This window comes from Schistocerca gregaria, chromosome 3 (assembly GCF_023897955.1).
Source record: "Schistocerca gregaria isolate iqSchGreg1 chromosome 3, iqSchGreg1.2, whole genome shotgun sequence".
NCBI classification, from domain to species: domain Eukaryota; kingdom Metazoa; phylum Arthropoda; class Insecta; order Orthoptera; family Acrididae; genus Schistocerca; species Schistocerca gregaria.
In genome coordinates, this window is record NC_064922.1 from 127,397,535 (window position 1) to 127,524,912 (window position 127,378).

General features: G+C 41.6%; 1 protein-coding gene across 1 annotated transcript; it reads right to left on the reverse strand.

Moving 5' to 3' along the window:
- Positions 1–21,542: 21,542 nt before the first annotated feature.
- On the reverse strand, positions 21,543–65,837 carry LOC126355790 (uncharacterized). The gene is made up of 3 exons (XM_050006198.1): positions 65,628–65,837; positions 42,663–42,836; positions 21,543–22,877 (listed from the first exon to the last, which is right to left on the reverse strand). The coding sequence occupies exons 1-3, from the start codon at positions 65,710–65,712 to the stop codon at positions 22,675–22,677; spliced, it is 462 nt and encodes a 153-aa protein (XP_049862155.1). The 5' UTR covers positions 65,713–65,837; the 3' UTR covers positions 21,543–22,674.
- Positions 65,838–127,378: the final 61,541 nt, after the last annotated feature.

A 127,378-nucleotide genomic window follows, 5' to 3' on the forward strand; every position in this document is an offset into this window, starting at 1 on the left:
ATCCAGACTGAAATTCTGATCAGATCTTTTAGATAGGAACAAATTGGCCACCCACCGTGCAGTCCAGACATGGCACAGAGTGATTTTCACTTGTTCTGGTACCTAAATGAGTTTCTCGGCAGCAAGTGCTTCACGATGGATGACATGTGAAAGACGCACTTAAAGACTGTTTATCCACACAGGTGGCAGATGTCAGACTTATGGATACAAAAGCTTATAGAATGTTATGACAAATGTTTTAAAAAAATGGAACATATGTAGAAAAATTGAGAAACATGTAAGGAAACAGTTTTTCGAAAAAATCTGTAATGGTTTATGTTTATAACAAATCAGACCTTAATTTGTGAATAACCCTTGTACTACAGGAAAAAGTTACCCTTTGTGCATGGAAACTTCAGGTGAAACCATCTTTCTTCTGAAAAACTTGATGCATGTACAAAACACAACACATCCACAAAACTCAATAGACATCCCCAGCAGTTGAGGAATGTCCTGGATATGGACATGTCAATATAGTGCCACTCCTGAGTAACCTTCAGGTAACAGTAACTTCTCCCATGGCAGTAACTACACCACACTGTCACTGTCAACACAGGTCAGCTGCATGGGGAACTGAAAATGACAGTAAATCTGGCTGCAGAGTAGGCGGGTGTAAGTTCTGTTTGGGCAAGCAGATCAACACCAGCTGTGCTAAGCTGCTGTCTTGTTATCACCACAGCTTCTGGCCTCTTATGTACGCCATCACTCCGATGGACTCTGACAGATATGTAGTCTAGCCCTGCTGTAATGCTGTGGGACTTCGACTCCATCAGCAGTGCTCCATTACAGGTGATAGGACTTGGAAATGTTTCCTCTGGATATGTGTGTTGCTGTGGGCTATGCGGGATGGAGCACTCTGAACATTCTCACATTATTGTCACTGACTGGGGCCTGTTGAACTTCTGTAACTTCGAATGTTGGTTTAATTTCTCCCAGATGCAAGCTTCTGGTGATGTAAGTTCCATTAATGTTTGATGGCTAGTAAATACTGTAACTGTGAAAGAGTTATTTTTGGCTATCTGTATACAGCAACATTATTTGGCCCTGACTGTTCTCTTCTAGACAAAACACCTTAATGCTTGCATCATTTTGCTCTATTTTAATTGTCAGTATCAAATATGTTGCAAATCACTGCTCACTATGCCAGTGCCAATTCTCACTCTTGATGCCCTGCAGGTCACGACCATGCCTTTGGCCAGGAAGAAGTACCTATTTCCTGTTAGTTGGTGAATATGTTCTAATAATTGACTCATTCCCTGTACTTCTGGTTGTACTTGCCTCTGAAGCTGCCAAACATCTGATACTGTGCAAAATAGCATGTGAATAAGAAAGGGCGACTGACTGGAATGAACATCATCTTGTACAAACCCTCAGTTCAGATGTTACATTACCATATATAACTGACTGACTCTTCCCCACTCGAGGAATTGTTTTTCTTTCTACAGTTTTGACTCTCATTGTGTAGTAACCTCTCCTACTATGCAGCATCATATCTTAACCTGTCTTAGACCATGGTCATTGGGGAGTTAGTGGGCTCAAAATATTGACTCACCATGTCTACTGACAACTTATTCACTTAGTGGTGCACAGTGCTACACAGTCACACTCTTCAACCAGGTTATGCCAGAAAAGTCTGTATTATGTTAGCCCCTTCTGAATCATGCATGAAAATTGTTGCTGCAATGTCTCATTTTTCTTGTATATGCAGGATAGCCACTACAACTTTGTATGCAACGTTCATGGCTCTTTCGCAAATTTTTACTATCAAAATGCAAGATACCTCTGCAGTTAGCAATAAAGCTGGTTACTTTATTTGTAGACAGTACTGATGATACTGTATGCTTACTGTGGTAGACACAATGCACAATGATCTGGTGTCTGGATAAATAACTTCTTGTCATGAGCTGCCATCGATCTGGTTGTTGTAACAAATGTACCACTTTATTTTCTTTTCATTGTCACTCACAGCTGTAGTGCTCATCGTCTATAACAAAAATATTAATTTAGGTGGCTAACTATTTAATGTGTTGCTCATTGTGCAATTGTCCAAAACACTAAAGAATTGCCATATAATACTATTTATCGGAGGCAGCCAGTTGCACTGTTCCTGAACTTCCACGTCACATTGGGTGGTTGTAATCAATCTGACGGTATTCAGAGTGCTGCAGTGCTGCCTATATACATCGCAGGACGCTGAACCTTCATTGATGTGTATATTAATCAGTGTGCTCATGGGCTATAAAAAAATAATAGTTCCTCTTTCTGCCCCAGGTGAAAACATGATGATGTAAGCAGTCACAATGTCCTGTGGGTGCAGGAAATGGGGAGGAATGATCGAGGATGGTGGTTCTGGCATGTTTATTAGGATATGGTCGTAAGTTTCAGCACATGTTCAATACAGTCTCCCAACTCATGCATTCATATTACGATATTGTCGACAGTTTTGCTGGTGGCATATCCATTGTAGTCACAGTGATATGTTCTCTTACACCACCCTTCAGATTAGAAAGAGTCCAGATACATCCCTAATAGACACGATCTTCCAGATACCCCCACAACCTGGAGTCACTTGAATTTACGTCAGGGTATTTCCAGATCTTGAAATCATCTAGAGATGATGTGGGCATTGCCAAAGGTTCCTTGAAGCAAATATTTCAACTGGAAAGCAATATGTGGTGTCACCCATCTTGCATGGAAAGGTGCGAGGTAGTGTGGACACAATTGCACTTTTGTAAAGCTGGAATTGCATGTCACATAAAGAGGTCCTTACAGTGTGCAGATGTTACTGTACACCTGACAGGCCTGCGAGGTATCATTTTCTCGAAGAAAGATGGACTGATGGTGAAGGAGCATGTGAAACCTCACCACATAGTCACATGAGCTGAGTGCAGTGGATGTTTGAGCACAATGTGTGGCAGTGTGCAACAGTTCTCTGCATTCACAGTACCATGTAGAGTAAAATGTGCCTCATTCATCCAAAGGATATTCACCAGCAACATGTCATCCATTTCCATGCAGTGCAAAAAATGAAGGCAAAGTCATGGTATTGAAGGATATCTTGGGGCTTCATTTGGTGGACATTCTCAATCTTGTACAGATGTTGTTGTTGTTGTTGCTGCGGTTTTCAGTCCTAAGACTGGTTTGATGCAGCTCTCCATGCTACTCTATCCTGTGCAAGCTTCTTCATCTCCCAGTACCTACTGCAACCTACATCCTTCTGAATCTGCTCAGTGTAGTCATCTCTTGGTCCCCCTCTACGATTTTTACCCTCCACGCTGCCTTCCAGTTCTAAATTTGTGATCCCTTGATGCCTCAAAACATGTCCTACCAACTGGTCCCTTCTTTTTGTCAAGTTGTGCCACAATCTCCTCTTCTCCCCAATTCTATTCAATACCTCCTCGTTAGTTACGTGATCTACCCATCTAATCTTAAGCATTCTTTTGTAGCACCACATTTCGAAAGCTTCTATTCTCTTCCTGTCTAAACTATTTATCGTTTATGTTTCACTTCCATACATAGCTACACTCCATACAAATACTTTCAGAAACGACTTCCTGACACTTAAATCTATACTCGATGTTAACAAATTTCTCTTCTTCAGAAACACTTCCCTTGCCATTGCCAGTCTACATTTTATATCCTCTCTACTTCAAACATCATCAGTTATTTTACTCCCTAAATAGCAAAACTCCGTTACTACTTTAAGTGTCTCATTTCCTAATCTAATTCCCTCAGCATCACCCGATTTAATTTGACTACATTCCATTATCATTGTTTTGCTTTGGTTGATGTTCATTTTATACCCTCCTTTCAAGACACTGTCCATTCCGTTCAACTGCTCTTACAAGTCCTTTGCTGTCTCCGACAGAATTACAATGTCATCGGCGAACCCCAAAGTTTTTATTTCTTCTCCATGAATTTTAATACCTACACCGAATTTTTCTTTTGTTTCCTTTACTGCTTGTTCAATACACAGATTGAATAACATCAGGGAGAGGCTACAACCCTGTCTCACTCCCTTCCCAACCACTGCTTCCCTTTCATGCCCCTCGACTCTTATGACTGCCATCTGGTTTCTGTACAAATTGTAAATAGCCTTTTGCTCCCTGTATTTTACCCATACCACCTTCAGAATGTGAAAGAGAGTATTCCAGTCAACATTGTCAAAAGCTTTCTCTAAGTCTACAAATGCTAGAAACGTAGGTTTACCTTTCCTTAATCTAGCTTCTAAGATAAGTCGTAAGGTCAGTATTGCCTCACAGGTTCCAACATTTCTACGGAATCCAAACTGATCCTCCCCGAGGTCTGCATCTACCAGTTTTTCCATTCGTCTGTAAAGAATCCGCGTTAATATTTCTCAGCTGTGACTTATTAAACTGATAGTTCAGTAATTTTCACATATGTCAACACCTGCTTTCTTTGGTATTGGAATTATTATATTCTTCTTGAAATCTGTGGGTATTTTGCCTGTCTGATATATCGTGCTCACCAGATGGTAGAGTTTTGTCAGGACTGGCTCTCCCAAGGCCGTCAGTAGTCCTAATGGAATGTTGTCTACTCCCAGGGCCTTGTTTTGACTTGGGTCTTTCAGTACTCTGTCAAACTCTTCACGCAGTATAATATCTCCCATTTCATCTTCATCTACATCCTCTTCCATTTCCATAATATTGTCCTCAAGTACATCGCCCTTGTATAAACCCTCTATAAAGCTTTTGACAATGTTGACTGAAATACTTTCTTTCAAATTCTGAGGGTGTTAGGGGTAAAATACAGGGAGCGAATGGCTGTATACAATTTGTACAGAAACCAGATGGCAGTTATAATAGTCGAGGGGCATGAAACGGAAGCAGTGGTTGGGAAAGAAGTGAGACAGGGTTGTGGCCTACCCCCAATGTTATTCATTCAGTATATTGAGCAAGCAGTAAAGGAAACAAAAGAAAAATTCAGAGTGGGAATTAAAATCCATGGAGAATTGTAATTCTGTCAGAGACAGCCAAGGACTGGAAGAGCCACTGAACGGAATGGACAGTGTCTTGAAAGGAGCATATAAGATGAACGTCAACAAAAGCAAAATGAGGATAATGGAATGTTGTTGAATTAAATTGGGAATTAGATTAGGAAATGAGAAGCTTAAAGTGGTAAAGGAGCTTTGTTGTTTGGGGAGTAAAATAACTGATGATGGTCGAAGTAGAGAGGATATAAAATGTAGACTGGCAATGGCAAGGAAAGTGTTTCTGAAGAAGAGAAATATGCTAACATCAAGTATATGTTTAAGTGTCAGGAAGTCATTTATGAAAGTATTTGTATGGAGTGTAGCCATGTATGGAAGCGAAACATGAACAATAAATAGTTTAGACAGGATGAGAATAGAAGCTTTTGAAATGTGGTGCTGCAGAAGAATGCTTAAGATTAGATGGGTAGATCACATAACTAATGAGGAGGTATTGAATAGAATTTTTCAAGAGATGAGAAATTTGTGGCATAAATTGACTAGAAGAAAGGATCAGTTGGTAGGGCATATTCTGAGGCATCAAGGGACCACCAATTCAGTATAGGAGGGCAGTGTGGAGGGTAAAAATTGTAGAGGGAGACCAATAGATGAATACACTAAGCAGATTCAGAAGGATGTAGGTTGCAGTAGGTACTGGGAGATGAAGAAGCTTGCACAGGATAGAGTAACATGGAGAGCTGCATAAAGTCTCAGGACTGAAGACCATAACTTCATGAGGTCAACATACCGCTCTCCCAGTTGTCGGCTTTGTTGACCTTGGAGCAGCAACTTCTTAATCACATACCTCTTCAGTTATCATGTTGTTCTGCCACTGCACCAACATCCAGTGCCAATGGTCACATGCCCTTTTCAGTTGTACTTGCCCATGTTGTGATGTTAACATTGGAAATGGGGCTGTCGCTTGCAGAGGCCCATCATTAGGAGTGTTCAGTGCACTGCGTGTTCAGACACACTTGTACTCTGCCTTGCATTCAAGTCTGATGTTAGTTCTGCCACAGTTCACAACCTGTCCTATTTTACCAGTCTGCCCAGCCTAAGATGTCCGACATCTGTAATGAGGGGTGGTCATCTGACCTCATAATATCTGGACATGGTTTCACCTTGGTTTTTCCACATGTTGTAGACACCACAGCACTCCCAAACATCCGACATGTGTTGGAACATCCAGATGAGCTGTTCACACTCTTAGCAGGGGGTCAATTCATTTCCAAACTTGATCTTTCCAAAGTATATTACCAGTTATCCTCGTATGAAGAATCCAAATGTATCACGGTTCTTAATACGCCTTTCAGCTTATATCAATACCAGTTGTCAATGTGTGGTTTGGCAAGTGCCCCCACAGTTTTTCAGTGTTATCTTTAACAGATCACGTCACTATTCCTCACTGTTTCAACTACCCAAATGACATTGTTGTTACTGGACATACTACTAATGACCACATGCACAATATTCAGTCCCTGTTCCAGAAACTCCGGGCTGTAGGTCTGCTTTGCAGAAGTCTAAATTTTTTCACCCATCTCTTGAGTATCACCATACCACATCATAACACCCAACCCCTGGCGAGTCTCATCATGGCCATTACAGACCTGCCGAATCACTTGTCATTGCAAGACTGCAGGCTTTCTTGGGTAAAATTGCCTATTACTAACGAATCATGCCTGGAGCATACAACATCACACACCCTCTCTACCTCCTTCTCCGCAAGGGTGCTTTCTTCATCTGGTCTCCAGTGTGCAACCAACCCTTCTCCATACTGATGGGCTGCCTAAGGTCAGCACTATGTGCAGCAACTTTTGATCCTAATAAACCATTGGTTTTCATTATGAACCCCTTGCAATATAGTGTGAGGGCAGTACTCACCCATCAGAATGCAAATGGTTCAAATAGCTCTGAGCACTATGGGACTTAACTTCTGAGGTCATCAGTCCCCTAGAATGTAGAACTAATTAAATCTAACTAGACTAAGGACATCACACACATCAATGCCCAAGGCACGTTTCGAACCTGTGACCGTAGAGGTCGTGCGGTTCCAGACTGTAGTGCCTAGAACCGCTCGGCCATCGCGGCCAGCCATCAGAATGCAGATGGCTTGCAGCAGCCACTGGCATTTGCATCCAAAACTCTCAGTGCAGCACAAGTCTATTACTCTCAAGTCATAAAGAAGGCTGTGGTGATTGTTTAAGCAGTCACCAAATTTCACATCTTCTTTTATTGCACCAAATTCCACATCATTACAGACCACAAGCAATTAGTTTTGTTATTTAGTCTATCCACTCAGGTCCCTGATAAGGCAGTCCACAGGTTGCAGCGGTGAGCCTTATTTCTCCCCAAACACCACCACCATGCCAATCGGACTCTTATCCCAGCTGCCCGTTAGCCCAGACCCTGAGTTTGATTAAGATAAGCTGACGTGTTTTTATTTAGATATCGTCTTACACCAAGCAGTACATGGGTTTGCAATCACTACTACCTGGGTTGTGAAGGGCACATGCCTCATATAGTAGGGTCAGTCATCTCATCCTCCAGACCATGCTTCTGATCTGCTTCATAACCACTTTGTCTTGTGCTATCATCACTCAATCTTGATGCAGTCCTCCTCCTCTCCACACATGATACAACTCCCAGGGTGGTTATTCCTGGGAGTCTGCGGCAGTGTGTCCTACAGCTGTTACGTCAGGACTATGGGGGTGTTTCCAGTACCAAAGCCTTGGCTTGCAGACATTTGTACTGCCCAGCATTGATCGGGCCATGGAGCATTTGATTCCTGTGTGTCCCCAATACCCTAGACAACAGGTAGCCCCCAAGGCTTCATTCTCCCCACTACCTCCATCAACCGCATCATGGGAATGCATCCATGTGGATTTTGTGTGTCTGTTTCTGAATTTGTTTGGCTGATTGTCATTGATGCATATCTCCTAAATGGTCTGGTGCTCCATGGCCATGGCCTGCGGCAGAGTCACCTCCACCTTCCACACCTACACTGGACATCGCCAAGCATCCTGGCTTGGACTGCCCGTCACCAGTCCTGTGATCTCATACTCCAGGAGAAGGGGGGGGGGGCAGGTGAGGGGGCATTAGTTTCTGGCAACTGGGAGTTGAACTTCCCTCCTGCCTCTGGGGCCTCCACAGACATGCACGCCATCTCCACATTGTGACCATATACACCAGGCCTCAGAAATTTGTGATGCTTCGATGCCAAGTAGCGAAGGGGTGTCATGACCCACATAGATTCCACACCCATTATCTGGGAACACAGTTGTATGATGCAACACAGAAGTTTGAAGATGCTAGCACCTCCAGAGGCCACCACTCACAGATGCGCACGCAGCCTTTTCACAGTGCACCCTACCAGCAAGCTTACAGAGCTGGGTCTGGTGAGCCTCACTCTTAGATACATGTTGACATTCCATCAATATTTATCAGACTAGTAGTGCAGCCACTCTCTGACAAGTTTCCTGTTATAGAATTAATTCAGAGGTAATGAAGTGTTGTTTGTCTCTGTTATTATATGTGTGTTCTTGTGGTCAGAAGAGATATATGGTATTGTATCCCTGACAGATGTCTGTACTTTACAAAATTCTTCTCAAGAAGGTTGGTTTCAAGTGTAATGTAAAGAAAGTTCACCCACACAATAATTCGTAATCTCAGGAATGGAATGTCTAGGCATCTTCAGAGCAGATAATGTTTCTTCTATAAAAATTCCCACACTGTTTGCTAACTCTTGCATGTACCTAGCCAGGACAAAAAGTTGTTCAAGAAGATGAACTGTTCACCTGTATTTGAATTATTAAGATGACCCTGTACTTTATCACTCTTTGACAGGCCACTGTGAGAAGTCTGTACATTTACAAGGGTTGTTTGAAAAGTTCTCGGAACAGAATAGAAAAAAATTACTAGAGTCACTGAAACTCTTTTTATTTTTGAATTTAGTCTCCTTGTAGATTAATGCACTTGGTGCAACAATGTTCCAGTGCCTTGATCCCATCTCAAAAATAAGTTTCCTCCAGGCCTGCAAAATAGTTGTAAACTCTGGCTGTGAATTCTTCGTTTGAAGTGAATCTTCATCCACCAAAAAAATTTTCAGTTTTGTGGAGAGATGGAAGTCTGACAGAGCCATATCAGGTGAATAAGGTGGGTGTGGCAACAATTCATACCTTAGCTCATGTAATTTTCCCATGGCAATGACACATCAAGAGTCATGGCACCCATCTTGCAGATAATTTTCTCATTTCTAATTCTTCAGTTAAAATGTGATATACCCTTTCAGATGACATCTGGCAAGTGTGAGCAGTTTCATGCACCTTCAATTGGTTATCATCCATGACCATCTTGTGCACTTTTGCAATGATTTCTGGAGTAGTGACATCTTGGTCGAGTGCTGTGCAGCTCATCATCCAAGCTCTCCTGACCTAAGTTTAAATTCATTTGTCCACGTGGCAACAGTTGAATATGAAGGAGCAGAGTCCCCATTGTATTCTGGAAATTGTCATGAATGTCCTTTGCTTCCATACCTTTCTTTACAAAGTACTTAATCACTGCTCAAATCTAGATTTTTTTTTTTTTTTTTTTTTTTTTCATCTTTGCAAATCATTATGTGAGAACAACAGAGCCACATCACTGCCACAGCTCTCTTCCAAGAGCACTGATGTGACATTCGCTTACAGTCAATAGTCCAGTGAATATAACGTGAACGACTCATTGTGCTAGTGCTGATTTCTTGTCATGATTTCGAGAACTTTTCAAAGCATCCTTGTAAAACTTTTCACCACAAAGAAGTAATTCTGGTAAAATCTATCACACTTGCATGTACATTCAAGTTATTAGATGGACCTAATGTGGTTAATGCTTCCACAGTGCAGTAATTGAAAATCTGCGTTACTGATTTCACTTTTTTTTTTTTTTTTTTTTTTTTTTTTTTTTTTTTTTTTTTTTTTTTTTTTTTTGAAAAGAACAGAATACATTCAGTAGCAACTCATGACCATATTTTAATAATTTACCAGATTGCAGATAATCCAACCTATTGGTAACTGGCACTGTAGCTCACCATGTTCTCTTGGGTGTAGCCATTCCCTGTAATAGGAACACTGAGTGGAGTTCCCTTGGTAAAATTTGAAAGCTGTCATGTGGCATCCACACAGAATCACTGATGACAAACAGTGAAGAGTTGGTACCACTGACTTCAGTGCAGAAGGACCTGGATTTGATTACCGGTACTTCCTCAAATTTTCTTGGCATGAGTTAGTCTGGCACTGGATTCACCCTGCCCTTTTAAGGCCAGATGAGGAGCTGCCTGAGTAACAAAGCAGCGACATTATCAGGAATCATCTGCTGACAATAACAGCTGGCAACATGCTGATCACATGCACCACAATCACAGATCACTCCTCAAACTGCCTTGTAGGCAGCAGTCAGAGCAAACCTAAGGCCTAATTTGTGATTGGTGTTTATGTTTATCCGATTCTAAATTATACAGTTTCTTACATCAGAAAATTAAACTTCCAAAATCAGATCTGATCTCCCATTAAATGGAAGAAACTTGGAAGTGTACCCATCAGTTTTCTGACTAAGCCAGTTATTTCGGAGACACTTTAATAAGTGCAAAGGATCAGTTACAAAAATGATGTGCCCTTTCCAGTCTGCAGTATGTGGATGTTCAGTACTCATCTTAGGTTTGTTTGAAAAATATTGTCTACTGCCTTCCTGTATACATAATTATCATCACTTAGTGCTCCAAGCACTTTGAACATTATGATCTCAAAACTAGGAACTACATTTTTCAAAATGGTGTGTAACAGTTAACAGTTATAGTGTGAACAGGCAAAAAGGTATACATCTTTGAATAGAGGTGATATGCTACTTGTCATATGTGTTTGTGGTAGTAGCTAACCACTGGTAATCAAAAATGTTTCCAGCAATATTCCTGCCTTTATAATCATGATACTGTTTAGTATTGATCCTGGGACTGAAACAGAGGAATCTTACTCTTAAAGTGAAATACAAGTTTTTCTAATTCAAGATCAGCATTAAGTACAGAACAAAAGTCTCCTTATTGTGCTCTGGTAGGGAATTAAGTTTTCATCATGAAACTATAGCAACTAGAGAAATCATTTGCCTGGGAGAACAACAACAAACCCTCTGAGTTGCAGTGTACAGCACCACAAGAAGACGGATATCTCACCATCAGTGCTCGCAGATGGCCAAGGAGTACTGCAGGTAGCCTCACTTGGGACCTTCCCGCAGCCACTGGAACAGTTGTCTCCAGACACACAGTCTACAGACAATTAAACAGACATGGTTTATTCGCCTGGAGACCTGCAAGGTGCGTTCCACTGACCCCTGGTCACAGGAGAGCCCTTAAAGCCTGGTGACAAGAACACAGTACATGGCCATTGGAACAGTAGTCCCAGGTTATGTTCATGGACGAGTCCAGGTATAGTCTGAACAGTGTTTCTCGGCGGGTTTTCATCTGATGTGAACCAGGAACTAGATACCAACCACTTAATGTCCTTGAAAGGGACCTGTATGGAGGTCATGGTTTGATAGTGTGGGGTGAGATTATGATTGGTGCACGTACACCCCTGCATGTCTTTGACGGAGGAACTGTAACAGGTTGGGTGTATTGGGACGTCATTTTGCACCATTATGTCCACCTTTTCAGGGGTGCAGGGGTCCCACCTTCCTCCTGATGGATAATAAGGCATGGCCCCACCAAGCTGCCAACGTGGAGGAGAACCTCGAAGCAGAAGATATCAGGCGAATGGAGTGGCCTGCCTGTTCTCCAGACCTAAACCTCATTGAGCACATCTGGGATGCTCTCGATTGGCATATCACTGCACATCTTCAAACCCCTAGGGCACTTCAGGAGCTCCGACAGGCACTGGTGCAAGAATAGGAGGCTATAACCCAGCAGCTGCTCAACCACCTGATCCAGAGTATGCCAACCCATTGTGTGGCCCGTGTATGTGTGCATGGTGATCATATGCCATATTGATGCCAGGGTACATGCACACAAAACAGTGGTGTTTTGTAGCATGTGTGTTTTGGGACGTTTTTCTCAACTTATCACCAATATCGTGGCCTTACGGATCAGTGTGGTGTGTGTTCCCTATGTGCCTATGCTATTAGCACAAGTTTTGTGTAGTGCCACATTGTGGGGCACCACATTTTGCAATTATCCTTAATTTATGAGCATGAGTGTAGTTCAGGGCTACCTTAAGGATCGGAGAGTCTATACTGTACACGCACAAGTGTGTCGACAATATGTTGTGCCAAAAATGAGTTGTGACTTAAGATTTACTTGGAGGTGCAGGCTATGGTGGTGGATGATAGGGTGGATCTAGTGTCCTCATGGAGTCACATGAAGGAAGTTTCTCAGTGTTTGCTGCTGTTTCTGAACTGGCATGAGTCTCAGCTGGGATAAAGGTGCCTGAGCCTATCAATAGATATCATGTGAAGAGCAACTGATATCAATGTCAAATGCTTTATTGTGGCGTGCCAATACTCTGTGTGGTCCATCATATGGTAGTTGGAGAGGTTTTCAGATGGCACTGTGTCAGATGAAAACCTGTTTGCATGACTGTAAGTTGCAAAAAATGAATGGTCGCTGGGTAGAATATTCTTTCAAAATGGTAGGATGGAGCTTGTGAATGAAGATCTTGCACAAAATCTGAGGCTTCAGTAATACAGTCTGATGTGTCAGCAAAGAATTCTTCTGGTGATTGAAGTGTTTATCCATGCACTAATTCAGCCATTGTTGCATTGAGCTCTTATGTGGAGCTGTCCAGAAGCATAATAAGACAATACGGAGGCTGTCAGTCCATTGCTTTGAGGGATAATATGGAGGCTGTCAGTCAGATGGAGCCATTCCATGAGATTATCTGTGGCAGGGTGGTAAGCACAGGTTCAAACACAGTTTGAACCAAGCAGTGCTGAAAGTGTTTTAGAGAGATATTGCTCAAATTGTTTACTATCATTGGTAGTGATGTAAAGAGGAATGCCGAAGTGCGATATCTATTCACAAATGGTTGTGGCTGCCATTGGGTCTTTCATGGGATGGATTTCATGCCAATGAGAGAAGCAAACACATTCAGGCAGTATCTGACAACACTAAAGATCCAATGATTTTGATATGGGTAAGGTAAGCTCATAGCATTGACTCAGTGGGATGAAAGTACAGAGCAGAGCCATAATATGACAAATTATTGTGTTGTGCTGACAAGTGTTGCACTGGTAAACAATTGCCTTGCATTCTTTCTTGATGTTTGTCATATACTTGAAGATTTTTACTCTTCTCACAGACCATTAGCCTTCTTCACAAATCATATCTTAGCCCTTACTCCTGCACGAGAGAGGTTGTTTAGAGAGAAAATCGATCTTTTGAGAAAATCTGACATAAAGAACGGTCGCACTTGTGATGTTTATAGATCACAGTATACCTCATTGTTGAAATACATGTACATCACAGCTGTAGGCCTGATAATGTTTCAAAGCAAGACTTCAGTATGCTGTCTCCTTTCTGTGAACTATGAACAAGTTGAATATCCATACAACACAGAGATGCCTTGCCTAGCTTCTGATGGAAAGTGAAAACAAGTGTCTTATGGCTTGAGAGGAGTGTAAAAACCTTGAAGTACATGCCTAAACATTTTTACTGGTGCTTATTCCACATAGAGTTCATGGTTGTACACTGACCAGTTTGCTTGTGAACATGATAATTTTTTGCTGAAGAAAGCTATGTGTCATCAGTCATGTTGCACCCTGTTGTAACACAGCTGTAATTGCAGCTGATGACACATACTCCATAACTGTGAGAGGTGCATCAGTAAGAGTATGAAATAACTGTGCATCCTCTGCAGTAGTATTTTTGGCTAAGGCTTCTTTTCATCAGTCCACTATAGTGTGTCTCCAGGTTTAGGTGACCTTTTAGCATTTCACTGAGAGGCGCTGTCAAAAATGCTCTGCACGCAATAAAAGTTTGTCAAGCACATGAAACTGTGCAATCTTTGTATTTTAGTGGGCTGGGAAAACAAAAATAGTTTCCACTCTGTTTTTGGGTGGCAGGTTTCCTTGCACATTATGAGGTACATTAAGAATTTTACCTCCATTGCTCTGAATACACATATTTAATCAATAAATCATTTTTCTTGTAGACTAATGAACATTTGCTGTACATGTGCTAGCTACTGTGTCTTGCTGTACAACATTACAAGTAGATGTAACAAATAAGTCTCTTGTTACTTTACTCATGAAGTGGTGGAAAGTCAGAGTGCGACTGCACAGTCCGAATGGCATTCACACAAATTCATAGAGTCCAAATGGAATGCAAAGAGTTGTTTTGAGTATATCTTCTGTTGCAGTTGATGTATGATAAAAAGTCCAGATGAGGTAATCGAGAAAACAATCCTACCATGAATGTGCATAGCAAAGTCTTCAAAATGTGGCATGAGATAATGATCAGGTATCATTATGGTGCTAAGATGACAATCGTTGCTATGAGGGTGCCACCTGCTACTCTTTGAGGGACAATATGGAGTGGAGAGACCCAGGCAGTATCTGAAGTGGAGACAGATCCCTTTTGCTAACATGAAGGAGAACTCTTGCTTTGTGGTTTTTAATTTTTCTGGATGGAGTCGACAAGGCCATTTGTGTACTATCAGGGTGACAGCTGTAAAGCTCCTCCTACTTTGTTACTTATTAATTTTGCAGCAATTGGATTCAAGATTTAGGGTATCACAAAGGTCATTGCTAAATATACCTGATCATGTCACTAATACGAACACATGCAATTTTTTAAATTTAAACAAATGAGGGAATGTCACTTTGGTGTAATAACAGTACAAATCAAATAACTTCATTTTATTGTCCTTCAGGTATGTAACACATTTCCCTAACAATGCCTTGGCTCATCCACTCTTGTATCAGCTGTTAAACTCATTTCATGTTCTTGCTGAAGTAACTGTTTCTACATCACATTTATACATTAGTCAATCAGGTAGTCAGTGTTTATGGAAGCTGTTGTAATTTTAAAATTTACAACCTGTATTGAAACATGGATGAGGATAGGTGGATGAATTATAACACACACACATTATCACTGTTAATATATGTACTGCAGATAAACACACACAGTGTAGCACATTCATCATATTATTGCAGTTACACAGAAATGTTTTTTGACACAAACTACTCAGCTGTCACATAGAGCACTTAAAGAAAATAGAAACTGAACCTAAGTCTCCTGGTTTCTGAGTGCTCTGAAATCAATGTTGAATTCAAATGATGGTCATCACATTAACTAAACTGACTGAATTGTAACACTCCTCTTCAGTGGACATCATAAGAGAATAACTTAATAGCCTCACACTGCTAAATTCCGGTACTGAACAGAAGAACAAATGTGACAAAGCTTAACTGTCAGATAATTAATAGGAAATAATCCTTATTTTAATGATGGCATGTCTCTGAACCTCTCAGAATTAATACTGCTGAGACGTTTAGTTAAAATGTCCACTGCATTGTAAGAAAACCATCCAAGACAGCCTGCCTGACTTTATGATAGCACCCTGAAATGTTTGGTCCTTTCTGATACACTCTTTTCCTTAGTAATCTCAGTGGCACCTGTGTTATCATCATGGACCTGCAGGGTCAGTCTAACAAATTCAGAACACTTCATCTCATATAGAAAATCTAAAATCATTCCACCTCCTTACATGTCTCAAACGTGACAATGTATTCAGCTTCTACTGTGGAGGTTGCTACAGTGGATCACTTATTACTCTCCCAGCTGATTGCTGCTCCAGCTAACATAATTGTGTACCCTGTTACAGATTTAGCATCAGCTAGGTCATTTGCCCAGACAGCATCATTGCATTGCACTAGTATCAGAACAATTGGCTCTGAAACATAAACTCAAACCTTTACTTTTCTGCAGGCAATGGAATGCCCTTTTTACTCTCCCCCAATGAGAAACACATGGTTTAGAACTGAATTGGACCAACCTTCCTGCAATAAAGGCAATATTATGTTGAGTACGCATGGAGACATACAGCAAACAACCCATTGCCATCTGGTATAAATTGGTGAATTGGTTTGTCATTCTTGTCTATACCAAAACAGTTGTCATTACAGGTGTAGCTATGCACTTGAAGGCATGTATTTTAAATTCTCTTAGTATCTGCTGAAAGTAGCTGGTTTGTTTTAGTTTCATATGTCCTTAAGGCTATTCAGTCCCAGAATAAACAACATGTCATCCATTTCTCTCTTGTTAATGTGAGATTTCAAAACATTCTTGAATATTACAATTAAAATGTCTCTGAGCACTATGAGACTTAACATCTGAGATCATCAGTCCCCTAGACTTAGAACTACTTAAACCTAACTAACCTAAAGACAGCACACACATCCATGTCCGAGGCAGGATTCGAACCTGCGACCACAGCAGCAGCGCGGTTCCGGACTGAAGCGCCTAGAACCGCACAGCCACAACAGCGGTCAATATCATCTCTTCCTCACCTATTACAGCAATACTGTCAACATGAACCCCAGTGGCCAAATTATTAGAGAAGAACACACAAGGATACTTTCCACACTGTTTCAAACTTAACTTTTATCATTAGAGAGCAGAAAAAATCATTCCAATCCTTACCTGCCCGCTGAAGCCCATACAGACTTTTTGAAGGAACACATTTTATTCCCTGCACTAAACAATTTTGTTTGCTTCATGAAAATAGTGCCTTCAGATAAGCATTTCTACATCAATGTGTTTGATTTTCTACCCCTACATCATCTCACCACTGTACTTTCCCAGCAATCTACTCCAAATATCTGGCTACGACACATAGATACTAACCTTGCTTTAAATTTAGTAATATCAGATTCTCTTTCACTTTGATGTAAATATCCACTTACTTCCTACATTTTGGCTACTCATCTTTCAGCTCCTTGGCTGAACACCATTCATCCCTGTGAAGCCCTCTCTAGTGACATTGAATCAGACAGATTAACTTAATACATGGTAGCTAAAAAAACATACAAAGAAACAGAAATCACACTTTTCCAGTTTCACCAGACATGCAGATTGTCATGACCCTACTTCATTATTTACACTGGAAATTTCACTTTCTAGCACTGTAACACACTACTCACATACATATCATTATCTTCACTGCTAATAACTACAGCATTTTCTGTATTGTATCTGCCTTCCTCTCCATCCCCATTTTGGACCCCATCTCTTTGGGAAAGTTGTTGAATGAACTGCATTGTCTGCTACTGGCTCTGCATTCCTCAGTGATGTGTTGTTGAGATAGATCTGAGAAGCTCAACAGCACCATGCTGGTGTCATCTGCTCTCTCCTCATTGCTGTGTGAATCAGCTGTTTTTGTCTACTTCATGTTTACTTCCCCTGGGAGACAGTTTCTGTTTACTGTAGCTTAAGAGGAAATACTCTCTCATCAAAGATGACATTTCTTCTCGAAAGGATTTTTCTGTGTTCAAGGCTCCACATATGATATAATTTTGATCCTGGTTCCATTCTAAGATAAACATATTCTTATGTTCATTCCCTGAGTTTGTCACTTGTCAACATGCTTCTCTAGGATCTGCAGCCAAACATTCTGAGCATTTTCAAATCTTATTTAACAAGTTCTTTCTGCTTCCAGACTTCATATGGGATGTTTCCTCCAAGGGATGATATTGGGCATTTCTTTTTTTTATGTGTGTAGCAGGCCAACATCAGAGCTGCCCCAAAAAGATGTTAGCAAAACCTCCTTGGAATAGTAGACACCTCACAATGAATGTAAATGTTTGATCAGGTGCTTGAATTTTTCACTGGATGGAGGAGAGTAAACTGTGCTTTTCCAGTGTAATATGCACTCTTCTACAAACAACTCTTCAAATTTGCTGAGGATGTACCCAGCCCATTGTACAATGGAAACTTTGCAGTTTCCTCCCTGTCTCACACTCTACACATTCTACACATTCTTTAAATTCTACGAATGACTCAAACACATCACTTTTCTACTTCAGCACTATCACTACCATACGAAATACCTTGAGGATTATCCAGGTACCATGCTATATAAAAGATACCAACAATTTCCTCCACCTACTCTCCACAGTTCCTGTCCCTTTACCACACTGAACCCTACTTGTAACTGTTGATGCAACCTTTCTTTACACTAACATCCCTAATACCCATAGCCTTACAGCTACTGAACACTACCTTTCCTAAGCCCAACAGATTCCATACCAACAACTCCTTCCTAGTCACCATGACCAACTATATCCTCACTCACAATTACTTCTCCTTTGAAGGCATTACCTACAAACAAATCTGGGTTAGGTTATGGGCACCTGCATGACATCATCCTATGCCAACGTATTCATGGGCCATCTACAGGAATCCTCCCTAAACACCCAGAATCTTAAATCCCTCACCTGGTAAAAAACATTGATGACATCTTTACAATCTGGATCAAGGGTGAGGACACCCTACCCACCTCCCTCCAGGACTTCAACAGCTTCTCCTACATTCTTTTCACCTGGTCCTACTCGACCCAACAAGCCACCTTCCTAGATCTCGACCTCCACTTAAGAGATGGCTACATCAGCATATGTGTCCATATCAAACCTACTAATCACCAGCAGTACCTCCACTTCAACGGCTGCAACCCATTCCATACCAAGAAATCCCTTCCACACAGCCTAGCCACCCGTGGTCATCGCATCTGCTGTGATGAGCAGTCTCTCTCAAAATGTACCGAGGGTCTCGCTGAGGCCTTTACAGATCATAATTATTCTCTCAACCTTGTACAAAAACAAATGTCCTGTGTCTTATCTTTCCAGTCATGCACCACCTTCCAAAGTCTCACCATCTGGCCACAGAGGAGCATTCCCCTCCTAGCTCAGGACTGGAGCAACTGAATTAGATTCTCCACCAGGGTTTTGACTACCTCTCCTCGTGCCCCAAAATGAGAAATGTCCCACCCACTATCCTTCCAACCCCTCCCACAGTGGTATTCTGCCGTCCACCAAACCTACACAATATTCTCGTCCACCCCTACACAACCCTGCTCCCAATGCCTTCCCCCATGACCCATATCGCTGTAATAGACCTAGATTCAAGACCTGTCCTGTACATCCTCCCACCACCACCTACTCCAGTCTTGTCACAGACATCACCTATCCCATCAAAGACAGAGCTACCTGTGAAACCAGTCACGTGATCTATAAGCTAAGCTGCAACCACTGTGCTGCATTATATGTGGGTATGACAAACAACAAGCTGTCTGTCCACATGAATGGCCACCAAGAGATTGTGACCAAGAAACAAGTGGACTGGCCTGTTGCTGAGCACCCACACAACGTGATATTCTTCATTTCAAAGACCACTCCACAGGCTGTGCCATATTGATCCTTCCCACCAACTCTCCCTGTAGTAAGTTCCCATAACGCTCCTGACCTCAACCTTCATTAGTCATTGTCCTTACCCATCTAGCCCCTTCATTGCTCTCATTCCAGCACCACACAGCCCTGTATTCCACCAACAAACCCAGTCTTTTTACTTCTCTCGTTCTTGCTACCGTCGCTCCCCCCCCCCCCCCCCCCCTCCACGCCTCCAAATCCCTCCCGCCCTTCGTCTAACCTCCCGACTGCACCTAGCTGCCCTACCCTCTCCCCACATCGTCCCAGCATGCTCTCTAGTGGCACATCACCATCCCCCACCCTTACATTGCTATCCCTCCTCCTGCCCACTGTAGCCTCCTCCTTACCCCCATCCAGTTGCCTCTCCAACCATGCATTCCTGCTGCTGCTCGTAGTGTGGCATCAGCTGCTAGAGCCTGAGATCATGTTGTGTGTGTGAGTTGTGTTTTCATGAGAGTGAGTGAGTGAGTGAGTGAGTGAGTGTGTGTGTGTGTGTGTGTGTGTGTGTGTGTGTGTGTGTGTCATCCGTTTTCAACAAAGGTCTCCTTTTCATAATACTATATAAAGATTTTACACTGGGTTCCCTCGCAGCTCCCTTCTAACAAAAAAAAATGGTTCAAATGGCTCTGAGCACTATGGGACTTAACATCTATTGTCATCAGTCCCCTAGAACACACTTAAACCTAACTAACCTAAGGACATCACACAACACCCAGCCATCACGAGGCAGAGAAAATCCAGGCTTCTAACACTTGGGCCTTAAACCAGTCCTGCCTATGATGACAGGGTTCACACTTCATTATTTATTTCAACTTGATGGCCTGTCATAATTAACTGTCAACCTAAGGGAAAAAGTTATATGTACAATATACCTATGCTCTGTGTTTATCATTTTTACAGTTTGTGTGTAGTTATTTGAGATAGATTGGGAAATTTGCGAAAATAAGTGTGGCACTTTGACTATAAAGCGGATCTGAGCTCACTAGTGTAGAGGCCTATGGTCGTTACTCTGACCTGTGGATTCCATCAAACATGGCTCACCTCAATGTCCCATAAGCTAACACACTAAGTAGTAAATATCAATTAAAATTAATTTTTGAAAATACAGTGTAATCGGATAGATAAACAAGTCTTTTCATCAAGCAGCTGCCGAAGAAATTCTATGTAAAGGTTAAAGAAATGTGCAAGCTTTCGGAACAAGCGGTGCCGTTTTCTGGCAGAAAGGTTGAAATGGAATGAAGTGGAAGGAAGAAGGATGAAGGAAAAGGACTGTCCAGATTTAAGAGATGGAGAGAATTTGGAAAAATCATTCAAAACCCTGGGTCAGAGGAGACTTACCAGATAGGATGAGAAGGAAAGACTGATTGTTGGGGACTGTACCAAATGAGATTTCAAACCCTGAGAGCTAAGTATTAAGTTATATGAGTAGCCCTTTGGATCTTCTGTATCTCCTCAATTAATCCAACCTGGTTAGGATTCCAGACTGATCAACAATAGCAAGATTCAGTCAAGCAAGGATTTTATATGCTACCTCCTTGCTGGGTGAGCTATATTTCCGTAGGATCCTTCTAACAAACCTCTGTCCCACATACCTTTCGCTACAACTTATTTTATTTTGTTATTCCACCACAAAGTGCTCTAAGTTTGTGTTCGTAGACATTTTATGGCTGAGACTTATTCAATGAGTGAGTGTCTCTCTTATGTTCTCCCAGTGTATTTGCAGCTTGTAGCATTCTAAGGTCTTCGCCTGGGTCACACGTAGTTCCTCCACGATATTTTGGCAAACAGGCTCATTGCCATCTTCATGTGGTCCCAGGTGACTTGACCGAAATTGACACCCAAGTATTCTATGAGTGTCAATCATGTTATAGAATTATAATGGTCTGTGTACAGTAATTTTGAGTGCATTGTTACAAATAAAAAAACAAAGACTTAAGCTAGCATATCGAGGGGGCACTATAGTTTCACCTGTTACAAAATGTTGATCACACTGGTTGAAGATATTCTTCAGTATATAATAATTCATAATCTTTCTTCTTAAGACATCAAATTTCAAAAGACACCAAGGTTAATTTGCATTTACATTCCTTTAATGAATACATATCACATTTTATCAAACATACAAAATTATACATTCATTTTGATATTCAAAATATACATCACATTATTTCAACACTTGGTGGGCTCACTCAAATAAATATCAAGAATTTATGCACAACACTTACTCGGCCTTGTTACACAAAGAACTAAGAATAATGGAATGTGGGGGAATGTCATGGGCAATAGTGTGACACTGGTAAACTACCTTTATTATACAACAGTTCTGATTTTCTATTAGGTTTGTATTCTTTGTTTCTTCAATGACTAGGCTTACTTCTTGTTAAAATCTCATCTTGGTTTAGTGAACTCTTCAAAAGCATTAAAAAGTAATGTGTAAAAACCACAGAGAATGATATTATATGGTAAATCAAAAGGAGACATCACAACTTCACAAGAACAGAAAAAGCATACAGTAACTTTTACTAGTGATAATCAGAGATTTTCATTATTGAGTGACTGGTTAAGACATCTGTTTATAACAAAATGAGAAATAATGTTGATTTGTTGAAGTATAAAGCAGATCTTTGTGCACCTCTTGATAATTAATAAGTCAACTGACAGTTATACATTTGTTCGTCCATTGCAAAATAATATTTTACATTTGATATTTCTCTAATATAATGAATGAAAGAAGAATGTGCATTAGAAAACTGATTAATGTTAATTAACTCACAATTAAAATTTATTAATAGTAATTGAAGTAGCAGTCTCTTTACATGTCACAATTAACCATTTTCAATAGAAAACATCTTAACAAAAACTTCAATACGTGTCAACAGAACCAAGATAACTGATTAAGACTGCATGACTTGGAAGTATATGATCTAAGATATTACTAGAAAAATATCAAAGTCAAGCTGCATGTAGGAACGAGCACAAATCATGGTAACAACATAGGTCTACTCTAATTTATAAGTAAACTGTTGATCATAATTAAGAAAATTTTAAAGAGAGAGATACGAGCCACTTGGTTTCAAAAATCCAATAAAACATTTAGTGATATAATAACATTTCTTGAGTTTAGAGTGATGAAGAAACTTGAGTATTCATCTTCAGCAGCACCAGCAGCAAATAATCCAGACTCAAAAGGAGATGATTGATCAGTTTACAAGCCAGTGCCTGATAAAACTGACAAATAGTACCAAAATAAAAGACTGATGTAGATTTGTTGATGAGTTGCACAGGTCACCTTGACAAAAGCACATGAAAACTTTCCTGTAGTTCCACACTGTGTAGGCACAGCGTTCTTCAGAATCAGATGGCCCTCTTTGCAGACACATTCTCTGAGTTGCTATCCCATAATCTGAAATGTAGTAAATTATTATGAATCATTAGTGTCAGTCCTATTATATATAGATTCTGTCTGGAAAACACATTTGGTGTAATGTTATCATTTGTTTAAAAAATATGCCTTTATAGTTAAGCTCCACCAAGTCAGCTAAATATTTTGTTTTTTTACATTGTATTCCAAGCCCATAAGATTGTATACACGTGTGAGGTACCCCTCAACTCAGATACTAAACTCTATATATTCAGAAGAAATTAAAACAGGAGTACAGTGTATGAAATTATTTTCATTGACAAAGATAATAATAATGCATCACTGATCAAATGATGGACTACAGTTTCAATGTTACAATATGTATGTGATATACTCTTGTACTATAGAGGACATTCAGTATCTACTTCAGAATATGTGATGATATTTAATTTCAACTACCAAGGATCATAAAAATAGATTGAGTTTTATGACAAAAATCAGCTAAGTATTTCACAATACATATTTAAAATGTATGTATTTTGTTATACTGCAGAAGGATCTGATGTTGGACATTCCTCTTCCTTATTGTTGAGATCTATTGCAGAAAACTGTTGAGTGTTCTTTTGACACATGCTTACAACTTCTTTTGTTCTGTATAGCTTCCTCTTGTTTCAAAAATGATGCTATAATGATACTGTCATGTCTGGAGTTCTTCAAAGTGCAGGTTGTCAGGGATAATAGCTACCTAAGTTTAAGCCCAAACTGAGTGAGTGTTGGCAGTATCTGTATCTACATCTACATCTACTGGCTACAGGTGATCGCTTCACAGTTCAATGATAGAAAAGATGAGCTTAAATAAAATCTATTTTGATAGTGTATGGTGTACCATAGCACCGTGCAAGTCCTGTTCTGATTTTACACACACACAGGTGTCTCTCCTGAGAATTATCAGATACATTTTCTCTGGTGTTTCAGCTGATATTTGCAATTTCATTTTTGCATCCTGTAGCTGGAGCCAGCCAAAATAAATACTACTCATCATATCTTTCATGATGTGGCCAGAATTGGTGGAAAGTATTTCCTTTTACAAACATAATGATTTTTAAGTGGAAATTTATGTGCCCATTTGACAGTGTGGTGCCAAATTAGTTTATTGCAATATTTGCTTTATTGATGTGTATTAAGGAGGACAGTAAAACAAAAAGAATACCCAGTGTGACAGAGCTGCCCTGGCCTGCGTTGACTGCTACTGCCACGCAGAAGTGCTGCTAAGTTGCTGTTGGAGAACATTCTTTGAGTTTTACTGTTCCTGTTAATATGTATTGATAAAATGAATAATACATTAGACTAATATTGGACTACTCTATCGAATAGACATACAAAATTCTGATTTGAAAATCACTGGGAGACAAATCACCACTTTCCATTGACACTGGGTGTCGTACGAAAGGTGTGATGAGCAGGATTTGTTTGGACCTACTCAGCTACATGTTGCAAAATCAAAATTGCAAATATTAGCTGAAACATCAGAGAAAAAATGACTGATGACCCATACAAGAAACACCCGGTATATAGGGTGTTCCAGAAATGTTGCAACAAACAATGGGTTTGATAATGACTGGGTCCACAGCCTTAGTGAAATTTTTAAATGAAAATATTCTGCTATAGGTTGTCAAAGCATTATTTATTGTGATTGCAATTTTGAAACAAGGTCATTTTCAAACATATTACTGAGGAGGTTACAACATCTGACAATGCTTGAAAATGATCATGTGTCAAAATTGTAATTGCAATAAATAACAATTTAACAGCCTAAAGTGGAATGATTTCATTTTAAAACTTTGTTATTCAGTGATCACGACTGATTGCCGCAAATGCCAGAGGAGAACATGCATCTAGCTGCTGCATAGACAGGCCTTGTCTTCTACCAATGCAATACTGTTGTCTTTGTGGATGAAGACTGTCTGAGATACGTGTTTCCATCTGCAGTTTATTTTTCTCCTGTACACTTAAAGCATTAGAGATTTAGAGGGTTTCAGGAGAAAAATAAACAGCAGATGAAAAACTGTGTCTGAAACCATCATCCACTTAGGCAACAGAGCTCCGTAACATCATTGGATGATGTTTCCAGATACGGGTTCCATTCCTTGATTTGTTGCTTAAGACACCTTATACAGCCCCCTGAAGTATATTGCAACATTTCTAGGTGCGTGTGTGTGTGTGTGTGTTCCAGAAATGTTGAATATACAGCAAACCTACCTTCCACCAAATGATGGTGTTTTAACCATAAAAACATGTGAAGTTAAATCTTTGTGACTGTTGCAGAATTATATGTTTTTTTTTTTTTTTTTTTTGTCATTTCAATCAATAGTTGCACCCCTCACAATGCCCATAATTGATGAGACTGTTATAGGAATGTAAATGAGAAGACATGAAAATTTATACCTCAGTGAGATTGGATGCAGTCAAACTCTGTCATCAGGTATCAGACACCTTTAGCCTATTAGAAAGGAAAGGTGGATTCAATGCAAATAAGCCAAACAAACAGAATACAGCTGAGCTGCTGATTATGGGTTTAAGGAGACCAAACATCTAAGGTCATCAGCCCCTTTTCACCCCCTCCCCCCCTCCCTCCAGGACTGAATCAGTGTACTGTGTCTAGAGTAAATTTCACATGTAAGTGTGAAAAATGTTTTTAAATTGTGCATAGAGTATATCTGAGGCAGTACAGGGGTACCAGCCTGGTATTCACATAGTGGTATTTAGGAAACAGCATAAAAAATCACACCCTTGATGGCAGACTCACTGACCACCATTGTCAATCCGCCAGGTGGTTTCATACCATTCCCGCTGCACCTCCATGTCCTAGAAGTGGGTGCTTTAACACGCACAGCTATCCAGACAGGTACAAATAGTATACAAGGCTCAAATATTTGAAACCTACTGATAATTACTGCATGGCATGTCATTTATTACAAGTCTGCAGCAAAGCTCATGGGGGTCTCCCAATAAAAATCTGAATTGCTTCCATCAAATGATTGTTGGTGCTAAGCCAATGGCACAGGCATCAAAGGATTGCAAAGTTGGGAGAGAGAGAGGGGGGGGGGGAAGAAGAAGAAGAAGAAGAAGAAGAAGAAGAAGAAGAAAAAAATCTAAGAAAGAAATGTGTGAGAGCTGACGTCACCCACTACTTATGTTCCTATCTTCTGCCTATGAGAAGCAGCCGTTCCCTAGGCCCACGAGTATAAATGCCAGTTCTACTGCAGCCGTTCACCCAAGTAGCATAATAGAGAAATGACTGCTACTGAACAGACATTATCACTAATACATTTTATGCACTAGCAGTACATTTCATTCACACATCTGCCACCAATGCAGTTTGCTCACATTTAACACTGGAGCTACTTCACTATGGTATCGTAGGATCTCAAATGGCAGTAAGCTTGTGGTGAAGTAAATATACTATCTGTCTGAAGACATGATTCTTGCCGATTTTTGATGAGATGCAAAGTGTGGTTAAAATCTGAAAGTGATAACGGTGAGATTTTTTGGGGAAAATTTGAGTGTCTATTGAAAGATTAGGCAAAAGAGGTATTGGGAATGGCATATTTGTCACAGTAGACAAGAAACTCAAATCCACCGAGGCAGAAATTGAGGCTGCATCTGAGACTGTTTGGGCAAGATTCAATGTCAGCAGTCTACAGAAACAGAGATTACTGCAGAATAGGTATAAAACAAAATATAGGGTTATTGGTAGAGAGATGCTGAATGAAACACTTTTGGCTGTCAAGAGAGCAATGTGTGTTGCCTTCAATGACTACCATAGCAGAATATTGTCAAACGGTTTTTCACAAAACCCAAAGAAATTCTGGTCATATTTAGAGGCTGTTAGTGGTATCAAAGTTAGTGTCCAGCCTCTAGCAAAAGAGAAAACCCAGGGGAATTGTCACATTTTAATCCTCATAGCACTGAAAAAATGAATGAAATCAATATTAGTGTCGGCAGTGCTGAGAAACAGCTGAAATCATTAAAACTTAACAACACTCTAGGGCTCAATGGAATATGTATGTTACTGAATTTGTGGTTGAGTTAGCTCCTCTTCAAACTATGATTAGATTACATTAGATTAGATTAGATTAGTTTTTCATTCCATAGATCCATGTTGAAGAGGTCCTCGTGGATGTGGAACATGTCACTTTTTTTATAAGCTGAAATAACAATACTAATAGTATGAATGTATACAATACATCACTTGTTTCTATTAAAAAAATTCGTCAATAGGGTAGAAGGAGTTGGCCACTAGTAAGCCTTTCAGGCTCCTTTTAAACTGATCTTTATTTGTAACTAAATTTTTAATATTTGCTGGAATGGCTGCTTCTCATAGGCAGAAGATAGGAACATAAGTAGTGGGAGACGTCAGCTCTCACACATTTCTGTCTTAGGTTTCTTTTTTCTCTCTCTCTCTCTCTCTCTCTCTCTCTCTCTCTCTCTCTCTCTCTCTCCCAACTTTGCAATCCTTTGATGCCTGTGCCATTGGCTTAGCACCAACAATCATTTGATGGAAGCAGTTCAGATTTTTATTGGGAGACCCCCATGAGCTTTGCTGCAGACTTGTAATAAATGACATGCCATGCAGTAATTATCAGTAGGTTTCAAATATTTGAGCCTTGTATACTATTTGTACCTGTCTGGATAGCTGTGCGTGTTAAAGCACCCACTTCTAGGACATGGAGGTGCAGCGGGAACGGTATGAAACCACCTGGCGGATTGACAATGGTGGTCAGTGAGTCTGCCATCAAGGGTGTGATTTTTTATGCTGTTTCCTAAATACCACTATGTGAATACCAGGCTGGTACCCCTGTACTGCCTCAGATATACTCTATGCACAATTTAAAAACATTTTTCACACTTACCTGTGAAATTTACTCTAGACACAGTACACTGATTCAGTCCTGGAGGGAGGGGGGGAGGGGGTGAAAAGGGGCTGATGACCTTAGATGTTTGGTCTCCTTAAACCCATAATCAGCAGCTCAGCTGTATTCTGTTTGTTTGGCTTATTTGCATTGAATCCACCTTTCCTTTCTAATAGGCTAAAGGTGTCTGATACCTGATGACAGAGTTTGACTGCATCCAATCTCACTGAGGTATAAATTTTCATGTCTTCTCATTTACATTCCTATAACAGTCTCATCAATTATGGGCATTGTGAGGGGTGCAACTATTGATTGAAATGACAAAAAAAAAAAAAAAAAAAAAAAAAAAAACATATAATTCTGCAACAGTCACAAAGATTTAACTTCACATGTTTTTATGGTTAAAACACTGTCATTTGGTGGAAGGTAGGTTTGCTGTATATTCAACATTTCTGGAACACACACACACACACAAGCACACACACACACACACACATCTAGAAATGTTGCAATATACTTCAGGGGGCTGTATAAGATGTCTTAAGCAACAAATCAAGGATAGGAACCCGTATCTGGAAACATCATCCAATGATGTTACAGAGCTCAGGACGGGGAAGAGGATAAGTGTCAATGAGGCTCTGAGTGTTGACAGTGGCTTTAAAATCACCACACAATCGCAGACTCCCATTTGGTTTAGAAACCGCCACGATCGGCGATGCCCATTCGCTGGAGGTAACAGGAAGGAGAATCCCTGAAGCTGTTAACCTGTCTATCTCAGCCTTGACAGGTGCACGCAACGCCACCGGAATAGGGCGTGCTTGGAAAAACTTAGGGCAAGCCGTAGGTTTAAGAGTAATGTGGGCTTCAAAATCCTTGGCACAACCCATACCAGTAGAGAACACAGGTGAAAATTCAGAACACAATGCATCCAGCTGTTGATACAGAATATCCTCAGATATGAGGTGCACATCATCATCAATGGAGAACCGAAACAACTGGAAAGCATCATAGCCGAACAGGTTTTTAGTGCCCGCATGATCCACCACATAAAACGTGAGGGGCTGAACAACAGACTTGTAGGCAGTGGAAGCATCAAACTGACCCATGATAGGAATTTTCTGTTTATTATAAGTCCTCAGATTTTGCGTAACTGGAGACAGAGGAGGGGAACCCAACTCCAAATACGTGTGAGAATTAATGAGAGTTACTGCAGAGCCAGTGTCCACTTGCATGCGGATGTCTTTATCCAGAACACGAACAGTACCAAACAACCTATTTGTTTGAGAAAGCACACAGTGAACATCCATATCCGATGCCTCGTCCTCGTTGACAGGAACTTTAGGGGACTGACACACAGAAGCAATGTGGCCTTTTTTCCTACATGAATTACACGTGGCCCAACGTTTTGGACATGTGGCCCTGTCATGCTGTACGAAACAACGGGGGCAAGAAGGAAGTGCGGAACGAACCGGCTTCTGTGGTTGCTGGTTTCGCTGCGAGCGTTGCGGCCCAATGCGACGTTGTTTACGCGAGTGAACCGCCGTCACATCTTCGTTCTCCTGTGAAACAGGCAAATTGTCCATGTCGAGAGTTGACTGTACAGCACCTACATCACACCACGCGTCTATTTGCGCACCAGCAATGTGAGAACTTCAAAGGATTGAGCGATGCTTAGAACTTCCGACAATGACGGGTTTGGCAGTTGTAGGGCACGTTGCCAAACTTCTTTATCAGGAGCAAGCCGTAGAATAGCACCCCTAACCATTGAATCAGCATAAGACTCGTGATGAGTGTCCGTGACGAACTGACATTTCCTACTCAGACCGTGTAGTTCTGCTGCCCAAGCCCGGTAAGATTGATGGGGCTGTTTACGACACCGGTAGAACGCCACGCGGGCGGCAACGATGTGGGTGTTTTTTCAGTAATAGTTAGACAATAAGTCACACATTTCTTGGAAGGATAGAGAGGCAGGTTCCCACAGAGGGGCTAACTGAGATAGCAGCTGATAGATCCGTGGGGTAATCCAAGATAGAAATAACGACTTACACATAGGAGCGTCGACAACGCCGAAAGCCAAGAAGTTTGCCGCAAATGCTTCTCATAATCGTCCCAGTCTTCAGCGGCCTCGTCGTAAGGAGGGAATGGAGGCGGAGAAGAGGAAGACAGACGATGAGTAAGCGACGTCGACAACGCCTGAATCGCAGCCGTCAGCTGTGTTTGTTGAGCCTGAATAGTAGCCATCAGCTGTGTTTGTTGTTCAATGAGTGCTTACATAAGCTGTTCCATGTCTGCCCCGTCACGAACACGCAAATCCACAACGCAGTGAAAATATCCGACCTCGTCGCCAAAAGTGTTATAACCTTTAATCACCAATAATTGTGTGGATATTCAACACTCTCTCTTAGAAACAATAGCAGATTACATGATAACAACTCATGTATGTGGTATTTGACTGCCGTGCCGTGACATGCGGTCGGCGCCGTTCGTAGCTAGGTGGCGCTCCCGCGCTCAGCTGATTTGCGGAGCACCTCTATCGCCGTTTGCGCGTACTGTCATGGCGGCACTGTTAAATGTCGTGGCACTGTCACAACACATAATGAGGTACCTTGAACAGAATATTCTCCTCAATGTCAATCAGCATGGATTCTGAAAATATCAATCATGTGGTACCCAACTCACACTTTTCTCACATGATATACTGGAACCTTCGGACAACGACAGTCAGGAAGATAAAGTATTCCTTGATTTAAGAAAGAATTTAACTTAGTACCACACCTACATTTATTATCTATAGTATGATCATATAGGGTATGTAGCGAAATTTGTGACTGGATTGAGAACTTTTTGGTAGGGAGGACACAGCAAGTTATCTTAGATGGAGAGGCATTGTGACATGTAGAAGTAACTGAAGATGTGCCCCATGGAAGTGTGTTGGGACCCTTCCTGTTCATCTTCTACACTAATAACCTTGGAGACAATATTAAGAATAACTTCAGCCTTTCTGCAGATGATGCAGTTGTCCATACTGAAGTACTGTCTGAAAGAAGTTGCATAAATAATTAGTCACACCTTGATAAGATTTCAGAGTCGTGCAAAAATTGGCAACTAACTTTAAATACTTCAGATATTTAAAACTGTGCACTTCACAAGATGAAGAAACGTAGTACTCTATGGCTATAATATCAATGAGTCACTGTTGAAATCGACCAACTCATGCAATTACCTGGGCATAACACTTTGTAGGGATATGAAATGGAATGATCACATAGGCTCAGTAGTGGGTACATCAAGTGGTAGACTTCATTTTATTGGTAGAATACTTGGAAAGTACTATCAATCTACAAAGAAAATTACTTACAAATCACTCTTGCTCAAGTATTTGGGACCCATACCAAATAGGACTAAGAGGCGGTATTGAACGTATACAGAGAAGGGCAGCACAACAAAGATTTGTTTAATCCATGGGAGAGTGTCACAGTGATACTGAAGGAAGTGGACTGGCAGAACTTTGAAGATAGATGTAACCTATTCCAAGTAAATCTATTAACAAAGTTTCTATGAATATACTACAACCTCCTACCACTCACATATGGATCATGACAATAAGATAAAAATAATTACTGCACAACAGAGACATTCAAACAATTGTTCTTCCCATGCTCCATATGTGAATGGAATGAGAAGAAACTGCAATAACTGGTACAAAGGGGACATACTCTCTGTCATGCAATGCATGGTGCTTCGCACAGTATAGATGTATATGAAGATGTAGACAGTGGAGGAATCTAGGAAAACAGTGAAGGGGACATGTAATTTATTTGCCCTTCCAGAACTACTTTGTTGCTCCCAAGTTTTGGTAACAGTTAGACTGAACAGTAAGAAATACACATCGGGAAACAAATTCCATGAGATCTGCTTTTTACAGTAGGTGGGCATAATGATCACAGTAAGTTTAAGGTGTTCTTTGATCCACCCTTGTAATCTTCAGGATTCTTCTGTAGCACTAGGTCTCTCAAGCTTCTATTCCCTTCCTGTCACAACTGTTTATCATTCATGTTTCACTTTAGTAAAACTGTCTTTGGAAAAGAATTCCTAACACATACATTTATATTCGACATTAACAAATCTTTCTTTTTCAGAAACTGTTTTCTTACTATTGCCAGTCTTGATTATATACCCTCTCTACTTCAGCCACTATCAGTTATTTTGCTGCCCAAATAACAAAAGTCATAAGTTGCCTTTAGTGACCCATTTTCTATTGTAACTCTGTCTGCATCACCTGATGTAATTTGATTACATTTCATTAAGCTTGTTTTACATTTGTTAGTGTTCATCTTACAATTTCATATCAAGTCTGAACTTCCCACCCATTTGCCACCTCTGACAGAATTACAATGTCATCGGCAAACGTGAGAGTTCTTATATCTTCTTTTGAACTTGAACTGCCTTACGAAATATCTCATTAGCTTCCTCTAATTTTTGCTCAAAGTACAGATTAAATAATGCCAGGCTACAACCCAGTCTTATTACTTTCTCAAATACTGCTTCCCTTTCATGTCCATCAGCTCTTATAACTGCTGTCTGGTTTCTGTACAAATTGTAGATAGCTGTATACTCTCTATTTCATCCCTGCTACCTTCCAAATTTCACAGTGCATATTTCATTCAACACTGTCACACCTTTCTCTAAATCTACAAACACTATGAATGTAGTTTTCCTTTATTTACTTTTTCATTACTGTAGTGTTCATACATTTCATTGGAACCCAAACTGATATTCTCCGAGGTCAGATTTTACAAGTTTTTCCATTGTTCTGTAACTAATTAGAGTCAGAGTTTTGCAACCATGATTTATTAAACTAATAGTGTGGTGACATTTACAACTGTCAGCACCTACCTTCTTTGGGATAGGAATTGCTACATTCTTCTTGAAGCCGAGAGTACTTCGATTGTGTCACATACAGTGCAACCCCTACTATTAATCACCTTTGGGGCCAGGGTGTGGGTTGGAACACAAAAAAGGCCAGATTATCAGAAAGTACAGATTTATGTTAAAATAAACAATCTCTGAACTCAAAAATGATGACTGTACATGTGTGTACAGTAAAGACATTGCAATAAACCACACAAAAGCTGTTATAATTGCAAACTGAAAAAGAGCAATACTGTACACTATGTGTTTATTGCACAGTATTGTGCATATGGTAGATACACTGATAAGCCAAAACATTATGACCACTGCCCACTGCAACGTTGGATGCCATCTGGTGGCATTATGGGCACAGTAACAAAAGTATGTAAGTGGAGCAGACACAAACTGGGGATCACCCTAATGAAGATAAGGGCTACATATGGGGAAATCATGTGAGATAAGCAACTTTTACTAAGATTATTAATACGCAGAGCCTGTGAATGAGTATTTCTAAAACAGTAAAGCTGGTTGAATGTTCATTTGCTACTGTTATGAGCATCTTCATCTACATGGATACTCTGCAAACCACATTTGAGTGCCTGGCAGAGGGTTCATCGAACCACCTTCACAATTCTCTATTATTCCAATCTCGCATAATGTGTGGAAAGAATGAACATCTATATCTTTCTGTAAGAGTGATTTCCCTTATTTTATCATGGTGATTGTTTCTCCCTATGTAGGTCTGTCTCACAAAATGTTTTCGCATTCGTAAGGTGAAAGCTGGTGATTGGAATTTCGCAAGAAGATTCCGCTGCGACGAAAAACGCCTTTGTTTTAATTATGTCCACCCCAAATCTTGTATCATTTCAGTGACCCTCTCTCCCCTATTTTGCAATAATACAAAACATGCTGCCCTTCCTTGAACTTTTTTGATGTTCTCTGTCAATCTTATCTGGTAAGGATCCCACACCGTCAAGCAGTATTCTAAAAGAGGACTGACAAGTGTAGAGGAGGTAGTCTCCTTAGTAGAGCTGTTACATTTTCTAAGTGTCCTGCCAATAAAATGCAGTCTTTGTTTAGCCTTCCCCACAACATTTTCTACGTGTTCCTTTCAATTTAAGTTGTTCATAATTGTAATTCCTACATATTTAGTTGAATTTGAGGCCTTTAGATTTGACTGATTTATCGTGTAACCAAAGTTAACAGATTCCTTTTAACACTCATGTGGATGATCTCACACTTTTTTGTAATTTAGGGTCATTTGCCAATTTTTGCACCATACAGACATCTTTCTAAATCATTTTGTAATTGGTTTGATCTTCTGATGACTTTATTAGTCAATAAACGACAGCATCATCTGCAAACAACCTAAGACGGCTGCTCAGATTGTCCCCCTAATTGTTTAGATAGATAAGGAACGGCAAAGGACCTATAACACTACCTTGGGGAATGCCAGAAATCACTGCTGTTTTACTCAATGACTTTCCATCAGTTACTACAAACTGTGACCTCTCTGACAGAAAATCACAAATCCAGTCACATAACTAAGCAGATATTCCATAAGCAGGCAATTTCACCTTATGCCGCTTGTGTGGTACAGTGTCAAAAGCCTTCCAGAATTCCAGAAATTAGGAATCAATATGAAATCCCTTGTCTACAGCACTCAACACTTCATTCGAGTAAAGAGCTAGTTGTGTTTCACAAGAATGACATTTACTAAATCCATGTTGACTGTGTGTCAATAGACCATTTTCTTCGAGGTAATTCATAAAGTTCCAACAAAATATATGTTCCAAAATCCTGCTGCATATTGACATTAATGACATGAACCTGTAATTTAGTGGATTACTCTTACTACCTTTCTCGAATACTGGTGTGACCTGTGCAACTCTCCAGTCTTTGGGTAGGGATCTTTTGGTAAGTGAACGGTTGTATATGACTGTTAAGTATGGAGCTCTTGTATCAGCATACTCTGAAAGGAATCTAATTGGTATACAGTCTGAAACAGAAGACTTGCTTTCATTAAGTGATTTAAGTTGCTTCACTACTTTGAGAATGTTTACTTCTACATCACCAAGGATATTTACTTCTTCATTACTCATGTTGGCAGCTGTTCTCAAATCAGATTTTGGAATATTTACTTCGTCTTCTATTGTGAAGGGATTTCAGAAAGCTTTGTTTGGTACCTCTGCTTTGGCAGCACTGTCTTCAATAGTATCTCCATTGCTATCACACAGAGAAGGCATTGATTGTGTCTTGCCATTAGCATATTTCATGTATGACCAGAATCTCTTTGGATTTTCTGCCAGGTTTTGAGACAAAGTTTCATTGTGGAAACTATTATAAGCATCTCACATTGAAGTGCATGATAAATTTTGAGCTTCTGTAAAAGACTGCCAATCTTGGGGATTTTGTGTCCGTTTAAATTTGGCATGTTTGTTTCGTTATTTCTGCAACAGTATTGGTTGTAATATTCAGTCTCACTATGGCTACCCTGTGTTCACTAATCCCTGTATCAGTTTTGATGCTCGTTATTAACTCAGGATTATTTGTTGCTAAAAGAGCAAGTGTGTTTTCACAACCATTTACTATTCATGTGGGCTCATGAACTAAATGCTTGAAATAATTTTCAAGGAATGCATTTAGTACAATTTCAGATGATGTCTTATGCATACCTCCAGAATTAAAGATGTATTTTTGCCAACATATTGAGAGTAAATTAAAGTCACCACCAACTATAATCGTATGCACTGGGTACATGTTTGAAATCAAACTCAAGTTTTCTTTTAACCTTTCAGCAATTGTATCATCTGAATTGGGAGATCCAATTATTATTTTATTTTGGTTGCCAACAATGACCTCTGCCCATACTAACTCACAGGTACTACCAACTTCACTTTCACAAGACAGTAAACTACTTCTAACAGCAACAAACATTTCACTGCCAAACATGCTTGGCCTATCCTTTTGGAACACTGTTAGGTTCTTTGCAAAAATTTCAGCTGAGGTTATCTCTGGCTTTAGCCAGCTTTTAGAGCCTATAAAGATTTGAGCATCATTGCTTTCTATTAGCACTTGGCACTCTGGTACACTCCCAACACAGCTACGACAATTTGCAACTGTCATACTGATGATTCCTGTGTCTACATTCTTCCTGTGTTCGGCCTGCACCCTTTTTGTGTTTTCCTGAGACCCTCTAACCTAAAAAACTGCCCAGTCCATGCCACACAGCCCCTGCTACTCGTGTAGTCACCTCCTGTGTATAGTGGACTCCTGACCTATTCAGCAGAACCTGAAACCCAACCACCCTTTGGCACAAGTCAAGGAATCTGCAGCCTACACGGTCGCAGAGCCATCTGAGCCTCTGATATAGACCCTCTACGCGGCTCTGTACTAGAGGTCCGCAATCAGTTCTGTCGACTATTCTGCAAATGGTCAGCTTTGCTTTCATCTTGCACACAAGACTTGCAAGCGAGACTGGCATCCTTTACCCCTTCTGTTAGGTGCTCGAAACCGGAGAGAATCTCTTCTGATCCAAAGTGACACACTTCTGATCCAGAGTGACACACATCCTTGGTACCGATGTGAGCCACCACCTGCAGTTGGCTGCACCCTGTGCTCTTCACAGCATTTGGGAGGACCCGTTCCACGTCTGGAATGACTCCACCTGGTATGCACAAGGGGTGCACATTGACTTTTTTCCCCTTCTTGGCGGCCATATCCCTAAGCGGCCCGATAACACACCTAATGTTGGAGCTTCCACCTATCAATAATCTCACCCTCTGCGATTGTCCGGATCTTGCATGCTGACAGGTTTCCTCTGAAACAGGACAATGTCAGCACCTTGAACCTGTTTGTCAGACAAATGGAAAGAGTTAGAAGGACAGTGAAACCACCACTAGGAACTAAATGGTTTGATGTCCACAGCTATTCACAGAATGTGGGGTTTGAAGGCTTGTCTGCTCTGTGAAGTAGGATAGATGGTGATCTGTGGCATCAGCTGAAAGAGGACAATGCTGGTGCAAGCACAAGTGTTTCATAGCACACCGTTCATTGTATACTGTTGAACATCGAGCTCAACAGACCACCCAAATGTGTTCACAGGTTGAAACAATGATATCATCAACTACGTTTGCATTAGGCATGGGACCATCAGGATTCAACTGCTGATCAGTGGAAACATGTTGGCTCTTCAAGTGAATCACACTTTTGCTACAATAAGTCATTAGTTGTCTCCAAAACATGCTGTCATCAAGGTGAACGGCAGATTAAAAGGTGCAGCATGGCATGGACGCTGGTGGGAGTAGTATTATGTTATGGAAGACATTCTCCTGTGCTTGCTTGGGCATGTGGTAGTAATCAAAGATACACTGACAGCTGCAAACCATCTGGATCCCTTTATGCTTGATGTCTTCCCCAATGGCAATGTCATCTTTCAGTAGTATAATTATCTATGTCACCAAGCCAGAACTGTGTTACTCTGGTTTGAGGAGCATTATAGTGAACTCACATTGATGTCTCTGCACCCAAATTCACCTGATTTAAATCCTATGGAACCAATCTGTATCGCTATCGAGTGCCATCACTGCATACGCAAATCAGCAACCCATTATTTAAGCAAATTATCACCTGTGCATAGACATCTAATTCCAAATACCTCCACAAACCTATCAACAAACTGCTGGATCCCTGGTATGCGGAATCAGTGATGTATTTCACTCAAAATACGGAGAAACAAACTACTAAGCAGGTGGTCATAATGGTTTGGCTCGTCAGATTATGTACAAAACTGAAGATAGCCTATTCACTAGTAAAAAATTTGCTTAGGAAGAAAGTCAGTTACAGATATTCGTGTAGAAGATGAAATTCTAGACTTAGCTGCAATGTTCCTCCATTTCTTGATCCACAAAATGATGATAGGTGTTGTGGTTGAGTTCTGCTTGAAGTACTGAGGGCTAATATGGAAAGTGTTCTTGGCACTGGTGTGTGAAATCCAATCATGAAATTCAATGAAGATTAATGAAATTCACCATCATCACCATCCAAGTCCTCATTCACAGTTTCTTCGCCACCTTTTTCCAAAACAGTGGAAGTAATCTGTTTATCACTGAGCTCTTCACTGGTTTCACTGTTTTTGTCACATTGAGCAATCCACTCCTCAGCTTCACTAGCAGGGACATATGATTGTAAAGTTTGTATATCTTTAAAAATTTCCTGCATGTCATTGTTTCGCTCACCTTCAATCTAGTCACTTTCGGTCATTACTTCTGGCCACAGTTTACACCAAGATTTTCACAATATGTCAGGTCTCAGTTCTTCCCATGACTCAGCAATCATATATGTAGCATCTTTGTCATTGAAGGATTTCATAGCTACAAGTATATTATAACCTCCTTGAGACTTTTCTAAAACTGAGCTGATGTACTTTCTGCAATATTGCCTCTTTAGCCATTCTATCCCTCTCTGATACATTTGTTGGATAAGTGATGTAAAATCTGGTGGAAGGAAGATAGTGTGAACAGGAAGGTTTTTTTTAAGTCTTTTGCAACAGATAGAATGAACTGATCAAAAAACTGAGGTTTGAAAAGTTTCACTTCCGCCACAGATTTATTTGATGCAGTGAGAGTTTTTTGGCAGCATTTTATAGCTTGGTCTTGTTTTATCTATGTTATAGGCTTGGCAAGGTAACAGCTCATTTTCCTCAACAACTTCTTGATGCTTCACAGAAAGCTTCTTAGCCTCCTCAGAGTCAGCAGATAGTTTTTCACCAGAAACTGAAACAAACCAAAAGCCATGACGGGCTTTCCAGTGATGAATCCAGCATTCACTAGCTGAGAACTCAGTTCTGACTTCTAGCTTTTTGTGCAAAGATATTGCCATTTCTTTTATAATAGGCCAAGATATCAGGGTTCCTTTCCCTCTTTCTTGGTGGAGCAACATCCTCAATGTGTTGTCAAGCAGTTAAAGTATAGGCTTTCTCAATGTTCTGCAATGCTTAACCGGGTATTCACCAGCCATCATCACTGTACGTGATTCAACGTCTTTCCGATTTCTTTGACATTTCACTCCTGACATGTTGAAAAAACACACACAACTGTACAGTACACACACCGTAAAACATACACATACAGTACTGTACTGAACACAGAAGAACTGTGTCGTAAAACCACCAAGCATTAAGCACTAAAAACTTCACAGTGTAGTACAGTACAAAAAAACACACATGAATAGATCAACTGGAACGTCATGCAATCCAAGGGTGAACGAGAAGGATTCTATTGTATCCTGTATACACAGCGGAATAGTCCTCTCCCAAGGATTTCGGTATTGCTAAGGGAATGTCATCTACTCCAGGAGTCTTGTTTTAATTTATGTCTTTCAGTGTTCTGTCAGATTGCTGTAAACGTACCACAGCCTACATCTCATCTACGTCTGCTATCTCTTATCTTTCTATAATATTGTCAGCAAGTTTGTTTATCTTGTACAGAGCCACAGTATAAACCTTCTACCTTTCAGTCTTCTCATCTTTGCTTAGTATGGGATTGCCATCTGAGTTTATAATATTCATATAGCTGATTCTCTTTTCCCCCAAGCCCTCTTGAATTTTCCTACAGGTGGCATCTATCTTTCCCCTTGACAAGCCTGCCTCTACAGCCTTGCATTTCTGTCTAGTCATTCTTTCTTTGTTATTTTGCTCTTCCTGTCAATCTCATTTTTAATACTTCTGCTTGCATCATTTGGTGTATTTTTACATTTTCTCCTTTTGCCAGTATCTCATGTGTTTTCCAAGGATTTCTACTGTGCCTTCTCTTTTTGCCTATTTGATCATCTACTGTCTTCACTATTTCATACTTCACTTTGTCTTCTATTATATGCTACACTTTGTCTCCTATTATATTCCTTTGCCTTGTTCCAGTTAATCTCTGCTTAATTCTCTCTCTGAACCTCTCCACAAGCCCTGGTTCTTTTATTTTATCCATTTCCCACAAACTTAAGTTTATATTTTTCTGCAGTTTCTCCAGTTTTAATCTGCAGTTCAGTACCAATAAGTTTGGTCACACCCCATGTCTGCCCACAGAAATGTTTGCAGTTTAAAATCTGCTTTTGAAATCCCTGTTTAACCAATATGTAATCTACAGAAATCGTCCAATATCTCCAGAACTCTTCCTCATAAACTACCTTTTTTCATGATTCTTAACTCAAGCATTAGCAATGATTAAATTATATTCCATGCAAAATTCTGCCAGATGGGTTTCCCTTTTCTTCCTGTCTTCCAGTACCACCATTTGGGGTAATATTGTCCTGTTTTTATGTTTTTACAGAATCCATCTTGCATATATCAATTTATATTCATGGTGATATATATATAACAAAGATGATGTGACTTACCAAACAAAAGCGCTGGCAGGTCGATAGACACACGAACATACACACAAAATTCGAGCTTTCCCAACCGGCGGTTGCTTCGTCAGGAAAGAGGGAAGGAGAGCGAAAGACGAAAGGATGTGGGTTTTAAGGGAGCGGAAAGACTTACCTTAGGGGGGAAAAGGACAGGTATATACTCGCTCACACACACACACACACACACACACACACACACACACACACACATCTGCACATACACAGATACAAGCCATCCTGACATACGTTTTCCGTAATTTCCCTAAACTGCTTCAGGCAAATGCAAGGATGGTTCCTTCCAAAGGGCATAGCCAACCTCCTTTCCCATTCTTCAGTACCAATCTGATGGGACTGATGACCTCACTGTTTGGTCCCCTCTCACAAATCAACCAACCAACCAACAGATACTCTTCTGGCATGGTTGTACCTGCAGTATGGGAATCTGCATCACAGAGATATGGAAACCATCCCACCACACCAGGGTCCATTGTCTTTGGGGGTAGTTAATGGAGATGAAATGTGGCTTATAAACGTACCACCAAATGTCAAGTAAAAAATATTGACAGCATTTATCCAAAAATATCTGCAACTTTCAAAACAAAAGTATTATTTGTAAATTGATGATCATGTCTATGACTTTCATAACAAAAAAAATTGTTACTGATAGGCAAACAGAGAATTTCATTAGTAAAATGAGAGGCATATCACATGATATATCATATTGGTTGCATAACTTCATTTGACTTCAACTGATCCACCACACTATGCATTTGCAACTGTTTTGCACTTGTATAGTTATGCCCCTTGAAGTGGAAACTCTACAACTCAGTATCAAATATCTAGAAAATAGAGATCAGTTCTCAAATATAAAAGGGAAAGAATATCTGATTCCAAAGCAGCAGAGCAAATGCTAAATCGAGACTGTCAAAAGAGGCAATGAACTGGATGATATGATTAGCAACTACACAATAATGAATAAAAGTGTTGAAGAACTATCCTTCTGTTGTGTAAATCATTTAAATGAATTACCTAAATTGATTATGTTTGTATTCTATAAATAAGAAAAAGAGAATTTAAAAGTTTTGCATAGATAAACTGGAAACGTTTAATCCTTGTTTGATAAGTAGCCTTGTCACAGTTATGAAGCTGTTAGTAAAAGCTATGATGCTGTAGATGCATGTCTCCAAACAGAAGATCACATCAATTTTTCAATATTTTGGAAATAATGTTAACTGATAAGAGCAGCTACTGCTGTGTTCAGGTTAGCATCAAGAGAAGCAAAAGTTTGTTGCAGAACTTATACAACAATTGGCTAAAATCATTTACAGCCTGCATTTACCCTCAGCAACTAAGAATACTTTATACTGGAGTGACAAAAGTCATGGGATGATACCTCCTAACACTGTGTCCGGCATCCTTTTCCCCAGCACAGTGCAACAGCTCAATGTGGTATGGACACAACAAGTTGCTGGAAGTCCCCTGCAGAAATACTGAGCCATGCTGCCTCTATAGCCATCCATAATTGTGAAAGTGTTGCCAGTATAGGATTTTGTGCATTAGCAGACCTCTGAATTATGTCCCATAAAATTTCAATGGCTGGCCAAATCATTTGATCGAACCGTCCAGAATGTTCATAAAATGAATCATGAACAATTGTGACCTGGTGACATGGCACATTGTCATCCACAAAAATTTCATCGTTGTTTGGGAACATGAAGTCCATGTATGGCTGCAAATAGTCTTGAAGTCACTGAACTAAACCATTTCCTGTCAATGATCTGTTCAGTCCATTCCATGCAAACACAATCCACACCATTATGGAGCCACCATCAGCCTGCACAAGGTGTTGTCGATAACTTGGGTACAGGGCTTCGTGGGGCCTGCACCACATTTGAATATTACCATCAGTTCTTACCAAATGAAATTGGGACCCATCTGACCAGAACATCATTATACAGACACCTAGGGTCCAGCTGATATGGACGTGATGACATGCTACTATCAAAGGCACTCGCATCAGTTGCTATAGTCCATTAACACCCAATTTAACCACACTATCCAAATGGATACATTCATTGTACAGCCTACATTGATTTCTGTAGTTATTTCATACAGGACTGCTTGTCTACTAGCACTGACAACTCTATGCAAACATCACTGCTCTCATTCATTAGGTGAAGGCTGTCACCAACTGCATTGTCCATGGTGAGAGGTAATGCCTGAAACGTTTTATTCTCAGCACACTGTTGACACTGTGAATTGTAAGATATCGAATTCCCTTACGATTTCCAAAATGATGTCCCATGTGTCTAGCTCCAACAACCATTCTGCGTTCAAAGTTTGTTAATTCCTGTTGTGTGACGATAATCACATCCGAAACCCTTTCACAAGAACTGCATGACTGCAAATGACAAATCTTCCAGTACACTGCCCTTTCATACCTTCTGTACTTGATACTACCACCATCTGGATATGTGCCTATCAATGCCTCATGACTTTTGTCATCTCAGTGTGTACGTTCATGTTTTATATGTTATATAAAAGACATCATGTAAAGTGAAGCCTGAAATTAAAACATTATTTGATTACCGACAGTACTTACCGTCATCTTTGTATCCATTTCCTCCTTCCAGGAACTTCCCACACCAACCAGATGCACATGGTACCGCTTCTACACCACGTTCATTTTCCACCTGTGTGGCATTAAATTTGAATGGATCCTTACAAGAACCCAGTTCACCTCTCGAACGACACGCGAAGCATCTTCTGAGAAGACCTGTAGACCAGATATTAAAAATGGTTCACAAAGAAAATTATGTAACTTGACTCCTTCAGCAGAAGTTAATTTTGCTCACACACACACACACACACACACACACACACACACACAAGAGCTAAAAATTTAAAATTTATCGGTTAACATTATATCGCCTCATTCTTTTAGCAGAATTCCTAAAGAGTTACACGGTGTTGATCACGGTGTTTTCAGCATTGTGGCTAGGTTTGCTTCAGGTATAATCACTATAACTTCACAGTTTCACTCTGAAAATCACCGCTAAATAAATGAAGGAGAGCATCTGTTTCTTTGTAATTGCTTTCAGATATATTTGCTGCAATAACATGATTAAAAAAAACACTACCAGAGAAAAAAATTACAACCCCATCAGAAAACCAGCATATAGCAAGAAATAATTAACATAGTCTGACAAGAAAGGTGAAGCACCCAGAAAGGAAAGAGGAAATAAAATGAAACTTTACTGTTTGAAAGAGAATTTGATGTTATTTCAGTGATAACAATATTGAGTCAAATTTATAAAGAACTTTGCAGTTTTAGCCCCCTTAATATGATGCTGCATCCCTGGATGCATTCACTGACTTGGGTGGGAAGGGCGTCACAAAGCCATTGCATCCTCTCCAGCTGTTGTAATTGAGCCTCAATATCCTGGTTACTGTCACTGGGACAGGGTTGACATCTGAGCTGATGTCACAGATGTCCTATCAGAGACAGATGTTGTGATGTCACTGGTCACAGGGGTACCTCAACATCACACAGACTGTCCATGCTAGATATCCGTGACATACTGTTGTACCATCAAAGTTCACTTAATTACCACCACCCATGTGGCTCTCCACACTGTGATTCAAAAGTCACTATCAGTCTCGACAATGAGATCATCTGGGTAGGACAGAACTGCAGTCATCACTGAACACAATGAAATGCCATTCATTACATCTACATCTACATTTACACTCTGCAAGCCACACAACGATGTGTGGTGGAGGGCACTTTACGTGCCACTGTCATTACCTCCCTTTTCTGTTCCAGTCATGTATGGTTCGCGGGAAGAACAACTGTCTGAAAGCCTCCATGCGCACTCGAATCTCTCTAATTTTACCTTCGTGATCTCCTCGGGAGGTATAAGTAGGGGGAAGCAATATATTCGATACCTCATCCAGAAACGCACCCTCTCGAAACCTGGCGAGCAAGCTACACTGCGATGTAGAGTGCCTCTCTTGCAGAGTCTACCACTTGAGTTTGCTAAACATCTCCGTAATGCTATCACGGTTACCAAATAACCCTGTGACGAAATGCGCCACTCTTCTTTGGATCTTCTCTATCTCCTCCGTCAACCCGATCTGGTACGGATCCCACACTGATGAGCAGTACTCAAGTACAGGTCAAACGAGTGTTTTGTAAGCCACCTCCTTTGTTGATGGACTACATTTTCTAAGGACTCTCCCAATGAATCTCAACCTGGTACCCACCTTACCAACAATTAATTTTATATGATCATTCCACTTCAAATCATTCCGCACGCATACTCCCAGATATTTTACAGAAGTAACTGCTACCAGTGTTTGTTCCGCTATCATATAATCGTACAATAAAGAATCCTTCTTTCTATGTATTCGCAATACATTACATTTGTCTATGTTAAGGGTCAGTTGCCACTCCCTGCACCAAGTGCCTATCCGCTGCAGATCTTCCTGCATTTCGCTACAATTTTTTAATGCTGCAACTTCTCTGTATACTACAGCATCATCCGCGAAAAGCCGCATGGAACTTCCGACACTATCTACTAGGCCATTTATATATATTGTGAAAAGCAATGGTCCCATAACACTCCCTTGTGGCATGCCAGAGGTTACTTTAACGTCTGTAGACGTCTCTCAATTGATAACAACATGCTGTGTTCTGTTTGCTAAAAACTCTTCAATCCAGCCACACAGCTGGTCTGATATTCCGTAGGCTCTTACTTTGTTTATCAGGCGACAGTGTGGAACTGTATCAAACGCCTTCCGGAAGTCAAGGAAAATAGCATCTACCTGGGAGCCTGTATCTAATATTTTCTGGGCCCCATGAACAAATAAAGCAAGTTGGGTCTCACACGATCGCTGTTTCTGGAATCCATGTTGATTCCTGCACAGTATATTCTGGGTTTCCAAAAACGACTTGATACTCGAGCAAAAAAACATGTTCTAAAATTCTACAACAGATCGACGTCAGAGATATAGGTCTATAGTTTTGCGCATCTGCTCGACGACCCTTCTTGAAGACTGGCACTACCTGTGCTCTTTTCCAATCATTTGGAACCTTCCGTACTTGCGGTACATGGCTGTTAGAAGGGGGGCAAGTTCTTTTGCTTACTCTGTGTAGAATCAAATTGGTATCCCGTCAGGTCCAGTGGACTTTCCTGTCTTAGCTGTCCATATTTCATGGGTGTGGCACCACTCCAAGTGCAGCCAATTTTGCTGTGGTGTTAATGGAGGCTCAAGCATGGGACAGTAATTTCCTAGCCTGCTGTGGCTAGTTGCCTACTGATGGTATTGGGACTGACAGAATTTTGCAGGGAGTCCACTACTTGTCTTGGATGGCGGGCCCAGATGTGAACGGATTACAATTTGCTGGTGCGCAATAAGGGCAGTCCTCCAACATCTGCATCTACATCTATACTCTGCAAACCACCATGAGTTGCATGGCAGAGGGTACATCCCATTGTACCAGTTATTAGGGGGTCTTCCCATTCAATTCACTTATGGAGCACGAGGAGAATGATTGTTTGAATGCCTTTGTGCATTAAGTAATTATTCTGATCTTATCTTAATTATCCCTATGTGAGTAATACAGGATTTTGTATATCCAGAGAGTCATTGCTGAAAGCTGTTTCTTGAAATTTTGTTAGTAGACTTTCTCAGGATAGTTTACGTCTCTCTTCAAGATTCATTCATTTCAGTTCCTTCAGTATGTCTGTGACACTCACCCATGGATCACACAAACCTCTGATCATTTGTGCTGCCCTTATCTTTAAATGTTCAATATTCCCTATTAGTCCTATTTGGTAAGTGTCCCGCACTCTTGAGCAATATTCTAAAAATTATTGCCCAGGTGATTTGTAAACAACCTCCTTCTTAGACTGATTGTACTTTCCCACTATTCTACCAATAAATCAAAGTCTACCACCTCCTTCACCCACAATTAAGCCTATGTGATCATTCCATTTCATACAACTATAAAGTGTTACACCCAGGTATTTGTATAAATTGGTCGATTCCAACAGTGACTCATTGATATTATATTCATACGAAAGTACATTTTTTCATTTTGTGAAGAGCACAATTTTACATTTCTGAAAATTTAAAGGCAGTTTGCAATCTTTGCACCATGTGAAATCTCATCAAAAACTGACTAATATTTATGCAGCTTCTTTCAGATGTTACTTCACCATAAATAAATGCATTACCTGCAAAAAGTCTGAGGTTACTATTAATATTGTCTGCAAGGTCATTAATATACAACATGAACAGCAAGAGTCTCAGAACACTTCTACATCTGACAATGACACTCCATCCAGGATAGCATGTTGAGTCAGCCCTATGGAAAAGTCCTTAATCCAGTCACAAATTTAACTTCATATCCCGTATAGTGTACTTTTCACAATATGTATAGATGTGGCACTGAGTCTTTTTGAACATCAAGAAATACTGCATCTACCTGACTGCCTTGATCCACAGCTTTCAGCATATCATGTGAGAAAACTGTGAATTGGGTTCACATGATTGATGTTTTCGGAATCATGCTGATTGGCATTGAGGAAGTCATTCTGTTCAAGATACATTATCTTTCAGCTCAGAATATGTTCTAAGATTTTACAACAAGTTGGTATCAAAGATACTGGATGGTAGTTTTGTTAATGGGTGTGAGCTGTCCTTTTTTTCCAAGAGCTGGGCAAGGCTTTTGTTCAAGGGATCTATGATAGGTTATAGTTAGAAGAGGAGCAAACTCAGCCTCATATTCAGTACAGAATCTGACAGGTACTCCATCAGGCCCTGGAGATTTGTCCAGTGGTACAAAGAGTACACTGGAGCATTTCTCCTGAGTTTTCCCTTGTAATGGAGCATTTGAAAATGGAGTTAAACATTTTCTTCCTTGCTAGGGATTGGACACTAACTTTGGTGCCACTAACAGCCTTCACATATGACCAGAATTTCTTTTGGTTTTGTGAAATATCATTCAACAATATTCTGCTATGGTAGTCACTGAAGCCCTTTGTGGTGGTCAGACATTGTCAAAAATATGCCCACCTGCCCATTTCCCTACAACACCGGGCCACTGTCATATCTGGTTACTGCATGATTCAACCAGTCACCATAATGGAAAACCACACTGACACCCCTTTCAAACTCTGTTATGTGCTGATAATGTTGTCTCAGATGAGTACATGAACACTCTGTGTCCTTCATAGTGATCACACATCATCAGACTGTTCACACCCCGTATGAAGTCTACCAGGCCTGGTAGCAACACCAAACACGAACAATATTAATGCACTCTGATGGCCATTCTACTTGTCACAGAGAATTGTAACTCTAATTATTAACGTACATGCTCCTGGTGTGTATCGTATGACATCTAACCATGTCTTCCAGATACTTCCTCTTTTTTTGGCAGGCATTATATAATGCATATGACTTCTGGGAAAAATGGGAAATTAAAATTTCAGACTACACAAACTACACTCATGCTCATAAATTAAGGATAATGCTGATACACGATGAAACAACGTTCTGGTGAGCAGTTTGTGGGTTTAAATCACCTCGGGGTATGACCATGCAGTGTATTTGACCTGTGGTCGTCGCACAGTGGTGCTGGCAGCAGTCCACATACACAGGGGTGTGTTGGCGCATGTCAGAGTATGGTGCAGAGAGTAAATGTGCAGATGTTTTCAGACATGCTAATGGTGAGCATGTGTTAAAAATTGCTCAAAGAACACATATTGATGACGTTATGAGGGGTAGAATACTAGAGCAACTGGAGGCTGGTCAAACACAGCAGGTCGTAGCACGGGTCCTCCGTGTGCCATAAAGTGTGATCTCAAGATTATGGCAACGATTCCAGCAGACAGTATGGGATATCCACAGTGTACAACACCATAAGAAGACTGATATCTCACCATCAGTGCCCACAGATAGCCATGGAGTACAGCAGGTAGCCTTGCTCAAGACCTTCCCGCAGCCACTGGAACAGTTGTCTCCAGACACACAGTCTACAGACGACTGAACAGACATGGTTTATTCACCCAGAGACCTGCAAGGTGCATTCCCTGGTCACAGGAGAGCCCGTAAAGCCTGGTGTCAAGAACACAGTACATGGTAATCGGAACAGTGGTCCCAGGTTATGTTCACGGACAAGTCCAGGTATAGTCTGAACAGTGATTCTCACTAGGTTTTCATCTTGAGTGAACCAGGAACCAGATACCAATCACTTAATGTCCTTCAAAGAGACATGTATGGAGGTCGTGGTTTGATAGTGTGGGGTGGGATTATGGTTGGTGCACGTACACCCCTGCATGTCTGAGAGAGGAACTGTAACAGGTCAGGTGTATCAGGACGTCATTTTGTACCACTATGTCCACCTTTTCAGGGGTGCAGTGGGTCCCACCTTCCTACTGACAGATAACAACACATGGCCCCACTGAGCAACCATCGTGGAGGAGTACCTTGAAACAGAAGATATCAGGCGAATGGAGTGCCTGCCTGTTCTCCAGACCTAAACCCCATCGAGCAGGTCTGGGATGCTTTCGGTCAACGTATCACTGTACATCTTCAAACCTCTATGACACTTCAGGAGCTCCGACAGGCACTGGTGCAAGAATGGGAGGCTATAACCCAGCAGCTGCTCAACTACCTGATCCAGAGTATGCCAACTCATTGTGCACCCTGTGTACGTGTGTATGGTGATTATATCCTATATTGATGTCAGGGCACATGTGCAGGAAAAAAATAAGCTAACTAAACAAGTATTAGCATATGTGTTTCGGGATGGTTTTCTCAACTTATCACCAATACCGTGGGTCTGTGTCGTGTGTTCTCTATGTGCCTATGCTATTAGTGCCATTTTTGTGTAGTGCCACATTGTGTGGCACCATATTCTGCAATTACCCTTAATTTATGAGCATGAGTGTGTATGGTTTGACAATTCCCAAGAAACAGTCGGTAGATGGTGTTGGTAAGCAGCGAGTCACAATTGAACATCCTGAAAGGAAGTAACAGATATACATCAGTGTGATGTCTTTGGATAGAAGTTAGTTAAACATAAATATTAATTCAGGCCAGAGGCTGATGCAAAGAAAACGGATTATTTCCGTGACCAGAACATGGCAGAATGTGAAAATTTGGTCATATATTTGCAGCCAGATTCATATCATTGGCTTTGATAGTTTGTTATTTATGGTCAGCTCTTCATGAGACGCTAAGATAACACATGGTGGTGTTCTGCTCATTATGAGTGGATACAGGAGTGGTTTGGTAGTGTTCTGTTCATGGATGAAATGCAGTTTTGCCTGAAAACTGAGCCTGTCTGTGTCACACACCTCAGTCACACATTACAAACCTGTCAGTATTGTGGAACAGGGACAATATGGGAACAGTAGTGATGTCATCTAAATCAGCTTTATGTTAGCAGTATGTATCGGGCTGCTTTATTTGTAGAAGTGCTATGATGATGATGATCTATACACGTGAGAGCCTGTGATGGTATGAGCATTTTGTGATGAACAGAAAACATCTCTCCAACCCACAACACACCAACAGCAGAATACCACAAGGAACTGTTCTGGGTCCCATACTGTTTCTAATATATACAAACAATTTTCCTCGAAGTTTAAAGCACAGAAAAACACTACTATCTGGTGATGAAAGAAATATTCTGATCAGTAACAATTCACCAGGCATACTAATGGAAAAGATTGGAGAAATTCTAAGGAATGTGTGCAGGTGGACACAAAAAAATAAGCTAACTAAAAAAGTACTATTTTATATACAAACAGTGCCCAATAGTTTAAATCTAAGAGTGAATGATGAGGATGTAGAATGTATATCTAACACAAAACTTCTAGGACTGCATGTGACTCACAGCTGAAGTGTACTGAGCATATTACAACAATGGGAAAGGAAACCACAACAGCATGCTATGTATTCTGAATAATAATTTCAGCAACTAGCAGTTCATGAGCAAGAGCAACACACTTTGCATATGTCCATTCAAAAATTAGTTATTACATAACCTTGTGGGGAGGAATGGGCAGAATATTAGTGAATCTTCCAGTTTAAAAAAAATCTCTCTTTACAAATCATAACAAAAGTAGTAGAAGGCTTTGCTCATTGCCTGTTAAATAAAACTTTAAGAATCCTAATAGTTTCATGTTAGCAAATTAACTGTTGCAAACATGTGCCACAGTATAAAATAATAATTATATAAACTCTGTAAATACTTAACATTACTCAGGAAATACTGTATGTAGTAGGACAAATCAGAAAGTCTTTGGCCCTATTCATTAACCAAATTACAGCTGTAAACCTGCAGTTAACATATGCATTCCCAGAGGCTGATCTTTCTTGGACTGGAGTCACCCTATCTGCTGGTAGTCCCACAGCATAATGCTGCTTCCAGTTGTTGAAGATGTTGGTTGTGCTTCACAAACCCACGGTACACTCGCAGCAAAGTGTGAGTGATTTTCTATGGAACAAGGGACAAACACCCTTCGAAAACCACAGGGAAATGCACTGACTTTGGGCAGTGTGAGGTGGTAGTGTGTGAGTTCACAAAATACCATGAAGACTAGAGTGACAATGAGCATTCGTGTGTGACTGACTGATGACAACATTTCCCATATGAATGCAACAGTGAAAGTAGATCGGCATGTGTACCTGAAGGTTTCCTAGAAGGTTGGCATTTCATTTGGGAGTGTTTACAACATCGTTCCTGAGCCTTAGGGCACTGGAAGATTTCATGTTGGTGGGTGCCTAATCAGTTGGATGACATGATGAAAAGCAAGCAAATGATTGCTTCATTGAATCTTCTGCATTGGTATGAGAAGGAGGGTGCCAGTTTCCTTGACTGCACTGTTACTGGTGATGAGATGTAGATACAACATTTCACACCAGATTCAAAGCAGTAGAGCATGGTGTGGAATCAGCTAAGTTCATCTGTGACAAAAAAGAAAAGCCTTTTCACTGCCATCTGTTGGGAAAGTGCTGTTAAGAGTATTGTGGGATCACCATGGACTGCTCCTGCTGGATTGTACGCCATTAGGTACAACCATCAGTGCCAATAGTTACTGTTGATCACTGCCACAACCGTGAACTGCCATCAAGAAGAAGCACTGAGAGATTCTCGAGATGGACGACATGTTTGTCCTCAACAACAGGGTGAGGGAGACCACAGGTGGCAATAGAACTGCCGAGAAGGTCTGGTCATTTGACTGGGAGAGTCTGGACCATCCATCATACAGTCTGGACCTTGACCCTAGTGACCTAGTGATTTTCATTCCACTGAATACATTTCTGACATGACACCAGTTCAAACAATGAAGTCTAGACAGTAGTCCAGTGGTGGTTCCGATGTACGCCAGATGAATTCTACTGCACAAGCATCACAAATTTAGTGCTGCATTGAGACAAATGTCTGAAATGATGTGAGTACTATATGGAAAAGTAGTGTAAGATACATAGAACAGTACATATGAGGGCTACCCAGAAAATAACAGACATTTTGGTCTATCGCAGCAGTGGGCAAGCAACAGCCACCATCTTAGTGCCATAACATTCCTACATCCCGCGGTGGTAGCATTTGGTCTGTATCTCTGCTACTTTGCTTCCTGTGATGCATTAAAATGGGCACTGCAGTAGAAGATGCCGCCACTCCTGACATTCCTGAGGTGCGTTCTGTGACAAGGGTTTTTTGGAAAAAAGCTGCAATCTAATTGTAACTGATCACATCCTTTGTGATGTGTATGGAAAAGGAATAATGAGTGAAAACCAGGTGATGCAAGGGTGCATTGATTCTAAAAATGGCGAGACCAATGTTCATGATGAGTACAGCAGTAGTAGGCCTAGCCTTGTGATTGACGAACTAGTGATGAAAATCAATGACAAAATTAGTGAAAATTGTCATTTCACAAACAGAACATTTGCAGTATTTTCCCCACAGAGTTAGGTGCATGAAATTGTGGTGGAGAAGCTCGCTTATGACAAATTTTGTGCTAGGTTCGTTTCCAAAGTCCAATTGCAGAAAGTAGATTTCTAGAGAAATTGTATTGGAAAGTTTGTGCCACAGTAAGAGAAGAGCCTCAATTTGAATGCCAATTATGAAGAAAAATAGCTTAAGAGTGTATCATTAAAGTATATATAACAAAATTTGATTTTTCTGTATAGTTATTTTTTTATTTCAAAATATCCATTATTTTCAGGACAGCCCTCACATATTTCTAATTACCTGTTGTACCTTACTTTAGCTAATAAAAATAGGGGCAAAGACTTTTTCATTTGCCCTTGTATATCGTTACGCACATTTAAAGCATATTCCATGTTGTTTGTACACATTCTAAGTATTTGTTTCATGAAAGAAAGCCTGTTTATTGAAAAATAATTACATCACTGTTAAAGATTAGCCAAAAAGGATATGTGACCTGCCTAGACAAATGTTCATCTTGGAAAATTACCTGTCATGATCAAAAGCAAGTATACAACACAAAAGTGACCTACATTACACAAACAGAGTATGTTACACAACAAAAAAATATTACATGTATGTATTTTAACTATGTGTAGATCCACAAATGTTACTCATGTACATATTTGTTTAATGGCTTCATGTAATCCAGCCAAGTGAGTACTTTTTTATCTCTTCTATAGCAGGCAATATTAGTGTTTGCACTTAACAGCCTCTAATCTGTATGTATGTTGTTGTACATTACCTGAAAACGCAATTCATTATTGCACAGTCAGTTGTAACTTGAACTCACAATAAATGAGGTTTAGCTGCTACAAGTGGACTCTACAATTTTATAGAAGATTTTACCACAATTTTTTTAGAAGATCTTTGAACTACGTCTCTCATGCAATATTAAAGAATTTTTTTTGAGAAATGAGAGGCATCTCTATAAACATCATCAGTTGCTCATTGGTAGGCCAGTTATAGGCAAAGAATGAAAGGTGGAAAGAATATATAGAAAGGCTACAAGCCTGAAGACAATATTACGGAAAGGGAAGAAGAAGGGGATGAAAGTGTGATGGGGAATACAATAAAGCAAGAATAATTTGACAAAGCACTGAAAGATGTAAGTCAAAATGACAAATGCGAATTACATGACATTCCCTCAGAATTACTACCCTGGAAGAACTGATGATGAAAAAAACTGTTCCACCCAGTATGTACAACATATAGGACAGGTGAAATACCCCTGGACTAACTCCCAATACCAAGGAAGGTGGACACTGACAAGCGTGAGCAATTGAGGATTAGAGAACCATGAGTTTCTGAATAACAGTTGCAAAATACTAACAAAAAATACCTACAGGCAGATGAATACTGCCAGAAGCTGTCTTGGGGAAAAACAGTTCAGAGTTTAGAGAAAATCAGGAGCATGCAAAGCAGTATGATACTATACATGACTGTAGGCTTTCCCGGCATAAACTATTGATGAAGATTTCTCGAGTCTCCAGCCGGGTGGTAGCGTTGATATCTCGCGACATTTTGGGAAGTGTCATACTACCCATCTTCTGGCAGAGATGGGTAGTATGACACTTCCTGAAATGTCATGATATATCAACTTTACCATCCAGCTGGAGACCTGAGAAATCTTCATCAACAGTATGATACTATTATTCATTTTAGAAGATAAGTTGAAAAAAGGCATACACCCATCTTTGCAGCATTTGTAATTTAGAGAAAGCTTTTGACAATGTTGCTTTGAGGTTTGTTGATGACAGTCTATCATATACAGTACAGGACTTGGGAGATCTGTTGAATGAAAAGGACAGTGTATTGAAAAGGGCTTGGGAGATCAATTGAATGGAAAGGGCAGCGTCTTAAAAAAAGATTATAACATACATATCAACAAACATAAAAGTAGGGCAATGAGATGTAGTCAAATAAATCAATTTCACTAGCAATTAACTAAAAGTAACAGATGGGTTTTGCTATTTGAGGAGAAAAAAGGCCAAAATAAAGATAATTCACACTGGCAACAGCACAAAAAGTGTTTTTGAAACAGAAAAATTTGTTAACACAAAATATAAATTAAAGTGCTAGAATGAGTTTCCACAAAGTGCATGAAAGCGAAATGTGGGTGATACACAGTACACACAAGAACAGAACATAAACTTTTGAAATACAATGTCACAGAAGAGTCCTGAAATTCCTTGGGTAGATACACAAACTAATGAAGAGGTACCACACCAAAATGGGAAGAGCTACATGACACCATTTGACTGAAAGAAGACTGAGGATGGAACACATCCTGAGATGTATGACATTGTATGCAGCCTATTTGTTCATTCATTCACCTACACATCATGTTCTGTCAATCACATCCTTCCAAAATGTAGAACGAGTCAAGTAATACATTAACAGGCAGAAGCTACCACTGCTGGCTATTTCTGTAAAATATATCAACTACAAATTATGACTGGCATTAATCGACTGACTGATAATTACTTCTAGATTACTTTATTTGTGGTGTGTTTAGTATTTAAATTGGCCAAGTGACAAAATTTACAAAAATGAGTCAAAGTTACTTATTTAAAGTAAAAGTATATCACTACTAGGTGTAACAAGAACATGATTTAAACTCCATCATGTCTTTATGTTACAGACCATTGAACTACTGATCTTGTAAGAGAATGAGCCAAGTCTTGCAAGCAGTGAATTCACAGGTGGTTACATCAAGGAACAGGCAACACTATTCATGTTGCAGCATTTTTATTTGGAATCTTGTGTTGTTATATTACACAACAATGTGACCATATCAGGAAGTAAAATAATTCATTATACTGTATATTGTTCGAAGTCTTAATATTTCATTTGTACATTGTAATCTAAATGAGGGCAGATTGAAGACTTAAAACAACAATATCTCTCAGTTTATGTAAACAGTGTCTATAATAGTGATTCTTTTAACATAATTTGCAGCCCATTTTCTATTATGTTCAAAATCTATGTGAGCAAAAACTTTTAGTGAAAGAAATCTTACTTTGTATTCTCTTCAGTTTTCTAATGTTTGTCTTGACATGTTATTATTCAATTTATGTAGAGATGCTTTTTTTAATTGTTAGAAAGAAAAGTAATTACAAAATTGCAACACAAATAACTAACCAAAAAGAGAGAGAGAAAGGAGGGTCCAGGTTAGTGGGGGGGGGGGGGGGGGGATCATTATGAATCAGATTTAACAAAATCCGTTAATGATATAACTATGAAATAAAAACATTTGTGACCATTATTGTTTTGTCGCTAGAGGTTTTTCATTCATACTGAAAAATAAACCTTCAGTGACTTGTTCCATTTTGATACCAGATGCCTCATACAATTGTTAGGAAATGTCCAGTACAGAATAAAAACAATAATATGAAAAGGGTAGATTGCTACCCACCACAAAGAGGAGACAGTGAGTCACAGGCAAGCACAATGAAAAGACTGCTGAAACTTTAAGCTTTCCAGCCAAAAAGTCTTTGCTCAGAAATAGAAAACAAACACACACACACAGCCACTGTCCCTGGCACTAAAGCCACAATGGCCGAGACAGTGGCCGTGTGTGTGTGTGTGTGTGTGTGTGTGTGTGTGTGTGTGTGTGTGTGTGTGTGTGTGAGGAGAGAGTTGTGCTTGTGTGAATGTGTGTTTTCTATTTCTGAACAGAGATTTTTTTGTCTTAAAGCCCAAGTCTGTCAGAATGCACAATGGACATGAATGGATGCATGCAAGTAATTAGACACGATGCTTATGTATGTGTCACCTGCCAGAGTTATATCGAGACATATCAGAGGTACCATATTCCTTCAGCTGCACATGTCCCACACCATTACAGAGCCTCCACCAGCTTGAACAGTCCCCTGTTGACATGCAGGATCCATGGATTAATGAGGTTGTCTCCATACCCGTATATGTTCATCTGCTTGATACAATTTGAAATGAGACTCATCTGATCAGGCAACATGTTTCCAGTCATCAAAAGTCCATTGTCGGTGTTGATGGGCTGAGGTGAGGCATAAAGCTTTGTGTCCTACTGTCATCAAGAGCACATGAGTGGGCCTTCTGCTCTGAAAACCTATACCGATGATGTTTCCTTGGATGGTTTGCACACTGACACTTGTTGATGGCCCAGCATTCAAATCTGCAGTATTCTGCAAAAGAGTTGCATTTCTGTCACAATGAATGATCCTATTCAGCTATCATTGGTCCTGTTCTTGCAGGATCTTTTTCTGGTTGCAGCAATGTTGGAGATTTGATGTTTTACTGGATTCCTGATACTCATGGTACACTCATGAAAAGATCGTACAGGAAAACCTCCACTTCATCGCTACCTTGGAGATGCTATGCCCACCGCTGATGTGCCAACTATAACACCTTGTTCAAACTCAATTAAATTTTGATAACCTGCCTTTGTAGCAGCAGTAACTGATTTAACAACTGTACCAGACACTAGTTGTCTTTTATAGGTGCTGCTGACCACAGCACCTTATTCTGCCTGTTTACATATCTCTGTATTTGAATATGCATGCCTATACCAGTTTCTTTGGCGCTTCTGTGTGTATAGTAATCTACAAGTAATTCACATTATTATCTGTGTGAGTAGATCAGCAGTAATCACAACATGTTGTTGGTATACTTTGCAGCAGGAGCATGCACTGATGGCTTCACGATTTTACTGTATAATTTGACTCTGCAGGAACTCCCTCACGTTTGGATTTATGGAAAGTAATGTCTGAATGTATGAAAAAACTGCTGCACAAAAATAATAAATATTGATCATTCATCACCAGCAGAATTTATCACTACTAACTTAACAGAACCCCAAGAGCCATGGATCTGCCACAGTGAGGTGGTTTGTGTGGCTCAACAATGCAGATAATGCTACCGTACCTGCTACCACATCAGAAGGTTATCTGTGGTGAGGTCACATCTCAACCTATGGTTCCTGAGCAGGGACAGCAACCTCTTTAGTACTTGAAAGCAGAACAGTCTGAATGACTGATTGATCTGGGCTTATAACATTAACCAACTGACTAAAAAAACTACAGTCATATTTCCTAATGAAATACAGTTCTACTATATTGTTTACCTAATGAAATACAGTTCTACTATATGGTTTAATCCCCCCCATGAACCATGGACCTTGCCGCTGGTGGGGAGGCTTGCGTGCCTCAGCGATACAGATAGCCGTACCGTAGGTGCAACCACAACGGAGGGGTATCTGTTGAGAGGCCAGACAAACGTGTGGTTCCTGAAGAGGGGCAGCAGCCTTTTCAGTAGTTGCAGGGGCAACAGTCTGGATAATTGACTGATCTGGCCTTGTAACAATAACCAAAACAGCCTTGCTGTGCTGGTACTGCGAACGGCTGAAAGCAAGGGGAAACTACAGCCGTAATTTTTCCCGGGGGCATGCAGCTTTACTGTATGATTAAATGATGATGGCATCCTCTTGGGTAAAATATTCCAGAGGTAAAATAGTCCCCCATTCGGATCTCCGGGCGGGGACTACTCAAGAGGATGTCGTTATCAGCAGAAAGAAAACTGGCGTTCTACGGGTCGGAGCGTAGAATGTCAGATCCCTTAATCGGACAGGTAGGTTAGAAAATTTAAAAAGGGAAATGGATAGGTTAAAGTTAGATATAGTGAGGATTAGTGAAGTTCAGTGGCAGAATGAACAAGACTTCTGGTCAGGTGACTACAGGGTTATAAACACAAAATCAAATAGGGGTAATGCAGAAGTAGGTTTAATAATGAATAGGAAAATAGGAATGCGGGTAAGCTACTACAAACAGCATAGTGAACGCATTATTGTGGCCAAGATAGATACGAAGCCCACACCTACTACAGTAGGATAAGTTTATATGCCAACTAGCTCTGCAGATGACGAAGAAATGTATGATGAAATAAAAGAAATTATTCAGATAGTGAAGGGTGATGAAAATTTAATAGTCATGGGTGACTGGAATTCGGCAGTAGGAAAAGGGAGAGAAGGAAACGTAGTAGGTCAATATGGACTGGGGCAAACAAATGAAAGAGGAAGCCGCCTGGTAGAATTTTGCACAGAGCACAACTTAATCATAGGTAACACTTGGTTCAAGAATCATAAAAGAAGGCTGTATACATGGAAGAAGCCTGGAGATACTGACAGGTTTCAGATAGATTATATAATGGTACGACAGAGATTTAGGAACCAGGTTTTAAATTGTAAGACATTTCCAGGGGCAGATGTGGACTCTGACCACAATCTATTGGTTATGACCTGTAGATTAAAACTGAAGAAACTGCAAAAAGGTGGGAATTTAAGGAGATGGGACCTGGATAAACTAAAAGAACCAGAGGTTGTACGGAGTTTCAAGGAGAGCATAAGGGAGCAATTGACAGGAACGGGGGAAAGAAATACAATAGAAGAAGAATGGGTAGCTTTGAGGGATGAAGTAGTGAAGGCAGCAAAGGATCAAGTAGGTAAAAAGACTAGGGCTAGTAGAAATCCTTGGGTAACAGAAGAAATATTGAATTTAATTGATGAAAGGAGAAAATATAAAAATGCAGTAAATGAAGCAGGCAAAAAGGAATACAAACGTCTCAAAAATGAGATCGACAGGAAGTGCAAAATGGCTAAGCAGGGATGGCTAGAGGACAAATGTAAGGATGTAGAGGCTTATCTCACTAGAGGTAAGATAGATACTGCCTACAGGTAAATTAAAGAGACCTTCGGAGAAAAGAGGACCACTTATATGAATATTAAGAGCTCAGATGGAAACCCAGTTCTAACCAAAGAAGGGAAAGCAGAAAGGTGGAAGGAGTATGTAGAGGGTCTATACAAGGGCGATGTACTTGAGGACAATATTATGAAAATGGAAGAGGATGTAGATGAAGATGAAATGGGAGATACGATACTGCGTGAAGAGTTTGACAGAGCACTGAAAGACCTGAGTCGAAACAAGGCTCCCGGAGTCGACAACATTCCATTGGAACTACTGACGGCCTTGGGAGAGCCAGTCCTGACAAAACTCTACCATCTGGTGAGCAAGATGTATGAGACAGGCGAAATACCCTCAGACTTCAGGAAGAATGTAATAATTCCAATCCCAAAGAAAGCAGGTGTTGACAGATGTGAAAATTACCGAACTATCAGTTTAATAAGTCACAGCTGTAAAATACTAACGCGAGTTCTTTACAGACGAATGGAAAAACTGGTAGAAGCAGACCTCGGGGAAGATCAGTTTGGATTCCGTAGAAATACTGGAACACGTGAGGCAATACTGACCTTACGACTTATCTTAGAAGAAAGATTAAGCAAAGGCAAACCTACGTTTCTACCATTTGTAGATTTAGAATAAGCTTTTGACAATGTTGACTGGAATACTCTCTTTCAAATTCTAAAGGTGGCAGGGGTAAAATACTAGGAGCGAAATTCTGTTTACAGTTTGTACAGAAACCAGATGACAGTTATAAGAGTCGAGGGACATGAAAGGGAAGCAGTGGTTAGGAAGGGAGTAAGACAGGGTTGTAGCCCCTCCCCGATGTTGTTCAATCTGTATATTGAGCAAGCAGTAAAGGAAACAAAAGAAAAATTCGTAGTACGTGTTAAAATCCATGGAGAAGAAATAAAAACTTTGAGGTTCGCCGATGACATTGTAATTCTGTAAGAGACAGCAAGGGACTTGGAAGAGCAGTTAAATGGAATGGACAGTGTCTTGAAAGGAGGATATAAGATGAACATCAACAAAAGCAAAACGAGGATAATGGAATGTAGTCGAATTAAGTCGGGTGATGCTGAGGGAATTAGATTAGGAAGTGAGACACTTAAAGTAGTAAAGGAGTTTTGCTATTTGGGGAGCAAAATAACTGATGATGGTCGAAGTAGAGAGGATATTAAATGTAGACTGGCAATGGCAAGAAAAGCGTTTCTGAAGAAGAGAAGTTTGTTAACATCGAGTATAGATTTAAGTGTCAGGAAGTCATTTCTGAAAGTATTTGCATGGAGTGTAGCCATGTATGGAAGTGAATCATGGACGATAAATAGTTTGAACAAGAAGAGAATAGAAGCTTCCGAAATGTGGTGCTACAGAAGAATGCTGAAGATTAGATGGGTAGATCACATAACTAATGAGGAAGTATTGAATTGGATTGGGGAGAAGAGAAGTTTGTGGCACAACTTGACTAGAAGAAGGGATCGGTTGGTAGGACATGTTCTGAGGCATCAAGGGATCACCAATTTAGTATTGGAGGGCAGCGTGGAGGGTAAAAATCGTAGAGGGAGACCAAGGGATGACTACACTAAGCAGATTCAGAAGGACGTAGGTTGCAGTAGGTACTGGGAGATGAAGAAGCTTGCACAGGATAGAGTAGCATGGAGAGCTGCATCAAACCAGTTTCAGGACTGAAGACCACAACAACAACAACATATGGTTTAATTATGTTGTCACTCTCTTACATTAAAATAGCCCCCCTTTTGGATCTTCTGGCAAGACCTGCACAACAGCTGTCACCAGGAAAAATAAATCAGGTGTTCTATGGGTCAGAGTGTGGCTGTCAGATATCTTTAACATATTATAGAATTTAAAAAGAGAAATGGATACAGTAAAGATAGTTACAGTGGTAATTAGTAAAGTGTGATGGTAGGAAGAATAGGGTTTCAGGTCAGGTGAGCACAGGATTATCAACATAAAATCAAATAAGGGTAATGCAAGAGTAGACTCAGGTCTAATAATGAATAAGAAAACAGCAGTACAAGCAAGTCACTATGACCATCACAGTGAATGCATTATAGCCATCAAGTCACAAAACCAACACCTACAACAGTAGCACAAGTTACATGCCTACTAGCTCCATAGATCAAACAATTTAATCACTGCTAATACAGGATGTCTATAAATGAATGTTGCAGTTTTAAAAATTAATAATAAATCAATTTATCACTTCATACGGGCAAACCTTACAGCATAAGCAACTGTCCAAATTTTGTCTTGCTGCCCACTGTTTGCTTGTCATTCTTATTGCACAGGTGTAGCATCTGTTTCCAAGAAGGCACCGCAACAGGAAAAGGCTTTCTGTGAGCTCTGTTTTGAGGTGTCCAGATCTATGGTTAAAGTGCAGCATGAGTTTTGTGCACAGTTCACGAAAGACCCACCACACAAGAATGACATAGATAGGTTGTTCCAACAGTTGGTGGAAACCAGATGCCTTTGTGTGGGGAACAGTCCAGGCTGCATCCTTGTGTCTGATGCAAACGCTGAAAGACAGCTTGTGATGTTTCACCGAAGTCCTCGCAAGTCACTTAATAAAGCAAGGAGGGAATTGATTAAGCCAAAGATTATGTTGTGGAAGATGTTGTGTGAGTGGCTATGTTTTAAACTGTACAAAGAGAAATTATTACAGGCCCTTACACTAAGAGGCATGACTTCTGTGAAGAGCTGCAGTTAAAAATGGAGGACAATGATTTTGTAAAATGACTCATCTCTAGCAATGAAGCCACATTCCATGTAAGTGGCAAGGTGAACACACACAAGGTCCATATCTGGGGATGTGAGAAACCTCATACACTGATAAAGTGTCAATCTGACTGTCCAAAAGTAAACATGTTCTGTGTGGTGTTACACAAGAAAGTGCATGGATAATTCATTTATAGAGATGTTACAAACCTGGTTGTTACCCCATCCAAACATCAGTTATGGTGAGTACATCTCGACACTGGACAGTTCTCTATTCCATTTTCATGGGTGTACGAGAGCTTCTTAATTGTATTCTTCACCAAAGCTGAATCTGATGTGCTGCAAAAACAGACAACAGCCTTTTCCCCTGGTCACCTCATTCACCAGATTTAATACCCTGTGATTTCTTTTTGCAGGGATTTGTGAAATATTGGTTTTGTGTACTGCAACGCCTGTTTCCCTTGAGGAAGTGTGCGATCAGATAAAGCGTGACTACAGACTGCCACAGAGGACATGCTACACCGAGTATGGGAAGAATTTGATTACTGTGTAGACGCTTGTTGTGTGACCAAGGCTGCACATAATGAAAGATTGTGATTAATGCATCAAAAACTCAGACATTTGCTGCTGCTTACGCTGTTAGGTTTGCCAGTAAAAAGTAATAAACTGATTCAATATTAATTTTTAAAATCGAACCATTCATTTATAAACATCCTGTACTTGATTTAAGAAACACCACGAAGGAGAGCTGGAGATTCTGAAATGTTTTAGATTGATTATATAATGGTGAGACAGAGATTTCAAAATCAAATTTTAAACTGTACAATATTTCCCAACATTTGAAGACAATATAATGAACACTGCAGAGTAAGTTGATGAAGATGATATGGAACATATCTATACCTACAGTCATAGTCTGCAAACAACTATACGGTGCATGTTGGAGGGTAACTTGTACCACTGCCAATCATTCCCAGCCCTGTTACACCTGCAAATGTAGTCACAGGAAAACACCTGCCTATATGCCTCCATATGAGCCCCAATCTCTCTTAGCTTGTCTTGGCAGACCTTATGCAAAATGTACGTTGACAGCAGAAGAACTGTTCTGCAGTCAGTTCCAAATGCAGATGCTCTAAATTTTTACAATAGTCTTTCCCAAAAAGAAAGTTGTCTTCTCCCTAGGGATTCCCAAATGAGTTCATAAAGCATCTCTGTAACACTCGCAGGTGATAACAAATACAGCAGCATGCCTCTGAATAGCTATGATGTTTTCCTTTAATCTGACCTGGTGGGGATTGTAAATATTCATGTAGTACTAAAGAATGGGTAGCACTAGCGTTCGTTATGCAATCTCCTTCATAGATCAACTACAGTTTCGTAAAATTCTACCAATAAACCAAAGTTGTATCTTCATCTTCCCTATTACTGACCTTATGTTCTTGTTCCATTTCTTATCACTTTGCTATGTTATGTCTAGGTATTTAATCAACATGACTGTGTCAAACAGCAATCACTGATACTGTTTCCAAAAATTGCAGGAACATCTCTCCTACTCATTTGCGTTAACTTACATTTTTCTACATTTCGAGCAATTTTCTATTCGTCACATCAAATAAAAATTCTGCATAAGTCACCCTATGTTGACACTTTGGCTTACACTACAGAATCATCAGCACAAGTCACAGGTGGTTGCTCATGCTATCCCTCAGATCATTTACATTTATAAACAAGAGTTGTGCTGCCACACATCCCTGGGGCACTTCTGATGAAAACCTTGTCTCTGATGAACACACACCATCCAGAATAACATACTGGGCTCTATTATTTCAGAAGTGTTTGAGCCACACACACACACAGCTGGGAATTTGTTCCATATGCTAGCACTTTTGTTAACAACCTGCAATGAGGCACTGTGTCAAATGCTTTCTGGTAATCTAGAAATATGGAATGTGCCCATCTAGCATATACCACACTTTTATCTTTTAAAATGTTTGAGTCAGTAGTTCTTAATATTACATTTGACATTTCATCCTGTTGCCCTTCACCTGTGCTGTGAGAGAAGGGCAAGCCGAATTCGTACAACTGATGCTTTCTAAATACATCCTGATTTATGGGCAAAAGCTTTTCTGTGTAAAGAAATTTTTTTTGTATTTGAACTTCAAATATGCCCAAGAATACTGCAGCACACCAATGTTAAGGATACTGGTCCATAATATTGCAGCTCTGTCCTTTGGTCTCCTTAGAAATTGGGAAGAAACGAAATTTTTGTCTAAAAATACTGATCGGTAGACAGGACATGTCATGCATCATTGACGAATAAAAAACTTGATAATGGAGGGAAGTATTGGGAGAAAAAATTGGGAGAGGGGTCCAAGACTTGACTATAATAACCAGAATCCAAGTGGTGGGTCACAACAGTTATGCTGAGATTAAGATGGTTGTAAAGGATGGAACAACATGGAACATTGCATCACACCAGTCTTCAAAATGAAGACCAGAACAACAACACAACTTAACTAAAAGGCAATGCAAATATATAACAAAATGTAAAGAGGGGTTGTATTAACGACAGAGAGCACACAATCAAGGAAACAGAAAATATTATCCATAAAGAATGCTGAATACTGTAAGGGCAACAAATTAATGAAGACTGATGAATGGTAATATCTATAACAAAAAAAATAAAGCAAATACAAAACTGATATAGCAATCAAAATAATTTTATGTTAGTGCAAAATCCTACAGTTTTATCACAGACTGCTCAATACGTTCTCCTTACTTAAAACAGATTCTTCTTTCATTCTGAGAGTAAGTCATATTTGTGAAATTATTTCCGTGTATAATCAAAGTCGACTCATGACTACATTGGTATGCACTTAATTAAGATCAGTGGCAAGCATAAGACTTTCACACTACAATAGAAAGTCCCTAATTCTACTGCTTGTTCTCTACAGCAAAAAGCTGCTTCCACTATGTAATGTCAGTTTCCTATGACAATGTGATGTGCCCATCTAGCATATACCACACTTTTATCACGTAAAATGTGTGAGCCAGTAGTTCTTAAAATTATGTTTGACATTTTTAGAACTGCAGCTTCAAATTAATTAATAGAAATGAAGAATTAGAATTAGATACTGCTCAAACAAACAGTTACAATAGCTGCCATTTATTTTCTGTCTCATATGCAAACAGATTAAAGTTTGATGCCAAAAATTAGTGATTGAAATCGGATTTACCAGTGCAGCACTCAATCCAAAACAAAACAAACTCAGAAAAATTTGTTTAAAATGTACTTGCTGGTATACTTAATTCATTTGTTATATGCAGAATGTAACAAGCAGAAACCCCAAATAGTTACTACATGTTACAACTGTAATTACAGCAGATGTAATTTGAAGTTAATTGTTCAGTAACAATCGTTACATCAAAAAATTGTGTAATTTCCACGGATATTTCTTCTTCATTTTGCTTTCTGGAGATGTGTATTTGCGATTGTCCTATATTACTTGTACACTGGCTGTACAATATGTAATCAACAGGACGAAATAAATAAATAAATAAAAACTGCTTCTCAAAAAACATCTGTTAGATGGAGCTTTTGAAATCTTAATGTCATTAGCGCAAATACGAATAACAGGTATTTTCCAGGCTACTCGTCCTCATCTTTTATCTTATGGCTATTTTTAATTGGGGGTTGAATCGTTTTATTCCAGATCTGATTTTTGATACCAGCAGCAGAAAGAAGTTCCCACGCAGAAAAAAAAGACTGTTGTGAGATGATCTTCAATCACAACGTGCTCGGCTTTTTTTCCGTCTTCCTAACACGATTGTCGAGCGCTTTCAATGAGTTAAGTGATATGTGTGTCACATCACCACTCTCAGGGAGTTTACTCTCGCTTTTCATTTAAGACCACAAGCAAATAATTCACGTTACTCACTGGTGTCACTTTACTTCCTAACTGTCTGTGAACAGTGTTAAGCACGAGTGTTCCATCCGCGTAGAAAATCTTATTCCTTTCCAATATTTGTCTTCATTTTTTTGTCCTATTTCAAAGGTACGGTCCAGGTAGAATCTAAGTAACACATGGTATCGTGCTTTTGGCCTTACCTTCGCAGGAATCGGACAATAAGAGAAGGCCGATAAACACAAGAAGAATACACTCCGTTGCCCCTACGCGGTGGCAGATTTTCATAATGGGAACTATGACATATAACGCAGGCGGCTAATGTAGCAGCAGCTGCAGTCACCCACTTTCCGACACTGCATACCTGCGGAAGAGGCGTGCTCGCCGAAGGATTTCTCCTCCCCACCCCCACTCACCGGGTCCCGTTATCCCTCGCGACTTGTCCTTCTCGAAGGCCAGTGACTAAGTAGCTAGCGAGCAGCCAGCGCCAACTACGGCGAAAGAGGCAGCGCATCGCAAGTCGCACGGCTTTGTGCTTTCCAGAAGAGTTAAATGAGTGAAACTTAGCATCTAACGTCACGTTGACGGAGTCAGTATAGACCTACAGATGGAGGCCAAATTCGGGTTGGGGAATGAAATCGCCCGTGTCATTTTCCAAGGAACAACACGGGCGTTTGCTGTAAGCGCCAGGGAAACCACTGAATCCGGTTGGTCGAACCGGGATCTGAACCCCCATCCCTCCGATTGCGAATTCGATTCCATTAATCTCCCCGCCCCACCCCCTCGCTCGGGGTAACAAAGTTTCATTTAGTGTTGCCACTTCGTGGAAGTTAGAAAACAGTTTTCCCCAACACAACGTCGTTCAAAGTTAATTTTAACACTTAACTCACGAGGTCATTTTTCTGCAATGCGTATTACGAGGTGCAGTCTCTGGGACCCCTATGTTTCAACTGAGATTTAAAGCATAAATCATTTTAAAATTTTAAGTCCTATAACATTTATTTATACAATTAAATCGCATCTCTTTGATTTTAATGGACTGTATAAAGACAGCAGTATTTGAATTTTTACCAGGCAAAATCACATCGTATTTTTAAAGAGTACACATAAACGAACTGTTAAGAAAATTGATTTTACGTTCTGAAAAATGACAGTATCTCAGTAGCAAGTAAATTATCACACAAAATCAAATTCTAGTTTTCAAACTCGCACATAAAATTGCACTCAACACATACAAAAAGAAATTCTGCAAAACTGACATTCTGTTCTAGAATTTACGTTTCGCTTTACTACCACTTAGAACACATTTAATTTGAACTAACACTTGTCAGTATTTCTTTGGAGATGCGGGGTGGTGCCCATCGCCACGGTCCTGAAGTTATTCCTCTGAATGAACGTCTTTTTCGACTGCTTCTTGATCTTCATCGTTGACGTCTATCTCCATTCACCGACTAACCATTTCTTGAAATATGGTATCGCTAAAACTGACGGATCCCTGCGAACACGTTTTGTACTATACTGAGGAAAACAGGTACCTTAATTCACGAGGCGCGGTTTGGAAAACTCCAACGCGTGTCAACAACACGAATCAACAACAAACGAAGACCGTGATAATACAACTGACAGTAAAGCATAGTAGGGTTGGCGGTTTAAGAAGGGGTATAGACGCATTCAGAATTGGCCGTTGAGGGCTATTTCGAAAATTCTACTCGTCGTCTGAGACCACACCTCGTAAGTTACGGGTTAAACGTTTCGCAAGGAACGGGAAGTATACTTACCACCAGCTGCATTTCTTTACTGCGATGATATGAATTCGTCTTATCGTACCCTCAGTGGTTTCTGTTTGTTGTGAAATATAGATTTTGATTGTCACTAACGTCTCGTTTGCTTTTTAGGGGCCTCAGGAAGGATACGTCCCACCAAATAACACTGTCTTTAACGCCAGTGGGAAGTATGCTTACCACCAACGTATTTTTTAAAAGGGGTATGGGAATTATACTAACAACAAAATTTATGTCTTGCCATCTGCTGATGTGCCTGGCATCGTGTGGTAGGTAGTACACTGCACCAGGTGTACAAAAGTGCTACAATAACCAGTCCTGCTAGTGGTGAGGTAATATTGTTGTCGCTTGTCAATTTGGCACACATTGCTTCTTTTATGCAGTATGTGTCAGTGGCAGTCAACCTTCTTCACCTACCGCTCACTTTTGTATCTCTGTTGGTAGTAAAATTTTCTAACTGCCAACCAGTTCTACAGTAATGGCCGATTATGTTGCAAAATTTATAAAGCAGAACTGCGGCAAGTTAAAGCATTACTTACCTAATACTTAACGTCAAAATTTTATGAAAATCTAATTAAAATATTTTTAATCCCCAAATTCCTACTGCCTACCATGGAACCTGGAACGTCCATTAGTGGGCTCTAGGAACCAGATAGACTACCACTTGCTGCTGATTGATGTAGTGGTACGAATGAACAGAATTCGTTCAATATTCAAATCCGGCGCATATTGAGACGGCTTCTACAGAAGTTCGGTGTCATCAAGGGAATCTCGAAGCTTGTGTAGTGACAGCTCATAATAGCTCACGAAATGGCGATGGGAAGGGTACTTATCACGATAGTTTTTGGTCCTAAATCACAAAAATAAAATTATCGAATGTTAAAGACAGTCTGTAACACTGCCATGTAACACGACACCATGGAATTAGTTTCCTGAGTCGCTAAAAAAATGTGCCTACGGAAGAGTTAAGTGAAAGTACCGAACATTATACACTAGAATGGCTATGAGAGGAACATGTAAAACAAAACCTGATATTCACTCAAAAATGAACCACACGTGCGTGTTCAAGTGCAACAATAAAGAAGATTAATGTCTGTCAGTGAAGGGTACTATTGTTTCTGTTCTGTGTTCTGACTTTCGAACACTATTACATTAGAGGAAAAGAATCTTGAATTTTTTGCCTGGCAGCTGAAAAGCATTTCATATATTAGATATGCCTCACTTTCGTCGATCTCTTTTATACTGATAATTGTCCGCCTCCGTAGAGCAGCGGTGTCTTTACCGTCCACCACGCAAGGGGGCCCGGGTTCGATTCGCGGCGTAGGACTGGGTGTTGTGTGTCCTTCATCATCATTGACACGCAAGTCGCCGAAGTGATGTCAACTAAAAAGACTTGCTGTATGGCGGCCGAACTCCGAAGCGGATATCACGGCCAATAAATGCCATACGATCATTTCATATTTATAATTCTGAAGCAAACGTTACAGACTTTACACATCGTTCTTTCCTCGTTGCAAGGACCTACACGGAATCAATCCTTAGCAGTGACACAATCTGTTGCGAATAGAGTTAACAGTAAAAAAGTAACAAAGTAAAAGTCGTGACCGCAGATGAACTTCTACTACCTGAACTGCAAAATGTAGAAAGCCGTAAACTATTTTCCTTTCATTATTTTGTGGTGGGTTTCCGCAAGGAAAATTTTTTGGAAAGGTTTTAAATTATTTGTAAATTTTGTTGGGAGTCACTAAACGCTATCATTATCAAATACTGAAGGAGTATATTCTTGGGACAATGTTGACTGGAATACTCTCTTTCATATTCTGAAGGTGGCAGGGGTAAAATACAGGGAGCGAAAGGCTATTTACAATTTGCACAGAAAGCAGATGGCAGTTATAAAAGTCGAGGGGCATGAAAGGGAAGCACCTGTACGGGTATATGGCGCTGACAAATGAAAGTTCCTCAGGCCACAGGCAGTGTGTTCCTTGGTGTTACAGGCTGTGTAATTGACGCAGAGATTGACCGACCGCCAGCGCAGGAGTCCATTCTTTACACTATAAAAACATAACCGTTCAATGCTGAGGCTTCCCGCCAACAGGAGCTGTAGAGAAGAGGTTAGGGAACAAGCCAGTACCTACCGCATACTAATTCCGCCAACTGGTGAAGACTTACGAAGGTGGAGGATTTACTTTTCACTCAACCCTAGTACATTGTTACAGAGACTGCGGTGTAATATGCTCTGTACCATGCAGCCACAGTTACAGTACGCATGGTTTCCTTCTAGAGGGTCGTACTGTTCCTCATACGTCATGCCCTAACACCCTCTCCTGCCATAGTAATTGGTAATGTTGTGTCTGGTTCACTTCTCTTGCTGACTCACTTTATAGTGGACGTGATACATCTACATCCATAATCCGCAAGCTGCCTGACGGTGTGTGGTGGAGGGTACCTTGAGTACCTCTATCGGTTCTCCCTTCTATTCCAGTCTCGTATTGTTCGTGGAAAAAAGGGTTGTCGGTATGCCTCTGTGAGGGCTCTCTGATTTTATCCTCATTGTCTCTTCGCGAGATATACGAAGGAGGGAGCAATATACTGTTTGACTCCTCGGTGAAGGTATGTTCTCGAAACTTCAACAAAAGCCCGTACCGAGCTACTGAGCGTCTCCCCTGCAGAGTCTTCAACTGGAGTTTATCTATCATCTCCGTAACGCTTTCGCGATTACTAAATGATCCTGTAACGAAGCGCGCTGCTCTCCGTTGGATCTTCTCGGTCTCTTCTATCAACCCTATCTGGTACGGATCCCACACTGCTGAGCAGTATTCAAGCAGTGGGCGAACAAGTGTACTGTAACCTACTTCCTTTGTTTTCGGATTGCATTTCCTTAGGATTCTTCCAATGAATCTCAGTTTGGCATCTGCTTTTCCGACGACCAACTTAATATGATCATTCCATTTTAAATCACTTCTAATGCGTACTCCCAGATAATTTATGGATTAACTGCTTCCAGTTGCTGACCTGCTATATTGTAGCTAAATGATAAGGGATTCTTTTTTTTTCTATGTATTTGGAGCACATTACACTTGTCTAGATTGAGATTTAATTGCCATTCCCTGCACCATGCGTCAATTCGCTGCAGATCCTCCTGCGTTTCAGTACAATTTTCCATTGTTACAACCTCTCGATATACCACAGCATCATGCGCAAAAAGCCTCAGTGAACTTCCGATGTCATCCACAAGATCATTTATGAATATTGTGAATAGCAACGGTCCTACGACACTCCCCTGCGGCACACTTGAAATCACTCCTACTTCGGAAGACTTCCCTCCATTAAGAATGACATTCTGCGTTCTGTTATCTAGGAACTCTTCAATAAAATCACACAATTGGTCTGATAGTCCATATGCTCTTACTTTGTTCATTAAACGACTGTGGGGACCTGTGTCAAACGCCTTGTTGAAGTCAAGAAACACGGCATCTACCTGTGAACCAGTGTCTATGGCCCTCTGAGTCTCGTGGACGAATAGCGCGAGCTGGGTTTCACACGACCATCTTTTTCGAAACCCATGCTGATTCCTACAGAGTAGGTTTCTATTCTCCAGAGAAGTGATTAAACTCGAACATAATACGTGTTCCAAAATTCTACAATAGATCGACGTTAGAGATATAGGTCTATAGTTCTGCACATCTGTTCGATGTCCCTTCTTGAAAACGGGGATGACCTGTGCCCTTTTCCAATCTTTTGGAATGCTACGCTCTTCTAGAGACTTACGGTACACCGCTGCAAGAAGGGGAGCAAGTTTCTTCGCGTACTCTGTGTAAAATCGAACTAGTATCCCATCAGGTCCAGCGGCCTTTCCTCTTTTGAGCGATTTTAGTAGTTTCTCTATCTCTCTGTCGTCTATTTCGATATCTACCATTTTGTCACCTGTGCGACAATCTAGAGAAGGAACTACAGTGCAGTCTTCCTCTGTGAAACAGCTTTGGAAAAAGACATTTAGTATTTCGGCCTTTAGTCTGTCATCCTCTGTTTCAGTATCATTTTGGTCACAGAGTGTCTGGAGATTTTGTTTTGATCCACCTACCGCTTTGACATAACACCAAAATTTCTTAGGATTTTCTGCCAAGTCAGTACATAGAACTTTACTTTCCAATTCACTGAACGCCTCTCGCATAGCCCTCCTCACACTATATTTCGCTTCGCGTAATTTTTGTTTGTCTGCAAGGCTATGGCTATGTTTATGTTTGCTGTGAAGTTCCCTTTGCTTCCGCAGCAGTTTCCTAACTCGGTTGTTGTACCACGGTGGCTCTTTTCCATCTCTTACGATCTTGCTTCGTACATACTCATCTAACGCATATTGTACGATGGTTTTGAACTTTGTCCACTGATCCTCAACACTATCTGTACTTGAGACAAAACTTTTGTGTTGAGCCGTCAGGTACTCTAATATCTGCTTTTTTTCACTGTTGCTAAACAGAAAAATCTTCCTACCTTTTTTAATATTTCTATTTACGGCTGAAATCATCGATGCAGTAACCGCTTTATGGTCGCTGATTCCCTGTTCTGCGTAAACAGCGTTGTACACAATGGTTCCGTATTCGATTACAGAGCTTGCCGACATGGTGTTTACTTCCGGAAAGGCAAATGGCAACGGGCAGCAATATTGTATCGGGACACCTATCCGCGCCGCAACAAGCACAGCATTCGGTGTTAGCAACAGTGTTTAGACGTTTGTCTGAGACAGGGTTGTTTCAGGAAGCAGGAAATCATGAAGGATGTACCCGAAATGCTCGGAAAATGTAATTGACAGTGAGGAAGGCGACCTCCGTGTCAGTACCAGGCAGATGGCCCACCAGGACAGAGTAACCCAGGCGACCGTGTGGAACATTCTCCATCCACCGCAGGACAGCTGTGCACAGTCCCTGGAAGTCTGCGAATTGAGTTTATAATGGCCCAAAGACGTGGTAATCAGAGGGGCACTAGTCATGAAAATACATGATTGGTATGGCAGCACCTGGCCCGTGGTTTACCAACTTGTATGGAGACGAGCGTTGTCATGTTGAAAGACCACTTTTCCTGTCGGCGCACGCTCTCCACACACTGACACCAGATGCATGTGAATAACCGCAGTGATTACACCCTTCTTCCACAGAACCCGCTTCGTCCAGCAACGTCCTTGGTCGTCATACCCTATATTGTCCACTCACATAATGACAGCAGACGGGAAACTGGGCTGTTCTCTTCGAGGATTATCTTTCTAAAGATTGTTCTGCCACTTACGGGTAGACTATATATTTGAATCCGTAATGATGTGTGAAATTGTGCACCATGAATAATGAGAGAAAAATGAAGCATTAATCTATATGGGACGCTCCTCGTACATACACTCCTGGAAATTGAAATAAGAACACCGTGAATTCATTGTCCCAGGAAGGGGAAACTTTATTGACACATTCCTGGGGTCAGATACATCACATGATCACACTGACAGAACCACAGGCACATAGACACAGGCAACAGAGTATGCACAATGTCGGCACAAGTACAGTGTATATCCACCTTTCGCAGCAATGCAGGCTGCTATTCTCCCATGGAGACGATCGTAGAGATGCTGGATGTAGTCCTGTGGAACGGCTTGCCATGCCATTTCCACCTGGCGCCTCAGTTGGACCAGCGTTCGTGCTGGACGTGCAGACCGTGTGAGACGACGCTTCATCCAGTCCCAAACATGCTCTATGGGGGACAGATCCGGAGATCTTGCTGGCCAGGGTAGTTGACTTACACCTTCTAGAGCACGTTGGGTGGCACGGGATACATGCGGACGTGCGTTGTCCTGTTGGAACAGCAAGTTCCCTTGCCGGTCTAGGAATGGTAGAACGATGGGTTCGATGACGGTTTGGATGTACCATGCACTATTCATTGTCCCCTCGACGATCACCAGAGGTGTGCGGCCAGTATAGGAGATCGCTCCCCACACCATGATGCCGGGTGTTGGCCCTGTGTGCCTCGGTTGTATGCAGTCCTGATTGTGGCGCTCACCTGAACGGCGCCAAACACGCATACGACCATCATTGGCACCAAGGCAGAAGCGACTCTCATCGCTGAAGACGACACGTCTCCATTCGTCCCTCCATTCACGCCTGTCGCGACACCACTGGAGGCGGGCTGCACGATGTTGGGGCGTGAGCGGAAGACGGCCTAACGGTGTGCGGGACCGTAGCCCAGCTTCATGGAGACGGTTGCGAATGGTCCTCGCCGATACCCCAGGAGCAACAGTGTACCTAATTTGCTGGGAAGTGGCTGTGCGGTCCCCTACGGCACTGCGTAGGATCCTACGGTCTTGGCGTGCATCCGTGCGTCGCTGCGGTCCGGTCCCAGGTCGACGGGCACGTGCACCTTCCGCCGACCACTGGCGACAACATCGATGTACTGTGGAGACCTCACGCCCCACGTGTTGAGCAATTCGGCGGTACGTCCACCCGGCCTCCCGCATGCCCACTATACGCCCTCGCTCAAAGTCCATCAACTGCACATACGGTTCACGTCCACGCTGTCGCGGCATGCTACCAGTGTTAAAGAATGCGATGGAGCTCCGTATGCCACGGCAAACTGGCTGACACTGACGGCGGCGGTGCACAAATGCTGCGCAGCTAGCGCCATTCGACGGCCAACACCGCGGTTGATGGTGTGTCCGCTGTGGCGTGCGTGTGATCATTGCTGGTACAGCCCTCTCGCAGTATCCGGAGCAAGTATGGTGGGTCTGACACACCGGTGTCAATGTGTTCTTTTTTCCATTTCCAGGAGTGTATTTTAACAGGAGAAATAAGCATTCTTCCAGGACCACTAGATTTAGATTTAGATTTTAAAAGTCTCGCCAAGAGTCGAGGGAAAGGTAATTGACGCCTGAGGGGGAACAAGATGATATGCCGCTTGTGTAGAATAATGTTCTTGAACTGATCCCGCTCGAACTGCATCGTTACGTAATAGAAACATACGAAAATGTTACATTACAACGTAAAAGTACAGTCATCGCGGGCACTGACAGACTTGTGTGCTATATGGGACGTTGTCGTGCTCAAAATACGCCTTTGTTATCTACCTCAAGTCAATGGGCTGAGGCATGTTATACTGCTATAATCTCGTCACGTAATGTGATGTACATCAAAAAATAAGTATAGTGAAGGGAAAAAGAACATTTTACCTATGAACACAAAACATATTTCATTTGCAGTATCTTCCTTTAAAGGTATCCTCGATCATTTTAGCCCGTACGCTTCTAGCTTTGAACTTTACAATGGCTTGCCACATGTTCGGTTTTTTACCGAGCTGTTCGGTATTTCAGCCGAGATCGGTATTCGGCACCGTAGCAGGCAATTTTAGAATTCCATTCATATCACTAATTCAGATAGTTTTTAGAAGAGATGCGTAATACAAAATAAAGACCTGCCAGGGTAGCCGAGAGCGCTAACGCGCTGCTTCCTGGACTCGGGTAGGCGCGCCGGCCCCGAATCGAATCCGCCCGGCGGAGTAACGACGAGGGCCAGTGTGCCGGCCAGCCTGGATGTGGTTTTTAGGCGGTTTTCCACACCCCACTAGGTGAATACCGGGCTGGTCCCCACGTTCCACTTCAGTTACACGGCTCACCGACATCTGAACACGTTCACACTCTTCCATGAATTACACTAGATGCAGACAGCTGGGGTACACTACTTCCGTCCCGGGGGATATGGGGTGACGGCAGGATGGGCATCCAGCCACCCCTTCATCCTAACCTTGCCAAATTCGTTACTAACAATGCCGACCCTGCGTCAGTGCGGGACATGGCACCAGAGAAAGAAAGAAAGAAAGAATCTGGGGAAATAAAATACTCGGGGTGGACGAAAACTATCAACTGAAATCCACTAACGTCTGCCTGGTATCCAGCTGTTAGGAGGCAGCGTCTGTTCGCCTAGATGGTGCGGCTGCAGCAACCTTCTTGATCTGAACAATCAAATCGTATTTCTCATGATCTTTCCTCAGAAGGACCACCACCAAGTTAGTTTTCAACTTGAAAACCAAACACGATGATAACACAAGGAATGAATCCACTATCCTGGGCACCAGTCGCAAGGCTGGCTTTACCTGATCATCGGATTCCGGGGGTCCAGGAGCATCATGTTACGCCTAAGGTTGAGAACCAGACGACGTCCAAATTGTTACACACAAAACAAAGACACTTCATCGGTACACTTAATACTAATACTTTTTTCAAACTGGGCAAGATCAAACAACTTACAGACGTGCTGCTAAAATTCCAGATCAAAATCCTTCCAATCCAGGAAACACGATTTACGGAAGAAAACCAGTTTGATACTGACAACTACAGGATCTACAAAGGAAAACCAGCAGTTAAAACTAATGTGAAAGGACTCAAACAGTTTGGCGCAGCATTTGCAGTCTACAAATGTATCAGCGACTCTGTCATTGACTTCCAGTCTGCCTCAGAACGTATATAAACGCTCTCCGTCAAATCGGCCAACAAAGCATATACCTTGATCAACGCACACGCACTCACAAATAATTATAACAAGAAGAACCGCCAGAAAGTGGATGACTTCTGGAATGACCTTGAAGAGACGACAAACAAAATTGCCAAAAACCATGTAATAATCTTGTTGGGCGACTTTAACTCACAATTAGGTGAAGAAAAAATACAGGAAAATCACCTGAATCCATACAGCTCACAAGGGAACTAACAAGAATGGGGAAAGATTGATAAGCTTTTGCGAAAATTTCGGCCTCGTAATTATGCCAACACAATTCAAAAAACCCAACAAGAAACTGTATACTTGGAAGTCACCCAACACAATGTTGGGTGAATTCCAGATACTCCATGTGGCCATCTCCAAGAGTAACACAGCAGAAATTCTGAATGTGAAAGCGAGAAGAGGATTTTTTGACTCACACATCATCTTCTACAGATAAAGACCAGATTACAACCCAATAGAAAAAGTCAAAACTAAACAAAGTGATGAGACCAGACCCCAAATACATAAAACTCAACAAGGAAAACATCTTACAGGAAATTAGTCAGACAAACACCACAAACTGGACAGAACTTGTGGACGTCCTCAAATCCACGATGAAATTGGGTCAACCCCCGAGAAGGATAAAACACAGGTGGTGGAATATAATATGTGACCAAGCAATAGAAGAAAGGACCAATGCTTGGAAAAACTTCAATAGTCACAAAACATCAGAAAAATGGCAACAATTTCTAGTAATCCGAAAACAAACATCGAAAACTATTCGGAGGGAAAAAAGAAATTATGACAAACGTCGACTAGATGAGATAGAACAAGACTTTAAGAAGAACAACACTCGGAATTTTTATAAGACGTTTAAAGAACATATTGCAGGATACCAGCCACCCAATCTTTGCTTCAAGAAACCGAATGGTTCACTAGAAACTAACAAGAAGAATAACTGCCAAATCCTCGCAGACTATTTCAACAAATTTCTCAACTGCGAAAGACCTACAGAGGATATTCACTACGAAACGTCTACACCAAATCCTGACGCTAAACCGCCAACCATCAACGAAATAGTAGAAATTATCAAGACACTGAAAAACAATAGAGCCCCAGGAGAAGATGGAATTATTGCAGAACTATAGAAACTAAATGATGAAAGATTAACAGGAAAAATTCACAAAATCATATTAAACATTTGGGAAACAGAACAGATCCCTTTTGAATGGAAATGCGCACTCATTCATCCACTCCACAAAAAAGGGGACAAAACTGAACCAAAATAATTACAGGGGTATCTCACTCGTACCGGTCACATATAAAATCCTATCAAAAGTTCTCATGAATAGATTAGAAGAACAAGCTGACCCACATGTAGGAGAATACCAGGCTGGTTTTCGCAAGGGACGATCATGCATAGAGCATATCTGGAATCTGAAAATGATTCTCCAGATGAGAAACACCCGAAACACAGTGGTTACTTTTGTAGATTTTAAAAAGGCCTACGACTCAATAGACAGAGTAGCGCTCTGCAAGACGCTGGAAGAATTCGGCATTGACAGAAAGACAAGAGCAATCATTCGGGAAACATTAACTGACACAGTCTCCAAGGTTAAATTTACGGGGGATATCTCGGAACCATTAGAAATCCAAACTGTAGTGCGACAGGGTGACTCTTTAATATCATTCTTGAAAAAAAAATATCAGGACATGGGAAAAAGAAGTCAAAGGAATCCAAATTGGTATTAGAAAAGATAATAGATTCAATGTGAAGTGTTTAGCTTTTGCGGATGACTTTGCAGTCCTCACAAATAATAGAAAAGAAGCCACTAACGCCATAGAGAAGTTACACGAAATTGCACGAAGAACTGGCCTGCAAATCTCATATGAGAAAACCCAGTACATAGAAGAGTGCCACAAGACAAATTGCCTATTGTGAGAACCCATGGGAAAATCGTACAAGTACCACATTTTAAGTACCTGGGAGAAATCATCCAGCCATCGGGGATCAACCTAAAGGCCAATGAGGAAAGAATAAAAAAACTACAGAAAGCATGTAAACCCACGTGGAACTATTATAACAAAAAGTCCATATCCATTAACGCAAAATTGAGGCACTTCAACACTGTCGTACTTCCGGAGGCACTGTATGCATCTGAAACAACACAAATAGGTGGGCAAACTAAAATCAAAGAAATAGAGATCCAAGAAAGGAAAATTCTCAGGAAAATTTTGGCCCGATACAAGAGCAAGGAATCTGGAAGAAGAGACCAGCATCAGAATTATATAAATACACAGACAAGATTACGGATACAATAAGGAAAAGAAGAATGCAGTTCTACGGACATATCCACAGGATGAATGAAAACAGAATTTCAAAGCGAATTCTTAAAGTCATCAACTCAGGCAGGGGGAAAACAAAATGGATAAAAGAAGTTGAAGAGGACCTCAGACAAGCACACATAGCAGTAAACGACGCAGAAAATAGAACTGAATTCAGGAACATCATCAAAAAACATAAATTTGACACCACAACACAGAAGAGACCAGGATGCAAATGGACAGCGGAGCGAAAGGAACAACACAGTGAACACATGAAGAAAATTTGGGCTCAGAAAAAACATAAACAATCATCATAAAGGAATTCAAGTTCAAACGCTCTCTTAAGTGAGAATAATCGAAAATAATAATAATCATAATAAAATAAAACTTTGCAACAATTACGAAGTCAAGCCCCTAGGTCTGAAAACTCGTTTTCTTCGAAAACATTTGTAAATGGAGAAAAAATACCTAAAAAAAACCAGAAGAATAATGGGGGTTCCACATAGCAATGCCTTTGTGGAAAAAGTCATGCGTCATTTGTGGCTCACGCTAGAAGCAAATTAAATGCTGATTTGGTAAAACCAGAATCATACATTCGTTGTAATTTGAAGTTTCGCAATATGCAGCCACTTTTAACAAAAAATTGAAAGTAACAAAAATTTGTTGAAAGCTATAACTAACAGTAATAAATACAATGTTTAATGTTTGCTAAGTGTTTCATTGTGCACACTAATCCTTTGGCTGGGCAATCTTCGGCACTTTCGTCAATTTTATCTGACAACCGTGACCTTACGCCGCACAGAGGTGACACAAAACTATAAACGTATGGTCAGAACTGTGTTGTTGGCAACGCTGCTCGAGATTGTTATTGCAAGTATTAATGTGGTTACCCGCGTTTGTTTCCAAAAATTGCAGTGCTAAGCTGCATACGAAAGTATTCATTGTTAGAGGCTGGATGACTTTCACTCAGCAATAAATTGGAAGGCGAGGTACCAATGCTTGTGAAGACTCTTCTTGTCTCCTCGTCAGCAATCTCCTCGGTGGAGATGTTTTCAGCGTGAAAGAAAATGTTTGATGAACAGAAGACAAACTACTCGTCAAACATCTGACTTAATGATTCTACTCTGCCCTCTGCATGCCAGAGGGTTTTATGGCGTCCCATATTCTAAATCTATATCCGGAATTTGCAAATCACAGTGAAGTGCATAGCAGACCATAATTTCCATTTTGACAAGTATTAGAATTTCTTCCTGTTCCATTTGCTCTTGGAGCGCAGAAGAAATAACGAATTGTTTGTAAAACAGTGTTCGCTGTCAATACAGGAAAGATACCAGCACTTATGGGGCTGTATTATATTCCTAGATTGATCCGGTTCTCGAAACTTTGTATGTAGTTTTTCATGAGATATTATTTTTATTATTTCAGAATAAAATTAAGTCGCTCAAATGGTTCAAATGGCTCTGAGCACTATGGGACTTCACATCTGGGGTCATCAGCCCCGTAGAACTTAGCACTACTTAAACCTATCTAACCTAAGGACATCACACACATCCATGCCCGAGGTAGGATTCGAACGTGCGACCGTAGCGGTCGCGCTGTTCCAGACTGAAGCGCCTAGAATCGTTCGGCCACCGAGGACGGCAACATTAAGTCATCAATTGGAAATGGAAAAAAGGACACATTGACACCGGTATGTCAGACCCACCACACTTGCTCCGGACACTGCGAGAGGGCTGTACAAGCAATGATCACACGCACGGTACAGCGGACACACCAGGAACCGCGGTGTTGGCCGTCGAATGGCGCTAGCTGCGCAGCATTTGTGCACCGCCGCCGTCAGCGTCAGCCAGTTTGTCGTGGCATACGGAGCTCCATCGCAGTCTTTAACACTGGTAGCATGCCGCGACAGTGTGGACGTGAACCGTATGTGCAGTTGACGGACTTCGAGCGAGGGCGTATAGTGGGCATGCGGGAGGCCGGGTGGACGTACCGCCGAATTGCTCAACACGTGGGGCGTGAGGTCTCCACAGTACATCGATGTTGTCGCCAGTGGTCGGCGGAAGGTGCGTGTTTGGCGCCGTGCAGGTGAGCGCCACAATCAGGACTGCATACGACCGAGGCACACAGGGCCAACACCCGGCATCATGGTGTGGGGAGCGATCTCCTACACTGGCCGTACACCTCTGGTGATCGTCAAGGGGACACTGAATAGTGCACGGTACATCCAAACCGTCATCGAACCCATCGTTCTACCATTCCTAGACCGGCAAGGTAACTTGCTGTTCCAACAGGACAACGCACGTCCGCATGTATCCCGTGCCACCCAACGTGCTCTAGAAGGTGTAAGTCAACTACCCTGGCCAGCAAGATCTCCGGATCTGTCCCCCATAGAGCATGTTTGGGACTGGATGAAGCGTCGTCTCACACGGTCTGCACGTCCAGCACGAACGCTGGTCCAACTGAGGCGCCAGGTGGAAATGGCGTGGCAAGCCGTTCCACAGGACTACATCGAGCATCTCTACGATCGTCTCCATGGGAGAATAGCAGCCTGCATTGCTGCGAAAGGTGGATATACACTGTACTAGTGCCGACATTGTGCATGCTCTGTTGCCTGTGTCTATGTGCCTGTGGTTCTGTCAGTATGATCATGTGATGTATCTGACCCCAGGAATGTGTCAATAAAGTTTCCCCTTCCTGGGACAATGAATTCACGGTGTTCTTATTTCAATTTCCAGGAGTATAATATGTGTGTGTGTGTGTGTGTGTGTGTGTGTGTGTGTGTGTGTGTGTTTAATACGCCTCATTAATTTCGACAAATTAATTTGTCAACTTCAACTGTCAATCTGCATTTACAGTGATTGAATGCAATTAGTACGTTTCTGTCTTATCATGCTTGTAAGGAGAAGATGCTGACATCTTCTAAACCAGAACTAAGCTTCTGAAGATACAAATTAATTGTTGAATCCCATAAAGCATATTAAAAATATCTTTTCAACAGAGGAACAAATTTTATTCTGAAACATACACTACTGGCCATTAAAATTGCTACACCACGAAGATGGCGTGCTACAGACGTTAAATTTAACCGACAGGAAGAAAATGCTGTCATATGCAAATGATTAGCTTATCAGAGCATTCACACAAGGTTGGCGCCAGTGGCGACACCTACAACGTGCTGACATGAGGAAAGTTTCTAACCGATTTCTCATACACAAACAGCAGTTGACCGGCGTTGCCTGGTGAAACGTTGTTGTGATGTCTCGTATAAGGAGGAGAAATGCGTACCATCACATTTCCGACTTTGATAAAGGTCGGATTGTAGCCTGTCGCGGTTGCGGTTTATCGTATCGCGACATTGCTCCTCGCGTTGGTCGAGATCCAGTGACTGTTAGCAGAATATGGAGTCGGTGGGTTCAGGAGGGTATACGGAACACCGTGCTGGGTCCCAACGGCCTCGTATCGCTAGCAGTCGAGATGACAGGCATCTTATCTGCATGGCTGTAATGGATAGTGGAGCCACGCCTCGATCATTGAGTCAACAGATGGGGACTTCGCAAGACAACAACCATCATCTGCACGAACAGTTCGACGACGTTTGCAGCAGCATGGACTATCAGCTCGGAGACCATGGCGCCAGTTATCCTTGGCACTGCATCACAGACAGGAGCGCCTGCGATGGTGTACTCAACGACGAACCTGGGTGCACGAATTGCAAAACGTCATTTTTTCGGATGAATCCAGGTCCTGTTTACAGCATCATCATGATCGCATCCGTGTTTGGCGACATCGCGGTGAACGCACATTAGAAGCGTGTATTCGTCATCGCCATACTGGCGTATCACCCGGCGTGATGGTATGGGATGCCATTGGTTACACGTCTCGGTTACCTCTTGTTCGCATTGACAGCACTTTGAACAGTGGACGTTACATTTCAGATGTGTTATGACCCGTGGCTCTATTCTTTATTCGATGCCAGTAGAACCCTACATTTCAGCAGGATAATGCACGACCGCATGTTCTAGGTCCTGTACGAGCCTTTCTGAATACAGAAAATGTTCGACTGCTGCCCTGGCCAGCAAATTCTCCTGATCTCTCACCAACTGAAAACGTGTGGTCAATGGTGGCCGAGCAACTGGCTCGTCACAAGGAGCCAGTCACTGCTCTTGATAAACTGTGGAATCGTGTTAAAGCTGAATGGGCAGCTGTACCTGTGCATGCCATCCAAGCTCTGTTTGACTCAATGCCCAGGCGTATCAAGGCCGTTATTAAGGCCAGAGGCGGTTGTCCTGGGTACTGACTTCTCAGGATCTGTGCACGCAAATTGCATGAAAATCTAATCACATGTCAGCTCTAGCATAATATATTCGTCCAACGAATACCCGTTTATCATCTGCATTTCTTCTTGGCGCAGAAATTTTAATGGCCAGTAGTATATATGTCGCAGTTGCTGAAAATTACAGACATAAATAAAATAATAATAATACTTATTATTATTATTATTGTGTGTTCTGCTCGACGTTAGGTCTTCACGAGGTTGATCCCCATGTCCTACTGTCTTCTGCTGCTCTCTTCATCTCCACGTAAGTTCCACTTCCTTTTCGGACTCGACCATCGTGTATCTTCTCCTTCCTGTAATTCGTCCCCTACACCCTAATTGTTCCAATGCATTCGCCATGAAACAGTCTCGCCGCTGCATGTGACCAAACCAGTTAATCATTCTTTTCCTTATAGCTTCCAATAGTCTTCTTCTCTCTCCTAATGTGTCCTGCATCTCTTCATTAGTCGCTCTCTGCACCCAGTTAATCCTTTCCACAGTCCAGTACCCACATTGAAATACTACCAACCTTGTGCCACCTCTCATCTCAGTGTCCATGTTTCAGCTCCATAGAGTGCCACACTTCAGATAAGACACTTTTCCCATGTACTTTATCCGGCTTTCCATGTAATAAGTTTCTCTTGAAAGCTTCCTTAGCGACCTATCTTAATATTAGCTCTTTTACCTCATTTTCCAATCACCATGTGCTTTGCTTTTCTCTTATTGATCTCCATATTCTCCACAGGTGTCATTGTGTTCATTTATCATTGTGTTTGAGTTACTTTCATTCACTTCCTGCAGGTAACACTCACGGCCATACCAAGGGTGTGGCGAGACAAGCCTCCACAAGGGAGGGTGCAAAAGCTGGGCACAAACAGAGAAAGAAAGACAGTTTACGATTTAAACGTGAGAGGACACGCGAGTTCTCCTACCGGTCCCCCTCACTTCCTGACTTCTGCTTGCAAGAGGAAGACCTTTCCTCGGCCATGCAAATGTAAATGCACGCTATTATAACAGTGTGATTTCGTCGAAGTAGAATCATATAGAAACAGCTATTGTTGTACTATCGTCCGTTTCACGACAGGTGGCGATTCACGCAGGTCGAGGCACAGGATTGTTACCGATTTCAAGCGACAGTTGCGGTACGCATGTCCAATGTTCTTTGCACGTGAAGAAAGCGTGTATACCACAAATTATGTTTCACCATTGTTTGTGTAGAAGTGACGCTTACTGCCACCAGCAGCGAAGAGAACTCTCAACAAATGGAATAAAAATTTACTAAGTAACTCACTATGGTCACATTAAGTGCTCGCACTGGCTGGGACATTCACAGCAGAGCGCTTTGAACACTCCTGAACGGTGACTGGCTGTCTGAGAATGCGAGACGTAGTGTTTGCCCACTGTACGCTGACGATTGGCAGGACGGCTTTCGGGAACGGCCGGCTGCAGAGGGGTGAAGCGAGGTGAGGGGAAACCAGCCGTGTTTTGCCCTCAGCACGAAATCGCAGGTCGCACTCGCGGAAAAATTGCCCATTGAGTGACACTTCCGTCGTATCGGAATCACATAATTTGCTGACAGATACACGCTCGAGAGTTTTACCTGTAACATGTGTTATTTATGTATCGAAAACAATCAAAAATGAATCTAGATGAATTTACGACTTTCGACACTATAGACAGAAAGTAAAAAACTGATTTTTGGAATCTGTTTGTACATTACATTCATTCTCCTCCTCATCATCATCGCTTGAGGGCATGGTGTTAATGATAACTTCATCGACGGCCATTTTCGTTATTCCATCTCGTATCCAGCACTCTTGCTCCAGCTGCGGCACATCTCTGCATTAACTTTGCCAGCTCTCTGAAGTAATTGAAGGGGAAGCAACAATTAACTAGATTCTACAATCTTTCCTTCGATGTGTCACCACTGATATTGTTCTCCCTGAAACTGTATTTTACTTTGGCTTATGCCAATTCTACCGGATTTAGATCTCAGTTGAAGGGCGGTAAACGCACTAGTTTGTGGCCTCTCTGCTCTCAGCGGTTTTATCCACACCGTACACTTTCACGGCTGGTCTGTTTTCCTTTATTGTAGACAACAGTTCAGCTTCGCTCGCTGAATCGTTGCAGTTTCTTTTTCTCTCTTGCAACCATTCTAGCGTCGTAATCCTGAAATCGTATTTATTACGCATTCTGTCAAACTTTCTGCTGTGGCATGGCGCATTAACTATACAACCACACAACTGAGTGGAATATTACGCACGATCATATCTGCAACCCCACCCCCCACCCCCCTTCCTCCCATCTACGTCCGCTAGTTTCCTCAGAATCAAGAAGTTCGCAAGATAGTAGAAACAGTTTCTTGCATTAAGCTTCCTGATAAATTAAAACCCTGTGCTTGATCGGGTTCCCAACTTCGAATCTCAGCCCGGCACACAGTTTTAAGTTGTAAGTTCCAAATCAGCGTACACTCTGTTGCACGGAGAAAATTTGTTCTACCTTCTTGTCTTGCTTCAAGTACTTGCCGAATTTCTCTTTTCGTGGAATTTCTTCTCAAACGTACAGAAACTATGTGTGTTCGGTACCAGTGCGAAAGTATCGTTGTCGAAAAGGAGAGTGGCACAAAGACATATGGGTCGAAACAAATGTACCGTTGGAATCCCTCAACACACATAATTGGCACCATCAGTCAAGGAACTGCGAAATGAGTTTACCAATCGACTTGTTTCACCAGAAGGCAAAGTAGAACGCCAGAACAGACGTATTTAAATTTGAACTGATTTTTAATATTACCGTAAAAATGCATACATTTCTGATGAAGTAGTAAATACTGCTTGAAAAATCAAAGAGTAATTAAAAGTCAGCCTGAGTTAGCGCGGCGCACATTTGCCTCCTACTATCGAGTACAAAACAAGAAATGTTGGTAATTTGCATAAGACATTCTCAAAGCTTTTAATCTAAGTAAAGTCCTCTGATTTCAGTTGACTGATTAGTGCTTCTTGCTAACATCAGTATGTGCTCCTCTAATTTTTTATTTTTTATTTTTGTGTTTCGTCACGACTTCTAATTAATAATAATGCAACAACAGTGGCGACTGCTGTGGTATTTAAGAGTAACTGCCTTTCTGTAACAAGTACTTGCTGCGAGTTTCTGAAATAAACTTGCTCCAGTGACATGAAGAAGTAAACGTAAGTTTTTGTCCTAATGTAAACAACTCAGCAAGTGTTTACGAAAGTCTTTTGCTAGTGGACACAAGCGTTTTGTAATACTTCACATCTACGGGCAGCTTGAAGTTGGCACCGCTCAGAGGAAATGAATATGTTTCAAGTAGTGCCAATTTTCTCTGCTTCTGGCAGCAATAGCGAAATAGTCAAGTTATCGTGGCCAAAGAGTACGTGCGCAGAACTAGTCTAAACTCGACCGCCGTCGTTCGCCACTTGAGGTATAGGTCCTATCAAACAGACGCATGTTGTTAATATGGTTTATGTGGCAGCTCTTGGTTCGCGCAGCTGCCGTCTAAATAGCTTGCTCGGTTTCAGCAACTGAATTCTTGCTGATACTTCCTTATGGTGTTGCAGGATTTCAGAGGTTGGTGAGCGGATACTGAAGAAACTATGCTATTAGACCGAAGGTTTCTGGTTTTTGCCGATTACTGCCAGCTGAGGACTACAGCGGGACGTGACTTCGAAAAAAGGTCATGGGGATGTGTAATTTATTTGCATATCCAACCAATAGTCTACTTCTGCTGCCCCTACGTTTGGTTGTTGGTTGGTACGATTTGCTGGAAAGGAATATTTTATTAACTCTTAATTATATTCCCATTCCTTTTATTCTACTTAATAATTTATGAACTATTAATACTTTATAAGGAATAAATAATTTTTCTTTGTTATACCTTATACTAAAGCCAGTATACAGTGGGCACCATGTTGTTGTTGTGATCTTCAGTCCGGAGATTGGTTTGAGGCAGTTCTCCATGCTGCTCTATCCCGTGCAAGCCTTTTCATCTCCAAATAGCATCTGCAACCGACATCCTTCTGAATCTGCTTACTGTATTCATTTCCTGGTCACCCTCTACGACTTGTATTCTCCACACATCTCTCCAACACTAAACTGGTGATTTCTTGATGTCTCAGAATGTTTTCTATCAACCGATACCCTTCTTTTAGTCACGTTATTTGATCCACCCATCTAATCTTCAGCATTTTTCTATAGCAGCACATTCCAAAAGTTTTTATTCTTTTCTCGTATATACTGTTCATCGTCCAAGTTTCACTTCCATTCCATATAAATACTACTAGAACGATTTTCTTGCCATTGCTAATCTACATTTTATATCCTCTCTACTTCGGCCATCATCAGTTATTTTACTGCCCAAATAGCAAAACTCATCTGTTACTTTAAGTGTCTCGTTTCCTAATCTAATTCCCTCAGCATCACCTGATTTAATTCGTCTAAATTCCATTATCCTTGTTTTGCTTTTGTTGCTGTTCAACTCCTTTCAAGACACTGCCCATTCCGTTTAGCTGCTCTTCCAAGTCCTTTGCTGTCTCTGACAGAATTACAGTGTCATAAGAAAACTTCAAAATTCTTCATTTCTTCTCCCTGGGCCTTCATTTATACTCCAAGTTTTGTTTTTCTTTATTGCTTGCTCAATGTACAGATTGAATAACATCGGGGATAGACTGCAACCGCCTCACTCCCTTCTCAACCACTACTTTCCGTTCATGCCCTTCGACTCTTGTGACAGCCGTCCGGTTTCTGTATACGTTGTAAACAACCTTTTGCCCCCTGTATTTTACCACTGCTACCTTCAGAATTTCAAAGAGATTACTAAAGTCAAAATTACCAAAAGCTTTCTCTAAGTCTACAAATCCTACATCTGTAGGGTTAGCCTTCCTTCTCCTGTCTTCTAAGGTAAGTCGTAGGGTCAGTATTGCCTCGGAAGTTGCTACATTTGTCTGGAATCCAAACTGATCATCCCCAACGTTGGCTTCTACCAGTTTTTCCATCCCTCTGTAAGAAATTCGAGTAGTATTATTATACTGGTAGTTCGATAATATCCACACCTGTCAGCACCGGCTTTCCTTGAAATTGGAATTATTACATTCTTCTTGAAGTTTGAGTGTATTTCGCCTGCTTCTTGCAACTTGCACACCACATAGAAGAATTTTGTAATGGTTGGTTCTCCCAAGTCTATCAGTAGTTATGACTGAATGTCGCCTACCCTCGGGGCCTTGTTTCTTTTCAGTGCTCTGTCAAATTCTTCTCACATCATCATCTGCGTCCTCTACCATTTCTATGGCCGGTCGTGACGGCCGTGAGGTTCTAGGCGCTTCAGTTCGGAACCGCGCTGCTGCGACGGTCGCAGGTTCGAATCCTGCCTCTGGTATGGATGTGCGTGATGTCCTTAGGTTAGTTAGGTTTAAGTAGTTCTAAGTCTAGGGGACTGATGACCTCAGATGTTAATTCCCATAGTGCTTAGAGCCATTTGAACCATTTCTATAGTATTGCCCTCAAGTACACCTCCCTCGAATAGACGCTCTGCATATATACTTCTTCCACCTTTCAGCTTTCCCTTCAAGGCCTCGTTAATTTTCCTATAGGCGACGTCTGTCTTTCCCCTAGTGATATCTGATTCTAAATCTTTACATATTTTCTGTAGCCAATCCTTTAGCCATTTTCACTTCCTGTCAGTCTCATTATTTAGACGTTTGTATTCCCTTTCACCTGCTTCATTTGGTGTATTTTTATATTTTCTCATTTCATCATTTGAATTAAATATCTCCTGTGTTATTCAGAGATTTCTATTAGGAGTTGCCTTTTTACCTATTTGATCCTCTGTTGCCTTCACAGTGTCACTTCTCAAAGCTACCCCTTAGCTGCATTCATTTCCGCTGTTCTAGTCAATCGGTGCCTGATGCTCCGTCTGAAACTCGCTACAACTTCTGGTTCTTTCAACTTGTTCAGGTTCCATTTCCTTAATTTCCTATCTGTTTGCAATTTCCTCAGTTTTAATTCCAGCTCCTAACCAATAATTTGTGGTATGAGTCTACATCTGCCGCTAAAAATGTCTTACAATTTAAAATCTGGTTACGAAATCTCTGCCTTACCATTACATAATAAATCTGAAACCTTCCGGTGTCTCCAGGTCTCTTCCATGTGTACAGTCTTCTTTCATGATTCTTAATCCAAATGTTAGCGACGATCTGTGCAAAATTCTACCTGGCAGCTTTCTCTTTCGATCCTTTCCCCCACTCCATATTCGCCTACTATTTTTCCTTCTCTCCTTTTCCTGCTACCGAATTCCAGTCCGCCATTACTATTACATTTTCGTCCCTTAATTATCTGAATAATTCCTTTCATCTCATCATACATTTGTTCGATTTCTTCATCATCTACAGAACTAGTTGGCATACAAATTTGAAAGACCTCCTACTGTGGTGGGTGTGAACTTCGCGTCCATCTTGGTTACAATAATGAGTTCACTATGCTGTTCATAGTAGCTTAAGCGAACTCCTATTTTCTTATTCATTATGAAACCGACTCCCGCATTAGCTCTATTAGATTTTGTATTTATAACCCTCCCCCCCCCCCCCCCCCCCATGAACCATGGACTTTGCCGTTGGTGGGGAGGCTTGCGTGCCTCAGCGGTACAGATAGCCGTACCGTAGGTCCAACCACAACGGAGGGGTATCTGTTGAGAGCCCAGACAAACGTGTGGTTCCTGAAGAGGAGCAGCAGCCTTTCCAGTAGTTGCAAGGGCAACAGTCTGGATGATTGACTGATCTGGCCTTGTAACAATAACCAAAACGGCCTTGCTGTCCTGGTACTGCGAACGGCTGAAAGCAAGGGGAAACTACGGCCGTAATTTTTCCCGAGGGCATGCACCTGTACTGTATGATTAAATGATGGTGGCGTCCTCTTGGGTAAAATATTCCGGAGGCAAAATAGTCCCCCATTCGGATCTCCGGGCGGGGACTACTCAAGAGGATGTCGTTATCAGCAGAAAGAAAACTGGCGTTCTACGGATCGGAGCGAGGAATGTCAAATCCCTTAAACGGGCAGGTAGGTTAGAAAATTTAAAAAGGGAAATGGATAGGTTAAAGTTAGATATAGTGAGGATTAGTGAAGTTCAGTGGCAGAATGAACAAGACTTCTGGTCAGGTGACTACAGGTTTATAAACACAAAATCAAATATGGATAATGCAGGAGTAGGTTTAATAATGAATAGGAAAATAGGAATGCGGGTAAGCTACTACAAACAGCATAGTGAACGCATTACTGTGGCCAAGATAGATACGAAGCCCACACCTACTACAGTAGTATAAGTTTATATGCCAACTAGCTCTGCAGATGACGAAGAAATGTATGATGAAATAAAAGAAATTATTCAGATAGTGAAGGGTGATGAAAATTTAATAGTCATGGGTGACTTGAATTCGGCAGTAGGAAAAGGGAGAGAAGGAAACGTAGTAGGTGAATATGGATTGGGGCTAAGAAATGAAAGAGGAACCCGCCTGGTAGAATTTTGCACGGAGCACAACTTAATAATAGCTAATACTTGGTTTAAGAATCATGAAAGAAGATTGTATACATGGAAGAACCCTGGAGATACTAAAAGGTCTCAGATAGATTATATAATGGTAAGACAGAGATTTAGGAACCAGGTTTTAAATTGTAAGACATTTCCAGGGACTGATGTGGACTCAGGCCACAATCTATTGGTTATGACCTGTAGATTAAAACTGAAGAAACTACAAAAAGGAGGGAACTTAAGGAGATATGACCGGGATAAACTGAAAGAACCAGAGGCTGTACAGAGTTTCAGGGAGAGCGTAAGGGAACAATTGACAGGAATGGGGGAAACAAATACAGTAGAAGAAGAATGGGTAGCTTTGAGGGATGAAGTAGTGAATCAGGCAGCAGATAATCAAGTAGGTAAAAAGACAAGGGCTAGTAGAAATCCTTGGGTAACAGAAGAAATATTGAATTTAATTGATGAAAGGAGAAAATATAAAAATGCAGTAAATGAAGCAGGCAAAAAGGAATAAAAACGTCTCAAAAATGCGATCGACAGGAAGTGCAGAATGGCTAAGCAGGGATGGCTAGAGGACAAATGTAAGGATGTTGAGGCTTATCTCACTAGGGGTAAGATAGATACTGCGTACAGGAAAATTAAAGAGACCTGTGGATATAAGAGATCCACTTGTATGAACATCAAGAGCTCAGATGGAAACCCAGTTCTAAGCAAAGAAGGGAAAGCAGAAAGGTGGAAGGAGTATATAGAGGATCTATACAAGGGCGATGTACTTGAGGACAATATTATGGAAATGGAAGAGGATGTAGGTGTAGATGAAATGGGAGATACGATACTGCGTGAAGAGTTTGACAGAGCACTGAAAGGCCTCAGTCGAAAGAAGGCCCCGGAGTAGACAACATTCCATTGGAACTACTGACGGCCTTGGGAGAGGCAGTCCTGATAAAACTCTACCATCTGGTGAACAAGATGTATGAAACAGGCGAAATACCCGCAGACTTCAAGAAGAATATAATAATTCTAATCCTAAAGAAAGCTGGTGTTGACAGATGTGAAAATTACCGAACAATCAGTTTAATAAGCCACAGCTGCAAAATACTAACACGAATTCTTTACAGACGAATGGAAAAACTAGTAGAAGCCGACCTCGGAGAAGATCAGTTTGGATTCCGTAGAAATGTTGGAAAACGAGAGGCAATACTGACCTTGCGACTTATCTTAGAAGAAAGATTAAGAAAAGGCAAACCTACGTTTCTAGCATTCGTAGACTTAGAGAAAGCTTTTGACAATATTGACTGGAATACTCTCTTTCAAATTCTAAAGGTGGCAGGAGTAAAATACAGGGAGCGAAAGGCTATTTACAATTTGTACAGAAACCAGATGGCAGCTATAAGAGTCGAGGGACATGAAAGGGAAGCAGTTGTTGGGAAGGAAGTAAGACAGGGTTGTAGCCTCTCCCCAATGTTATTCAATCTGTATATTGAGCAAGCAGTAAAGGAAACAAAAGAAACATTCGGGGTAAGTATTAAAATCCATGGAGAAGAAATAAAAACTTTGAGGTTCACCGACAGCAAAGGACTTGGAAGAGCAGTCGAATGGAATGGATAGTGTCTCGAAAGGAGGATATAAGATGAACATCAACAAAAGCAAAACGAGGATAATGGAATGTAGTTGAATTAAGTTGGGTGATGCTGAGGCAATTAGATTAGGAAATGAGACACTTAAAGTAGTAAAGGAGTTTTGCTATTTGGGGAGCAAAATAACTGATGATGGTCGAAGTACAGAGGATATAATATATAGACTGGCAATGGCAAGGAAAGCATTTCTGAAGAAGAGAAATTTGTTAACATCGAGTATAGATTTAAGTGTCAGGAAGTCATTTCTGAAAGTATTTGAATGGAGTGTAGCCATGTATGGAAGTGAAACATGGACGATAAGTAGTTTGGACAAGAAGAGAATAGAAGCTTTCGAAATGTGGTGTTACAGAAGAATGCTGAAGATTAGATGGGTAGATCACATAACTAATGAGGAAGTATTGAATAGGATTGGGGGGAAGAGAAGTTTGTGGCACAACTTGACCAGAAGAAGGGATCGGTTGGTAGGACATGTTCTGAGGCATCAAGGGATCACCAATTTAGTATTGGAGGGCAATGTGGAGAGTAAAAATCGTAGAGGGAGACCAAGAGATGAATACACTAAGCAGATTCAGAAGGATGTAGGTTGCAGTAAGTACTGGGAGATGAAGAAGCTTGCACAGGATAGAGTAGCATGGAGAGCTGCATCAAACCAGTCTCAGGACTGAAGACCACAACAACAACAAACCCTGTATTCAACTGACTAGAAGTTCTGTTCCTCCTGTCACCGTATTTCATTAATTGCCGCTATATCTCACTTTAACATATGCATTTCTAATCTTAAATATCCTCACCTACCGGTGAGATTAAGGCATGTAACATCCACGCTCCGATGCGTAAAACGCCAATTTTTTATTTATTTATTTTTCCTCCTGCTGATAACATCCTCCTGAGTAGCCCACGTCCAGAGATTCGAAAGGAGGACTATTTTGCCCCTGAAATGCTTCACCCAAGAGGATTCCATCATCATTTTAACCATACAGTAGAGTGGGGGTGGGGGGGGGGTGGCGTAGGCACCATGAACAATAAGATAAAGATTTTGTTTTACTTTCAATTCCTTATATATTTGTAATTTTTTACTACAATGATAAATTTAATTTGTTGTGTGAAATATTTTTCACGACTACAATTTATTTGAGAAATGTTATTCTATAATACTTTATTTTTAGTGAACCTGCTTAGAATATTGTAATATTCGCTAAATCTGTGTAGAAAAGTTACAGAAATGTAGACGACGGGAAAGCGGACGATGGTGGGGAAGCTTAAGCAGTGTTAACTAGTGACGCGGGGTTACCTTGGAATGGCTCCTAGAACACTGTATCAACTGCAAATCGTACACACTTTATTTCCGAGCAAGATGGCGTGATGGTTGACACACTGGATTCGCATTCGGAAGGACGACGTTTCAAAACTGCTACGGGGCCATCCAGATTAAGTTTTTCCGTTTGGTGATGATGTTTGGTTTGTGGGGCGCTTAACTGTACTGTCATCAGCGCCCGTACAAAGTCGCAATCAGTACAAAGTCCAATTTTTACACAACCCAATCTAGCCACTGCCATAAATGACGACGATAATGATGATGATTAAATGATGAGTACAACACAAACAACCAGTCCCTGAGCAGAGAAAAATCCCAAACCCGCCGGGAATCGAACCCGGGACGACGTTATCCAGAGGCAGCAACGCTATCCACTAGACTGCCAGCTGCGGACAAGTTTTTCTGTGATTTCCCAAAATCGCTCCAGGCAATTGCCGGAATGGTTCCTTTCAAAGGGCGCTGCCGATTTCCCTCCGCAAACCTGAAACAGTCCGAGCTTTTGCTCCGTCTCTAATAACCTCGGTGTCGACAGGACATTAAACCCTTATCTTCCTTCTTCCTTCCTCTTTAACACGTGCTATTGTCATTCATCCAAGTGAGTATTTCTCAACAATATCCCCTACATGCGTCTTACGGAGCAATAGAGATACACAGCTACTTACCTCACTTCCACTACGATCGTGCTTTCCTCAGGCATTTCATTTCCAATGCTTACTCTAATCCACTGTTGCAAATGTAAATTTCGTATCTTTGATCAAATGCTTCAAATGGCTCTGAGCACTATGGGGCTTAACATCTGAGGTCATCAGTCCCCTAGAACTTAGAACTACTTAAACCTAACTAACCTAAGGACATCACACACATCCATGCCCGAGGCAGGAATCGAACCTGCGACCGCAGCGGTCGCGCGGACCCAGACTGTAGCGCCTACAACCGCTCGGCCACTCCGGCCGGCTCGTATCTTTGTACTCGTCCAGTCAACTTCTTTCTTCTTCCAAATACTCATCAACGTGCCCCATTGCAGTCTGTCGAGATCCTCTTCTAAGTCAACAAAAACAGTATAATTTGTTTGACATTTCTCAATATATGTCTCTCATATACTTATTAGTCGCGTATCTTATTCTTTTGCCCCATCTCCTTTGCTGTCCATTTCACTGTGTGTTCAGCAATCTCATTAATATTTTAGTTGCATGAAATAATTAAGCTGACTATCTTAGGCTCTTCACATTTTTGGCATTTTTCTTTTCCTCGGCTGAATTCATTACTGTTGTGATAATCATCTGGCCATTTTCCTTTTTAGTATACCACTTTACAAAGGAGGAATATCTCTCGCCTCCATCTTCCTGCCAAACTGTTCACAGTTTCTTCTGGCAATTCGTCAGTTCCAAATGTCTTGTTAATTGCAATCTCGATGAGTGCTTTTTGCAATTCTTTAGCTAAAATTCACACAGTTTCTCATCAGCAGGCACATTCCCGTCTTTCTGACTCTTTACAGTGCTTGATCTTTGCTGTACAGTTGACGTCGATCTTACTGTACGCTAATTTATGTCTTTCACGTTCTTCGTGAGGCTCTCCAGTTAGTACAAATCTGTGACCAAATGTGTTCCCATTCGTCCTAGGCGTCCAGGAGATGCTATGTGCCCAATATGACACACCTGTACAACGTTCTAGAACGGGCCACACGAGTGTTTTACAGTCTCCTGATGACATTTTTCCCAGTCTGAAGTCTACCTCATGCTTCACCGACCATTGAGCCTATGTGATATTTCATTTCATACATCCACAAATTTTAACACTGATACTATCAGTTTCATAAGACACGGTTGCAAAATACTAACACGAATTCTTTACATCAGTTTGGCTTCCGTAGAAATGTTGGAACACGTGAGGCAATACTAACCCTACGGCTTATCTTAGAAAATAGATTACGGAAAGGCAAACCTACATTTCTAGCATTTGTAGACTCAGAGAAAGCTTTTGACAATGTTGACTGGAATACTCTCTTTCAAATTCTGAAGGTGACAGGGGTAAAATACAGGAAGCGAAAGGCTATTTACAATTTGTGCAGAAACCATATGGCAGTTATAAAAGTCGAGGGACATGAAAGGGAAGCAGTGGTTGGAAAGGGAATGAACAGGGTTGTAGCCTATCCCCGATGTTATTCAGTCTGTATATTGAGCAAGCAGTAAAGGAAACAAAAGAAAATAAAATCCATGGAGAAGAAATAAAAACTTTGAGGTTCGCCGATGACATTGTAATTCTGTCAGAGACAGCAAAGGACCTGGAAGAGCACCTGAACGGAATGGACAGTGTCTTGAAAGGAGAATATAAGATGAACAGCAACAAAATGAAAACCAGGATAATGGAATGTAGTCGAATTAAATCGGATGATGCTGAGGGAATTAGATTAGGAAATGAGACGCTTCGCCCAGTGTATGTTGGCGACAAGAGAATCGTTAGCCGTTTGGCTGTTGGCTTCAAATGTCGGTTCTCTACATTTTCTCAATAATGTTTCTCTAAAAGAACGTCGTCTTCTCTCTAGGAATTCCCATTTGAGTTCCCGAAGCATCTCCGTAACACGTGTTGTTCGAACCCCCCAGTAATAAATCTAGCAGCCGGCCTCTGAATTGCTTCAACATCTTCCTTCAATCCGACCTGGTACGGATCCCAAACACTCGAGAATAGGTCGCACCACCGTCCTATATGGAGTTTTCTTTACAGGTGAGCCACACTTTCCTAAAATTCTCCCAATAAACCTAAGCCGACCATTCGCCTTCCGTACCACAGTTCTCATATGTTCCTTCCATCTCATATCGCTTTGCAACGTTACGCCCAGATATTTAAAAGACTTGACTGTGTCAAGCAGGACACTGGTAACACTGTACCCGAGCATTACAGGTTTGATCTTCCTACTCATCCGCATTAACTTTCATTTCTCCGCATTCAGAGCTAGCTGCCATTCATCACACCTACTGGGCATTTTGTCTAAGTCGTCTTGTACCTTTCTACAGTCACGGAAATTCGATGCCTTACTGTACACTAGGGCACCATCGGCAAACAACCGCAGATTGCTGCCCATCCAGTCAGCGAAATCATTTATGCATATAGAGTACAACAGCGTCCCTATCACACTTTCCTGGGGCACTTACGACGATGCCGGCCGAGTGGCCGAGCGGTTCTAGGCGCTACAGTCAGGAACAGGGCGACCGCTACGGTCGCAGGTTCGAATCCTGCCTCGGGCATGGTTAGTTAGGTTTAAGTAGTTCTAAGTTCTAGGGGACTGATGACCTCAGAAGTTAAGTCCCATAGTGCTCAGAGTCATTTGAACCATTTTCAACTTACGACGATACCCTTGTCTCTGATAAACACTCGCCGTCGAGGACAACAACTGGGTTCTGTTCTTTAAGAAGTTTTCGATACACTCACACATCTGTCAACTTATTCCATATGCTCGTACCTTCGTTAAGAGACTGCTATGGTAAATACTTTCCGGAAATGTAGTAATACAGAATCTGCCTGTTGCCTTCATCCATAGTACTCAGTATATCATGTGAGAAAAGGGCAAGCTGAGTTTCGTACGAGCGACACTTTCTAAAACCGTGCTGATTAATGAATATAAGCTTCTCAGTCACAAGAAAGTTTATTACATTCGAACTGAGAATATGTTCAAGGATTCTGCAGCAAACCTAAGTTGGGAATATTGGTATGTAATTTTGCGCATCCTTTAGTTTACACTTCTTATATACTGGAGTCACCTACACTTTTTTCCAGTCGCTTGTGACTTTGTGACGGGCAAGAGATTTACGATAAATAAAAGTTAGGCTAGGGGCCAACTCTGGAAACCATTCTTTGTAAAACCGAATTGGAATTCAATCCGAACCTGATCATTTATTCGCTTTCGAATCTTTCAGTTGTTTCTCTATATGCCAGGGATGCTTATTACTATATCGTCCATACGGGAGTCCGATGATCGAATGGCGGTATGTCTGCACGATCCTCCTATATGAACGATTTCCTGACTTTGAAACTTAAAACTTCGCCTTCGTTTTGCTTTCTTCAGCTGCCACACCATAATGGTCCGCAAGGGCCTGAATGGAAGCCTTACACCCGCTTAGCGACTTTACATAGGGCCAGAATTTTCTCGGGTTCCCTGCCGCATCTTTTGATGAGGTGTGACGGCGGCAGTTGTTGCTTGATATTCGCTTAGATCTTTTCACAAACGCACGAATCTCTGCTGAACTACACTTGTCGTCTCTTTTGAACCAAGAGTGCAACAGCCTCTTCTACCTTAGCGTCTTCTGAATTTCGTTATTAAACCATGGAGGATCTTTTCCATCCTTTATCCATTTACTAGGCACATAACTCTCCAGATAACGATTTACAATCTGCTTCGATGTTGCCCATAACTACTCTACATCCATCTTACTAAAACTAAATGAGTGTCAGTTCACTGTCTAAGTGAGAAGCTAACAACTGCTTATCTGGTCTATGTACCAGAAACACTCTCCTAGCCTTCTTGACTGATTTATTAGCCTTCATAGCCATAGTTGGTGTAATAATATCACGATCGCTAATCCCTGTTTCTACACAGACACTGTCAGTAAGGTCGGACTTGACCTATTTGCAGTTACAAGGTCCAAGATATTTCCATTGCGTGTGGGCTGCCTAGCTAGATGCTCAAGATAGTTTTCAGAAAACGTGTTCACAAGTATTTTCCATAACGGTCAGTCCACAACCCCTCACTGAATCAATAGACATCCCAGTCTGTCTCGCTATGTTAAAGTCGCCTCGAACTAGTATTGCATGAGTTGGGAATGTACGCAAAATTTGTCACTGTTGTTTTCGACATATGACTATCAAGTGTTTAGTGAAGTGTACAGTTCTACATTTTAGAACATTTGAAAGAAGCTGCCTATCTTTGCGTCACTTTTAAATCTTGTCAAGATCTGGTTGATAATTGTGGTGCACCTTTTTCTCAGATAGTATTTCATTATAGATAACTGCGTCGTCTGCAAAACACCTGATATTACTGTTTACAATTCCTGCCAGATCATTAACACATAAGATGAACAGCGAGGGTCTCCATAGACTTCCCTGGGGCATGTAAGTCACTTCTACATGTGTCAATGACTGTAATTCCTAGATAGCATGCTCCGTTATCCCCACCAAAAATGCTCAATCTGGTAATAAAATTCGTTTTATACACCATTAACATTGGTATACGCTTGACGTTCTCTAAGGTTGTAGATACAACAATAAGGAATAGCTCAGTAGGCAGTACACTTTATGAGGAATGGACATCTCAAAAAAGGGCAGTCGCAGAAGCTGGAAAGAAAAACACAGGTACTAAGAAGGTAACTCCAAAGAAACCATGGGTAACAGAAGAAATACTTCAGCAGATCGATGAAAGAAGGAAGTACAAAACTGTTCAAGGAAATTCAGGATACAGAAATACAAGTTACTGAGGAATGAAATAAATAGGAAGTTCATGGAAGCTAAGACGAAATGGCTGCATGAAAAATGTGAAGAAATCGAAAAAGAAATGGTAGTTGAAAGGACTGACTCAGCGTATATGAAAGTCAAAACAACCTTCGGTGGAATTAAAAGCAAGGTTGGTAACTTTAAGAATGTAAGCGGAATTCTATTGTTAAATGCAGAGGAGAGAGCGGATAGGCGGAAAGAGTACGTTTAAGACTTCTATGAGGGGAAAGATTTGTCTGATGTGACAGAAGAAGAAACAGGAGTCGATTTAGAAGTGATAGGGGATCTAGTATTAGAATCTGAATGTGAGAGAGCTTTGGAAGACTTAAGATCAAATAAGTCTGAAGGGATCTATAACATTCCATCAGAGTTTATAAAATCATAAGGGGTAGTGGCACCAAACGACTATTCACGTTGGTGTGCAGTATGTAGAGTCTAGCAATATAGCGTCTGACTTTCGGAAAAATACCATCCACACAATTCCGAAGACTGCAAGAGCTGACAAGTGCGAGAATTATCGCACAATCAGCTTAACAGCGCATGCATCCAAGCTGCTGACAAGAATAATATACAGAAGAATGCAGAAGAAAATTGAGGATGTGTTAGATGACGATTAGTTTAGCTTTAGGAAAGGTAAAGGCACCAGAGAGGCAATTCTGACGTTGCGGTTGATAATGGAAGCAAGACTAAAGAAAAATAAAGACACGTTCATAGGATTTGTCCATCTGGAGAAAGCGTTCGACAGTGTAAAATGGGGCAGGATGTTCGAAATTCTGTGAAAAATAGGGGTAAACTACAGGGAGAGACGGGTAATATACATTATGTACTAGAACCAAGAGTTAATAATAAGAGTGGACGACCAAGAACGAAATGTCCGGATTAAAAAGGTTGTAAGACAGGGATGTAGTCTTTCGCCCCTACTGTTCAATCTACACAGCGAAGAAGCACTAATGGAAATGAAAGAAAGGATCGTGAGTGGAATTAAAATGCAAGGCGGAAGGGTATCAAAGATACGATTCACTGATGACATTGCTATCTTGAATGAAAGTGAAGAAGAATTAAATGATCTGCTGAATGGAATGGACAGCCTAATGAGTACAGAATATTGATTGAAAGTACATCGGAGAAAGACGAAAGTTGTGTGAAGTAGCAGAAATGAGAACAGCTGTGAACTTAACACCAGTATTGATGGTAAAGAAGTAGGTGGAGTTAAGGAATTCTGCTACCTAGGCAGCAAAATAACCAATGACGGACGGAGCAAGGAGGACATCAAAAGCAGACTGGCACTGGCCATAAGGGTATTCCTTGGCAAGAGAAGTCTATCAGTATCAAACATAGGACACAATTTGAGGAAGAAATTTCTGAGAATATACGTTTGGATTACAGCAGTGTATGGTAGTGAAACAGGGACTGTGGGAGAACTGGAACAGACGAGAATCGAAGCATTTGAGATGTGGTGCTACAAACGAATGTTGAAAACTGGGTGGACAGATTAGGTAAGGAATGAGCAGCTTTTGCGCAGACTCGGAGAGGAAAGGGATATGTGGAAAATGTTGTATTGGCTGAAGAGCCAACACCGTGTTACGAGGTGAGGCCGAAATGCACGCGTTTTAGCTCACGCGGACTGGCGTGAGGAGAGAAGAACTATACTGACGTGAGGTCTGGAACATGACAAGGAATTAGAATTCAGAAAGCGCACGTAATTGGTTTTATACTTAACTTTAATCCATTAATGATGAACGTCGCTCTTGACGGTACATGAGTCATAATATTATCTACATCAACATTTATATTCCGCAAGCCACCCAACGGTGTGTGGCAGAGGGCACTTTACGTGCCACTGTCATTACCTCCCTTTTCTATTCCAGTCGCGTACGGTTCGCGGCTGTCTGAAATCCTCCGTGCGCGCTCGAATCTCTGTAATTTTGCATTCGTGATCTCCTCGGGAGGTATAAGTAGGAATATAAAAAAATGGAGGAAGGTTTATCTGTTTAGCAAGAGTAATAGAAGGCAGATTTCAGACTACCTAACAGATGGAAACGAAAATTTCTGTTCCGACACTGACAATGTTGAGTGTTTATGGAAAAAGTTTAAGACAATTGTAAAATGCCTTTTATACAGGTACGAGCCGAGTAAAACTGTGAGAGACGGGAAAAACCCATCGTGGTTCAACAACAAAGTTAGGAAACTACTGCGAAAGCAAAGAGAGCTTCACTCCAAGTTTAAACGCAGCCAAAACCTCTCAGACAAACAGAACCTAAACGATGTCAAAGTTAGCGTAAGGAGGGCTATGCGTGAAGCGTTCAGTGAATTCGAAAGTAAAGTTCTATGTAACGACTTGACAGAAAATCCTAGGAAGTTCTGGTCTTACGTTAAATCAGTAAGTGGCTCGAAACAGCATATCCAGACACTCCGGGATGATGATGGCATTGAAACAGAGGATGACACGCGTAAAGCTGAAATACTAAACACCTTTTTCCAAAGCTGTTTCACAGAGGAAGACCGCACTGCAGTTCCTTGTCTAAATCCTCGCACAAACGAAAAAATGGCTGACATCGAAATAAGAGTCCAAGGAATAGAAAAGCAACTGGAATCACTCAACAGAGGAAAGTCCGCTGGACCTGACGGGATACCAATTCGATTCTACACAGAGTACGCCCCCTCCCTTGTCCTCACAAACACACCCATACACACATATCACATTACACCATCCCTTGGTCAACCTCCACCCACTTCAGTCACAAATTGCAATGAGCTAGAGAAACTTAAAAAGCTGTCTACTTTACACTGCCTGACAAAAAAGTTAACCAAGGAGACGGAGGAGGCAATGAAATGAACTTCACAGGTCGAGATGCTGTATGATGTTATTTAAGTAATTACAAAATCCAGTCCATTTTTAAAAAGAATTTGCCAATGTGAGCCCACTTGTCAATATGACGTTACATCCCCTCTGGCCTCCATGCATGCACTTATTCCGTTGAGAGAGTGTCGAAAGCCAGTGCGTCCTCTCCTGAGGCTGGCTGGTCCACAACTGTTGTATCTGGTCCTCGATATCCAGCATACTGGTATTGGCATGGAGTTGACATCCGACCTGGCCCCACAAGTGTTCTGTCGGAGACAGATCTGGGGAAGCTGTTTCTCTACAGGAGTACTTCAACGTCATGCATACAGTTCAGGAAGAAACGTGTCTTATGTGGAGAAGGGCCTGTTCAAAGGACAAGGACCTGTTCAAAAATGACATGACGACGTTGTCGCATGACACGCGACAAGCGATAACGTACTGTTGTGCCACTAGAGACCCGTTAATCACTACCAGTTGTGATCTGCAGTCATACAGTGAGCACAGCATACTGTCGCCAGTAGATGTGCAGATGGCAGGGTACGTGTGGGGAGAGCCGTAGTGGTGGGGGTGCAGGCGGGCCCCATAGGGGAAATACGGAGCGCCGGAGGGGAAGTGCCGCTCTAAACCGAAGCCTACGCTCACTGCTTTTGTAACTATTAAGCGGAGCCCCTTCAAGCCCACACTTGCATGGGGACCATTCAAAAAGATCTATCACCTGTTCTTTTGTAAGAATCTGAAAAGAATTCCGCAGAAAATACAGCGATTCATTTTCGTCTGGTTTGTTAACCATTTTTAACTTTCAGAAAAGTGTCACAAGTGGGGAGTTTTGAGTAAAACCTACACATATTTCTCTTGTTGCCATGTGAGAATTCGCTTCTTTTGCCAAAAACACAATGGAGTTTTCACAGTTTCACCTCACTCACATGTTGTGCAGACACAATTCCCAGAGAATTCTGAAACAATGATTTATTAACTTTATTAAGTGAGGAACTGAGGAAAAGTAAGGTCACCAACTGATGAAAAAACGCATGCTCGGTACAAAATAAACGTGTAGTGACTATACTAGCGTTACCCTGAAATACATAGCACTTCTCGTTTCACCAGCTGTCAATGGCCCTTAAAAATTACACTCTTTCATCACAAAAGTCTGCAGTTAGTGAAATTACAGGATAGATAATGACGTTAGCATAATAATCATATGGCAAAATACTCTCCTCTTTGTGTGCTATCATTTGCCAAAATCTCATTTCGATATCTTAAACCGTTTATGAAATATCAGAAACGTTGTGGATATTTCACTCGTACTTTATCACTGGTGCGGTACAATCGCAAATGAGTGCGCTACATCAGATCAGTTTTCTCGAGATTAGCCACAGATAGATACCTCCACCCAAGTCTGAAAGAAAATTCAATATGTTAGTTACATTTCATGAGCAGCAACATATTATTTAATATACACCAAAGGTAAATCTTAGTGACCTCTATTTTTCATTGCAAACTTTTTCGCATTTCGTGCAGACTATTACTTCCACGAAAATATCACAATAACTACGACCATTAACGAAATGATGGGGACATCGTAATGAACCACAAGAGGATGTACACCATAATGTTGAATGCAACCTCCACAGCGACATCTCTGGTAGCGGTCTCGAACCTGTAGACAATGCGTTTTTACACTGTGTATAGGTAAACAGTGTGAGAGTTGAATATTTTGTCGATTACAGTTTTGGCCATTTGCACTTGTTTACAGCCAATTTAAACGCTCAAAAAATGTACAGTATTTATCAAAAACGCCTTCTGAGGTCCGTCAAGAAGCTGTTTGCTTCGAAAGAGGCACACTGATTCATTTGAAGAATCCTAAGTAAATGCAATCCGAAAACAAAGGAAGTAGGTTACAGAACACTTGTTCGCCCACTGTTTGAATACTGTTCACCAGTGTGGGTCCGTACCAGATAGTGTTGATAGAAGAGATAGAGAAGATCCAACGGAGAGCAGTGCGCTTCGTTACAGGCTCATTTAGTAATCGCGAAAGCGTTACGGAGATGATAGATAAACTCCACTGGAAGACTCTGCAGGAGAGACGCTCAGTAGCCCGGTACGGGCTTTTGTTGAAGTTTCGAGAACGTACCTTCACTGAGGAGTCAAGCAGTATATTGCTCCCTCCTACGTATATCTCGCGAAGAGACCATGAGGATAAAATCAGAGAGATTAGAACCCACACAGAGGCATACCGACAATCCTTCTTTCCACGAACGATACGAGACTGGAATAGAAGGGAGAACCGATAGAGGTACTCAGGGTACCCTCCGCCACGCACCGTCAAGTGGCTTCGGAGAATGTATGTATATGTAGAGTTCAAGAGCATAATGATCTGAAACATTGCAGCCGTCTCTGTGTAAGTAGGCTGTTTAGGTTTTCTTATTGGTAACGCCGCTTAGCGCTCGGTATAAAAAATCACTGGCTGTGCTGTGCGCAGTCTGTGTTTAGTTTGCATTGTTGTCTGCCATTGTAGTGTCGGGCAGCGGCAGCTGGATGCTAAGAGCGCGTAGCGTTGCGCAGTTGGAGGTGAGCCGCCAGCAGTGGTGGACGTGGGTAGAGAGATGGCGGAGTTTTGAAATTTGTAAGAATTGGTGTCACGAACTGATTTATATATTATGACTATTAAGGTAAATACATTGTCTGTTCTGTATTAAAATCTTTCATTTGCTAACTATGCCTGTCAGTAGTTAGTGCCTTCAGTAGTTTGAATATTTTATTTAGCTGGCAGTAGTGGTGCTCGCTGTATTGCAGTAGCTTGAGTAACGAAGATTTTTGTGAGGTAAGTGATTTGTGAAACGTATAGGTTAATGTTAGTCAGGGCCATTCTTTCGTAGGGATTTTTGGAAGTCAGATTGCGTTGCGCTAAAAATATTGTGTGTCAGTTTAAGCGCAGTCGTGTAAAATTTTTCAAAGGGGACGTTTCATCTGTACAGTGTGAAACATCACAATGGGGTGTCCACAATGTATTGGCCTGCAATGTCTCTGGATGCAACTCTAATCGAAAATATTTGGTCGTGTATAAAAATGAAGTTGAAAGGAAAGCCACCATATACTTTGAAGCAGCTAACATATAAAATCAGGACGATATGGAAATCGTTACCGAGAGAATATGCAGAAAATCTCTTGAAAAGCATGCCAAAAAGGTGCGAAGCTATAATCGATCATGATGGCCATTGAATTAACTATTAGGTAATTGTGTAACTAGCAATAACATGTATTTTCATGTAAACATATATTTGTAATACTATCTTATATTTCATACAGATAACAGCGTACACTTTCTTGTGGAACTGACTGTATAACGCTACAAGTAAAACAAAAATGATTTTTTTTTACCGAATAGGTTCTGTGAAATCGTTTGAGAAATATTGCAGGACGTGCGCGTCGATTCTGTCATCGCCGACCGGCGAAAGGTGGCAAATGCTTGCCTGTCTCCCCTTCTGAGTAAACTAATGAATTCGCCCGGCGCTCTGGACGAAAACTGCTCACTGCGCGTCGGCCACCACACACTGCGCGACTTGCTCCTGATGGCTCCACAGACACTGACGCCGAGAGTGACGCTGTTGTGCCCCTTCAAAAGATTACAAGAATGGATCTCTCCTCAGATCGTCAACAATGGTCATCCGGGGTTAAGAGTAGAACGCGGTTCATCGACGAAGACAATGCTACACCATTCATGAACTGTCCTTGCTCCCTAGCCACTGCACTGTTGGAAACGCTGCATTTTCTGTCGTGGTTTTAACGCAGCTTATGCGTGAGTTGGTAGTTTCCCATCTGTGGTGCTGCCAGTCTTTGACCAATGGTGCGATATGACATAATATCGCAGGGAGTCCATTCCTTGTTGCCGAATGGAAGGTACAGACGGGAAGGGATTGCGACCTGCTCAGAGCGCAATACGCCAGTCCTTTCTTGTCGTGTTCAGATTTGGTCGACCAAAAGGTTGGTGACAGGTATGTCTGTCCTCACATTACGATACAGTCTGCCATTGGGCCATACTCACTCCTGAGAGCCCGCAAACCTGTATACTGCACGAATGGCCGAATGGAGACGTACAATGAGGCCTCTTTCAAAGTCTGCCACGTGCTGATAATGTTGTCACACACGAGTGTGTGTCATCTTCGTACCCTTCTCCGTGATCACTAAACATATGACGCTGCTAACACCCCTTATATTCTCTACCAGGCCTGCCAACAGCATTAAACACGACCAAGACTAATGCAGCCTGGTGTCCATCCCACCCGTCAGAGAGAACTCTTACTCTAAGCATTTAAACACCATCTAATTGTGTGTGTGTGTGCTAAGTTGCATTGACATTTGACCACGTCTTCTGGCTGTTTTACTTTCTTTGTCAGACAGTGTGTTCTAAAACTTTTGGTGAAACTAAATATAATACTAACACATTTCCCTAGTTTTCTGTACATGAAAAAGCTAATTGTCCCTGTATCACTACACAATACCCAAGGTAAATTTTAATCGAATACGAGACAAAACTGTTTCTTATGAGATATTTTGCTTAAGTAGTAAAACAATCTTCTGACGTTCATAATAAAAATTAATTAAGGGGCTAATCTTCTCAGACAGCTTATAAAATAAGAGATTTTTAAGGTTGTGTTTGGAAAAAGTAATGAAGCAGTCAACGTTAATCTTTTTGCACATTATTTATTGATTCTTGGCCAGCATTTTCTGACTTTTTAAAAAAATTCAGTCATCATAACAACTTTTTATATTACAAGTGTGGATGCATACAGGCACAAAGGTTTGAAAACAAAAATTCGTAATTTTTTTTGCAGAAATACGTACCGCTATACAATACTGAGACAAAGAATTCCTTCGACTTTTAGGGCCATAAATTTATTATATTCACAAGAAGAAAGGTATACTGATACGACGTATCAGAGGAGTCATATTGTTTTCCGTTTTGTGACGTACACGTGGAGTCAAGTGGAATGAGTTATTTTGTAGCTACGATTTTATGCTTAGGTTTAATCCTTGTATTTTACATTTTTATCTTTTATCACTTGTCTTAAATACTTTTTATTTTGCCTATATGTTGGTATAAAATATACAGCATTTTAAATTTTTATAAGTTTCTGTTTTTACTGTAAACCAACTCTTGTTAAAAAAATAACGGTTCTCTAACGTGTGTTGGCGGACTGCAGCGGCGCCACATACACGCCGTCTAGCATAAGCGAGGTTACCGATGCGGTGTTGAGCGCCGCTATATACAGGGTTATTCTAAATGATGGACCAATTTTCAAAACTTTGCATTTATTCAAGAACAAATCCAAAATGAACAAGCTTTATACCAATGAAAAGAGGAGGTTTCAAAGTTTTTTCCATAATATTTGATATAAATTTAATAATTTGTGATAATTAGTAATTAATTAGTTTTTAATAATTGTTTAATAAAGATAAATGTGATAAATTTTATAAATGTTCATTGTGGCTAACGTTGGTTGCACGGCAAACACAGACGCGGTAGCTAAACTCGTCCCACACACGCGGAAGCGTATCTGCCATTAGTGAGTGCACGGCAGCAGTGGTACGGTTTCGCCAATCGTTCAGAGTGGTTGGTAGAGGCGGGACGTAAGGAGCTTCCTTCACATAACCCCATAAGAAATAGTCGCAGGGTGTGAGATAAGAAGACCTCGGTGGCCAGAAGTGCAGAGCCAGGTCCTCAAGTTCCTAGCGTCCGATCCAGCGCTGAGGAAGTCATTCAAAAAGCCTCGTGCATCACGGTTCCAATGGGGTGGAGCTCCATCCTGTTGGGAAATGAAGTCCTGGGAATCTTCCGTAACTTGAGAGAACAGGCATCGTTCCAACATCTCCGGGTACATTATTCCCGGTAGAGTTCTTTGCGGAAAGAAAAATGGTCCATAACTCTTGTACGGGATACAGCACAGCCGGCGGTGGTGGCCGAGCGGTTCTAGGCGCTGCAGTCCGAAACCGCGCAACTGCTACGGTCGCAGGTTCGAATCCTGCCTCAGACTTGGATGTGTGTGATGTCCTTAGCTTAGTTAGGTTTAAGTAGTTTTAAGTTCTAGGGGACTTGTAACCTCTGATGTTAAGTCCCATAGCGCTCAGAGTCATTTGAACCTTTTTTTTTAAGCAGCACAGAACACGTAGATCTTCGGTGAGTCTCTTTCGTGTTGCAATGGTGAATGTGGATTTTCCAAACCCTATATGCGAACATTGTGTCTGTTGACTTTTTCTCTAAGGTGCAACGTCGCTTCATCGCTAAAAATTACACTCTGTAGAAATGCGTCAGCCTCCATCTTTGCTAGCACATAACCACAAAATGCGAGATGTTTCTCTTTGTCATTGGGGTTGAGAGCCTGCACAAGTTGTAATCAGTAGCTCTTGTACAGCAAATGCCATCTCAGAACGTTCCATACAACTGGTTCGGGTATTCCAATTTATCAACTTGGTAGACTTAACTGGGAGTGTGTACAAAACTTTCTTGAATCCGTCGGGCATCATCATGTGACACACGCGGTCAGCCTGTGCTTTCTGCTTTGAGCATACTGCCAGTCTGTTTAAATTGCTTAAACCAACGGCTAATGCTTTTGCGAGTTGGTGAGCGACTCACTTTTCACGAACTCAAGAATTGTAAGTATTCTGTGTAGGTTTTTGTGTTGGTAACGCCACGTAGCGCTCTGTATGAAAATCACTGACTGTGCTGTGTGCAGTCTGTGGCTGATTGGCATTGTTCGAATGTTCACTATTCTAGTGTTGGGCAGTTGGATGCGAACAGCGCGTAGCGCTGTGCAGTTGGAGATGAGCCGCCAGCAGTAGTGGATGTGGGGAGAGAGATGGCAGAGTTTTGAGAGCGGACGATCTGGACGTGTGTCCGTCAGAAAAAGGAGATTTGTAAGACTGGATGTCAGTTAGTGCCTTCGGTAGTTAGAATCTTTCATTTAGCTGGCAGTATTGGCGTTCGCTGTATTGCAGTAGTTCGAGTAACAGAGATTTTTGTGAGGTAAGTGATTCATGAAAGGTATGGTTATTGTTAGTCAGGACCATTCTTTTGTAGGGATTATTGGAAGTCAGATTGCGTTGCGCTAAATATATTGTGTGCCAGGTTAGTGATGACCAGAATAAGTAAAGTGAGAAATGCCTGAGTACGTTCAGTTTTGCTCAGCTGTTTGAAGATCAAATAACGTAGAAGTTTACCAACACAGTAATTTATAATTTTCCAAAGGGGACGTTTCAGAATGCAGAAAACCCCGTGCTCCTCAGTCACCATTTCACTCACAACTGACAGTGAAAGGGAACGACGGACCTGGTGCCGCACGAGCTCCACCGGCCGCATCTGAAACCATCACCGCCCGCCAAAAGCTTTGAAACTTCCACTTTTCATTGGTATACAGCCTGTTGGAAAATTTGGAAGTTTGTGGTAAGTTCCTCTGGGGCCAAACTGCTGAGGTCATCGGTCCCTAGGCTTACACACTACTTAATCCAACTTAAACTAACTTACGCTAAGGTCAACACACACATGCCCAAGGCAGGAGTCGAACCTCCGACGGGGCGAACCGCGCTAAGCGTGGCAAGGCGCCTTAAACCGCGTGGTTACCCCGCGAGGCAAAGCTTGTTCATTTTGGATTTGTACTTGAATACATACCAATTTTTGAAAATGGGTCCATCATTTAGAATAACACTGTTTTTTTTCGCCTGCTAGCCGCCTGAATGTCAATATCAGTATTTCTTTTTTTGTTCATATGAATATAGTAATTTCATGGTCTTAAAAGTCGAAAGATTTCTTAGAACAACTGTGTAATTATATTGTATTGCGGAACATATTTCTGTAAAAGAAATATGAATATTGATTTTCAAACCTTTGTGCCTGTATACATGCACACTTATAATGTAAAAATGTGTTATTAATTTAGAAAGTCATCTGATGATGGACTACCACGGAAAGGCGTTATGAAAATAAAGGAGTTCAATTAACATCTAGGCCCACTTTTTGCCACCTATAAGTTTTTTTTATAGAATCGTATTAAAAAAAATAGACAGTGGACTCATTCAAATCCCCGCCAGCCCATCCAGACTGAGGATTTCCGTGATTTCCTTCCAAATGGCTCAATGTAGATGCTGGGATGGTTCCTTTGAAAGGGCACGAGCGCATTCCTTCTCCATCCTTCCCTACTACGAACTTGTGCTCCGCCTTGTTGTCGATGGAACGTTTAACACTAATCCCCACTTTCTCCTCGCTCTACAGATTGAACTACAAACCTGTCCGCTCTCTGTAGCCGAGTGGCCAGCGCGACAGAATGTCAATCCCAAGAGCACAGGTTCGATTCCCAACTGGGTCGGAGATTTTCTCCGTTCAAAGACTGGGTGTTGTGTTGTCCTAATCATCATCATTTCATCCCCATCGACGCTCAAGTCGCCGAAGGGGCGTCAAATCGAAAGACTTGCTCCCGGCGAACGGTCTACCCGACGGGAGGCCCTAGTCACAACTAAAAACCTCTACCCCCACCATATATTCTTTACGGAATCAAACTATCACGTATAAAACAGCTTCACACATACGATTACTTTAAATATTTGACGATAAGCATATAAGTGAGAAAAAGTTTATAAGAGGTTTGAAATTAGGTGTAAAGATAGTTGAAAGCGGCCGAGAGCTCCCGTTTTCAAATACTCGTTTCTATCTGTAGTACTTGTCTTACTGCGTTAAATCTTAGACATTATAAATCACAATGACCAGATTATGACAGAATTTCATGTTTTTAAATTCGGTTGGTTGTTCGGTTGATTCGGGGGATGGGACCGAACAGCGAGGTCATTGGTCACGTCGCATTAGGGAAGGATGAGGAAGGAAATCGGCCGTGCCCTTTCAGAGGAGCTATCCTGGCATTTGCCTGAAGCTATTTAGGGAAATCACGGAAACCTTAATCAGGATGCCCGGACTGTTTTGAACCGTCTTCCTCCCGGATGCGAGTCCAGTTAGCTCACCCCTGACCCACCTCGCTTGGTTTTAATTATAATTATATGAATATTGAAAGTCAACTATATTTGCCCCTGGAATCAGTTAGATAGGCAACTTGCGACTGGAACCATGCACCATGAGCCGGCTTATCCATTTAGATAAAGCGGTGTTGGAGTCTGAGGCAAGTTGATCTTTGACATGGATAAAGGAGGTGAATGTTCGCGCATTCCGTGACATGGCGCCTCAGACAGCACGGCCACTCCGTGCGGCTTATAAATCACCGGAATCATCTTGGATTATTTTATGTGAACGGAAGACTTCTCTTGACTGATTTTTACTAATTTGTTTCCAATTTTCCTTTCAACTTTAATTTTTTCTTTATGTTCCTACTATTTTTTTTTTCTTTCCAGAGATCCCCTTTCCTTGTCGGCATTGCCCCGGTCTTCCAGCCTATTTAATCCTCTGTTGTTATCATTGGATAGTTTCCTAAACCGTGTTGTAATTATTCTAGGCTTGCCTCCTTATACTAAGCAACATTTCGCGGTGTGACGCAACAATACAGTGGTTCGTGTAGCGGACGGAGGCGTTGCTAGGCATCAGTTTGAGGCGACGTGGCTGGCGAGCAACGTGGCGGGTTCCGTCATCATTCAACAAAACCTGACGAAGACCGTAAAATGCAGCAAGAGGGGAACGGAGCAACGGCAGCAATCAGACGGTAAGCCATCAGCAAACAACTGAGACCAGCCAGTCTGTCGCATACGAAACAAACGCGTCAAATAGATCGCACCTATACGGGAGGCTATACTGACAGGCATGTGTAGTTGCAGTGATGCACACTGCTTACCAGAGATTGTCTGTGGCAGTTTGTGTTGGAGAAGCACGAATTTTATAAATATTGTGTGAATTCTTAAGGGACCAAACTACTGAGGCCATGGGTCTAGTGAAACGGGGGATACAATCCGTCGGCTTTGACCATTGACGTCATACATTACTCATAGATAATAATGTCTTCACTTTCCGCCATAGATAATAAAACAGTTCTGTGTCCCGGATAAGCGCTATCATTGTACATTAAAATAATTTAATGTGATTTTAAAAGAGAGCGCTACATATTGCTCAAAATATTCTTCGTGTGCATTTATTTAAATAATTGGTTGTTTGCAATTCATTTCGTACTTAATTTCATTCTTAGTGATATTGATGTTATTTGGAATATTAGTTTCTTATTTTAGGACAATTTTTAGTATCTCATTTTCGTTTGTAGGTACTGATTTATCTGTTCCGATGAATATAGATGATTTGAGAGAGGCGTAAACATGTTGGCCACGATTTGTTTTTTACAAATGTGTGGTCTCGTTGCCGACTATGCTCGATGTCGTGAGTGCGGCGAACATATGCGCCTCACAAGTGTATCTCGTCGCCGTACTCACGACTTATTCGTATGGCGCTACAGGAAAGATCAGTTGTGGTGGTCCATTAGACGAGGGACGTGGTTAGAAAAAGTTAAGCTCATCTTGAGAGACATTATGAAAATCACCTACTGATGGTGTGTGAGATATCCTGTGTGGCTGTGTGTCCATGAATGTCGTGTGAGTAAGTGTACAGTTGTGGATTAGTACTCTTTTTGCAGTTAATACGCGTGATATAGGAGGTCGTTGGGGGGAGGGGGGGTGTTATGGTCGAAAATGACGAGTCGCATTTTGGCAAAAGGAAGTACAACAGGGGGGAACCTCCGGTGGTATTGCGGGTTTGGGGGGCTGTAGTTTCAGGTCAAGAATGTGACGATGTAGTGTTTGAAGTAGTACCCAAAGGAAGGAAGGAAGTTTAGGTCAGCTTAATTTAAGATCGCGTTACAGAGGGTTCCACTGTAATTTCAGATGGCTTTTCTTCATATAGGGATTTAGGGAAAAGGGGTTATCAGAATTTCGTAGTTAATCATAATATTGAGTTCAGATCATTATCCACAGGGGCTTGAACAAATAGCATAGGGGGTTATTGGTCAGCTGTGAAATCTCTTGTAGGGAAGGGAAACGCCTGATTTCCACACTTCAAAGTCACTTAGACGAATATTCATGGAAGTGTAGTATTCCCCAAACATACTGCCCGTTTAAATGTTCTGTTAAACGTGATGAGCAAATGTACCGCCCGAAATGTGTTAGGCCGGCCGCAGTGGCTGAGCGGTTCTTGACACTTCAGTCCGGAACCGCGCGACTGCTACGGCCGCAGGTTCGAATCCTGCCTCGGGCATGGATGTGTGTGATGTCCTTAGGTTAGTTAGGTTTAAGTAGTTCTAAGTTCTAGGGGACTGATGACCTCAGATGTAAAGTCCCATAGTGCTCAGAGCCATTTGAACCATTTCGAAATGTGTTAGCTAATTTCACATTAGGATGGGGGGGTGTGTGAATGCGTGTCTGTGTGTGTGTGTGTGTGTGTGTGTGTGTGTGTGTGTGTGTGTGTGTGTAAGAGTGAGTGTTATCGTAATGTTTTGTTTGTTGTGTATGTGGGTATGTGATTTTTGTTGACATCTTTCTAGGCGAGCCGAGCTTCGATTCTTTTAAGAAGTTCCCGCGTGTTAAGTTCAGTTTTCCATTTTTTTCTTTTACTGCATTTCACTGTTTTGACGTATTTCATTTTTGTATTACGCCATTACGTATGTTTTCGAGTATTCCAGTACACAATAGAAATTTCGCAGCGGTCGTTCTTCTTTCGTTTCCCAGCACTGGTATCAGTACGATGTTGTCGGATCTGTACTAGCAACATTACAGGCGAAACGCCCGACACAACTAAAATTTGTCTCCCGTCCTTCAGTTGACCTTTACACTGACACTACCTATTGAGGTTTACCTACAGGGTGTTCCAAAAATGACCGGTATATTTGAAACGGCAATAAAAACTAGACGAGCAGCGATAGAAATACACCGTTTGTTGCAATATGCTTGGGACAACAGTACATTTTCAGGCGGACAAACTTTCGAAATTACAGTAGTTACAATTTTCAACAACAGATGGCGCTGCAAGTGATGTGAAAGATATAGAAGACAACACAGTCTGTGGGTGTGCCATTCTGTACGTCGTCTTTCTGCTGTAAGCGTGTGCTGTTCACAACGTGCAAGTGTGCTGTGGACAACATGGTTTATTCCTTAGAACAGAGGATTTTTCTGGTGTTTGAATTACACCGCATAGAACACAGTGTTGTTGCAACAAGACGAAGTTTTCAATGGAGGTTTAATGTAACCAAAGGACCGAAAAGCGATACAATAAAGGATCTGTTTGAAAAACTTCAATGGACTGGGAACGTGACTGATGAACGTGCTGGAAAGGTAGGGCGACCGCGTACGGCAACCACAGAGGGCAACGCGCAGCTAGTGCAGCAGGCGATCCAACAGCGGCCTCGGGTTTCCGTTCGCCATGTTGCAGCTGCGGTCCAAATGACGCCAACGTCCACGTATCGTCTCATGTGCCAGAGTTTACACCTCTATCCATACAAAATTCAAACGCGGCAATCCCTCAGCGCCGCTACCATTACTGCACGAGAGACATTCGCTAACGATATAGTGCACAGGATTGATGACGGCGATATGCATGTAGGCAGCATTTGGTTTACTGACGAAGCTTATTTTTACCTGGACGGCTTCGTCAATAAACAGAACTGGCGCATATTGGGAACCGAAAAGCCCCATGTTGCAGTCCCATCGTCCCTGCATCCTCAAAACGTACTGGTCTGGGCCGCCATTTCTTCCAAAGGAATCATTGGCCCATTTTTCAGATCCGAAATGATTACTGCATCACGCTATCTGGACATTCTTCGTGAATTTGTGGCGGTACAAACTGCCTTAGACGACACTGCGAACACCTCGTGGTTTATGCAAGATGGTCCCCGGCCACATCGCACTGCCGACGTCTTTAATTTCCTGAATGAATATTTCGATGATCGTGTGATTGCTTTGGGCTATCCGAAACATAAATGAGGCGGCGTGGATTGGCCTCCCTATTCGCCAGACATGAACCCCTGTGACTTCTTTCTGTGGGGACACTTGAAGAACCAGGTGTACCGCCAGAATCCAGAAACAATTGAACTGCTGAAGCAGTACATCTCATCTGCATGTGAAGCCATTCCGCCAGACACGTTGTCAAAGGTTTCGGGTAATTTCATTCAGAGACTACGCCATATTATTGCTATGCATAGTGGATATGTGGAAAATATCGTACTATAGAGTTTCCCAGACCGCAGCGCCATCTGTTGTTGACAATTGTAACTACTGTAATTTCGAAAGTTTGTCTGCCTGAATATGTACTGTTGTCCCAAGCATATTGCAACAAACGGTGTATTTCTATCGCTGCTCGTTTAGTTTGTATTGCCGTTTCAAATGTACCGGTCATTTTTGAAACACCCTGTATATATGTCAACTGGAAGAGCAGGATACAAATGTTGTGTATAGCTACACAGCTCAACTAAAGAATGGGATACTATTGTCACTGCTTTGATCAAAACTATAACTTTCAGTCGATACTGTTAGCATCAAAGCTAAAAAAACTGTACCCCATAGCGAAGTACGGGATAAAAATTGTGTATGTGTCGTCTTATTGCCTCTTCGTGTAGTTCAACTGAGGTACACGTTTTCGTTAGCAGTGTAGATATATATAGGTCAACGGAAGTATGGGGTACAAATATAATGTACGTAGCTTCTTCTGCCATCGGTAATACTACTATTTACGTAAGAACAGACTATTAGTGGTAGCAGAGGATAAAGAAAGAACACATGTAAAGTTTGCATCCGGTGCTTCAGTTGACCTATATGGTTCAAATGGCTCTCCGCACTATGGGACTTAACTTCTGAGGTCATCAGTCCCCTAGAACTTAGAACTACTTAAACCTAACTAACCTAAGGACATCACACACATCCATGCCCGAGGCAAGATTCGAACCTGCGACCGAAGCGGTCGCGCGGTTCCAGACTGTAGCGCCTAGAACCGCTCGGGCACACCGGCCGGCTGACCTATATTGTTCAACTGAACAACAGAATTAATGCTAACGAAAACGAAGAAATCGATGTATGCTAAACTTGTATCCCGCACTGCAGTTAACCAATACAGTTCGAATGAGGTTCGATATACTATCCATGTATATGTGACGTGAGGTTCGTATTCTATGCGACCAATATTTCCATCATTTTTCCCCTTCATATTCCACAGAAATAATACGATAGAAACACGCGATATCCTTAAGGTGAAAATACCACTTGCCTTGACATATGTCAACCATATTTTTCGTCTGTCGTATTCTTTGTTTCTGAAGTCTTGTCAGCTCTTTGATCTGTGTAATAAATGATCTCTGGCCAATTCTGACGTAATTGGTCAAAGCCGACGGGTTTTATCCCCTGCTTCACTAGAGGTCATCGGTCCCTAGACTTACACAGTACTTAAACTAACTTCCGCTAAGAACAACAGACAAACCCATGCCCGAGGGCGGACTCGAACCTCCGGCGGGAGGGGCCCCGCATTCCGTGACACAACGCCTTAGACCGCATGGTCACTCCGTACGGCTTATAAATATTGTAATGTAGTCAATGCTGCTGTAAGCGTCGTCGAACCGTTCGTGCAGATGGTTGTTGTCTTGCAAACGTCCCCGTCTGTTGACTCAGGGATCGAGACGTGTCTGCACGACCCGTTACAGCCATGCGGATAAGATGCCTGTCATCTCGACTGCTAGTGATACGAGGCCGTTGAGATGCAGCACGGCCTTCCGTATTACCCTCCTGAACCCACCGATTCCATATTCTTCTAACAGTCATTGGATCTCGACCCAACGCGAGCAGGAATGACGCGATACGATAAACCGCAATCGCGATAGGCTACAATCCGACCTTTATCAAAGTCGGAAACGTGATGGTACGCATTTCTCCTCCTTACAAGAGGCATCACAACAACGTTTCACCAGGCAACGCCTCTCAACTGTTGTTTGTGTATGAGAGATCGGTTGGAAACTGTCCTCATGTCAGCACGTTGGGTGTCGCCACCGGTGCCAACCTTGTGTGAATGCTCTGAAAAGCTAATCATTTGCGTATCACAGCATCTTCTTCCTGTCGGTTAAATTTCGCGTCTGTAGCACGTCATCTTCGTGGTGTAGCAATTTTAATGGCCAGTAGTGTAGTTTCAACATTTATCTGTTAGTGCGTTCTTCGTCAATCTGAAGTTAACTTTTTTCTGGAGAAATTGTTCGGGTATTACATAAAATTTTGACACGGAACACTGGATTGCCAATTTTTACCAAAACAAAATACGTGCATGCTGTTTGATAACTCTTCTACTCGGTAATAACTTCCCAAGTGTTCTTCTAAGCCGTCGTCTTTTCCTCTGACTGAACAACGGGTTTTCATGTGCCGTATTTACCAATCTGAAAGTGCCTTTCCATTCGTTTCCCTGAAATTCTGTTCAACTCATCTTTGCGTTTCACTTTGTCTACAATTTTCACCTCAATTATACCTCTCACTACTCATAGCCATTCCTTTTTTTGCGAGTTGAAATTGTTTTCAAGGAACACACAGGACGATTTTCAGCCTCTCAAGAGTGTGTGCGCCCCTATTTATGCTACGTTTTTGAGAAAAATGTCCAGTTGCACCGTGGCTGAACTGTGGGTCTCTCTGCAACTGACTAGGTTAGTCAGTTCATATGTCAGAAGAATGAAAGCTCGTAGCGCCTTTTGTAGAACAATGGATAGGAAAGCACTATTGTTTTCAGAGACCTTCAGGTTGGCTACACATTTACTTTCACTTACAGCAGACTGATTTGTATCTTTAGCACTTTCGTATTTTCTTTCTTCGTCGATACGTTGTTATCTTTCCTGTCAGTGGTTACGGTACCGTTGAATTTCAGTAACCTGAGTTCCTGCTCTGACTCTTATTAATACCTTCTAGTAAACAACTCTTGACACTGTTGACTCCGCTTTGACTTGAGAGTTCAAATTCGTAGAATGTAGAATACTCTCAATAACTTTCACTGTCTATTTTTTTTAATTTAATCCCGAACATCGTGTGTTCCAATGGTTTAAATGGCTCTAAGCACTATGGGACTTAACAACAAAAAATGGCTCTGAGCACTATGGGACTTAACTTCTGAGGTCATCAATCCCCTAGAACTTAGAACTACTTAAACCTAACTAACCTAAGGACAGCACACACATCCATGCCCAAGGCAGGATTCGAACCTGCGACCGTAGCAGCAACGCGGTTCCGGACTGAAGAACGTAGCAACCGCTCGGCCACAGCGGCCGGCGAGCGTTGTGTGTACTGAACTACGATGCGACGACTCAGCTGTACCTAATTTTGCTTAGCAGTTTGATTGTAGCACCTGAACCTATGTCTAACTGTTATATAGTTCAACTACTTTAGCACTGTGAGTTCTCATTTTTATAGTTATTCCCCTGAGATATGCAGTTTGTTGTACACCCTTGCAGGTGACCTTGTCTCTCATTTATCTCCCCTAACCAACATTTACTGAGACTTCTATGTTCTTTTCTTCTTTCATTGTACTACGCCAACTGGTGAGACATTAGTGTTTAATCTGAATAGTCTTTTGTATGAAGGAACTTGTTGGTCGCAACATCGTTTACACGATGTTATTATGTGGTTTAAATCTGCTTATGATGTAGAGCCGCATAACAAGCTGGAGAGTGCCTAACGACTATCCTAAGAAGGTGACTGAGGAAGTATCCGCGACTGAAGCGAATCCTTATCATGGACATTGGCTGCCATCCATCGCACATCCAGTCCACAAATCGCCATCACTTGTTGAATTATCCGAATGTGACGGAAATCGAAAGATTAGATGTACATGTATGTACAAACAAATGATTGCAAATTCAGAAAAAAATGGATAATCTTTTCAGGAGAAAGAGCTCGACAAATTGAGCAAGTCAGTGACTTGTTAGCCCACCTTTAAACCTTATGCGAGCATTTATTCTTCCTGGCCTTGATTGAAAGAGTTGTTAGATGGGATATCGTGCCAAATTTTACAGTATCTGATTGACGCGTTAAATCATCAAAACCCGGAGCTCGTTGCCGGGCTCTGCCCACAATGTGAGGCGTAGCGCCATATAATGATCCTGCCTTGGAGAGGGTTAAGTGGGCGATGTGTCTCAGAGCTGGGTAGTGACAGATGGTGACGCGAGACGACGCGCACGTAGTTCATGTATCAGCCGATAGAGGACAATATTGGATAGGGGACTGATTTAGTTTCGATTGTGCCCACTAGAGTGCACTAAAGTAATAGAATGTTTTTTATAAACTGTTCTAGTATTTTTATAAAGTGTTATTATGTCTTTTTGTGTATGTAAAATGTTATAAATGTGTTTTAGCAGTATGAATGATGCGCGAGTGTGGTTTAAAGTTAATATAAAGATAATTGTTTAACGAGTTATGTAGTAGGATTTAGTGTGGGAACATTTCGAAGAAGTATGGATACGGACAAAGGGGATTTTTGTAGAATAGATTTGTAAAGGAAGTTTATGGTAAAGGGAAAGTTAATTCAGCTATAAATAATAATAGTAAATAACTTTATGCATAAGCAATACTTCAGCATATTAGATAATTACGTCGGTAAAAAGTGCAGTCGTTAGGTTTACTATTTTGCGATTGGTTGTTGATGAAAAGCGCGGACTAACGCGGGAGAATGTTGTTTTGCTATTGGCTGTTGAGTAAACTGACCAATGGTAAAGCAATATTCTTAGCGCGCCTTTCTCTGCTGGTAGAGAAGACTTCGAGTATTCTAGAGAAGAGTCGGAGCCTAGCCATGAAACAGTTCTGACGTTTGTAGTAGTAGTTCCGGTGGAAACGATAAGTTGCCGGATCTAGCAGTGTTTCATGCATCAAAAGTGTGGTAAAGTGATGGCATAATTATTCCGATGGGCGTGTAGAAATTTCGGAATTTTTAAGTGAATTTTGTGATGAGGAAAGAAGCATATTCCGCGTGGCGTATTGAGCAGGTCGGTGGCTTAAAATGTAACTGCATTTGGTACGGATAGATTTAATATTTGGCGAGCATTATCAATCAAAAATAATCAGTATTTTTGTAGCTATTACGTTTTCGGGAAATGCAACACCGTAAACTTGCTAACGTGGGTGAAAGGGATTGAGAGTGACTGTGACACTTGTTCACCTACGTTTCAGAATATATTAATTGAGGACAAAATTTTCAACCTTTTATTTCGTGTGAAAACTTTCTCTCGATTAGTGACTTCAATTGCAGCCTGGTTCACGTCGAAGTACAGTAGGTTTCGCTCGGCTTTCCTACTGATGATATGCTGAGACAATGTTCACAGGTAAGTGCAGGTTCGTCGTAAGGGGACGGAAAGAACCGCGGCGCCGCAAATGCTTCGAACTTTCTCCATTGGGAAGCGATCTGTCGACCTTGCCAGCCGAGGGAGGGTTAGGCAGGCACGAAGACAAACAGTGGAAACTCTCGCCGTATGCGGGCAAACATTATCTTGCTGAATGTATGGCCAGCATGGCCTGCCATAAAAGGCAACAAAACGGGGCGTAGAATATCGTCGACGTACCGCTGTGTTGTAAGGGCGCTGCGGCCGGCAACCAAACAGCCCCTGCTTTGTAATGAAGTGATACCCCAGGCACCACTCCTGGCTGTTGGACCGTATGTCCGGCAACAGTCACGTTGGTATGGCACCGCTGTCTGGGGCGTCTCCAGACACGTCTCCAGCCTTGAATCTCATGCACTGGAGTAGAATAGTGTTCCGTGTGACTACCGCTTCGACGTGTGCCCCGATGACCAGCGAAGACGTGTCTGGAGACTGTAAGGTGGCGTGGTCTCCTGACCTTCATTTCTTACAGGAGGAGGAGATTAGTGTTTAACATCCTGTCGACAACGAGGTCATTAGAGACGGAGAGCGAGCTCGGGTGAGGGAAGAATGGGGAAGGAAATTGGCCGTGCCCTTTCAGAGGAACCATCCCGGCATTTGCCTGAAGCGATTTAGGGAAATCACGGAAAACCTAAATCAAGATGGCCGGAGACGGAATTGAACCGTCGTCCTCCCGAATGCGAGTCCAGTGTGCTAACCACTGCGCCACCTCGCTCGGTTCATTTCTTACATATTCCGTCCTCACAATCGTATTATGCAAATCAAGACACTTTATTCGAAGCCAAACTCGATAAGGTAGAGTCAATTTTGTATGAATTCGTGTAAGTGATATGAAAATCTACTAAGTAAATCGCAAGTGCGCACCGAGGTTGAAAAAGTCGAGGCTGGCTTACACAACATAATGGTCACAGGAATTTTCGTTCTAAAGAGGCAACCAGACTGCTGGGAGACTCGTCCATTCAGAGGGTTGAGTCAACACACACCTAATTCGGCCAGAGAGAGGACAGCTTTTACCAGGGCGAAGGGATAACGATTCCCGTGTTTGACTTCAAAGCAAATTCCGCTACATGGTGTGGGTGCGCCCAGAAGACGCATTTTTTGATGAACCAACTGCATAGTTGCAGAGTTCTTACGGGAGGACAGTATATGCCTAATGGAGATCCTACATGTTTCCGCATTGGTCGACTTAAACGAAACGTCATTTTCCCATTTAAAAGAGCAATGCTGATTGGCAGAATATTTCTGATGCAAAGAGTCGTAAGAGTGAGGGAAGACAGCGAATGATATACCCTTGCAATTTTTCCAGAAAAAGGGGCCGTTCCGTTGTCGCTCTTGAAGTGGGAACACATAACGAGAGCGAGTGCGCTCGTACATGTGTGCAAATAGCGAGGAACGAAGTCTCTCCTCAGTACATCACTGGGAGAGCACCTCTGTCGTTAGTGAATCAGAGTGATACTCTATATTGAGTTGTTCACGATTAAGTGTTGCTCACTGTGTTGGCTGCCAGACTTACTGCTTATTGAGCGGTGTGAACACAGACAGAGTACTAGTTAAACGCCTGCGAGCGAATATTGAGTGGCATCGCAGTGGACTGGTTATTTGAACAGAATCTTCCCATACTTTGTAAAATAATAGCATTCCTATCCATAAGAGGCAATCTACTGTTCTGAAAAGAACCTGGAAATTTATTAATTTATAAGAAAATGTTTCAGTTGATATCTCAGAATTTTTTTGCAATAAATAATATTTTTCGTTCGTTTATGTTTTTCTTGCACTAACTAGCAATACTCCAGTGCCCAAATACTCCACAAGTTACGTAAGAATATAGAATATTTTTGTGCCTTTTCCTTACAGCGGACGACTCCAGAAGATATTTGTTGCTGAATGTTTTTCAAGCAGTTCTTGCTCGTACATTAGGAGCATCTGTCTGACATCTGTAGTAGTGTGAGGTGGAAATTGTTCTTGCAGAAGCCAAAGGGTACTTGCTGGATCAATCCATTGCGCAACTTGACAAAATAAAACCCACACACTCACAAGACAGATTGGACAGCGGTGGGATACCATCCTGAGTGTCGCGCGCCGTTAATTGTGTGGGGTGACATTTCTTGTCATAGCAGGATCAGTTCGGTTCTCATCTGCATCACCCTTAAAGCACAGCAGTATATCGACGATACTATAAGCCCTCTTTTGTTGCCCTTCATGGCAAGCCACCCTGGTCCTTTCATTTCAGCTCGCCTGCACATGACCACAGTTTCCATTGTTTGTCTTCGTGCTTGCCAGACCCTACCCTTGCGAAAAAGATCGCCGTATCTCTCCCCATTGAGATCGTTTGGAGCGTTACGGCCAGAGTCCTCCAATCAGCTCGGCATTTTGATGACCTAACACGCCAGTTGGACAGAATTTTGCATCATATACCTCAGGAAGACATCGAACACCTCTTTCAGTCAATCCCAAGCTGAATATCTGCTTGCCTGATGACCAGAGGTGGACCAGCACGTTACTGATTTGCTCAGTTTGTGAAGCTTTTTCACTTAAATAAGTCATCGAGTTTTTCTGAAATTGTAATTTGTTTGTCTGTACATGTACAAATAAACGCTGGTGTCGCATACTAAGACTGCAGTAATAAGGTAATGTCGCTTTGGAGGAGAAGGCTCGAAGAATTTTTACTCCCAGGCTCCTCCTCCCCAATGGCATCCTGCATAGTGTTTAAAGTATACTGCACACAAGCAGTAATGTATTGCTCGTCTTATTGTGTGCTTCTCTGTTCGAAGCTGTAATCAACGAATTTCATATATCAGAAATGTATTAGGTTATTTAAGGAATAATGCATTCAAGTAGCAATGAACTATATTCTATTTCAACTAACAAGTTACAAGCATAATTTTATTTCTGATGTGAAGCTAAAATTCATGTATTCCATGTATCAAGTGCTCAGTCAGCATTTAATTTGTATAATCTGTGTAAACATACATTAGCGCAAACGATTTCAGATCAGAATAGCTCGACGTTGTACCGAGACCTTCTCATCTGAAGTAGATAGAAATAGGCCATTACTAACCAACATGCTACATAGACTGTATTACTCATCCAAATATAGCATATCACTTCCCTCAACATATTACAAATTATTCTTAACCATGCTCATTGTGTTACATTTTCTTTTTTTATTTTTCTTTGAAATTTGCATTGTATAAATTATATTCTCATCAACTATGTAGGAACAAATTATATGGAACCATTTTAACAATTGTTAAGCATTAAATTCGCTGTAACCTCAGAGAAATCTTTATAGATAAAGTTCTTTATATTATTTTTTAAAAAGCATTAACAACTGTATACCAATAAGACTGTAACAATGAGAAGTCTTTCCTATTAGATTCAGAAGCATACGACCCACTTAAATTTCAAGGCGGTGGGTTACTCTGTACTGTTGATGAAATAAATAAATAAGTGTACATGTACATCACATGCATCAATTTTCGGACCATTCCCATAATTTCTTCGTGGTGCGTCTTTCTTTTTATCTTAGAGCAGTGGCTCTCGACCTTTCTTAGACCATTATCCCTGAGTGCAATCAGACATTAGCTAGTACCCCGCTAGTACTGTTGCTATCCCCGTCCCCCACCACATTATCACCAACTTAAGCACCTAACTAAATTGTAGAATGAAAGACTTTTCTTGGAACGCTTACGTTTCTAAAATCATGAAAGATGAATTATATTTAGATTTGTGTGTGTGATTGTGTGTGTGTGTGTGTGTGTGTGTGTGTGTGTGTGTGTGTGTGTGTGTGTCTTAGAATTAATGACGGAGGAATTCGTGGTGCATCGTAAGTGCTAACCACAACTCCTCCCCACAAATGAAAGCTAAGTATCCACAGTGAGGGTACACACTCGTTACAAAACATGCTTCCCTGCGTTACTCCTCTTCGTTGAGGCACTTGCTTGACTTGCACGCTGCAACCCCATTTGAAATAAAACAAGTTCACATGTGCAGACTGTGATTACAGTTCGTAAACCACTTCATTGCTGCACTCTTTACTTCTGAACTGGCACAACTGGACGACTTCAGGCTCTTAATGCTTTGTGCCTAACCACGTCTACAACTTGCAGAAGACATTTGCGTGAGATATTTGGCATCTGTTGCATCTATGTCTCACTTTTGTGAAAAACTATGTACAGGACAAAGCACATCGAATGTGTGTTGTGGGTGGACTATATGAGAAACCTGTAACCTCCACCACATTATCGCTACTAAATGAGAAAAAGGAATTATTGGTAAATTATGTAATCAATATTAGAGTCTTACAAAATCGTGATAATAGTATGATATTTTGAAAATAATTTAGTTTCGTGACTGAAACAAAATCGAATCGTATAGTTTTTACCCCTTAGAAAATTTAATTTTACCCCTCAGGGAGTAATTACCTGCAGGTTGGGAACCACTGTCGTAGACTGTACACTACTGGCCATTAAAATTGCTAAACCATGAAGATGACGTGCTACAGACGCGAAATTTTACTGACAGGAACAAGATGCTGTGATATGCCTACAACGTGCTGACATGAGGAAAGTTTCCAACCGATTTCTCATACACAAAAAGCAGTTAACCGGCGTTGCGTGGTGAAGCGTTGTTGCGATGCCTCGTGTAAGAGGAGAAATGCGTACCATCACGTTTCCACCTTTGATAAAGGTCGGATTGTAGCCTATCGCGATTACGGTTTATCGTATCGCGTCATTCCTGCTCGCGTTGGGTCGAGATCCAAAGACTGTTAGAAGAATATGGAATCGGTGGGTTCAGGAGGGTAATACGGAACGCCGTGCTGCATCCCAACGGCCTCGTATCATTAGAAGTCGAGATGACAGGCATCTTATCCGCATGGCTGTAGCGGATCGTGCACTCACGTCTCGATCTCTGAGGCAACAGATGGGGACGTTTGCAAGACAACAACCATCTGCACGAACAGTTTGACGACGTTTGCAGCAGCATGGACTATCAGCTCGGAGACAATGGCTGTGGTTACCCTTGACGCTGCATCACAGACAGGAGCGCCTGCGATGGCCTACTCAAAGACGAACCTGGGTGCACGAACGGTAAAACGTTATTTTTTCAGATGAATCCAGGTTCTGTTTACAGCATCATGATGGTCGCATCCGTGTTTGGCGACATCGCAGTGAGCGCACATTGGAAGCGTGTATTCATTATCTCCATACTGGCTTATTACCAGGCGTGATGGTATGGGGTGCCATTGGTTACAGGTCTCGGTCACCTCTTGTTCGCATTGACGGCACTTCGAACAGTGGACGTTACATTTCAGATGTGTTACAACCCTTGGCTCTACCCTTCATTCCATCCCCGCGAAAAACGCTCCATTTCAGCAGGATAATGAATGTCCTGTACGGGCCTTTCTGCATACAGAAAATGTTCGACTGCTGCCCTTGCTAGCAGATTCTCCAGATCTCTCACTAATTGAAAACGTCTGGTCAATGGTGCCGAGCAACTGGCTCGTCACAATACGCTTGATGAACTGTGGTATCGTGTTGAAGCTGCATGGGCAGCTGTACCTGTACACGCCATCCAAGCTCTGTTTGACTCAATGCCCAGGCGTATGAAGGCCGTTATTACGGCCAGAGGTGGTTGTTCTGGGTATTGATTTCTCAGGATCTATCCACCCAAATTGCGTGAAAATTTAATCGCATGTCAGTTCTAGTATAATATATGTGGTATCACCGCCAGACACCACACTTGCTAGGTGGTAGTCTTTAAGTCGGCCGCAGTCCGGTAGTATACGTCGGACCCACGTGTCGCCACAATCAGTGACTGCAGACCGAGCGCCGCCACACGGCAGGTCTAGAGAGACTTCCTAGAACACGCTCCAGTTCGACAGCCGACTTTGCTAGCGATGGTTCACTGTCTACATACGCTGTCATTTGCCAAGGCGACACTTACGCATACCCTGCAGCTACGTTATTTGCTACGACCTAGCAAGGCGCCATGTTCAGTTACTATTCTGAACAGATAATATTTTGAATCATGTTCCGCCAAGAGCGACGTTCATCATTAATGGATTAAAGTTAAGTATCAAACTAATTACGTCCGCTTTCTGAACTCTAATTCCTTGTCGTGTTCCAGACCTCACGTCAGTATAGTTCTTCCCCCCTCACGCCAGCCTGCGTGAGATAAAACGCGTGCATTTTGGCCTCCTCTAGTAACAAGGTGTTGGCTCTTCTGCCAACACAACAATATATTTGTCCAACGAATACCCGTTTATCATCTGCATTTCTTCTTGGTGCAGCAATTTTAATGGCCAGTAGTGTATATAAGCAGAGCAGAGATGAATTGGGAATCGTTCTAGCAACGATATTGGCCGCAAATGACGAAATCCGCTGACATAAGTAACTTTGAAAAAGGGCAGATTTATATGGCTCTACCCTGGGCTCGAACATAACGGAAACGGGGAAGATGGTTGGCTGTTCGCTTGCTGCTGTCGCGACCATCTACGAAAAGCGGTTGAGGGAAGGTGAGATCACTAGTTTGTGACAAGGTGTTTGACGTCCACACGTCAGTGCAGACTGTGGAGCCTGGAGGTTTTGCCTTACTGTAATGCAGTATGTGAGAATGGCTTCATCGACATTGGACCGTGGGTCTATGGAAATGTGTAGCGTGGTGGAATGAATCATGCTTGTTGTTCCCACAGGGCATCCAGGCGAATGACTGCTCAAAACATGCAGCCAGGTGGGTGCTGAGGAGTATCTTCATCTGAGCTTATGTAGGAGCTGTGATAGTAACTGAAGGCAACGTGACAGTAACGGTCTGTGTGAAAGTTATTGCAGACCACCTGCATCGGTTCACACTCGATGTCTTCCTTGGTAGAGACGGCCGTTCCAGGAGGTTAACTGTCCATATCACAAGGTAAGTGGTCTGAGGCAGCGGTAGCCGCTGATCATGTGTTAATGTGCTACAGCTCACTGTAAATATCGTTCTAATATTACTTCATTTCTGTTCAGATACATACCGATGTACAAAAAACCGAACGAAAATATATTTAACAGCGCTCTCTCCGCGATTGCTAGAAACCAGCTGAAATGATGGCCAACGACACTACGATGAACTTAGGGAAGGGACGCAGCTGTCTGTTTCCGACTGTGGATGTGAAACGTCCCCTGTGAAAAATTATACACGACTGTGCTTAAACTGACACACAATATTTTTAGCGCAACGCAATCTGACTTTCAATAATCCCTACAAAAGAATGGCCCTGACTAACATTAACCTATACCTTTCACAAATCACTTACCTCACAAAAAATCTTCGTTACTCGAACTACTGCAATACAGCGAGCGCCACTACTGCCAGCTAAATAAAAGATTCAAACTACTGAAGGCACTAACTACTGATAGGCATAGTTAGCAAATGAAAGATTTTAATAGAGAACAAACAATGTATTTAACTCACTAGTCATAATATATATAGCAGTTCATGACACCTATTCTTACAAGTTTCAAAACTCCGCCATCTGTCTACCTACGTCCACCACTGCTGGCGGCTCACCTCCAACTGCGCAACGCTACGCGCTGTTAGCATCCAGCTGCCGCTGCCCAACACTACAATGGCAGACAACAATGCAAACCAGCCACAGACTGCACACGGCACAGCCAGTGATTTTTCATACAGAGCGCTACGTGGCGTTACCAATAAGAAAACGTAAACAGCCTACTTACAGATGCTCTGATGTGACGTCACTCCTGCGTGCACTAAGGGTGCTGCGTCGCCCACATCATTAGGTCAGAATTTTTCTTTGAAAGTGTGTGTTAAGTATTGTCCAAGCAAGATGGCGAGTTCTGTAGGAGATCTGATAAAGAGGCTCCGA

Coding starts and splice junctions, on each gene's coding strand:
- LOC126355790 (XM_050006198.1), bottom strand. CDS start 65,712: ATGAAAATCTGCCACCGCGTAGGGGCAACGGAGTGTATTCTTCTTGTG. Junction 42,837..65,627: donor ATTGTCCGATTCCTGCGAAG/GTAAGGCCAAAA, acceptor TCTGGTCTACAG/GTCTTCTCAGAAGATGCTTC. Junction 22,878..42,662: donor AAATGGATACAAAGATGACG/GTAAGTACTGTC, acceptor ACTACATTTCAG/ATTATGGGATAGCAACTCAG.